This window comes from Leptosomus discolor, chromosome Z (genome assembly GCF_034619465.1).
Source record: "Leptosomus discolor isolate bLepDis1 chromosome Z, bLepDis1.hap2, whole genome shotgun sequence".
Taxonomy (NCBI): domain Eukaryota; kingdom Metazoa; phylum Chordata; class Aves; order Leptosomiformes; family Leptosomidae; genus Leptosomus; species Leptosomus discolor.
In genome coordinates, this window is record NC_141419.1 from 27191394 (window position 1) to 27335572 (window position 144179).

General features: G+C 40.2%; 2 protein-coding genes across 2 annotated transcripts; one reads left to right on the top strand and one right to left on the bottom strand.

The window, feature by feature from the left end:
- Positions 1-32058: 32058 nt before the first annotated feature.
- Positions 32059-112832, top strand: SRFBP1 (serum response factor binding protein 1). The gene is made up of 8 exons (XM_086479855.1): positions 32059-32089; positions 59809-59897; positions 60850-60922; positions 89012-89083; positions 109249-109330; positions 110244-110988; positions 111411-111448; positions 112185-112832. The coding sequence occupies exons 1-8, from the start codon at positions 32060-32062 to the stop codon at positions 112367-112369; spliced, it is 1314 nt and encodes a 437-aa protein (XP_086335981.1). The 5' UTR covers position 32059; the 3' UTR covers positions 112370-112832.
- Positions 112833-122481: 9649 nt separating this feature from the next.
- Positions 122482-130450, bottom strand: LOX (lysyl oxidase). The gene is made up of 6 exons (XM_086479990.1): positions 129700-130450; positions 129075-129183; positions 127704-127841; positions 125246-125402; positions 122740-122835; positions 122482-122601 (listed from the first exon to the last, which is right to left on the bottom strand). Exons 1-6 carry the CDS (start codon positions 130448-130450, stop codon positions 122482-122484), a joined length of 1371 nt encoding a protein of 456 aa, XP_086336116.1.
- Positions 130451-144179: the final 13729 nt, after the last annotated feature.

Sequence of the window (144179 nt, forward strand, 5' to 3'; positions counted from 1 at the left end):
CTACAACTCTATATCTAATCTATATCAAATATATTACAGTATGTAGCCAGTATGCACCAAGAGTTTGAAGTGTTATGCCTAATTCAAACAGAAAGTTTTAACATGTTTCAATCACCAATAGAGCACTTCTGTAAAGCTCCTTTGCAATCTTTTTACTCCCTCCTCTCCCATATCCAGTCTGCTGTTGTTTGCTTTTAACTTCCTCAAAATTCAGGGGTTTCTGTAATCTCTATGATTAAAACTTTCCTACTAGATGTTGCTCTTCTCCTACAGCAACTGTGTTGTTATGGTTTAACTCCAGATGGCAAATAAGCCCCACACATCCATTCGCGCACTCTCCCCAAGTGGGATGGGGAAGAGAACTGGAAGGGTAATGGTGAGAAAAGTCATGGGTTGAGATAAAGACAGTTTAACAGGTAAAGCAAAGCAAAATGGAATTCATTCACCCCTTCCCATTGGCAGGCAGGTGTTCAGCCATCTCCAGGAAATCAGGGCTCCATCACACATAATAGTTGCTTGGGAAGACAAATGCCATTGCTCTGAATGTCCCCCACTTCCTTCTTCTTCCTCCAGTTTCATATGCTGAGCATGACGTCATACGGCATGGAATATCCCTTTGGTCAGTTGGGACCAGCTGCCCCAGCTGTGTCCCCTCCCAACGGCTTGTGCACCCCCAGCCCACTCGCTAATGAGGTGGGGTGAGAAGCAGAATAGGCCTTGACTCTCTGTAAGCACTGCTCAGTAACAGCTAAAACATCCCTGTGTTACCAACACTGTTTTAGGCACAAATTCAAAACATAGCCCCATACTGGCTGCTATGAAGAAAATTTAACTCTACTGCAGCCAAAATCAGCACTTTTGTCTAGGTTATTATTACCTTCGTTTGTCCCTTTTCAGCTTATAAAGCCACTGTCAGAATCACCTTTCACACTTAAAAATCACAGAACAAGTTCCTTTTTATCTGTTTATTGGCTTCTTATGTCTGGTGATACAATTTCTGACTTCTCATAAGCCTGTGTCATCCTCCTTAATTTCTTTTCTTGTTTGTTTCTCTCCAGTAACCTCACTATCTTACCAATTCTTCAGTGTTACATCTTTGTCTGCTTAAGCCTTCATGCCTTCCAACATACGGCTCCACCACCAGTCTTAATCTACTGAAAAATGCCACCTCAGACAAATGGGTGTAATAGTACATATATGATCTATAATTGTCAGTGCACAACAACTGGCCATTAAAACCATGTTGCGTATTTGAAATATGCCAGATAGCAAATCTGTGCTTCAAACACCTAAACCAGCCAGCCTGTTGTCCTTTACCTTGGAAACTGACTGCATATCCTCATTTTTCTCATTGCCATTCTGAGTTATGTAGCTTCTTCTCATATCTGGTGTAAATTGCAAAATCTTTGGAACAAGAAAAATACACTTTACTCACATTGGTAAAAGTATAATTTATAGTGGCCCTACACAGGTCTGCTGATTGTGATTATTTATTAAGGTCTTAAGTGAGATCTTCAAGCTTATTTCATTTGCAGTCAGCTGTAATGCAAAATTTAACACTCACTGTTGAGTCCTCTGCTGGCTTTAATCAGTGTTTTGTGCTGGCCTTGGCTATAGATAGCCAAAAGTTAAGCTGTTTTCTAACCTACCTTTTCTATCTGAATCTCTGTAACTACTACTAAAAAATGAGTCTACATAATTCAGTATAGTTTCACAAAATGTGCATTTGGTCCCTAATGTTTTGCATGGTCTTTTACTCAGGATGGACATTAGGCAAGCGGAAAAGTTATTCCGTTTTATGCTTTCCTAGCTGATATTCTTGCCATGACTCATTCTTTCTTACCTTCTAAAAATAAATCACAGTAAGCAAGACTAAAATATTAATCTTTTATTCCAGAAGTGCATACACACATTAAAAAAAAAAACAAACCACCAATTTAAAAAAGTATATGCATTTACTCACAGTTATGTTACTCTATTTCACTGTACCTCCTTTATCACCTATGCTTTATTACCCATGAAGGCAGTATGGTTTAGTCATGTCTTCCTTCTGGGGAAAATTAGATTTAATACTGCAACCATTTAATTTTTTACTCTCCCCTTCAATTTAGATTTTGCCTTGAATTGTTAATAACTTCTTCCCGTTACTCATTTGCACTTAAACAAAGGCAGAAAGTTCATTGGCAATGCAATGTCATTTCTTGACTTCAACCTTTGTTCTCCCATTTTAATCTACTTCATTTGTTTTATTTTTTTTACTTTGAAACTGTTTAAACTTAATTTTTAAGGCTCTGTTTAGATAGCAATTAATTCCCTGATTCAGGTTCAACACAAACTCTGGTGTTCGAGTCTGTTTTCCCATTAGCTACTGAAAAGCCTTCTCCACATAATAGTCTTCTCTTTTATTATTTTCCAACAAAGTGAGAAAGTTCCATTTTAATGCAAAATAATGTTTGATGGTGTTTTGGTTAACATATTTGCTTTTCACAGTAGTCTTTTTAATTTAAAAAAAAAAAAAAAAGAGAATCCAAATGAATGAAAGCATACAGGCAACAACTTGTAGTAGATTCACCTTTTGTAGAAGGGTGTTCTTTGAAAGGAGTGATACACTCATTAGATCCTAAACATGACAATAAAAGTAAAACAAAGGATGAATTAAGCTGTCAGCAAAGAGCGCCAAGAAACCTCTAAGACTAGTCAGAATTGAGCAGTTCAAAATAAGAAGCAAAAGGCAATAGCGCCTCCTTTGCTTCAGTTTATTCCCTTTATAGCATATTCAGAGTCTACGAACTCAGAGAAGACTGAATGAATTTATATTCAAATTCATTAGCTAGAAGCGAAATGTGCAATCACTGAGATACTACAATTATGTTCAAAAAATTACAGGAATTTAAACCTTTCTTATAAATTACATGTAGATAGACAGAAAAACTAGACAGATATGGCAGCAGGGGAGTGTAATTTTCCAGTACCCATGAGATCATCAGCTATTTTTAAAGTAGTGTCTTACCGGGACTGCTGGCAATGGTAATTAGGTGAAATTGACAGGGTACTCATTGTAACAGGAAAGATTTTGTATCATATCTCCACTTAGCACTTCAGCATATTATATAATAAATTAGCCTCATGGCCTCAAAAGGATATTCAAGTTTCTTCTCTTTTAATGTTTTGTAATTCTACCATCTTTTCTCGTATATAAGTATTTCTATACCATCAAGCTGTTTAGAGGAGTCTCTCTATAAAAAAAAGTTTACATCACTTAATCACCGACTTGATGACTTTCATCTCAATGCACAGCTACATAGAAGAGTTCTTCTTCCTCAAGCAGAAAAATCTTGCAGTGTAATTTCCTGTTTACCTTGAAATACAAGAAATCTTTGACACTTCAGCAGAAGTATTCATTCTGAGTGTTAGGCTTTTGATTTATTATTTGTTTGGGAATTACGAAGTTTTGATCTTTTTGCTTTTCTTAGTACCGCATTTTGGTGCATCTCTGAGAGAGTGAAAGAGTTTAGAGAAATGTTAAAACTGATTCGATAATTTGCAATCTGTGCTTGCTAAGCTATTAATGACACATCATCAGAAATACTAGATGTCTGCCTAAACTTTACACTAATGCCTCCTAGATGAAAGGATTTTTTGACATGCAAAACAGCACAGCCAGGCAACCTAAGAGCAACTACAAGAGAATACGGCATTTTACTTAATTCATTTTTTTAAAATTGGTTTCTAAACAAAAATGTGGCTTTCTGACCTTGATAATTATGCACCAGTGGAGAGGGAAGTGAAAAGTGGCCTTTCTTTCAATGGTAGTCACAGCCCCTATTAATGCAAACACAGTGGACATCTTCAAAACCTCCTGTAAGTTATTGTTATCCAAGCAATAGATCAGTGCTCTTAGCTGAACTGGAAGCACTCCAACACAGGCAATGTGCAATCAAGTATTTAAGGAAGTCTTCTGCTTTTTAAAACTTAGAGCCCATGGAGCATGGATACATCTTTGCCCTGTCCCAGAATTTTTATAATTCAATAGCTTTCTATGCAAATTTCCACTTAAGAATCTTGATAGATATAAAAAAAAAAAAAAAACCAACCCTTAATAACTGTAAAGCTACAGTGTGTAACATCTGAGTTTCTGTTGGGTCTATGCAATAGTTCAGCCCAATTATAAAAGCATTGCTTCAGTGGTACTTTGGGTGCCCATTAAATGCACAGGAACATAAATGGGGCGCAACCTCCTTTTGCACATATTTTTCTTAATAATAAATCACAAACTCTAGGTTCTCTGAATAAAAAGACTGTATTTGGCTAGCATGAGCAATATCTTTTATGCAGACTCTGCATACTGACAGGGCTGTCAGTTCACTTCCTTTCAAAAACTAGTAAAGCAGCTCCTCAATGGGAGGAAGGCTAGGAGAAATTCTATCTAGGTGATACTGCTAAACCTCTTTCCATACCTCTAGCTCACAAAAGTCAGCTTGCAACACAGATCTTGTTTTAAAATCACATTCTTCTCTATGTCATACAAAATGCTAAAGTAGAAAAAGTCACCATTTGTGTTTCAGATCCTGTGTGAGAATTTTTTGTTTCCAGTGATATGACTGGAGCTATCTGGAAAGCTGTCATACAATGGCTTGAGCAGAACTGTTGATGGGGTCTCTGAAAACATTGCTAGTCTGCACTAGGCAGTAATAAAAATCAGAATTTCAAGATGCTAAATCTGATAACATTACACTTACAGCACTGAGCAAGGAACTTTCTGCACACCTAACAGTAGCCTCAGTCACACATGCCACTAATTTAGTATTTGTGGTGTAGTAAGTTCCAGATTTTGACCACACAGTATTTTCACGAGAGCTACTGAGACCTGAACTTTTGAAGCAAGTTCTCTTTAAAAGTCTTTTTCTCTTTCTTTACCGTATCCCCTCACAGCGTTTTTCTCCTGATGTCCATCCAATAACATAGGATATACAGGTCAGCCCACACATTAGCTTCAGGAGATTCAGACCAAACAGAGAAGAACAGTAGTAATGAACTAAATCAAAGAACCACTTTTCTTTCTTCAGCTGTGTACTATGAAAAACTCAGAAATAAGAGATAGTCTTAAAAAGATCATCTCTTGGTTAAGGCAAAGGACTGGAAGTCAATAAATTTCAGTATTTTTCCCTAGCTCTGTCTCAGACCATTAATAACCATGGATGTTTTCCATATCTGAAAACAATGACGATAATAACTGCCTAACAGCCTTACAAAGTACTCGTGAGGCTTTATTCTTCAGTGCTATGAGCTCTGAAGTGTTTGTCAGAAGGCAGTGAAGTACACAACACTATTCTTTCATGTGGAGTGGACTGTAAGAACCATGTCATCTGGCAGGATGACCACTTTTCCTTCTGGGTTCATGTTTACAAGTATTTAAGATTGACACCTGGGCCTCTTCCATTTTTAACAATTTTTGAAGTATTACTTCAGTTCTCTGCTTCTCTGAGCAGAAAATGAGAAGGCTCTACCTGCTCTCCACAGGATTTTCTGTATTTTATAGCAGTAACACAAGATTACTGACTACTGCTAAAATCATTTAACCTTGTCTGCTATTGTTTACAAACCATGCAGATGACTTTAACATACGACTGTTGGCATACCTCTACACAGGAGAGTATTTTCTTGCTTGCAAGACAGTATTGTGAACACAAAGTTGCAGAGTGTGAAGGTGTATAAATTGATCCACATTTGAGCACAAAACCAGACAGATTTCCATGTTCCGTGGAACTGACTGAGGAGCAACTCAGAATTAGATTATTGCCCAACATCATCAGCTTCTAGTTAAAAACAGTCAGACTAAGTAGTTGCCAAGAAAATTATGCCTATGAATGCTTCAAGATTAAAATTCAGAACTGAATTCTGCATGTAGAGGCTGAGAGCAGAAGGGAAACGAAAGGTGGTGATCCATAGTTTTTGCATGTTTATAGCTGACATGCAAAATGCTTCTCTTTTCCACTCAATCTAAGCACTCACAATGCTCATAGTATAAACATGCCTATGACAGGAATTGTGTGTAGCCTTTAGAAATAACTTCCTTATTAATTTTAAATAGAACAAACATGACTGATGTTAGATTACTAGTTTCTGCTGAAATGTTGGTTTTCCTGAAGGCTGTTAGATTCAGATTAAAATTTCCCTAGAGCTAACACAGCTCCACACGTTTAGTGAATAAACAGTTGTTTAATTCATAGTAAGACTAAAATTCATTGTGATTTTTCCACAGGAATGATTTTACCTAAAAATTGATTTTCTGATGTAAAGTGAAAAGCAAATATTTCATTGTAGGTCTCCCTGACTGAAAACATTTTACACTGTGCCAAAAAGGACATTCTTATTTTTGAAATAAAATACTAAATAGCGTTTCCCAGGCACTATACTGCATTACAAAAATTATATGTCAGGCTTACATTCCATTTTGGCCTAGGCTGTCCAAATAATGTTTCCCACAATGCAATATGGACTTCCCTCTGTTCGAGCTGGCTGGTGTTACATGAGAGAAAAAATTGAATTCATTGTAGAAGGAACTGGAAAGAAGAAAAGACCCTGGATGCAAAGGCATTGCACAACATGTTCAAATTAGTCTTTTCTTCTCTACTGGAACACTGAAATGCCATCATATACTAGTTTAAAAAGAAAAAAAAAAAAAAAAAAAAAAGAGAGCTGACTGGTATCCTTCAAAGCAGTGTCTAACTGAACTTGTCACTGGACAACACAGAACCTGGCCTCCATTAATCTTCCTCTACCACACTTTGTGCATAGTATACTCTTTTAACTCCTAGCACAGATTTAACTTTCTGTGTTGGATCATGCTGCAAATACATCAACTTTGCTATCACTTAAGCGTACTCTTAGTGTCAGACTCCCAGTGTCAAAGTCCTGGTTCTTGGCAGCCCATCAGTGACCTGCCAACGTGCACTAGAGAAAGTCCAGCTTCAAAGAATTCTAAGAAAAATTTTCACTCTTTCAGAAAAATATCTTATACAATTTTATTCTTCTACTGCATTTATAGATAAAAACCCTTTAGAATTTTCTGACAATACTGGTCTACTTGTTTTTTTCTTAAGAAAATCCAGAGACATAACTGTTTCACTAAATCTCCTTAAGAAACAACATGTTTCTAAAACATTTCCACTGGACACTTTATGAGGTGGGAGATGGGTAGTACTGCAAGTTCTTGTAAGTAAAACCTGGACTAGCTCTGGCAGTGTGCCACACCCTGACAGCTCTTTGGACCATCTTGGCTTTTCTGAGGTAAGTGCTCTCAAAAGAAGGATTGCTGCCCACTGAGTCCTGGTAAGTGATTTTCCTGCGAAGGCTGACAGTCCACATCAATATACTGGCAGATCTATTTGCAGATCACAATCTCTAAAATATCTTTTGGAACCTGAGAATTATCTATCAGCCTTTTTTTTTTGCCTTTCTTCTGTCATAAAGTTGTCTAGAGCTTTTCCTGTGAGAAAAAATGTAGAATAAAGGTGACCGCACATTGGCACGCCTGCTGGTGTAAAAAAGAAAACATTGCAGAACATTGTTGCCTGACCACAGTTTCAGAGGACCAGAAACTTCTTTTTATTTCTTGTTCCTTTTGGCAGCTCTGTTTCACAGTGAGGCCCAGATGGAGCAGGGAAATAAGGGAGTACAGAAAGTTCAAATAAGAAACAGATGTTGGGAAAAAGTGTTGAAACAACACTCAAAGTCCCAACAACTATTTGTTTCAGCACCCTGAATACCCCAAGAATGTCATGAAAATATAGTATAACAAAGCATATATCAGTATGGTGATGAAAATTAATAACGTATCAGCTTTTAAAAGTAATCTTATAAGATGAAAAATACTGAAAACAGTAAACCATATTTAAATAATTATGAACTAATTAATTTATGATTTACATAGTTACATTCCAATCTAACAGTACAGAGCTTGGTAATACGATTTTGTAAGTCATTAGACAGCAAATTATTCTGAAACTAAATTCATAGGAAAAGACACAACTGAAATGAAAGTTACCAATGAAATGCTAACTTTCCAGCTGCTGCAGCAGGAGCTTTTGTGATTACCACTGGTTTAGCACCTGCAGAGTAAACTAAATGCCATAATATTAAACCGCTAATGACCATGAAGACTTTTCAGAACTGAAAGTCCTACTTTGTTTCAAAGGTCACAATAGTCACAATGTAGAGCGGCCCAACTAAGGATATTCATGCACTATTTTTATCTCTACAGAAAAGCTGGCTGCCATTTTTAGTTAGATGAATACAGGGACATCTGCAGTGAAGATCTCAGATCATGCATAGAAAGACAGCTTTTCTATCACACTGTTATATATACTTACTCCTCCCCATGACATGAGTTTGGGAAGAGAACATGCCTTAAGGAATACTTGCTCCTTCATTTTCTTCCCTTGCAAGAGATCTACGTCATATTATGTTGCACCCAGGTGATTGCAGGTGATTGGTTAGGCTGTCTAAGGGGTTTTCAAGGGAACTTTGTCCAGTTATATTTTTCTGAAGGGAATGCCACCTCAGTTCCTTTACTGCTTGCTATCTTGTAAAGAAGTCAGAAGGAACAACTGAAGAAACGTATTTCATACCCTGGTTGAGCTGTATCTTTCTGCTACTGACAATCATATTCTTTGCCATAAACCATACTGGCAACAACCATTTGTAATGACAGCTCTCCTACAGAAGGCTGCTGCAATAATCACCCTAGTATCAAGAAATTTGGAGTGAATCAATAGTGATAGCATTGTTAGCACAGTTCTGTTCCTCACACTTCTTGTTCTGTCAAGAACTAGAGGTTACATGTGAGCTGGTGTTCACATCTAAACCTGTATATAACAGTGGCTTATAGATAGAAGGATCGATTTTACATATTTCAGAAAATCCCGAAGTTCTAACTATAACCTATTTTTACTTATAAGTAGGTGCATGTTAAAGTAACTTTTAGATAAACCTTGGTGGATTTACATTCCCAAGAAAGCACAGGATTTAAGGATGTATATACAAAACTGATTTCTACCACTACACAAAGCTACAAGTTCTTCATGAAAGAAAGCACTTTTATGATGACGGCCCTCCCTATTCATAAAAACTGTGAAATACATCCTTAAAGTCAAGATCATATCTAAGCACTACATTGTATGCACATATGTATTTTATGCATATGCGCTTACATATGTATCTTTTATGTAAATATTATATATTCTAAATAAACCAGAGCCTAAATTTTGGAAGAACAGATATTAAACTTTTAATACTAGAGAATGTTTACTTTCAAACAAAGTAAAAACACCTGAGTGGTTTTTCGGAACTTTAAATAATATCGAGAATCTCGTGATTGAATTCAACTTTCAAAAAATTATTCATAGATTTTTAATTTACTCAGATACTTTCTGTGTCTCAGATATTAAACACAGTTAAGAGAAAAAACTCCAGAGCAGTAAAATCAGCTAATGATACACAAGTGTTAGGAGTTTTGTTATCTTGAAAAAACGGATCTCTCATGACCTGAACATCTCTGCATCTCGCCTCCGCTGTCAAGATTTCCCCTGAGGACTGAAAAAGAAATAATTCTCTTAAGCAGTGTGAACTTTCAGAAAAATAGTGTGAAATTTTAGAAAGCTGTCCCTTCTAGCAGTGCCGGGTCCTTGAATAACTCCAGCAGTAATCTTAATTTTCTTTCTTATAAATAAAAGGATTTCAGTATCAACATAACAAAAGATAGGATGCACATGCTTATAAACAAATAAAAGTCTCCTTCAATCAGTGAATGCTTCCTTCCCAAAGGTGCTTCCAGGTTTTGGTGATACAAGACAGGCTATCTATTTGTTAGTGGGCAAAATTTGTAAGAACAGCTGTAATATATGATTAGATCTGACTGTTGAGTGATGTCTGAAGACATTGCTCGGTGATATTAAAAGCTGGAGAATTTCTCCTTCCATATCCACCTTAATTAGTAGTTGCATAACATAAAGTTAGAAATATCAGCTTTATATTTTCACTCTTTCTTGTAAGGGAAAGAAAACACATACTGTTCCAATACATGTGGTGTGCCTCATGGCCCATACCATGTGACTGTTTTCACATGTTACTATTCCTACCATGTAGAATTACCACACATCAGATACATGACGTAAAACCTGCTCACCATACTCTAACAAGCACTTTCATGGATTTGTATTCATAAACCTGACAGAATTTGGCCAGTATTACTTTAAAATTATTATAAAATATTTTTGCTGACTTAAGCAGACTGAAAAATGCATTTGATCACCGTATTACTAAAAATATATCACAAAATGAATCTGAACATCCATGTAAGTGAATGTTGGTGGGTTTTGGACCTCCTACTGATAATAGCCAATAACAAACTCTGCAGGATTTCATCATTTAGATGCATCATCCTAATTGTAAATCGGCCTTCTGAGACTCATATAAAATAAGTTTTTGAAAGATCTGTGCATTTTTTCAGCTTTCATACCATTAGGGGAAGTACTGACTTCTGCTGACAGCACAATCATTTCTCAATTTACTGAACATGTTCAAAATACATTTAACATGTCTTGACATTGAACTGACAAACATAACAATGAAAGAGATTTAGTTACAGAGGCTCTAAATGATATGCTGAAGGGATGAGCAAATTTTAATATATTACTTGCTGAAAAATCCAGCTGTAGCCAACTCAGATCTATCAAAAAAATGGGGTGAAACTTACTCATTTCAGAGGAAATAGAAACAGGAATTCAGAAACCAAGGAAGGATAGATTGTATTATTTACTCAAAAGTCCAATGGTTGGGTCTATTTCTACTTTAACCTTCACCACAGGCACCAGAACAGCTATTTTCTATGACAGTATTCTAAATATCATGTTAGAGTATATTCCAAGGTGGATTTTTTTTCTTTTGGAAGGTGCTCCATGGATGTTTTTATTGGGTTAGAGAGACAGAGAAAGTGAGGAAGACTTCATAACCCATTCCTTAAGGAATATAACACAGAGAATACAAAAACCTGGACTCTAGACCCTGCTGTGCTGAACAGTAAATACGTAAAACTTCAGAATGCAAATACGAGATCCATCCATAGAATAGCTTAGAAGTTCATACACAAGACCTATGAGGACAAACCAAAAGAAATTGCAATTCCTAATGCTTGATCAAATTTAAAATCAAGTTGCTATAACAGACTTGATGGAAATATTCAAATGACTGGAATATCAGTGTTATTAATTAAAGATGTGAGGATATATCTTCTTGTGTTTCAAGAACACACATGCTTTCTCTAATGTTCAGGATGCAGAAGGAAATCTGCTGAAAATATCTGAATTTTGATAAAATCAGAAAATGAGAATTTATCACTTGGTAGTGATAATGTTACAAGAGTACAATCAGGGACCTCAGCTGGAGCATATATCTTATGAGTCAATAATCAAATCATCCAAAGCATCATGCACGGCAGCAACTGGGGATTTTTAACCATTCAGACACCCATTGGAGAAACAATATGTCAAAACACAGAGTGTTCAGCAACTTCTTTGAATAAAGTGGTGGTAATTTGCTGATAACTTTTTGATAATTTGTCAGACAATAACACAAAGAAAGGTGTAGCCAAACATCTTTTTTCTTTTCTAGATGCTCTTCCAAATGCTATTCCACACAAAAGGCAAGTAGTTAAAATAGCAAGTGCAAAATTGGTGTAAGTGACCGCTACTTTAAATTTATAATCAGGTAATTTTGAACTTTTTTCCTTCAAGTTTCCAGGTTTGACACCAGGTCACAAAAATAAATTATTCACACAGCATTTTTCAGGCTATGCAAGCTGAATCTCCTTTTGCTGTGCTTGCATGGTCCATGAATTCTCACATATTACTCTAATGACTGTATAAACATTCAAAAGCAGTGTGGAAATTGGCTTCTGGTTATCTTCACTGACTTTTCATTTTAATGGTATCATAAACAAACTCATCATCTCTAAAAGAAATATCTCCCAGAGGTAGAAAAATCCCCATTGGTCAGATCATTATAATGAGACTAACCCTGTGTCCCTCACAAACCACTCAGGAGTCTAGAGTAATCTTAATTAGTGAGCTTTAACAAAAGACTTGAAATTAATTCATATAAAAAAGGCCTGGCTACGTGGGTGAATTATTTACATGAGTTGAAGCCAAACTCTTTATGTGTGAAGCCTACGCACAAGGGTGCTTATGAGCTGCAAATTTCAGATAGACTGATTTCAGCCTAGATTTTCTGGTTCCCAGTTGAGCTATGCTCAGCAATGAGTTTTTGCCAGTTTTGAGCTTCTGGCAGCCCTGCAATTGGCTCACTTGACCCTCATGTAAATTAAAGCATCCTGATAGCTTGCTGCCAGTAACTGAAGATAACAATTCAGTGGCTAAGGACTATCCTGACTTTGCTTCCTTTCCCCAGGAGCTTCCCTGTCAGGGGAAGGAGTACAATCAGAATCCATTCACATTCTTTACTCCTCTAGAAGTTATGCAGAGAAGTCACATGGAGGCTGAACTATTGATTTTCTACCTGCTTTCCAAAACTACTGCACTGCACAACAGTCATGAGGAGTCAGGCCTTTCATCTACAAATAAATGAACAAGGAACCAGAAGGACTGACATAACCTTCCTTTTAAAACCAGTGGTTAAAATGCTGCTAATGCAGTGGATAGGACATGAAGCTGAAAAACAAAACCCAAATTTATTTCCTTGGCTTGATCACAAATTTGAGCAAGGACTCTGAGTGAGCCGCTCAGGACCTTAACAAGTAAAATTTTTAAATCCTGAGCAGTCTGAAAAGGCCTTCTTAACATGCCTGTTATGGCTGTCCTCTCTAAAATCATCCCAGGGTGGGTATGCGTCATTGGACAGAAAGACATTTGAGGATGTGAAATCATTTCAGAGGATTTCTTATTCACATACTCATTTGAAAATTGCTCTTGAAATGCGCTTCTTTCTGATTGGAACAAATTGAATATACTTGTTCATTTTCCAGGCATGACTGCCATGAATGCAAGAATTACAATCAGGTATTAATTAAGATAGTATTACGGGCTATAGGGATTTTGTACGTTTACTGGCAGAAAACCAGACAAGAACACTATGTGCATGCTTTTCTTCATAAAATAAGTGCTAATCATTCAGAGCCTTATATCACCATAACTGCCATCCACTTGCGGATATTCACTTATGGTGACCATTTTCAGAAGAACTCATAACTCATATGCATATTTACTTACTATATCAAGCCAGTCATTGCTTTTCAAAACTAATAAAAACCAAGAGCCTACAACCAATCCCAGAGTATTGTGACTGAATGATTGCCTGCCACTTTTGTCAAGGCTTTCAGGAGTTTTCTGTTGCAACAGTAGCAGCAGAAGCCAAGTAATTCACTTAGCTCCTCTCCTATTCTATTTGCCTGAAAAGAAACAAAATCTGGGCAGAGCTGTGTCTGCACTAAGTCAGCTCTGCAGATGCTGCTGCACCAGCCTTATGAAGATCTTGTGAATTCCTGTAAATTTTTCTCCGTAGCACAAAAAGCTTTTCTATTTATTCTCTCGTGTAGTATCAAAACAAAGTTACAGGTCCATGGCACACATGCATGCACACACACACACGGAAGTCAAACAGTAATAATTAATTACTACATTAATTAGCAGGCTTAACAAATTTTTTAATGTTAAAAATCCAGAAAAAAGCAAATAAGAAATTAGAATATTCTTCCTGTGGTTATTATAGATTAAAATGCAGAGGTTAAAATTGCTGGAGTGACAGCTGAAAACTTCAATGTTTTGCAAGAGAAAATGAAAAAAAACCCAACAGACGTCACTACTTAAACATTCTGTTTCACAGCTTGTTGCATCAAAGGCAGGCTTTTATTACAAAAATGAAAGATACACCAAGTTAGAGCCAAGACCAGATGTATATGTTAGGCATTTTGAAATAAAGCCGGAAGAAAAATCAAGAAATCTCTAATGATCACCAGGCAGAGCCTGTACTCAGTCTACTCTTCCATGGACTGAAAAGCCAGGCCTAATTTAGAGAGTGTGAAGAAAACCATGGCAGGTGCACAAACTATTTATGCAGTAATACCACCCATGAGTCTTACATGTTCTAGTATATTCCTCCGCTCACTTGCTACAGAAATAAAAGTCCACCTTCTTAGAAAATCACATGTCAGAAAATGAAAAATCAGAAATAGGAATGCATCCTCTTTTGACCAAATCATGCAAATCTTTTGACTAACATCTTTTTACCATTCTAGCAGAAAGCCAGGTGATCAAAATGCTAGATTCCACCACTGATGTTTTCCTCCAAGATATAACATTAAAGTTCCTCAAAAAAACCCAAAGGATTGAGAATTGCACCATTATGGAGAAATGCTAGGCTTGTAGGGTCATTATGTCCTGGACAGAGCAAGGACAAGAGCTGAGCAACTTGTTCATCTGCAAAAAACAGCAAAAGGATAAGAGCGCTGGTATCTGCTTCTCCCGTCTAGAAACCTTGCAAGGGGAGATAACATCTGAAAGAGGGAGCCTTGTCGCAGCAAGATGGCTCTGTTTTGGCTAAAAAGTGAGGGACCAAACAGTTTCAGCACAAAACTGAACGCTATGCTGCCCTGGAGTCAAACTTTTGCTTAATTATCTAGAAAATTAATATTACAGTCAACACCCCTGCTTAATTCTATACATACATGACTATGTCACTCAACTCTGCCTAAATCATGCTATATATAACCCATGGGAGGGGAAACAAAGAATTAGAGAATAAAAAGAGGAGAATAAGGGGTAAAAATTGGGAGAAAGGGACTGAAGATCTAGAAGAGACGGTCGACGGGCTGTGCTCCTCTTCCTCCACCCAAGATAGGGACGTCTTCTTGGTAAGAATTGCACCTTCACCCCTGGTGAAAAATACCTGGGAAAACTTGGCCAGCATTATAATAGTACCTAGCATAGTACATTAGCACTATTGCAGTAAGTGCATTTATCAATGGCAATTCTGCACCTGTTGTATCTGTCGCCACGATAAATTACCTATCTTTGCAACTTTGCAATACTGTTTCAGTGAAAGTCCCCAAGAGGACTCTGACAGGGGAACATCACATCCTCACTCGTAACGTGACAATCATAAGCACTGATCAGTTAGAAATTGCATAGGCCCTTTTTTCCATCACTTACCTATGTTGTTTCAGAATAGAAAAATAAACATAGAAAACTTAGTTATACCCTGAGTTTTGTTATTATTATCAGTTTGTGCCCATTGCCTCTTGTCCTTTGTCTCTTGTCCTATCAGTGGGCACCACTACTTCCAACAGGTATTTATGCATTGATAAGATCCCCCCGAGCCCTCCCAAGGCTGAACAGGCTCAGCTCTCTCACCTGCTCCTTCATGCTCTAGTCCTATAGTCATCCTCACAACCCTTCACTCGATTTGATCCAGGATGTCCATATCTTTCTTGCACTGAGGAGCCCAGAACTGGATCCAGCACTTCAGGGGTGTCTCACCAGGTCTGAGTAGAGGGGAACGATCACCTGCCTCAACCTACTGGCTATGCCTTTCCTAATGCAACTCAGGCGACTGCTGGCCTCCTTTGCCATGAGGGTGCATTGCTTGCTCACAACCAGCTAGTGTCCACCAAGACACCAAGGTCCGTTCCTACAAAGTTGCTTTCCAGCCTGTCAGCCCTCAGCATAGAAGGGTGCAAGAGTTTATTGCTTCCCAGGGGCAGGACTTGACATACCTTTGCTAAACTTCATGAGATGTCTCCTCTGTCCATTTCTCCAGCCTGTCCCCATCCTTCTGAATGGCACTACAACCACCTGGTGTATTCTTCACAATTTTTTTCTCTTCTGCAAACTTGTTGAGCACACACTCTGTCCTACTGTTAGCAAAGACATTAAACACTCTTGACCCCAGTACTGAACTCTGCATTATACCGCCAGTTACTGGCCTCCAGTTAGTTGGTCTTCATGCTGCTATCAAAACCATTTTTACTGAATGGTCCAGACAGTTTCTGATCCATTTCACTGTCCCTTTACCTAGTCCCTGACACTACAGTTTGTCTGTGAGGATGTTATAGGACACAGTGTCAAAATCTTTGCTGAAGTACAGATAAAGAACCACTCTTCATCTCCCCCACCAAACTTGTCATCCCAACATAGGAGATTATGAGGTCAATCAAGTGTGATTTCCCTATCATAAATCATAAATGCCAAATCAGCTGCTTATCCTTTACACTTTTGTTAATGGCTTTCAGTATTATTTGCTCTCACTGCCTCAGCAATTGAGGAGAGGTTGCCCAGCCTGCAGTACCCCTGATTTTCCAGAAGATATTTGCTTCTTCCCAGATGCCAAGAAGCTTGCCCTTGTGCCTCCCCCCCATCCCCCTCAAGTTGATCCCCCCAAGGATCTTTCAAAAATGATGAAGACTGGTGACAATGTCCAGCTTCCTCATCAACTACGGGTGCAATCTAACAGGCCCGATGGACTTCTGGATGTCCACTTTGCTTAAATGTTCCCTAACCTGATCCTCCACCACCAAGAGTAAGTCTTCCTTGAGCTGGACTTTCCCACTGGTTTCAGGGACTCAGGATTCCTGAAGGCTGATCTTACCAGGAAATACTGACATGAACAATGACTGATTACCTGGGCCTTTTTAATGTCCTTTAGCAGAAATCTCCTGCCCACTCATCAGTGGGCTCACATTTCCCCTAGTCTTCCTTTGGCTGATGATATTCCTGCAGAAACCCTTTGCATTGCCCTTCATGTCCCTTGCCATATTCAACTAGAGATGCACGCTTAGACAGATTCTGTATTCCCCCCAGGGCCATCTGTCTCTGTTTCCATCTTGTATGCTTCCCTCTTCATTTGCCTTGTCCTATGAGGACAGGCTGAGAGAGTTGGGGTTGTTCAGCAAGGATAAGAGGAGGCTCCTGGGAGATCCTCTAGCAGCCTTCCAGTACCTAAAGGGGGTCTACAGGAAAGCTGGAGGGGGATGTTTACAAGGACATGTAGTGATAGGACAGAGGATAATGGCTTTAAACTGAAAAAGGGTAGATTTAGATTAGATGTAAGGAAGAAGTTCTTCACCGTGAAGGTGATGAGGCACTGGAACATGTTGCCCAGAGAACTTCTGGATGCCACACCCCTAGAAGCGTTCAAGGACAGGTTGGATGGGGCTTTGAGCAACCTGGTCTAGTGGAAGGTGTTGCTGGCCACGGCAGCAGGGATAGGAACTAGATGACTTTAAGGTCCCTTCCAACCTATTTAATGATTCTATTATGATCACTTTGATCATCCTGATGGCTTCCTGCTGTCTTTGCTTGACTTCCTTTATGTTGGAATGGTTGATTCTTGAGGTTGGAGGTGGTAACACCTGAAAAGTCAGCCTCTCCTGGACTCCCCTCCAGGACAGTGTCCCCACAGGATTCTTCCAAGCAGCTGCCTGAGAACTTCTGCTCTCCTCAAGTCCAGCATTGTGATCCTGCTTTTTTTTTTGTTCCCTTCTCTCATAATCCTCAATTACAGCACCTTGGGGTCACTACTAGCAATGCTGCCCCGACCTTCATCTTGCTGAGCAGTTCTCCCTTTCTATATATCAGCCCCAGCAGAGCATCTTCTGTCATTGGCTCCTGTGGTCGTTTGGTGTCTGATGGGATTTTGGTAGTGGGGGATAGGGCTAAGGAGGTGGCTCCTGTAAGAGGCTTTGAGAAGCTCCCCCAGCTCCAATTTCAGACCAGCCTCTGGCCAAGGCCAGACCAATGGCGCCTTTGTGAATAACTAAGAGTGAAAGAAGCCATTGATCGGGTCTCTTTGTTCTGTTTGTGTTGGTGAGCAAAGGGGGATGGGAGAGAGACAGCCCTGCGGACACCCCGGTCAGCGAGGAAGGAGAGGGGGAGCTGTGCCGGAGCAGAGGTTCCCCTGCAGCCCGCGGTGGGGTGGCGGCTGAGCCCCTGCAGCCCCTGGAGCCCAGCGGTGGCCCAGAGGTCGCCCTGCAGCCCGCGGAGGGCCCCGGGCCGGAGGAGCAGGGGCCGGGCCCGGACCAGCCGTGGCTCTGAGGCAGCCCGCGCTGGAGCCGCCCGTCGGTGGGAGGGCGGCAGCCCCGGGAGGGACCCGCCCCGGGGGGTTCTGGGGAGCTGCGGCCCCGCGGGAAGGACTTGCGTTGGGGCAGTGGGCGGAGGGCTGTCTGCCGGGAGAGGGACCCCGCGGTGGGGCAGGGGAGGGCTGCGAGGGCCCCTCTCCCTGAGGGGGAAGGAGCAGCGGGGACACCTCGTGCCGGACGGACTGTGACCCCCATTCCCTGCCCCTTGCGCTGCTGGGGGGGAAGAAGGAGCAGAGCTGAGACTGGGGAGACCGGAGGGGTAGGGGGGAAGGTGTGTTGTGTTTAAGACCTGGTTGTATCTCTCATTTTCCTTGATGGTGGTGGTTGTCTTGTATTAAATGTGTGTTGTTATCCCCAAGTTGAGTCTGTGTTTTGCCCATGACCATAACTGGTGAGTGAGCCCTCCCTGTCCTTTGTCTTGATACTCAAGCCCTTTTGGTTGCATTTTCTCCTCCCTCTCCCTCAGGGTACGGGGTAGGGGTGAATGAGCAGCTGAGTGGAGCTATTGGAGCTAGCTGGGTAGGTTCAAACCATGACAGCTCCTCAGTAGCTTGCATTAGAGAGTTATCACCCACGCTCTCTAAAAATACCCTGGATTGCTTGACAGCTGTGGTTTATGTCACTGCAGCAGATAGTGGGGCAATTCAAGTCTGAAAGAGGCTGTGGAGACGAAGTTTCTTTTAGTTGTCTGAAGAAGGCCTCACTGATGCCCCAGGGAGGGTGTGCACAGCCATGGGAGAAAGCTGGTGGTGGGGAAAGTGGGTCCGGGTGACGAGGTTTAGGCCAGTGCTGGCATCAGTGCTGGCGAGGGACTGCATTAGCAGCCACACCACCCTCAATGTGCCCAGTCTTCAAATATGAGCAAGGGCGGGCCCAGTGAGTACTGGGATTGGAGACCGCCCAGGGGACACCCTTGTGCCTCTGCCTCTTTCTGGTTTGGGTTTTTCCCCTTCCTCTCTTGCCCTGGATTTTGCTGTCCTCATTCTCAAGCCTCCTCGCACACAATGTGGAAATCAGCCGGTTGGGTGCTAATGGGGGTCGGGCCACCTTCCAACCTCCTTTTTGTCCCCCCCGCATTGCTGTCTGCAGCATCAGCACCTCTGCTGCTGACCTGGAGACTGGGAGATGCATCTTCCACCTCCTTGGGGTGAGGTGGGTGGAGGCGTGAGGAGGTCTTTTTGCCCAGCCATGGTGGTGCAGGGCTTCCTTCTTTCCCTCTGAGGGGCTGGGGTAAGTCCCCAGACTGGATGGAGCATGGGGTGTCCTGGGAGGTGGTGGGAGGCAAGGGCAGGAGGAGGCAGGATGGGCACTGATGGCAGAGTACCAATGCTGTGGGTGCTGGTGGGTAGCACAGGAGAAACTGAACACTAATCAAGGCTAGGCCTTGCTGTTGCACAGAACCAAGAGGGCAGGCTGCCTCCATGCTTTGGCCTGTGGCATGGGGCATGCGCGCACCACCGCAGCCAGCCTTTGTGTGGCTGGAGCTGTGAACATGAGGAAGCTGCGATTTGTTGGGTGTGTGAAGTCATCAGGAAGGGGGACTTCATCTTTGTACTAGAAACAGTGTGGCCTGCAGGACTAGGGAAATGATTGCCCCCCTTGTACGTCGCACTGGTGAGGCCACACCTCGAATGCTGTGTGCAGTTTTGGGCCCCTCGCTACAAGAAGGACATTGAGGTGCTGGAGCGTGTCCAGGGAAGGGCAACAAAGCTGGTGAAGGGTCTGGAGAACAGGTCTTAGGAGAGGCAGATGGGGGAACTGGGATTGTTCAGGCTGGAGAAAAGATTGAGGGAAGACCTTATTGGTCTCTACAACTACCTGAAAGGAGGCTGTAGTGAGGTGGGTGTCCGTCTCTTCTCCCAAGTAACAAGCGATAGGACAAGAGGAAATCGCCTCAAGTTCTGCCAGGGGAGGTTTAGACTGGACATGAGGAAAAATTTCTTCACCGAAAGGGTCATCAAGCACTGGAATAGGCTGCCCAGGGAAGTGGTTGAGTCACCATCCCTGAAGGGATTTAAAAGACCTGTAGGTGTGGTGCTTAGGGATGTGGTTTAGTGGTGGACTTGGCAATATTAGGTTTACTGTTGGGACTTGATGATCTTAAGGGTCTTTTCCAACCCAAATGATTCTATGATTCTATTAATTAGCTGTGAAAAAAGCCCCAAACTAAAAAACCAAATCTGTCGACCTCAGAGTTCACTTAGCTACATTCAGAATCCACGCTCCAATGATCATGAAACCTAGAACAGTTCTCTCTTTTTGTGACATTAACAAAAAAGGGTGGTAGTGGTGTTCATATTTGGAAATTCTGAAAGATTCTTTTTAAAACAACTCTGTAATTTTTGCATTTTGCTGTTAATACTGAAACTGAGTTAAGAGTTCAGGGAGTTTGTTAATGTGTGATTTTGCTAGATTTTCAAAACCAGCGAAATCCCAAAGAAAAGTATAACAAAAAGATTTATTTATCTCACAAATGAGAAATAATCAGCGGAACAGATTAAGAAATAAAAGTTGTCCTTGCTTGAAATTTTGTATATAAATTCCCACAAATAATTAATTTTTTCACTGAAAACACAACAAAACTGAAATATAAAGTCAGCACTATAAACTTCCTTGAAGCTCAAAAGTAAAGAATATGTGTGTCTGTAGCATATTACAGCAGGGATTCACTTTTCACTTTCATACAAAAGCCACTTCTCTTCAAACTGAATATAGAAACTGGTGTGTAGCCACCGGTGCTACTTTGAAACACTGCTGTAATAGAGAAGAGATGTATTTGAAGTTAAAAATAGTATACTTTACATCTTCAGAATTCAGGATATTATGTCCAGTTTTACCAGTTTCACAGCAAACATTCAACAATTGCTTTGACATTGAAAAGACACCATATTTTTTCCATCATTTTATGATGAAAGCTCAGTAAGTTTTAATATTTGCCAAAGGATCACATGTTACATAAACTCTCCATATATCACATAATGTACTCTTTTGCAATGATACAGAGTGCTTTTAAATGAAACTCTTTTTGCTGGTTGTGCTGGTTCAATAACCTTGTAAATTAAGAGGAATTATTAATTTTTCATCTGTATTTTTCAACTCCATTTATAAAAAACTTGAAACATAATTCTGCTAATGCTGCTGCAGCTGCAGATTAATCAGCCACGATTTCCACTACAGACTGTTACTCTCAAAGCTACATCATAAAATTGTGTTTAGGTAGTAACATTAGCTTCAGATTGCTTTCTAAGACTAACTGTAAACTACTTCTAAGCCAGGTCCGCATCAAAAAAAAACCTTTAAAATATAAAGCCTCCCAAGTTTTTTGTTCTTGTAAGTTGTACAAAACAAAAGCAGCCTGTTTTATAAACCACATTTTGAAGATAAGATTATCCAAAATCTAGTTTTAACCTTTTGCTCATTTTAATTTACAAGGTTTACATAGCACTGGGCCTGCTGGTGACAGATGGGAGTTCAGCTTTCTAGAAGGGGGAAAAGGATTCTTGCACATGAGTTGACCGGGGTCATCAAGAAGGCTTTAAATTAAGTTCGAAGTGGGAAAGGGATAAAACAAGGCCCACCAGGGGTGGCATGCCCATGTTGGGGGTGAAATTGATAGCCCAGCTCAATTGCATCTACATCAATGCATGCAGCATGGGCAACAAACAGGAGAAGCTGGAACCCATTGTGCAGCAGGATAGCTATGACTTGGTTGCCATTACAGAAACATGGTGGGATGACTCTCATGACTGGAGTGCTGAAATGGATGGCTATAAGCTCTTCAGAAGGACAGGCAAGGAAGGAGTGGCAGTGGGGTGGCTTTGTATGTCAGGGAATGTTTCGATTGTGTTGAGATTAACGATTGTGATGACAAGGTCAAGTGTTTATGGGTAAGGGTGAAGGGGAAGGCCAACAAGGCAGATATTCTGCTGGGAGTCTGTTATAGACCACCCAACCAGGAGGAAGAGGCAGATGAGGCATTCTACAAGTGGCTGGCAGAAGTCTCACAATCATTAGCCCTTGTCCTCATGGGGGACTTCAACTTACCAGATGTCTGCTGGAAATACAACACAGCAGAGAGGAAACAGTCTAGGAGGCTCCTGGAGTGTGTGGAAGATAACTTCTTGACCCACCTGGTGAGTGAGCCTACCAGGGGATGTTCTAGCTTTTGCTAGAACTCAGGGAAAAAAGGAGAGTTTACTACTTTTGGAAGAAGGGGCAGGCAACTCAAGAAGAGTACAGGGATCTCATTAGGTCATACAGAGAGAAAATTAAGAGAGGCAAAAGCCCAACTAGAACTCAGGCTGGCCACTGCTGTGAAAGACAACAAAAAATGTTTCTACAAATACATTAACAACAAAAAGAGAGACGAGGAGGACCTCAATGCTCTATTGGATGCAGGGTGGAACACTACCACCATAGATGAGAAAAAGGCTGAGATACTTAATGCCTTCTTTGCCTCAGTCTTTAATAGTCAGACAAGCTATCCTCAAAGTAATCAGCACCCTGATCTGGAAGACAGGGACGGATAGCAGAATAAACCCCCCATAATTCAGGAGGAAGCAGTTATTGACCTGCTTTGCCACCTGGACATCCACAAGTCTATGGGGCTGGATGGGAACCAACGAAGTGTACTGAGGGAGCTGGCGGAGGAGCTGACCAAACTACTCTCCATTTATCAGAAGTCCTGGTCAACAGGGGAGTTCCCAGACAACTGGAGGCTTGCCAATGTGACACCCACGTACAAGAAGGGCCAGAAGGAGGTTCCGGGGAACTACAGGTCTGTCAGCCTGAAGTCAGTGCCAGGGAAGATTATGGAATGGTTTACCTTGAGTGTGCTCACATGGCACATGCAAGACAACCAGGGGATCGGGCCAACTGTATGAGGTTTAACAAGGGCAAGTGCCAGGTCCTGCAGTTGGATCACAACAACCCCACGCAGCGCTATAGGCTTGGGGATGAGTGGCTGGAAAGCTGCCCAGCAGAGAAAGACCTGGGGGTGCTGGTCGACAGGCGGCTGAACATGAGCCAGCAGTGTGCCCAGGTGGCCAAGAAGGCCAACAGCATCCTGGCTTGTATCAGCAATAGTGTGGCCAGCAGGAGTAGGGAGGTGATCGTGCCCCTGTACTCAGCACTGGTGAGATCATACCTTGAGTACTGTGTCCAGTTTTGGGCACCACAGTATAAGAAAGACGTTGAGGTGCTGGAGTGGATCCAGAGAAGGGCAACGAAGCTGGTGAGGGCTCTGGGAAATGTCTTACAAGGAGCGGCTGAGGGAACTGGGATTGTTTATCCTAGAGAAGAGGAGGCTGAGGGGAGACCTTACTGCTCTCTACAACTACCTAAAAGGAAGTTGTAGTGAGGCTGGTGTTCGTCTCTTCTCCCAAGTAACTAATGACAGGACAAGAGGAAATGGCCTCAAGCAGCATGAGGGTAGATTTAGATTGGCTATTAGGAGAAATTTCTTTACTGAAAGAGTGGTCGGTCAAACATTGGAAAAGGCTGCCCAGGGAAGTGGTGGAGTCACCATCCCTGGTGGTGTTCCAAAAACATATACATGTGGTACCTTTGGGACATGGTTTAGTGGGCATGATGGTGTTGGGTTGATGGTTGGACTTGATGATCTTAGAGGTCTTTTCTAACCTAATGATTCTATGATTAATGAAAGAAATTATGCATTCACTTTTGAAAATGTGTCACTACAAATTTGTATCCATTGACTGGACTCACATGCTTAGAAGTGGAACTTACTGCTCTGAAGTTGCTACAATCTACCTGTTACATTATATGTATCTTTAAACTGATGAGAAATGTACTGTCCTAGTCAGAATTGTAACAGATGGACAGGTAAAGACATACAGGGGCAGTTTACGAAATATACTATTTTATTATGAATTGCAACAACCTCTCTCTGAGCAAGAGTCAGAGCCACTTCACTCTCATCTTTCCCAGCACGTTTGTGTGCTGTGACAAAGATGCACTGTTAATCTTGATACCGTATGCTCACACAGGTTCTGCTCATGGGATCTCTTTACCGTGCTTCTGCAGCTTAATTTTCAAGTGAACCTCCTCCAAGGGATCGGAGAGAGCTCAATCTTTTGTCCTTTTGTCCCCCTGAATTTTACCTTTGAGTAATCTTTTCTGCTACCAAATTCAGCAGTCATCTCTGGACTGAAACATACAGATGTAGCTTCTACTCCAAACTCGCCCCTCAGTCAAACTCGTGTTTCAGCCTGTCTTCATGCTATCTTGTCAGGTCTAATGATTAACTAGGCTACTACCCTAATTTTACCCTCTGGTCATTTCTCCCACATCCTTCCTAAATCAACAATGACAGCAGCACCATTCTTTCAATAGACATATACTGGACATCAGAGCCCTTATACTGGGACTTAAATATTCAGAGAACTTTGTCATTTGAGGCAGAATGATTTTGCCTCAAACCTACAGTCTCTCCTGTCCACTCACGGAGCCAATACTCTCCTCTAGGTTCCCGTTAACACTTTTGTATTACAGTTATTGCCACATTGTAGTCTGTGGCCTTGACTAACACAGTTCTGTGCCTTGGCACTCTATGCACAGATCGTCTTCCTAGAAAGTAATTTTCACCTTTCCACCCTTCTTTTTGCAGCTTTCCTTATGCATCAAATACAAGACACTTATCTTCACTTTCAGGATCACAATGTTCTTTCCCAGACACTTCCAGAGTCAAGTGAAAACTGTGCATAGACAGTTATTATGGTGAGGTGAGGGAGCAAGCAGTGTCAAACCTGAGGTCTGCCTCAGTGCTGCTCACTAGTGAAAGCAAATAACAGTGCCATAAAGATCACATTCACAGGGGTTCTGGACAACTCAGAGCAAAACAAGCTTGAGTCTGCCTTGAATATAAGCGAACTGTACTTGAAATGGGAGAAGAGCACTTTCATGTCTGTTCACAACGTATTGTATATTTACAAAGTAGTATGAAAAGTAGGACAAAGATATACCAAAATGGCATTAAACTAGTCAATGCAAAAAGGCAATAATCCTTTGCAGAAAACCAACTATTATATGCTCTTTCTTCTCTGTCAGATGTCAAACTACTTTTATACCTTGAAGAATCTCAATTTCTTAGTATTATTTTAAAAGGCATATTTAATATATTTTGAAATAGGCTTTTTACTTAGAAACATCATTAAAATGCTGGTGCCTTTCTCTCAAGTTTTGCTCAATGCCTTTGTGATTACTGCTGCTGTTCTGGAATACCTTTTAATAGCAATTTCAGTTGGATACAATGGCAGAATCCACCGCTCACAAAGCAGCTGCAAAGAGTGACTTACCAGACGTTACTCCTCTGGTGGAGTCTCTCCTGTACTTAATATTTTAAACTTTCACGAAGTCTTAGCCCATCATATATTAAAAAAAAAAAAAAAAAAAGAAGATTATGCTTAACATATGAAATGCTTTCCATTTCAGTTTCTTGTACTATATTCTCAACACACATTATCTACCATGCTGTACAAATATGTATGAGCCCAGTTACAACTGGATCTTATTCCAGTCAAGACAACATGCCACAAAATGCCAGTGTCATTACTTACGTAAGGGTGTGTTTTGTGAGTGTCATGTTGTTGCTACAATATGGGTGATTTAATGATATCAATTCACACCAAAAATCCAGTGAACATGCTCTTTAGAAAAAGATCAGTCAGAAAATGAAACTGACCTTCTTTTTAAAACATTAACAAGCCATATACAAATATATAATGAATTGGGCTAATAATTTAATTATCGTATTGAAATATGAATTCTTATTTACGTAAGAAAAAGATGGAAAAATATATGTTTTGTCCTGGTTTGGGCTAAACCAGAACTAATTCTGTTTTAATGCTTTAACTTTTCAGTTAAGTCTCCTCTAACTAACGGCACTTTCTGAAACAGCAGCACGTTTTTCCAGACAGTGACTGCTTCTGGCAGCGATAAGGCCTGGTGTTTATGGTTCATACCAAGGAATGGGATGCAGAGAGGCCCTTGCTTATACTTGTTCTTGTAGCGACCAAGGTCGCTGCTAAATCTTGTACTCCGTGTTGGGGTGCCGGGAGTGAAGAGGGTCGCAAGCACGAAAAAGGTCACACCTGCAGGGAGGAGCGAACTGGACAGGTGACCCAAACCTGACCAACAGAGTATTCCATCCCATAGACGTCATATTCAGTATAAAGCTGAGAGATCATGAGGGTCTCGCTCTCTTCTTCAATGGCCAACATCTGAGGAGGACTCTGTCTGTTCTTCTGTTGTCGATCCCGATCTGTGCATCCCTGAATCCAGTGCCTGAGTCCAGCTCCTGCATCCCATCCCTGTCTGCTGCCGAGTCCAGACTGGGACTGCCCTAGTGCCAGCCCTGCAGCATGGTGGTGACGTGTCATCATCAGGGCGGGGGGAGTTGGGTTCGGTATTGGTTTTGTATGTATTTGTACATATTTGTACATAAGGTATATATTTCATTATTTCCTTATTATCTTTTCATTTTATGAAATGAGTTATTTTGACTTTTAGGACAGAATAGAAAAATTGGTTCTTGTTGTTGCAGACTTATTTTTCTTACTACTTTCTTCACTTCTAAAAATTTTTGCATCTTTGTACATGCTTACTGGCTACTGCCCTCATGAAGTACAGAGTTGTCACAGTCCACTCAGTGGACTCGTGATGGTTCGTTTGCTGTGATCTCAAAGTGCAAAATTAAGGTGACCACACCAAAGGGGTCTGCTTCAATCAAACACTGAAACTTTATAAAGCGGCGTGCGATAGGTAAAGAGGATGAAAGGAAAGGGAAAAGTAAAGTGATAAGAGGAAAGAGATCGACAGCTACCACCACGGATCCAAGGCATCCCTATGGTCCCAGGTCCAGGCAGCGTCCTGCCAGTCCTAATGATCATCATGATCCTTGGTGGGGAAAGCTTCCAAAGTTCGGATGCTGAGAAGCCATCTTTCATGCCAAGTAACTCACCTTGCTCCTCCTCTGTATATCTGTCTCTTCTTGGCTCCATCGATGCTGATCAGTCTTTCGTGACGGCAGTTATGTGTTCCACCTTTTCAGCTCGGGCTTGTCTTGTACCAGAGAACGGCACAGCACTCTTTGTACCGTGCAGCTCTCCGTCCCGGGGTGTTCTTACTGCATTCCATTCTTGGGATCAGCAACTGCATCTCAGGCAAGCCGCTGCAGACTCATGTCAAGATGTTAGCCTAACTTTTGGGGTACCTTATTGTCCATATCCCTGATGACAAGGTTGAGACAATCCTGTTTTCCGGAACGACTCCTACACCACCCCATGACTCAACATTGTCGTCAGAACCACATGATGGTAGCATAATTCTTAAAGAGAGGCAGAGAGAGAGAGAAAGAAAGAGAGAGAGAGAGAGGAAAAGTAACAACAATAATAATCAAACCATTTACCAAAAAAAAAAATTCAAAAAAAAAATTGGTTTACCAGTAAATTATTATTTTATCAAACAGTTTATAGAAGAAATTAACAGGTTTAAGCATACAATGAATTTATGTCATTTTCCCACATGATCTGCCTTGTGTCGAGAGACTTAGGGATGTCCACACTGGATGGAACATTAAGCAGACCACGTGCGTTAAGAACGGATGTCAAACGTGTCAACCAATTTAATGTTTTCCAATTTATGACATAGCGTATCGCTGACAATACAAAACTGATTGAAACCAATACCAAGAGGACAATGATGGGGTGACACAATTTGTTCAGGATGCCTGTAGAAGCAGGCGACCATCCGAAAACTGTGTCCCACCATTTCTGCTCTGCATCCTTTTTCACCCTTTCCAAAACAGGGTGTATTTCTTCCACATTGTGATGGACAGCTATCAAGGTTTTCTGTCCGTTTTCCCTGACCTTTTCCAAAATCTCGATCAAATCCTGGTGTTGTAGCAATTGCCTTACCAAAGTGAGATTCCCAACGGATGTAGGCAGCAGTTTGAGAATCAATGTGTAATTGGATTGCAAGAGTTGGTGGGATGTGATGGGGCTAAATAAGAAAAGTCACAGCCAGTGATTTCAATAAAATTACAAATAATTATTTGACTCTTACAACAGTAGAACATGCCCTTCAGTGAAATTCACTGCATTTCAATCCTAAGCGATCACATTCCTCTGTTATTAAAGAAGATTGCTTCCTATTTAGAATCCATTCAACGGTCAGTCACATCGTGAGCACTTAAATTTCAAAAATATTTCTGAATATAATGAATATTTTAACGTATATGAAAAACAGAGCCTGGAAAGATGATTTTGTGGTGAACTCCAACCTGGGACATTAAGTGTAAAGCACATTGTTTTCTCCTGCAACCCATCATAAATCACTTAATAATTTCCATATCCTACATTTTCCTTTTATAAGAAGCATTTCAGTAGTTCACCTGGCAATTTCAGTTGCTTATTGTGTGATGCTGGAGTTTTCTCTTGCTACATGTATGTAGAGAGCTAAGTAAAAAACACGTTCCTAATGCCAGCTAGATCCTTTAAGTTTTACTATAATTTAAAAAACCCCCCATAATTTCGCATAAAAGAAAGGGAGTGAGCCCCAAACAGATGCCTTGGCACCAGTACAAAGAAACTCCTCTGGGAAAGCTGGAGCACAGGCTGCTATACAGGAAGCTACAAGTCACAGAACACCTTCTGGTTTTGTGGTCCTCAATGACTAGTTAACATTATTGGCACTTTCATTCTGTGAAACTTCTTAAATTTGGTTCACAAAACATAAACAACTAATTGAAATTGCTAAAATTTTCTTATTGTCATTTTCAATACAAAACACACAATACGTATTTCATTACGTCTGTACTGTGCATATAAGCGCAAGTGATTGCAATAAAACTACTCCACAAAAATACAAAGTACTCCAGAAATATGACTTATATGCACGGCCTCTGGGATCAAGGCCAGATGCAGCTGCAAGATGGTCTGCACAGCTGCTACCACACCACATAAGCCTGGAGAGTGCCAAGATAAAGGGAGGGAAATGGGACCCAGTCATAATTCTCTTTTTCCTTAAATAGCTTACCACTCCAACTCCCCTGTATTGTCCTGCAACATACTATGTCCTACAAATGCAGGCTGCCCTGCCACATGCACACACAGGCAGCTGTTTTCAAAGTAGAGAAGATGGTCCAGAAAAATGTGTTCCAACACTGAGAAAGCATGCCAGAATATCTGAGTGAAATACTGACATGAAAGGAAGAAAGGTCAGAACAAAGCATCAACATATGAAAGAGTTATATAGGGCAATGCCTCAAACAATCTTGACTCTGACAAGCTGACAGGAAAATCTTGACTTAGAATGAATACAAGTCAAAAAATAGTATGAGAAAGAGCCAATGAACCAGCTGTGAGGCACAGCAATTTTAAACTCGGGAAGGCCACCAAGGTTTAGAAAGATAGAAGCAACAAAAATACGTTTTCATCAGTGACTGGCTGAGTAATAAGAGAACAAAATTGTTGGATAAAGAAGGGCCAGAAGTATGTCATTACGTCTACGAGAAGCTTCCAATGCAAGTTATTTCAGTGTCCAGAGGAAATGGAAAGGAAAATTGAGGTCATGAGCCATTAGGCTACGCAGACAGGGAACAACTCTAGTTGACATGAGGCCACGCTGGCACTGGCTGGAGTCACAGAACCACAGCTGGCTCCCTGGTCCCACTTTTGTCTTTTTCTTTGTTAAGGTGCACAACAGAATTTAAGACTTGCATATCCAGGAATTAGTTTTGCACGAAAGATCAAGGCAAAAGGAAGCACCTTCTTCGCTTTCCTTGGAAGATCTTTCCTTACTGAGTTTCCGATTCCAATTTTACACTCAATGCACACAAATCCATTCTAGTCATGAGATAATATTCTTTAATTTTTAAAAATATATTGATGGTATTGAGTGCCTCACATCTGCAACTGCTTTACATGCAGACATTATCATGCAGCTACTTCCCACGTAGAACACCACAGCCACTTGCCATCAGTGGTATTAAAAAGCAAAAAATACTCCATAATGGTCGGCTGATTTTAGGTAGGCCAGATATAACTGCCCAAGTCATAAGTTTTCCAAAACAGCAGCTGTGGTAAACACCCCTCACCAGTTAGAGCCAAAGCATTCTCAGCAACTGTATATTTATCCTGAAATTCAGCTCCTCTTGGAACAAAATACCTTTACTGCATTATGAAGGGATGGGTTCAGAGTAGTTTCTGCTGGCTCTTTATCAATCCAAACGAAACCCAGACTGCTATTGAACAACCAGTACCACTTTCTGAAACATCCCAAAAGGAACTCAAAAGTTTTACTTTGAAGGCCTGGTCCCACTTGCATCTAAGACTTGAAAAAAATCACAGCCAAAGGTGATTTAGCTGCACTTATAGAAGGCACCTGAGCACCAGTTAGAAATCGAACATTAAAACATAACGAGATCTAAATGCTGGATCCTGCAGACAAAATTAATTATGGACACAGCTGACAAAAAGTTGTACTTGTTTAGTCAGACTTCAAAGCAGAAGCGTTCCAGGCACAACAGTGCCATCCAGGGGCCAGCTAAGTGCTGGTGAAAGTCCAAAAGAATTTCCTGAAGCTGATTTTATTCGTAGAAACAAAAAGGTTTTATATTTAAGACCATTTCCCCAAATATTTTCAAATATTATCTCAGTTCTTTCGAATACTGCAACAGATACAACAGCGATGTGAAACAATAACCGATTCACTCTCTAGACAGGTTGACTTGCTACATTTAGGCATGAGTTTTGTAAAAGTCCTGTTTCAGTAAAACAGAAAAATATTCCTAACAATTTAAATCAACACGATAAACTGGAAATAATGAGGAAAAGTTCTGATGAAACTTTGCTAAACTTTTCAGACTGACATCTCCCAAGTCCAAAACACGCGCTCAGCCTCGCTTCACTTCAGTTACTTAATTGTGTATGTATAATTCTACAGAGCTAAAGCTTCGGATGACTTAATTTCTGCACAATCCATAATCTGCCTTCTGCACAAATGCAAAAAACAATCTGAAAAATATAAAGCGGTTTGAAAATGGAGCCTGGTTTTGTAGCATAGGGAAGGGGGGGGACGGGGACGGGGGCACGGTGCAGATGGATAAAGCAAAACGTAGAAATACAGCGCTGTTTATCGTTTACTCTTGTAGTCTTATTTAGGCTGGCTCCGTAACGGCAGCAACAAGGGGTGACAAGCAAAAATCCCAAACGATTTCTAAGACTATAAACTACTCGCGGGAGCAGGTGTCGCTTTAGTAGAAGGATTTGGAGGTGTACATCTCTTCAGGCCTTTGATTCAGCCCGCTGCTGACGCAGTGCAGCAGCAGTACAAGGCGCAAGTCAACACGCGGAGCTCCGCGTTTAACACCGTGCGAGGCGAGATGTTCCTAAAGCGCTACCGCTGCCGCACGACAGGCAGCTCGGGCTCAGCACCCTTTTCCTGCCCACCTCGCTTAGCGCCCACCCGAACCGCAAGAAGACCCTCGTTACCCCCATTGCTAAAGGAAACGGGGCTCCGGGCTGGCGCGGCCGGAGCGTGCGGGGCGGCCGCAACCCCAGGCCCTGGCTCGGCCTCGGCCCTAGGGGCGCCGGCGCCTCCGCGGAGCAAGACGCGCATGCGTCACCCGGAAGTCGCGCATCTTGGACGGAATCGGAGGACCAAAGCCTCCGAGAGCTGGCCTAGAGAGGCTCTAGCCATAGAGCTTCAGCCTGGAGCGGGCCTCCCACGGCACGCGTAGCGCATGCGCGCAGTTTCGCTTCGCGCTGCCTGTGAGACGGCGTGGGGAGAGCTTGTAGAGGAGGCGGCGGCGAGGGCTGGGCTGGGCTGGGCCGGGCCGGACCGGACCGGATCCGGCTGGGGGACAGCGGAGCTCTGTGGGCAGGGGCCGGCGCCATGACTCCCGTGCTGAACCTCAACAACGAGGTGAGCAAGCGGCCCCCGCGTCCTCTGGGGAACAGGCCTGCGGGGGCGGATGGGGAGGCTTGGGCCGAGGAGGGCGCGGCGAGGCAGGTGGAGGCAGCTGCCGTTCGTGGGGGCCGGGGCACCGGGAGGGGAGGGAGGTGGCGTGTCACCCTGCGAGCGGGCCGGGCCGGGCCGGGCGCAGCCCTACCTAGGGCCGACGTGGCTGCCTGGAGCGGTTGGCAAGGCCCCAGGGCGCCCCCGGCCGCGGCTGTCGCCGCGTGGCTTGAGACGGCTGCCGCCACCCCCCTGGGAAGCGCTGCACACCGTGCTGGCTCTCGGCGAAAGGACTGCGTGATGAAAATAAGGATCTGTGTTGTTAATATAAACTGCCTTCAGGTGGGCGTTCCACAGTTGTCGACATTTGTGTTTCGGCTCAACATTCTGTCGTTGAGTGTCATGTCATCATGGTATCATGTCGTGTCTTACTGTATTTGTGTTCGCACTGAAGTTTTGAGGGCGACTCTAGCGGACGTAGCAAAGTCTAAGCTGCCTGTTTCCTGGGTAGCAAAGGTACGATGTTGCCCTATTTTCTGGGAGCTGGAAGGGCTGAGAATGAAAAATTAGAGTTAGAGCTAACTTTTTCCTGTATTGCCAGGAGTTTGGTGTTTCATATTCCCTTCAGAATTTTTTTCCCACTCTGTAGCGTGAATTAAATTAGTTAGAGGTGTTTCACTTGTGTTGGGTTTTGACTACACATTTGCAAATCATTGTGTACAGTAAGTATGACACAACTGAACTGGCCTCTTTAGACTGTTGCTGCAACACCTGAAGAGTAGCTGACAATTCTGCTGAGCATGTGTTGTATCAGCTTCGGCAGATGTCATTAGGTACTTTCAGCATTCCTGGATACTTATCAGCATGATTAAAGTTACTGTTTTCATCAGCAGAAACTAAATGACAGATTTTACAAGGATTCTTAGATTACACTTGTATTTAAAGTGAGTTTTATTTTCTAGGCCTATAGTAACTCAGAGAGGTTGATGTGCAAGTCGGGAATTTAAAGAGAGGTAGCCTGTTTGTTAGAAAAAAAAACGTAGTTTGATATTACATGAAATAAAGGTATTTACTCGGTAACTGATTACAAGGTTTTGGTCCTTGCTATTAATAAATTTGGGTTCAGACATGAGTGATTTCACATTGAAATATGCCAGTGAATCACCAAAGAAAAAACAGTATTTCATTCATTGTTGAAGCAGGGTTTTTTTTTTGACTGATCAAGTTAAGGTGGTGATTCATAGTCTTTCACCAAAGAGATCCTCCTATAACAAGGCATGGAGCATTATTTGATTGAGGAATGACCAAACAGCTCTTCAGGGAAACATAGAATACGATGAGTTTCTGTACAATAGATCACAAAATTTCAGTAAGGACACTGGGGATGCCATTCCTCCTTACAGTTCAAACATCAAAACATCACCGTGTCCCAAGAGGAAACTGAAAGTAAGTTATTAGATTTCCGGGAGGTGGGAGCTTTCATCAGAGCTCAGACAAAAAACAGGCGCTCTTCAATAACGGGTACAGCTGAGACATAAGGTGGTACAGAGACTGAAATCCTGGATGCCATCTCATCAAGAGCGATAGGTGGTCAGGCTGGTAAAGAGTAGGATAGTTCTAAATGGATAGATAATTCTAAAACTTAGAATAGGTTAAACAATTTTTCTATTTCTACAGCTATGCCCTTTCATAAGCATCAGAGCTGTATTAATTACTATGGTGACTAGTCATAAAATCTGAAATAAGTATTTTGTTTACCAATACCTGGACGTCCTCTATGTATTTATTACTGAGATGCCCTTGTAAGAACATGTTTTACTGGTAAGAAATATTTATCTTCCTCTTCACCTGGAAAGGTGAAATTTGAGCATGAATAAAGTAATGATTTTAGAAAGTCTAATGTTTTAAAGAAACTTTTCTTGTGTATTCTCCCAATTTGCTAAGAGAAGTATTTACTGTAATTACGAAGCAGCTCTATGCTATGCACCTTTGGCATTCAGCAATCAACCGATGTTTGGGATCGTACAAATTTCTTCCCCCATTAGGCTATATCAAATAGGCATGGTGGAAGTTGTTACAGAAAGAACTTTGTGACCCTTATATAGCTGATAAACTTGTTTGTCATAGCTGGATTTACAGCACTTCTGTATAGAGCTTTTTAAATTCAGCCGTATTATATTTACGTATTCCAAGTTTTAATTCTGGCAAAGGCAGACTTCTGCTGTTAATTAATATCATCAATTATAATGGCTTGCTGAGTGATGGAGGCTTAAGAAATTGTAGGGTGATAGGTTTCAAATTTTTTTTTTTTACCAATTCGGATTTTGCATACAGGAAGAGCAAATAGTCTGAGACCAGTGTTTCTCAGTAACATAAACTGGCACCTTTCTTAATGTTAATTGACTGTTGTTTTCATTACTTCCTGTTATATGTTTGATACTAGTAACTAACAAAACAAATATTTACAGATGTCCCAAAACTTCTTTGTTCTGGAGTGTCTACAGCATTCCTATAAACTGTATTGTCATAGGTAAAAGTTGCACAGCATCTGCTTTCTACAGATAAGATATACTTGTTTAGCTTATTTCTGAGTGGGAAGGATAATTACTTACCACTTGAGTAGATAGCTTCAGTTCAGTGTAATTCATGGCGGAAGTTGTTCTGGTGTTACTGTCCTGGTGAAATGCAGAAAAACTCTCACCTCCATTCTGTCCTGGTTTCAAAGACAGGTGTCTGCGGAGGAAGGCAGGAGCCTCCCTTGAAATGGAAAATGCAACCCCCTTCCCTCCAAATTATTATAAATTTGAAATTAACGGGCCTTCAGGCAAAGATAGGGGGAATAGGAATAACAGTTCTTTACTTATATATATATATATATAACACAAGGCAGGGGAGAAAAAAAAACAACCCACTGGTTTACACTGACAGAGTCAGAAATACAACCTGACACCCTGTTAGGGTGGCAGTAGCAGTCCTATAAGATGCTGGCTGCAGTCCTCCTGAAGCGATGGATGTAGTTCTGTGGAAGCAGCGATCTTGTAAAAGGGTCTGGTCTTCCTCCAAAGGTCCAGTGGTAGGTAGGTAGCTCTTGTCCTCTGGAACTCCAGTGGGGGAAAAAACTCCTCTGGGAATCCAGTGGAAGAAGGCTGCTAACGTGTTCAAAATCTCAGTTTTTATTTAGCATGGACTGCTTGGCTCCTTCCCCCCGGGCGGAGCATCTCACAATGGAATGGGGAGTCGTGAGGCAGTTCCTTGATGGGCCATTAACAGGAGATAGTCCAGGAGCGAGTTACCGATGGGTCAGGCGATCAGGCATTGTTGTGCCCATTAACAGAAGATAGTCCAGAGGGGGGAGGCAGGGAGCACCGCCCCACCTGGTCTCAACAGCTCCTGAAGATGGTAATAGAATAATTTTTTTTTTCTTTTGGCACATTTTACACTGTAACCCAGGACACATTCTTAATGGAAAGTTTTGTTAGTGCAATGTAAAAATCAAGCTTCTTGTTCCAGTATTATAATGAAGTAAAGTGTGTATGTGTTTTGAACTTAAAGGACATTTAATTGGGTGATGATTTAACTTATCACCAAAGAAACTTGAAAGTTGACTGTGATTATTACGAAAATCTAATCATCCAAGGGAATGACACAAAGGAAGGACTGTGATGTGCGTCTCCTTTCTGAATTTGAATTCATTGGCTAATTTCAAAGAATTTGAAAGGAGTAGAGACCTCTGAAGTTTTTTGGTGTTTTTTTTAAATTATCACCTGATTAAAGAATAGTGCCTCCGTGAAGCAACATGCTCCCAACTGTTCTGATCTAATAGGGAACAAAGAGTAAAAATATCGTACTGTTTAGGTGACTGTATGGTGACAGTGGTGTCAAAAGTCCTGATTTTAGGATCATGCTGACTATGCCAATTTGTTGTGGGTGAGTGTTTTAAGTCACTTAAAGTATTCGTAAAAGTGCAACTTTTAACAGAGTTCAGATGGCAAGGTTCCATCTATTACTTACCACATACAAGGGAAGATTGAGATAGAATTGATTTGGAATGTTAAACACTGAGACAAGAGGTGCAGAAAGGTAAGGGAGATGCTCCCATTGAGTCACAAGGTTCAGAATGGACCCCCTTGCTTTCAGTACTCCTCAGAGAGGAGTGTAGGTGTGGCTGGATCCACTCCTGGTCCCACACTGGGTCAGCGGTTTATGGTGAAAGGAAGTGGGGGACAGCAGTGGAGAGGAGGAAATAAAGACTGCAAAAAGTTAGAAGGAAGTGAGACAGTGAAGACTAGAGTTTTTGAGAAAGAAGGGAAAAGTGCAGTATTTCTTACCATTTTCAGCTCGTCATGTTCTTTTATATAAGGGAAAACATAACTTGTAGAATGAAAAAGTTCAGTTTGCCATTATTATGTGTCAACTGCATATGATTATGCTTCTGCAGGATTTGTCTGTATTAAGCCTAACTATTCTCATCTTGTGCCTAATTTTATAAGCATGCAGGCTGAAGGAATCTTTTTTTAAAAACTATTGCTGTCTTGTATATGTTTCCTATTTTAAAAATCTTTCTAAGAATTTTCAGGTGTCTTTTCACAGAATAGCTTCCACAGTTAAACTTACTGGAAATATTTGCTAGATGGCAGCACATAGTCATCAACTGCCATGGAGAAGGGCAGGTTTAGAGGGAGATAGCTCATTTAACGTGGAAAATGTTCACTGTTGATCAGCAATCAGAAGCTGAAGCTTTTGAATGGGAACCAGTTCAGATCTGTGTTTTTTCAGAACCTGTGCATCTAAAATTATGTTGTTCTGTCTTTACAGTCATACTCTGCTACCAATATCATATGATTACAACAAATACAGTTATCTGTCTTCCTCCCGCTTTTTTCTTTTTTTTTTTAAATTAAATTCTGCTTACAACTATCTCAAGGAATTGAGCTGCAGAAAGCCCATGAAGTTGATGCAAATGATGTTTGTATGAATTGTTTTAAAAATAAGTGTTCTAATGTGTGTCTACACAAGTGCTGTAATGGCTGAAGTTGGGTATTAGTAAGGCATCATATTATGTAAAGCAAATTTAATTCTTCTCAGGGTTGAGAGTTGCTTCTGTCTGTGGGACATATGAGTTGAATTTGCAAAACTTGTTTGCATATAGAAACTTGGGAATCAGGTAAATTTTTCTCTTAAATTTGTGTTTAATGCATCCAAAACAATGTATTTCTATAAAAATATTGTGAACCTCATACTGAATTAAGAAAGGTTGAACTTTATTTACAAAGCTGTGGTTTTTAGGTAGTGAAAGCTGATGTCTACATAATGCTTGTCATCTACGATCAGAGTGTTCTTTTTTTTCTCTCCTGGAAGGTAGAGTCAAGATAAAAGTATATATTGAGAGTAATATCTGTGCACACACATTTTTCAGTCTGCTAAACAAAGTGCAGACGTAAAAAATCTTATGTAGGGAGCTTAGTAATGAAGCTGAAGGTGGTGGATTCCATTCAGTAGTGTTTTGGGTCCCAACACTTTGTGTTGTGATACTCACTGTGGCAATACTCAGGCCCTTTTTCTCTTTAGTTTTAGGTCCTGACCTCTGAGTTATCTGGGCTGCAGTTTAGATGAACGACATGTTCAGAAAGCAGTCTGAACATGTGGCTTAGGATGTAGACTGGTGTACAGCAAAGTCAGATGGATAGCATGGCTGGTTATGAAAAAGAATTGTCAAAAACCATGGGAAACAACCTTAACTTGCGAAGAAAGACTAATATACAATTGCTGAAAGGCTGAGTTTCATCTTTTATCACATCTTGCATCTTTTATCACAGTGCAATGAAGTAAATGGTGATTTGGAGATGCTTATATAAAGGCTGGGTTAGTTAATCAGACACACAGGTAAGATAACAAATGTAAACAGAAAAACAATTACTGAAATTACATTTATACATGCCTTCACTCCAAATTGCTGAAAGGCCAAGTATGTGCTTTTAAAAATATGTCACTTCTGGTGAGCAAAGTTTCTGTGTAGCAATGAAAAAAGCACAGTGTGACTGGGATATCAGTATCAGGTGGAATTACTAAGGAAGCAGGGGGCAGGGGGTAGGGGGAGTTTGAGAGGGTTATGCATTCCTCCTGAAGCCGAATTGACTTGTATAGCCAGGAGCTGCATCATGGTTTTTGTAAGGTGCATACCTGATTACTTAACCATGCTGGTCCTTAGTGCATTATATGTTTCTATGTATTGATACAGTAAGTCCAGCATGCTTGAATAAATGTCAATTTTAAATTGATCCAAAATGATATTAACTTAAAAGGTTTTTTGTTGTTGAATGACAACTACTTTTACAGAGAAACATTCCATACAAAGTGAGTTTGACTTTTCCATGTATTTGTTTGCAATTACTTAACATCTTCCGTATTTTCAGCCTTCTTCAGTGTTACGACTGTCACATCGCTCAGATGTGATACGCCTCTCTGTGTTTCACTGACTCGAAGAAATGTGATGTGCCCCCAAAGGAGTGCGATTCTGTGACTGTGGTTTCACGGGCAGCTGGTCTCTGCTTCTGAAGCTGGGACTTCTCAGTCTGCTTGCTTCTCACCCATTCCAACTACATGGTCCTGCCTCTCTCTTCTGTGAACAGAATAAATTTTTTGCTAGGGTAGTTTTCTGCTACTGACTTAAGGTAGCAGGGTCTTACGTGGTGAAATGGGACAACTCTGTTCAGGGACAACTCTGTGCGGGCCAGCAGATTCTGCTGGTCCTTCCTGCTGCACAGCACCATGCTGGTCCTCCCTGCTGCGTGGTGCGCTCCGCCAAGCCCTTGAACATCGGCAGGGACTCTGCGCCATGCTGTAGTGAGCCCTGCTTGGCTGGCAGCCAGTGGTCTCTCACGGGAAGCGGAGCAGGGACTGTTCTGCTGTGCCTGCAGTGTGCATTGCATCAGGGGGAGGAAGAAGAGGTGAGCGGTGGGGCAGCAGCTCCGGGCACAGCTCCGGGTGCGGGGAGCAGGCCAGCTGTCTGGGCACTGGCAGGCTGAACCATCCTAGACCCGTTTCTGCTCGTGTATATGCAGTGCTGGTACTGCCATGTGTGTTGCGCAGATAGGGAAGAAGCGCTGCAGTGGCTGGAATGTCTGGCCGCTTATGTCTTCTTTCTTGGGTTTTCTTGAAAATTGCTTTGCACTATCATGAACAAGCTGTTGTGAGCATTCAGGTTTTTAGTGTATTATATCCAAACAGCTAGTGTTACCTAAGATATGTTGTGGTATTTTTTAATGCGTTTCTAGACCTTCTTTACCGGTCATAAAAAAGAATCCTAGGTGAAAACTTTGAAAATAAGCGAGTGCTGCAGGCATTACAATGTTTAAAGCAGCCTGAAATACTGGGTAGTCACCCTGGTCGGGATCCAGGCTTCTCTTTGAAATAAAGTAGCTACCCCCAAAGATCTGTTTTGTGCTATTCCCTGGGCTATGTGGGAATCTAGGAGTTCCTTTAGGGCAATTTAATATTCGTTTTGCTGACTTTATAGCTGCCTGAAGGGGAGGCAAGGCATGAGGTGAGGTATCTGACCAGTTATCCGATACTCAACTGAACTGTGAGATGTCTTACTGCTCATAATTCAAAATACCGTGCCTTCCTTCAAGGCATGCCTATGTCTGATGGGGAAAATGCTAAATTTTTTGTTTAATGGCTTAGTTAGGAAACTTTCCAGTAGTTGAGAAAGCTGGTGTATAGGTTCCCTGTCTGAGATGAATCCTATTATCTCAATGACCAGCAGAGTGCACTAATCACAAATGCTAACAAATCCTAAGGCTGCGCTGCTGTCCGGCAAAGAAGGGAGATTTTATGGGGTGAGGGGAGCCTTGTCATATTTCACCAGTGGGAGCATTTCCATAGGAAAAGTCCTTGGCAGTGCTCCAAATGCTGCTTATCCAACAATTAACATGAAATACATGAGCTCCCCCAAAGGAGGTACTGGAAGTCAGCACTCTTTACCACTGAGGAGATGCTTCTGGCTGGTCTACAGATGAGTTCCCTTTTGCTGTTTTGGCATATAAGCCCTGTTCGTTCCAGCATCTCTCCAGCATTCTAGCCAAGCCACTGTCTTGAAGTAGAATAGTTTGTCCTAGACTCCCTCATATTGAGGGTCTATAATTTTAGGCTGTTCAGTTCTGATAGCGCCTCAATATCTAGACCGTTCCTTAGATGGTGGATACATGTTCTAGCACTGTTCTAAGCTATGTGCCAGTGCCTTTAAGCTGTCAGAGAGACTGTCTCTTGGACAACTTAAGTCAGTTTTAGGTTCATTTGTGACCACTTCAAAGTTATTCTTAAGGTGAAGTGGTTAGCACGTAGATACTTTTAGAAAAAGTACAGGTGCCTAGGATTCTGTGTGGTCAAAACTGAAGCTGTGGCTGAATTCTGGCACTGCCAAGATCTGCGTGTCCATGGCTTGCCTGTGGTCTTAAATAGTGCATTGAAGCTGATCATACAGTCTCTTATGTGTCACTGAAATTGGTCTAAAGTCTTGGAAAGGCATATAAAGAAGTTATGAGAACTGAGAAAAAATAAACTTCTACACAATTCAAAACCAAATAGCTTATCGCTTCCATTAGTTTATTTCTCAGTATACCGGCAAATCACTACTTTTTCCTGTAAGTTACAAGTCTTTGCAAAGTTAGAAAGCAAACAGGACTTTCGCTTTAAACTCTGGAATACTTGGCATCAGTTGTTTCAGCTCTATGGAAATGCATGTAAAAATTCTTGCATTACTTGTGTTACTAATAAATGATTCTAAGCACAACAGTTTCTTGAAGGAGAAGAAAATGGGGCTAGGCTGGGCTTGAATTCTGCTTAAAACAGTTCAAGTGTTAAATTGCTGACATTCTTTTACAGACCATGTAAATGTCCTAAGGAAAAGGTCTTTTGAAAGCTTATGAAATTTCCAAACTTATACTCTGTGAGATAGAATTCTGAGGAATTGTGGCTTTTTTTTTTTTCCCTAGGAACTGTTCCAGCAGCTGTTTCTAAAGTTTCTAGAGTTGCCACATCATCAGTTATACTAATATTAACAGCAAATTCTGATCTGCATTTCACACAGCTTTTTGTTTCAGCAGATTACTGAAGCAATTAAACATGGCAAACTATGCAGTTTTTTGCTTCTGGCAGTATTGTATACAGCCGTTATCAAACTACTGTACATCAGGACAGAAATGAAAGCTTTTCCTTAGCTCAAGTGGTTTATATAAAGTGTGTGTGGTAGGCCACGTAGGCTAGTAAGATGCTCTCATAAAACAAAACATCTGTGGTTCCTTGGTGTGGTAGTGTACAATAATGAAAAAAATATGCAAACACTGTCATGGGAAACTTTGTAACTTTTATTTTAAAGGAACTATGAGATATTTGCAGTACACAGTATAGTCTTTTATCGTATGTAATTTATGGGTATATGCGTGCATGAAATACAATTTTTAAAAATGGGTCTATTGCAGTAAATGTGCTTAATTGCTTACTGCTGTCGTTGCAGACATCTTTCTGCTTTTGGCATTGCTGAGCCTGAAGCTTGCTGCTGAATGAAGAAGGAAGCAAGGCTAAAATGGATGTAGAAGGGAAAGGATGGTGTTGGACTTTCCCTCATAGTATCTGGGGGCTTGGGGGAGGGGGGGCTTGATTATAATTCTAGAAGGAGAATTGTAATCAATTGTGAATTCATTGCAAATTGCCAATTGGTATGGCAATGACAAAATTCCTTGCAGTTTCTCTTAACTGCCGTGGAGGTCAGTAGTGAAGATCAATTAAGGGAAAAGTTTTTTAGTTAGAGTTTGCAGCACAAAAGGCCAGCCACTAAATTCAGAGACTTTTTTTATTGTCCCTTAAATCATATTAAGAGAAAGAGATTTTAAATTCTTTACTGACTTTATATGAAAAAAAAATTACCGTTTCCATTGCAATGATGGGTCACAATGTTACATGTTTAGTCATATAGCATTTAATACCAAATGAAGTGTGTGTATGTATATACATATTCAAAACAAACTACTTACAATGTAAATCAATTATAATTTTTTTTTAGAATGCAAATTTTCTGTTCATTTTTATTCTGGTATATTTTCTGTTCTGTAGTCACCTCATTTAATTAAACATAATTTTGATGTTGAGTAAATAGGTAAAAATTGGTTCCAGCAGAGTATTTGTGTAATGGCTTTTAGAGAATTTCCATTTGAATCACCAGTAAGCTTGATACTGAGATCTCCATGACACCAAAAATAAGCTAGGGGCTCTAATTCACAAATTTAAGTTTGAGTGTACTATCTAGAGATATGGTTGGATTTATTCAGTTCTGTTGGAAGCTAGTTTATTGTATGTTTGTACTTTTGTTTGAATTCTTTTTGTCTGTGGTCAAGCAAACATTGGATATAAAGTGGCTCTCAACAGTTGAATTAGACAACTATCAGTTTAAGATATTATTGTGTAGCAGCTTGGTAGGGTGAGAAGTTAGATTGCAAAGTCTTTAAAATTAATTCAGTGTGAAATGGTTAAATCTCAAAAATTCATTACCCTGACTAGCAGCAGAAATGAGTGATATTCCAGTAGGAGCAGGAGCTCAGAGTAAAATGCAAGGCACTTTTTTTCTTGTTTTTAGTGAGTCAAATGTTGGAATTAGGATTTGTCTTTCTCCTAAAAGGCACTGTATGTTAAGTTAAGGTGCAAATGTAAGCAGTGAACCTGGAATAGCTCTTTGTTTGGAAGCTATTTTAGAAAGAGTGCCATCTTATGATTTGACTTACTCAGTTTCCAAAGAACTGTAATAATGAGAATAGGCCAGTTTCAGATAGAAATCTCCAAACATAGAGCTACCAGTAAATGCGGAGTGTGGATATCTTAATCTCCAAAGTGGTTAGGGGAACATTTTCCATTAAATTTGTAGCCATTTTGATGTGTCAGGTAGATGATATCTCAAAATTTTTACTGATAACAGGCTGTCTTTATAATTTTCAGAATCAGCTATACACTTGGGATCCACACAAGGGTACTGAGGGAGATGGTGGAAGTGCTCACCAAGCCACTTTCTATAATTTACGAGCAGTCTTGGCTATCTGGGGAGGTCCTGATTGACCGGAAGTTGCCAAAAATGATGCCCATCTACTGGAAGGGCTGGAAGGAGGATCTGGGGAACTACAGGCCTGTCAGTCTGACCTTGGTGTCAGGGAAGGTTATGGAGCAGATCATCTTGAGGGCACTCAGATGGCATCTACAGGACAACCAGGTGATCAGGCCCAGCTGCCATGGGTTTATGAAAAACAGGTCCTGCTTGATTAACCTGATCTCCTTCTATAAGAAGGTGACCCACTCAGTGGACAAGGGAAAGGCTGTGGATTTGCTTACCTGGACTTTAGTGAAGCCTTTGACACCGTTCCCCACAGCATTCTCCTGGAGAAACTGGCTGCTTATGGCTTGGATGGGCGTACACTTCGCTGGGTGAAAAACTGTCTGGACAGCTGGGCCCAAAGAGTTGTGGTGAATGAAGTTCAGTCCAGCTGGTGGCTAGTCATGAGTGGTGTTCCCCAGGGCTCACTATTGAGACCGGTTCTGTTTAATATCTTTATCAAGGATCTGGATGAGGGGATTGAGTGCTCCCTCAGTAAGTTTGCAGATGACACTAAACTGGGTGGGAGCATTGATCTGCTTGAGGGTAGGAAGGTTCTGCAGAGGGATCTGGACAGGCTGGATCAATGGGCGGAGGCCAATGCTATGAGGTTTAACAAGGCCAAGTGTCGAGTCCTGCACTTGAGTCACAACAACCCCACGCAGCGCTACAGGCTTGGGGATGAGTGGCTGGAAAGCTGCCCAGTGGAAAAGGACCTGGGAGTGCTGGTTGACAGCCAGCTGAATATGAGCCAGCAGTGTGCCCAGGTGGCCAAGAAGGCCAACAGCATCCTGGCCTGTATCAGCAATAGTGTGGCCAGCAGGAGTAGGGAGGTGATCGTGCCCCTGCACGTCGCACTGATGAGGCCGCACCTCAAATCCTGTGTGCAGTTTTGGGCCCCTCACTACAAGAAAGACATTGAGGTGCTGGAGCGTCTAGAGAAGGGTGATGAAGCTGGTGAAGGGCCTGGAGAACAGGTCTTATGAGGAGCGGCTGGGGGAACTGGGGTTGTTTAGTCTGGAGAAGAGGAGGCTGAGGGGAGACCTTGTTGCTCTCTACAACTGCCTGAGAGGAGGTTGTATTGAGGTGGGGGTCTTCTCCCAAGCAACAAGCAATAGGACAAGAGGAAATGGCTTCAAGTTGTGGCAGGGAAGGTTTAGATTGGGCATTAGGAAAAACTTCTTTATTGAAAGAGTGGTCAGACACTGGAACAGGCTTGACAGCCCAGGGAAGTGGTTGAGTCACTGTCCCTGGAGGTATTTAAAAGAGGTGTAGATGTGGCACTTCAGGAAATGGTTTAGTGGTGGACTTGGCGATGTTAGCTTAACAGTTAGACTTGATGATTTTAAGGGTCTTTTTCAAACTAATTCATTCTATGATTCCTGTTTGTTGTTTTATGAGAGCATATTAGGAAAAGTCTGAGGTCATGTACAGATATGCTAATGTCAGAAGAGATGAGTGAATAGAGACTGGTTGCATGCAAGGCTGGTAAGAGCTGTTTTGAATAGCAGCTGGTTCAAAGGAATGAATAAGGGATTTCATCCAGAGGCAAAAATCACTGGGGGACTACTGCAAAGGAAATGAGTAGCATAGGAGCAAGAGGACATAACTTACACTTAGTTGCATGATAAAATAGGAATTCCAGATGATATAAAGCAAAAGGGCAGTTAAGGTGATTGCTTGCTTGTTGAGTGGTTCAGAAATAAGGAGAATGATGGAAGGAAGAGGAGAGAGAGATAGCTGGTAATTCTTTAAATATAGCAACAGTCAAAAATTACAGGTGGGTAATGAGATGTGTTGGACAAAAGGAAATAGGATGAGGAATGAGAACAGCTCATAAGAAGGTGTAATGTGTGTTTGCTATGAAAAAGCTGAAGACTGAAGAAGAAAGTAGCAAGCTTGAAAAGGGAATCCCCCAACAGAACCAGCACTTTGTGTGGGAGAGAAGTTCTACGTGGCTGGACAATAAACGTACCATACCTGAAATAGGTGGGTAGTGTGAGAGCACTTGTTCTGTTGCAACAAAGATGATGTTGATGGAATCTTGGAGTGCTGCTCTAGGATGTTGGTAACTAATACTGGGATAGTTAGAAATTCTTGTAGATCCAATGTCTTGGCAACTGCCTGATGGAGAACTAACTGCTTGAAGGTGTAGTTTTTAAACAAAAGAATAGTGTGTGTCAGGTCTCTGTCAGGGATATTTTAAGCTCTTTATTCCTTCTACTTTTCATACTTGTCCTTTTCCTCAGTTTCTATTTTATGTCATGAAGAAACTTACAGGAAGAATGTGGATTATTAGATTTATTTTTTTTTTCTCCAAACACCAACTTTCTCACGTGTTCTGTGTTTATGAAAAATCCTCATCATGAAATTGTTGTTTTGTTTTGTTTGTTTTTATACTGTTCTCAGAGAATAAAGAACACTAACTGGTGTAGCAAGATAATTCTCCGTTCCCATTAGGAAGAATTCTTCCTGCCCTTCCAGAAGGACTGAAAAGAAAGTTATATAATAGTGCTGTTAAAATACCTCACTTTTTTAAGACTTTTTTTGCCTAATCTGTAACTGCTGTGTGAGAGAAAGCGTTCCCACAACAAAGATAAGTCCTAGAGTCATGGTAGCAGAAATCACCTTAATGGAAGAGCAGATTTTTCGTGGGAAGTAGTATACTATTTCAGAGTCTGGCAGGCCAATAATACTGAAGCATGTTTGAAGCCAACAGAAACTAACCTCCCATTCTGGTGATTTTCATAGTCTTTGACACAGGCTGAACATTCATGCTGTTTGAGTTAGTCAGAAAAATCTGTGATGCAAATCTGGATTTCCCTTGTATCAATGGTTATCAGAGTGCGGTCTGTGAGGCCGTGGCTTCTGACAGTCACTGGTGTACCCTAAATCTGAACAAGGGTTGTACTCATTGGATGTGTTATGATATGTGTAACTTATATGCATGCTAGGTAGCTGTGTGCTAGGGGCAGCATAGGGAACATGAAAAGGGAACATGAAAAGCCTTATGCTAAACTTTCTAGTCCATTAGTAGAAGTCTGAAATCTGCTCTTAGCATTTTTTAAAGAAGGAGAAGGCAGAACTTTTGTAGGAAGGTAGGCAAAGGTACCAGATATTTTGGAAGTATAAAACTATGCACACATCTTTACTGTTCTTTCCGTGTTTTCTCATTCTCTCTTTTTTTAAATGGAGGATTTCTTCTTTTGAAAACGTGAATGTTAAATGCTTATTACATGTTTATTGCCGCAGCTGGGTTTTTTCCAGGCATAGAAGAAGAATGCTAATGACTTTCTCTATTCCACTGCCCCCAAACTTCAGTCACTGTAACCTTTATTTGATCATTTTATTGGACTAAACATCTTTCCTTGCTTTCCTTATACTCCTTCGGTCCATGACATACCTCTCTACTTATCTTGTGTGTGATGTTTTTTGTTATGATATTGAGATGCTAGTTATAGAGATTATTTTTTTCTGTCTAAACTTTGGAAGTGTCATATTTGAACATCAGTCACTCTTGGGAGTTACGGATTAGAGACATGAGAAAATTTTATCATTAGTTTAAAGTATGCTTCCACAACAGAAATTCCCTCAACTTGTGAGGAAAGAGTAGTGCAGGGAGAGCTGCTTATTTCTCCCAAATGCATCAGTACTGGTGATACTTATTAATATGACGAAAATTTAACTTTAACTGTTGCAAGATTTAACTTGGTGTGGTTTGCTTCTATCCAAAATTAATTAAACTTAATAATACTGAATTTCATTTTCAGCAGGACTTGATAGTTGAGACCTTCCCCTTTTTTAATGGAAGCTTCCACATACCTAAAAAACCATCCTGTCTTTTGGTTTCCTAATTCCTCCTCTTACATGTATGACAGGGACGAACTTTACTGAAGAGGAGTTCAGAGAAAAGTAGTTTAGATTTTAAAGCAGAAAGTTTATTTGTCCTGTCATAGTAAGATCAGTTGCTTTTAGTTTTCACAAAGACAGGTTATACATATACTTTATAGACAAGCTAAAAATTGTGGTATTTAGTTCATTTTTTATCCTTCAGATTTATAGAGCAATAGAGAAATCATTTAATAGGTATTTATTCAACTTGATCACTCCTCAGCTGATGCTGAGCTTTATTTATTCAATGAACTTGAAACCTTTTTTCTTTTATGATTCCTTTATGCCTGCATAATAACAACTGTGTAGTGACACTGACATTTTGAAGTGGTTGAGTCTTAGTACAAAATGAGTGGTTGTGTTGAATGACAGATTCACAAAAATAATGCATTTTCTGGTAATATTAAGATACGAATATTTAGCAAATACTGTGCTACAATGTTGCACAGGCTTTCCATTCTCTCCGTGGCTTCTTAGCATGTGAGACTAGCGTAAGATGAAGGTAATTGAAATACTTCATGTAAAAAGAGGCATTTTTATAGTTATCTCACACAGAAGAACTCCTTCTGTCCAATTCAGCAAGCTGTCAGTGTTCTAATTTCCTTTGAAGCTTCAATCACCAGATGAAAAGCATCAGTCCAAAGAACATGGTAAGAATAAAACATATTGTATGTTCAAGTTGCAGAACTACTGATGCCTGGCATCTTACAGCTTTGAGTCCCAGTATTCCTTAAAACTTTATACCAGTATCCTCCTTCTCTACAGTTTCGGGTTTTTAGTGTATTGTCCTTGAAGTTGCTCTCTTTGAGCGCTAATCAGTAACTGTAGTGGCCCATGTTTCCCACCTGTTTGACTAATCAGGAGATGTGACTGGTATTCTGTGGCTGGTTCAGAGCCAGATATGCTGGTGAATGAGTATGTGTGTACAAATTGGCAGCCAAAACAGAAAAGATTTGAATTCTGCTTTTATATTTCTTCCATGCTAGGCATCCTAATTTTAGTCCGTATCTCCTACATGGCCGGCAGTTTTCATTAAATGTGTAGGAGCCCTGGCCTGTGCTGATTGGTCAAGCTTGGTTTCTGCTTACTAAGCCCAAAGGGGAAGGGGTACTGACAGGCGAACAATCTGGTGACAAACTTCATTTCCTCAGAAACCAGGCTAACGAATTTAATTCCAGAATATACAGTTTTCATTTCCACTCTTTGAGGATAGCTGAGAAAAGTTGTAATGCATTGGCTTCAGGACTCTTGACTTTTTTCTCTGGTGCCCTATAGGGCAAATACCATCATCTCTTTGCAAAAATGATCGTTTGTTAAACTCAATTGGAAATGCTAAGCAGCAAACAAATTTTGACAATCTAAATTTTGAAACAAGGTTGAGAAAGTGGGACTTTTAAGATGACATGGACACAATATGTTTTAGATGCAGGATGGGATATGTTTTCTTTCATTTTTTGAGTATGTAAATAAAGTAATTTATCATAACATTAGTGTTACATAAAAGTAGTTATACGAATTGACGTAATGTTTAAAGAACTTAAAGTCTAAATAAACATTAAAAAGCAAAATTATACATAGAAGCCAGCTTGGCTGGCAGTTTTCAGAATTTGCATCTTAAGCTTTGAGTCAGCTCAGGTGCTGATTCTCTGCTTGCTTTTAAAGCCCATCATGAGCTGTGCCACCATTCTGGTTGCAAATAATTACTTTCAGTGGATATGGCCTATGAAAAGCAAATAATTGCTTTTCAGTGGCCAAAGCACTTCCAAAACAAATGAATGCACGAATAGTATGAGATCCGTTCTATGAGTGGAAAAAGAAGGGGCAGCATGCATTCTTGTAGGGCTAGTTGGCATACAACTGCCACTGTCCCTATTCCCATATCACCCCCAAGTAGTACTGTAGTGCAGCAGACTTTCTTAACAGCTGGAGCTGAGCACCTTTGTTGTGGTTCAAAAATGAATCTTGATGTTTTACTTAATGAGAAAGCACACTTGCATGCTAATCTGAGTGAGACAGTAGGCCTGCTGGCTGTTTGGCCATAGGATATTAGGGGCCTGTTGATGAGGTGTGGATGAACCACGAATGCCAAAGTCATGTTGTTCCTTAAAAATGGACTGTAGCGTGCAAAGAACAGGTGGTTGGCCAGAAGAATGGTATGACAATGCTTGAAATGCACATTTAATCAAGTGCAATTTACTAGCCTGTTATTTTGAAACTCATGAGGTTCAGCAAGTGCAAGGTCCTGCACCTGGGTCAGGGCAACCCCCAGTATTGATCGATACTGGCTGGGGGATGAAGGGATTGAGAGCAGCCCTGCAGAGAAGGACTTGGGGGTACTGGTGGATGAAAAGCTGGACATGAGCCAGCAATGTGCACTCACAGCCCAGAAAGGCAACTGTATACTGGGCTGCATCAAAAGAAGTGTGGCCAGCAGGTCAAGGGAGGTCATTCTCCCCCTCTACTCCTCTCTGGTGAAACACTACCTGGAGTACTGCGTCCAGCTCTGGGGTCCTCAGAACAGGAAGGACATGGACCTGTTGGAGCAGGTACACAGAAGGGCTGCAAAAATTATCAGAGGGGTGGGTGGTCTCTCCTGTGAAGAAAGGCTGAGAGAGCTGGGGTCAGTCCAGGAGAAGGGAGACTTCACGGAGACCTTATTGCGGCCTTTCAGAGCTTAAAGGGAGTTTCTAAGAAAGATGGGGACAGACCTTTTAGTAGGGCCTGTAGCAATAGGGATAATGGTTTTAAACTGAAAGCAGGTAGATTTAGATTAGACATAAGAATTTTTTTATGATGAGAGCGGTGAAACACTGGCACAGGCTGCCTGGAGAGGTGGTAGGTGCCCCATCCCTGGAAACATTCAAGGTCAGGTTGAATGGGGCTCTGAGCAACCTGATCTGGTTGAAGATGTCAGTGCTCACTGCAGATGATGTCTAAATGTCTCTTCCAACCCAAACTATTCTATGAATATTCAACAGTCAAGTGCTATGTAGAAGTAAATGTAAATGGGCAAAGTTAGAGAAGAATGTAAGGGAAACAGCGCTGTGTTTACAGTTTGCCAAAGTTTGTTCACTCCCTTACCATTCCCCTCTTGTAAACATTTCTACAGTGTACTTTTTCAAGTGACTGATAACCCGTGACTGAGACAATCAAACTGTGGTAGAATAAGGGAATATGACCTGATGCACTGGTTTGTCCTTTCAGCTGAGCTGCCAGCTGGTTGTCCTGCTGCTGCTTTTCTTGCAAGGTGGAGTGATAGCTATTCAAATGCTTTGGGTTTACGTTCTGTTGCAAAGGAGCTGGTATGTAGTAGACCTCATTAATAGACCTCTTGCTGGCTTACGTAGCAAGGAGTCTTGCATCTCTTAGTTCTGTCAGACAAACCCATCCCTTGATGTTTTGGGGCTTTGACAGGTGGACTGAATTTAACTTGCATTTAAAGTGCTTGCTGATCTGGTACCAGGCAGTGAGAAGAGAGAGTTCTAGCTCCTTGCTAGTGGTTAGGGTGATACCGTGGCTCCTGAATTGTGGGTAGTGAAAAGGCAGCGAGTGCTCAACATCATTACTCAGGCTCGTTTTTAGATAAAAGGAGGTTAATCTTTAAAAACTATACATTACCCTGAGTCATGTTATACTTTTAAAATATCCTCGGAACAGGGGTGTACGTTTGTAAACCTCTTTTGACTTCATTCTTTTTTTTTTTTTTTTTTTTAACAACTGTGGTTTCTACAGAAAGGTGCCTATCTTACTTGAAGTGGAAGAAGCGGAAGTAGCAATGTGACAGTGCATCTTTAAAGGAAAAAAAAAAAGAATAACAATCCCAAGCCAAAGCAGTCATGCTGCCCTCCAGATTAATACTGAAACACTGTATTTGCGTTTCTGACTTTATGTGAAAGGTGTCATATCCAGTTTTGCCACTATTTTCTTTACATGATAGCATTCAGTTCTACAGGTTTAGATAATGTTTGCGATTTGTATAATTCATGCAAAAAATTACGTAGATTGTTGTGAGTCGGTATAGTCAAGGTATGGTTATACTTCAGATTATGCAAGTAATGCAGAGATTCATAATGTTGCCATGGGAGCAGCGCTGTCTTTTTCATCTGTTTTTAAAAAGTTCGCCATTTGAAGAGAAAAAGGGAAAAAGCCCTCAGCACTGTCATGATTTATTCATGCATGTTCATCATGATAATTCTTATGTCACTAATGTAGCTTCTGCTATTATGGTGGTCTTGTGCAATCAAAGCGTAAGGGAGCATGTGTCATCTAGCTAGCTCTGATCTAATTAAGAAATCTCAGACATAGAAGTTGATTGATTGGAGCTTGGCTGTGTTGACTGCCTTGATCACATCCCCCTGTAACATTCCATGGAAATATTTTTAGCAGAGTGCTAGCTGGGGGTTTTCAAACTCATGTCCAGCTGATCAATTAAATACGAGGTTAGAAATCACCTTCAGAGAGTCCTTAATTTTGAAAGACTTCTGTAACTTTTGTTTCCAGGTAGTGACCTGTGTGCTGATTTATGTAATACAGCATCTTTGGGCTAGTTTATCACAGTTATTTCTTATCTGAAGGTTTACAACTACTGCTGTTTGTTTGGGTTTTAGAAATGTGTCTAGCCAGCTCATGATCCTGGTTTGGACTTGAGAGCTTCAAATGCCTTCTGAAGTACTACATAGAGCCTGACTCCATACAGTGAGGCACCGACTTCGAAGCAGTAAATCCATTAAATTTTGGTCTTTGGCAACGAGCAAGTAATTCTAGACTAGCCTTACTCCCTCCCAACTATTTGAGATATTTGGAATTGCTTTTCAAAACCTTTAGATGAAAGTGATCTTCGCTAGCAGGCTGAGCACTCGTTGTGGTTTCCACTTGGACAAATTATTCTAGAAATGACAACTGTTCTCCGTGCAGGAGGAAAGACAGTGCTATATTGAAAAAAGAAACTCATATTCCAGGGCTTCAGTTGAGAAAGTACAAAGAAAGTAGCATGGACAGACTGGAGGAAGGGTTTGACAGTAACTCAACAAGAAGCGTTCACATCGCTCTTCCCATGAGAAAGGTGGAAACATGCCCAAGTGGGCAGTGTCCTTTTTCCCATTCATCTTTAGCAACCCCTGGGGGACCTGACAGGATGAGTGCCCAGAGGCCTGAGATGCTGTGAGTGTTTTGCTTTGTGGATGCCTACAGCTAGTGATGGCGCTTCGGCCTGCTTTGGGTAGCAGGGTGCTACATTTTAATCCAGAAAAAGTTGACTCATGTTTCATGAACTTGTCTGCATATTGTTAGATGTATTGTGATATAATTCAGTCCAGTTGGTTCGAACCTGTTTGCATGTAGCTGAAGATGGCAAAGGCAAGATTTAATTCTATATTGGTATGGCACAGATGCTAGCTGAAGAAACTGTGTTCCTTAGCACTCTCTACGCTGGGATTTGATCCATGTATTAAATACAGGGATAGCTCATTTGTCGTAATCTGGTTTGTTGTAGCCCATCTGTCTCCTGTAGATTCTCACTATGATATTTTGCCCTGGAACTAGCTAGCGTTCATGTGAATATAAGGGGAAGCAGTTCAGGAAACTGATCTGGCTGAAAACTCACCTTGTTTTGTTTTCTGTAAGGTTAGAATGTGTGGAGTTTTTCTTTTTTTGTGGGTAAATATTTGTGTCCTGGAAATGAGCAACTGAACCCTGATACTGCACATAGGTGCATTTATGTTGTTCTTGCTGCCTTTACCTCCCTACTTATATATGGTTTTATAATGCAAATATATGAAACTGCAAAAAGTCTAAGACTGGCTATTTCCAGATATTTTGACATGTATAAAATACATACTGTAATACAGTGATTCTTTTTCTAAAAACCAGAAAAAGTAAACTTGGCAATTCCTAACTTTTCCTAATAATCTAAAAATTGTTAGATCTTGCAGGCTGACATTCCAGATAATAGAGAGAAATATTTGTAATGAAGTTCCAGAAACATTTTTTCACTTAGATTATTCACTCAAAAGATTATGTACTATTGTTAGTTCTGGCTAATATGTGATCCAGCTGCAGGTGTTTTGAATTTTAAAACACTCTATTGCCAAATAGCACCAAAAATTAACATTTAGAATACTCTGTTGCCATGGTAATTTCTTGGTTAGAAGACTGCCAAGTAACTATAAAATGAAACCGATGCTTTTGGTGTGCCTAAAATGAGGCAAGCGAAGAACATCAGTGAGAACTGAAACATCACTTAATTCCATGTTTTTCTTGTAGGTATTGGAGAGACCTTAAATATTCAAATACATTTCACTTTCTTTCGGGGTTTTTTTTTTTTTTTAAAACTGTATTTCTTGCTTTGATATTTGTTGATGCATAATTTAAGCAACATACACAACTGATTTTGGGGTGTTTTTAATAACTTTTTGCCTTTCTACTTTAGCAGTGCTGCTTAAACTTGAGAGGGTTCAGAAGCAAATTTCTTAATGCAGTAAAATCAAAAACCTGCTGTATACCTTTGGGCACATGTAAATAATTTTTCCCTTTTGCTTTTAGCCATTTTGATCTTAACAAATCAGACTCATTTCAATGTGCTAGACTTCTCTTGGCATGAAAGGGGGCTCCACTAGGACTGAGGTATAGCTTGTACCTACGATTTCATTTATCGCTATTGCTCATTCACTAAACCCAGTTTGTGCAGGTATGCGGTAATTTTTTGATAGGGATATGATGAGGTGTATTTAACCCGAGACAAGATTTACAAGGTAGGTTCATGATGTTTTCTCATTGTCATCCCACTCTTGGGTGTGACCTTCGTGTCAGATAAAGCCTGTTAGCCTTGAGAGCACAGGAAGAAACTGAAGCAGAAAAGCAGACTCAGAACTACCCTCTTTTTTTTCAGGCATCAAGTGATAGAAAAGACGTAAGAGACCTTACGTTGCAAAGTGGCTTTGGACATGTCTATGTAAAAATGTTGCTTAGGAATGATCTCTTCAAACTGTAAATGAAACTTTTTTGCAATTGTGTCTGGACCTTGAAGACAATGCATACAGGAGAAGCGTCACCACATTGAGAGGAGAGGGGCCTCTGTTTAATAGATGTGTGTTTGTATAACATTGTGAATGTTTCAGGATGCTATAAACTCTTACAATGAGTTTTTTCACTGCGTGAGGTTAGGTGCAGTGTCCCTACTTGAGGAGAATTAAATAATTTGTCTTTTCTGGTTGCAAGAACTACGACCAGTTCTGTGCTGGCAGGAAGCAGAAGTGGATGAAGAAACTCTAGTCTGTCTAGTGCTGGTTTAAGGATTTAATAATTTAAGTGCATTATTGGGTCAGGACCAAAATGTTCAGCACCTCATGGACTGAAGCCCAAGGAGAACAGTTGTATGTGTTTCAGGCTGCTCAGAGGAAAAAGACATGGCCATCAGTTTATTTGCTTTCATGCATTTTGGATAGCTGGTGCTGACTGCGTAAGTAAACTTTTATTAACTTTGATTTAAAAAGAATTTAAGACATTCTGTGTCTTCTAGGTATTTTCATGCACAGTACTAGCTTTTGTACATGGTAACATGAAAAAAACACTTTTCATATTGTAAACCTACACAGTTCTAGCATTTCAGTATTTTTGAATAGAAGATACTAAACAAGCCATGGGCAGAAACATGTTATTGTGGTGGGTTTTTTTTGGTTTTCCTCCTAATCCATTGGATTAATATTTTTTTGAAGAATGTTTTGGGTTTTGTTTGTTTGTTGTGGTTTTTTTTTTTTTTTTGGTCAAGTATAGTTGATACTATAGTTCAGAGCAGACACATACCTTTCTTGATACATCTACAAATCTTTAGTCACACGTTCCTTTATTTTTTTCTAATTGGCTGAACACTAGCTTGGTTTGGAGGCATGTTGCCTGTACAGATCTCAAAACAAGTTTCAGAGGTGGCCAAGTATAACATTTTATTCTGATGTAGTGTTCCTTTGAAAACTTTGCTGCTGTTGTCTTAAAAATGTGAAGGCAAATACCTTTGACTAGTCATGTGAATTTGAATGTAATAGTGCACCTATACTGTTGTTCTGTCCACATTGCTTGGTGTGCTTTTGTTGCCATCACCAATATGAGGACCTTTCCACAGTGATTTAGGTTTTTGGAACCTAAATCAGGTATTTTTTGTGTTCTTTCGTCTAAAAATACCTCAGGTTTCTCTTCAAGAAACTTCAATATTTTCATAAAAGTTTTTTAGCAACAGCTTGTGTGGGAAGCTCTTAAAATCACTTTCTGTTCTATTACATGTATCTTGTATTATATACTATATTTTGTATACGTGTTTTGTCTTGCATTATATACAGTTCCATTAATTTAAAAGGGACCATGCATGTGATTAGTAGCTCTTTCCAGTAAGTCCAACACTGATTCAGCCCTTCCAAGCTTTTTGTTAGTTAAAATTAAGTAGTTTGTAACTATGACTGAAGTATCAGTATTCAAACCAAACTATTTTCTTGCAAAAAAAACATAGAAGGAAACTTAGAGATCAAAGGTATGATTAAACGATCCTGTGTCAGCTTCTCTCCCTTTATTCCCCCTGTGTGGGCATGAGAAGGGCTTGGACATGGTGAGGATTGGGGAAGGCTTGATTAGACTACCACACAAGAGGACAAATCCCTGGGAATGGTTAGTCAGCCTTCAGAGGCAAGAAGAACTTGGAATAAGAAGTCAAAGTGGCTGAAGATGTTGGTTTCTCCCTTCCTTAGCTGTAAATTCTGGGCTAAATATAGTGTGATGCCTTTAAACACACACTTGCTAGATGCATTGTTTGCTGGAAATCACCCTCTTGGTTTGACATAGACCCTCTTGTTCCTACGTATCGTGCCAAGTGTACGCATCCATCCAAATTTGGGCTTTTTTTATTGCCGGATACTGCTACTACTAGCAGTGAGTACAAGGTGTAGGTTGTGCTGAATTCAGGAATTCCTATTATAATCCCCCTCAGTAATGTGCACTTCTTGGGCAAAGGTGAATTGCAGGAGAGGGTTTCTAGTTCTTGTTTGGCTAGTAATCTGCTGATCCCATGCTGTGCTGTTCGTTTGCCCTTTCTCTCTTGAAACAGCAGCAGCTATTGTCTGCCTGTGGCTTGAAATGGCTTGTGTGTGTGCGTGTCTGGCACACATCATGTTTTATGGCAGTGGTTACTGTAGGTTGCAAACTGTTGGAGTGATGGAAGCCCCTCTTTGCGGAATACCTGCAGCCATGGGTTTTTTTTGCATTTCATCTTTGTTTAGGATCTTTAGTAGTATGAATACTTATAATATACTGTGGAAGTCACAGCACAGAGTGAATGTAATATTTATTCCTAACTACAGCTTTTGAAACACGCTTATGTGCTTTGAGGCTAGTGTGTGTTACTACCTAGGCTTGCTTTTAAGAGTGAGTTCACTTCCTGTATGATTTCTTTTCAATTTAATAACATATATATTATCTACGTCTATTCTTAGTTTTGTATTATCTATTCTTACTATTTAAGAGTTGTAATTACTAAATATGTGTTAATCATTAATCAGCACAGGTATTTGTTAGCACTAATAAATAGTAATGGCTTAAGAATAAAGAAATTACTTCAACAAAGGAACATCTCTTGTCCTTTGTTGCAAGGAATCCTTGAAGTGGTTATTTCTACTTACAGTCGCAGGCTTCCTAAATTTCCAGGAATCCTAGAATGTGTTCCTATTGATAGAAGAAATGGTTTGCTTTGAGATTTGGCGGTGTTTATAATTATTCTTTTGCATTTACTGCAACTACTAAGTAGGTTAAAAATCCTTATTGCCTGGTCTTAAAGAATTGGTAAGCCCTACCCTGACTTGTGCTGCGGCCTTTCTAAGTTTCAGTACAGAATTTTCCTTTTCTTCTTGTCTTTCCTAAACCTATTTATAAAAAATATCATGCTTATTATGAGTAAATATTTATTGTTAATCTTCAAAAACTACTACTGGTTTTGGTTAGGGGTGTTTTGGGTTTTTTGTGTTTTTGTTTTGTTTTTGTTTTTTACTCTAGAGGAAGTTGCCTATTTCTTTGTGTAACCAGAGAAGCGGATAGTTCAGTGAATCCTAGGAGCCACCCTGGTGGTCTAAGCCCTGTTTCAGGCACGCTGTAAATCTAAAGCAAACTTTTTTGATTTCTGTCCCAAAGAGCTGACTGCTTTCTTCAGAACTTTATGAGTACTTCCAAGAACACAGTTGATGTATACTATGCTGTGTGAAAAAAGTGGCTGTGGATTATATAAATTGATATTCCTAGTCTGCCAAAGAGCGAATACATTCCCTCATTCCTGCTGTCATATGTCTATACTGCCTTCATGGGCTGGCAGCAGGAGAGGCTGGGGTTTGGCTCTTGTAGGCCCCGGAAACATGCTGTGTCTGTATTAATATTTCTATTAAAAAATACATTACAAAATATTTTTTGAGAGAAAGTTAAATATTCTTTGTGTTTGGATACACAGTAATATGTAAAGTATGAGTTACTTAAATTCAGATTGTTTGTAGCTTGTGGATGTTTTTAATAGTCATTTAAAAAACAACGAACAAACAAAAAACCCAAAACAAACCAAACAACGCCTCCTCCCCAGACTTTCTAAGGCGGCATACCCAGTTTGCATCTGACGTGCCAAACTCTTTGAACATACGTAATATCTAAAAGGTATTCAAACTTTATTTTCTTTGTTCCATTTAGAAGAAGTAGTATTATAGGGAGCTGTGATAATTCCATTCAATATCTTATAAAAAGAAATGTTTACATGCTCAGATGGCAAATGATAATGTTAAGAATTTCTTCCTTTGCACAAGGAGACTGGAGCAATGCTGCTGTCTAGCAGAGACTTGGCACAGGTGCTTTTTGGCCCATGGTTTCTGCTCTTAACTGAAGTAGAAATGCATGTATGTAGACCTGTGTGCACAGTTATTTTCACTAGGGTAACCGAGGCAAGTACTGACCTTTGCTGCACCAATTTTAGAACAGGAGACTGATTTTAAGTCAGTCATTCTTCTCCCAAAAACCTTTGATTTTTCCTGTCTCTCTGTGCACGTGCCAGCAACAATTGCCCCAGTACCATTCCCCTCCCCTACTTTTTGGGGGAGCACTGCTCTACACACCCCTCTTCTGCCCTGGCAGAGGTGGCACTGGCAATCAGCATTTGACCCTCTCTAGAAATTGTTTTGCTCCAAGTGATTCAGCCTTCAGTAAACTGCCAAATGCGGTTTGAAGCTTAACCACTTGCTTGGGTCAGTAACCTAACTACAAACATAATCAGGTGTGCACAATATGGGGGGTGTTTTTTGGTGTTTTATTAAAATAAAATATATTGTATATATAAATGTAAAAATGTATAAATGTATATATATAATAAATTGTATACTCTCACCTTTATGGTCTCTGCACAGGGGATGTATACCAGCCAGGCTTCCCATCATAGATGTGAAATGTTCCTCTGTGAGCTTTGAAGATTTTTTTTTTTTTTTCCTCTTTTTTGGTCAAGCTTGATGCAGGTTTATAATACTAATATTCCTAGTAGAACCGATTTGATGGTGCAGTCACTATCAAGTAATCATTTTGATGTTATCTTTCAGAAATCAGAAGAGAAAAATAGAAATGAGGTGGAGAACTTCCTTGTGAAAGAGGTGCCAACTTACTTTGAAACTTATCCCACTGGATAAATTTAAGAGAAATTTGGCTTTTTGTCAGGAAGACTGATTTTTTTTGTTTGTTTTATATTTTGTATTTTCTAAGTTTAACTGTTAAACATGAAATCTTAATAGTGATAGTAAGATACGTCTGAATAAATAGGGGTTTTTTTGCGTTGTAAAAAAGCATGTTATAAGTCACTGTTGACACCCTGTGTCTCCAAAATGTGTGTCATTGACAAGACAATGCCTAGGCCTAAGGCATACCCTGATGGAATTCAATAGCAAAAGATGCCAAAGATTTGTATGTTTATAATAGTAATTAGAATTACATTTCTTTTATTTTGGGGTGAGAAATAAGACCAAAACGCTATTGTCAAGTTTTCTTTAATACTGTCTACTTTGAAATATGTTTTGGGAGTAGAGTACTGGGTAGGATAGGAAGTTGAGAGACTGTAGTGAGTTGGTCGCTTCAATTTTATTTTCAACAAAAATCCATTCAAATACATAAAAAGGTTTTCATACTTCAAATTCTGTTCTGTAATAAATAATGTTTAGCTTGGGATCCTTTCGTTAATCTTTCAAAATGTTTCATAACGAAAATGCTTTTATGTATTATGTACTAATGGAAAAGTACTACTGCTGTTTCACCAGGTCAAAAACAAACCAAAGTGAAGGCAAAAGGTGAGTCTTTTCAAATCTCTCAGTCTAGCTCTAGGAATAATATTAAAGTATGGCTAGTTAGGAATGTCATGTCTTCTGTTTAGACCTCAGACACATTTTTAGACTGTTGGTTGTTCTTCCTCTGATGTTTATGGAAGCAGTTTGATTTTAAATGAAATCTGAATTAATTTGAACTGGGATTTGGTTTGAACAGGGGAATGCACTCTGTTTTCAAAAATATTTTTTTTGTTGAACTAATTTCTAAAATTTAGGTCAATGTAATGAATGTATTATGTATACAAACTAGTCAAGGAAAATAATCTTTATAATGTCTTCTGTCTTTCTGACAGGTTGTGAAGCTGAGAAAAGATGTGAAGAAGGCCAGAGTCCTGACTATTCGCAGACTAACTAGACATATCGGGAAATTAAAGTTGAAAAAGTCAGTTTTAAATATCTTGTTTGTGTTTTTATAAATGAGACATTATCTTTATTGTTTTTCCAAAAACAGAGAAGTAGGAGAAACATGTATTACATTTTAAATGTAAACCCTACAATGCATAAATTCTTTTTCTCTTATTTTTACCTCACTTTATATAGGCTAAAAATACTAACTAAAAAGCAGTTTCATAAAACAGGATTGGGAAACATTTTTTTAAAGGGATATAGTGTATTGAAAGCTAATCCGATTCACTTACAGAACCTTTTACAGCACTTTTAAGTGTCAGGCTTGATCTTTTAAGTTATTCTGCTGTTGAACATACATTGTGCAACATTTTCTCACTGCAGTTGTCTGCAAGGTTCTATAGCAAAAGATATTGTTCAATTTGCACAGATACACAAGTCATACTCAATTTTAAGTAATGCCTATTAATTAATATTTAAGTGAATACTTGATGGTTTTTAGGTTATGTTTTTAAAATTTAACTGGCCCAAAGTAACTTCTGACATGTCTTATTGGAAATGGTCTAAGATATATCTGTTACAGTGTAAATTGTAAATTGAGTGTACTCTTCTCCCAAAATTTTAGCAAATTTTGCAAAATAAGGAGCAAGCCCAGTGATCTTTTATATTTAAATATTACAGATCTTAAAATACAATTTTATTTGAGATATGTGTCCCCTACGTATTGTTGATAGGAATTGCAGTTGCTATTTTCTAAAGTCGCATTTGTCTGTCTTACTAATCTGTTAAATCCTTAGTGTTTCTTTCTCTGCTCAGAACAGCAGAAGCATTAGATTATGTTCTGTTTGCTAAAATGTTCATTTAACAACAGGGGAATGTGTTTATGCTCACTTTTGTGATGTTTTTATTTTGCTACTTAGTATTAGCCCATGGGGAAATAAAGTGAACAAAATCTAGATTTTTTTAATAAAGACAGACTTCATTTGCAGGGGTTCAGAAGACTTGAAAATAAAGAACCAAAAAAGAGTTCAGAGATTAATAGAAGAAATCCATGCCATGAAGGTAATACCATGTTTAGATATTTAAATATTAGAGGCAATTTATTTTGGTAACAAAAAGCTTTGTTTTTTGGCACTGCATAACTGAAACTTAACTGAAATTTTTCTAGAAACAGTTTGGTCATTACTGTAAAACAGCTGGAAAATTATTAATATTTGTATATTGCCATGTTTGCTGCATCTGTCAAGGTGTTAGACATTTTGAGTCTCAAGTTTGCCAGGCTAAACATGAATTTGTTTAGAAACATGTGCTGCTTGAATGTTTTACTGTAACAGTTAAATTAAAGTTCTCATGCCACTCAGGAGTATGGAAGGCATTTTGTGTGCCTGACAAACTGTATCCTCATTGTCAGTTTTCTTAGCTTGAAGTACGATGCTACTTGTGTTCTACTTTCAACTTCAAAGTTCTGTAGTAGTTTGAAATATTAGCTGCAAGGGACTGGTAATGCTTGAGTCAGACTTTTTTTTTATTTTATCTTCAGCCTTGCGATCAGTTGATGCAGTTTTTATATCTTACACAGTGTGACATATCACCAAATGCTTCAGAAATTTTATAACTTCGTAATGTTTTATACTAGTCATATCTCAATTTTAATTGATACTGCGTAAAGTTGTGTGTGATGAAGTGAGATACAAATTCTGGTCATGTGGCTTGCACACGAAAGTCGTGTATAGGCCATGAAAACTGTTCGCCTAGAATGGCTGTTTTGTTTGTTTTTCCTTGATGACTGTAGTGATTAAATCACCCTTAAAGTTGTGTGTTTGGGTTTTGGGGTTTTTTTGTTGTTGGTATGGTTTGGTTTTGGTTTTTTTAACCTTTTTTTTTTCTTTGCTGATCCTTGCACAGATCTTAGTCTTCAAAAAAGCTGGTAACTACAAAGATTTCATTGACCCATTTAGATGTGCTTTGTGCCAGATTCATCAGGTGGAGTCATAGGGGGTTTTAACACAGTACCTACAAAACGGAAGTACTCACAAATCAGTAAAGGAGAGAAGACAATGGGCAGCACTGTGCTGTAAGTAAAGCACTGGTCAAGCAACATGACAGTCATATTGAGGCATTCTGCTTTTCTGGCTTGCCATCAGTCTTAAATTTGGTCTTGTGGTTGCCTTTTTTTTAAAAAAAGACACGTGTCTATTGGAGCATGGTGAGGATTCTGTAAACATATCTCAATTTGTAAGAATATATATGAAGTGATCAGATGTGGTGCAGCACTGAGCTCGCCAGTCCATGTTTTACAGGGCTTCTGTGAGCGCTCCTGAGAGGGTTTCACTGTAAGGTCCATTCTGCACACACCTCCCAGAAGCGTTGGCTTTGTCCACGTTGTGCTTTTCCTTCCAGGATTGGCTCATGCAGACATCTTAAAGGCTGCCTGCCCTCAGGAATGTATGGGCCAAGTACATTCAAGCTGTTCCTTCAGTTGGCATTAATGAGTGCAGGACTTGTAATCATTAACTTTAAGAGCAGTTGTCAAAGGAGGATAGATTTATAATTCGGAGAGTTGAAGGCAGACAAACTTTTGCTTTGAAATAGTTTACAGAAAGGGAGGAGTCTTCAAAGTGAGCAGCTGAGAAAGAGGAAGAGCTCTTCCACCTATCGGGCAAATAGCTAGTAAATGCACTTGGTTATCTGAAATTGTGCTGTAAGTGGTCTTTATTGTTAAAAAAATGCACCCTTATGTTAGTAATATTGTTACAGCAAAAAGGTTGGTTTTCTTGGGGTTTTTTTAGTCTTTAAAAATGAAAAAATAGACACTAACTAGTTCTACAGTGGGTTTGTTTCTTAGACCAAAGAAAAATTCCTGTTTCTAATGAATCACAGCTTAAAAGGCACTAGTTGTTTATATATTTTTTTCACCACTGGTGATTTCTAGACTAAGAGAGCTTTTTAGAGTTGGTGTAGAAGTATTCCTCATTCAGCATGGAAGAGTAACAAAACAGCTTTCACAGAAGTCATAGATATTATTTGAGATAGTGGGGGATTTTGTATTGGTATAAGGTCACTCTCAGCAATTTTTTCTTCAGTTATTTGCCATAGGATTCATAAAGAACTCTTTGCATAACCTGAATGGATATTTTAGAATTTTTAGGAAAGAATGAACATAATAGAAATGGTTAATAAGGTAAATTGGTAAGCAGTCTACATACTTGCAACTTAGAGCAGGCTTGTATTATCCAGACTGTTCTAGCCGTTTCAGTGCCTAGATCCCAAACACTTGTCAGAGGAGATGCAAATCCTTTTAAAACTGATTGACTGACTGTGTGCAGAATGTAGGAATTGGTCATTTTCCATGTACCGTGCAGAAATAGTCCATAGACTTCTACTTACATGTTTTATGTAAGAAAAAATGTCTGCCTTATTTCTGACTGAATGTTTAGTCTTGAGGAGTATAGGAAGCTGCAAAGAGAAGTTCTGTTGAAAAGACAAAAAATTACAAAAATAATTACACCAGCCAAAGTGGTTTGGAGTCAGAAAGTGGATGTTACACCAGAGTCTGACAGCATGTCTGTTTTCAAATGAAAAGATTTTTTGAGATTGCCGCTTACAACTTGTAGAACGTCTTTACTGGTTGGACAAAGACATGAACGGTTGCTATAGGCTGGAGAAAATAAATCTATGAAAGAAAAGGAAAATAGTACAATTGTCTTTCTGAGTTTTTCCCAGTTGCCAAAGACAGCACACCTCATTCTAAATACGTGGTTTTCTTCCGTGAGTCAACAGCAGACCCAGACCACCTTTCCCCTACCCATATCCAGAAAAAAACCCAGCCTTCTGGGAACTGCTGGCGTGAACAGGGTCTTTTGTGAAGGACTTTACGTATCCTGATGACCTCAGAGGGCACGAGAGGAGGATTCCATTTCAGAGGGAGTTTTTTTTAAGCTTAGGGAAGAATGACTGAAATTCCAGGACCTTGACAGAGTTGTCTGTCTTAGTGAAATTTTTAATGCAATGGCTTAAGTTTCTCTTGCTCAGGAAAAAAACCTGAGGGGTTGAAATCCCACTAAGGGAGAATTCCTTGCCTTGTTAAGAATTACATTTCTGCATTCAGCTGCCTGTAAACCCACAGACCTTTTGTACTAGTTCATTGACCTGGGGAAAGCTGTTTCTTGGTCAGCACAGTGTTTCAATATGGCTGCTGCCACTTTGTGGAATAACTGCTATCTTTCATCCAGACTGTTACCAAAAAAAAAAAAAAAAATCAATTGCTTGATGATGCATCTGCTGTTACAGGCTGGCTGCCTACAGATCAGCAGGACTGGTAAGAGCTGCTGTCCTTCTGAATGAGACAAGTGTGAACTTTCAGTTACAGGATCGTAACTTCTATTTCTAGTGTGGATCTTTACTAATTACAGTCTGATAATATAGGAAGGAGAAATGTTTGCTATTATTTGGTAACTCTTGTCTTATCACTGACTCTTGGGGATGCTTTTTTCCTGTCTTCAAGTCGACTAAACAGACACTGCTGACGTAATTTCACTGTAAATATACTGTTTCCTAGGAGTGGGACATAATTAGATGCTCACTTTTCAGGTTAAATACTGTGTCTGTGTCTACTTTTTTTTTTTATATCTTATACGTACTCTCACATGCACAGCTCTGCATGTGTTGAAAACCTAGGAGATGTTGGTGCTGAGCTGTATTAAGAAACCTTCTGTTATCTGAATTTGCAAATAGCATATATTGTTGTGTTATTGTTGGAATGACACTTAATTTTTAATTCTATATGTTTTCATTGCTACAACTGGAGATTAAAAATAACTTAATTGGCAAATAAAATTAACGGTGTCTCAGGCACAACATTCAGAAGTAAACAGTGTGGGAAATGAGAGCAGTTAAAAATTCCAGCTACGTGGATGCAGGAACTGGGTTAATTGTTTGCAGGAGTTCTCAGAGCTATTGGAATAGTACACTGTTTTTTGAGTTCTTCAGATTTCATTTTGCCAAAGCTGTATAAAATATTTATTTAACGATTCATGAAAGATCGGGGAAAAAAGAACAGTATGATCCTTTCTAGGCCTTCTACTATGATACTACTTTTTTAAAATAGAAGATTTTTTTGTCTGAACTTTATATTTTAACAAGATATAAACAGAACTAGAGTTAAGTATGGACTGGGGTTCATGTATATTACTGTCAAGCTTTTGAAAGTCAAATTGTTTTAGAAAGGTAGGGCTTCAGTCTGAAGGATTTTTTCACATTCTTTGAACTTGGAACAAAAATCATCCAATTTCATGAAAGTAATAGTGAAGTGTGGGAGAAAGGGCTTTTACTCAGGACTGGGTAACCATTTTAGAGTAGGTCAGCCTGATAGATCTTTCTTTTCGTATGGTCTTTTTGTATCCTGAAATACCAGGCTTTTCAAAAAGCCTTGTCATTTTCTTCTAACAGTAGGGGTTTCTTTTTTTGGTTAATGCTTTCATCTTCTGTAAGCTTGGTTTCAGTTACCATCTCACTGTAGAACTGTCTTAAGTAGGAGTGAGGACTAATGCACTTTCTTGCAGTTTCTAGCATGTTTCCAACGAAAGTCTTGCATATTTTCTTTCATATTAATGTTACAGAATCTTTAACTTTTAAAGGTTTTTGAAAGAGTAAGGGGAGCCTCTTAAACCCTAGGATAATCAGTGTAGGAAGGGTCCTTTATTCTTCTCAACAAAAGTCAGAGGCAGGGGTGGTCCAGCTTTCACAACGGTATGGGCCAGATGCCACTTAGAGACTATTTCAGGGAAGGAAGAAAGGGTAGAACTCCAAAGTCGTTCAGCCCTCCTTCAATGGAGCAGTGCACATCCTTGCTTTGGCAAGTGTCTGACTTGTTATCCATGCATGATGCACTTTTCTGCAGTAACACAGGAAACTTGGTGCTCTGAGTGGTGGATAGATTCATGTGTGCATTCCTCAGCTGTACATGCGCAAGAAGTCAGGCACTTTTAGGAAACACTGAATTTTACTGCATGTGTTCTCCACAGCACATTCTGCTTTGTCAGTGGCATTACATAGCTCTTCTAGGTAATATATGCCCTAGTCAGGCAGATTGTTTGTTACACAAACTCTGAATATTCATTTAATGGGTATCTCAAATTCTGTCAGGGCTGAAGTAGAAAGCTCTTCCAAATAGGAAACACAAGGTAAAGAGCACCTAACGTAATGCACAAGAAGACAGCATGGATAATCATTGTGTTCCTGAGCCCAAACACAAAAATAAAGTCCACCAAAGGTGAAAATGAGAACAGACTACCTGGGAGGAATACAGAGACATTGGCTGAAGACACACAGATAGTGTTAGAAAATACAAGACTTGGATTGGTTTCCAGCTAGTGAGGAATGTGACGATCTGCAGGAATGGCTTCTGTAAATACAACGGGAGCAAAAGTACAGCTAAAAGAAAATAATGGTCCACAGCTCAGTGAGAGGATATGGAAAAGGGTAAGGTGTTCAGTGCTTTTTTTTTTTTCCTCTTGGTTTTTAGTGGTCAGTTCCACCCTTTGGCTTCTCAGTTTCCAGAGCCTACAAGCAGAGCCTGTGGGAATAAAGTGTTACCCACAGCAGAAAATGATTCCATTAGAGTGAATGCATAAGTCAATGTGGATGTATACAATGTGGATGTATACAAGTCCATGGGACCAGATGCCTTGTACTTGGGATGCAGAAAGCGGACTGATGTCATGATGAAACTGCTTTCATCATTTTTGAAAGGTCACAATAATTGGAAAAGGTTACCGACATCTGGAAAAAGGCAAACATCATGCCTGACTTCAAGGAGGATCTGAGCAACTGCAGGCTGGTCAGTATAAACTTAATCTTTGGGAAGGTTATGGAGCAAATCTTTCTGAAAGCTAATTCCAGGAACAGGAAGGACAAGGATATGACTGGGAATAGCCAGAATGGATTTACAAGGGTGAATTGTGCCTGACGGATCTGATTGCCTTCTGTGATGACATGACTGTCTGTATGGACAAGAAGGAAGCAGCACATGTTGTATACTTTGACTTTAGCAAAGCCTATGACATGTTCTCCCATAGTCTGCTTCTAAACAAACTAGGGCCAGGAAGACAGGGAAGGGAAAATTCCCCTCTATGTGAGAGAACAGCAGGAATTAATGGAACTCCGCTTTTGAATGGATGATATAGAAGTTAAGAGCATAAGGGTCAGCATTACCAGACAGACCAACATGGCCAATATTATTGTGGGTTTCTGTTGCATACTGCCTGATCAGAAACAGATAACAGAATCATAGTCATTTAGGTTGGAAAAGACCTTAAGATCATTGAGTCCAACCGTAAACCTAATACTGCCAAGTCCACTGCTGAACCATGTCCCTAAGCACCACACCTACACATCTTTTAGATACCTCCAGGGGTGGTGACTCAACCGCTTCCCTGGGCAGCCTGTTCCAATGCTTAACAACCCTTTTCATGAAGAAATTTTTCCTAATATCTGACCTAAACCATGTCTAGTGCAACTTGTCTTCCCTCTTGTCTTATTGCTTATTACCTGGGAGAAGAGACCAACACCCACCTCGCTACAGCCTCCTTTCAGGTGGTTGTAGAGAGTGGTAAGGTCTCCTTTCAGCCTCCTCTTCGCCAGACTAAACAGCCCTAGCTCCCTCAGCCAGTCCTCTTAAGACCTGTTCTCCAGACCCTTCACCAGCTTCGTTGCCCTTCCCTGGACACGCTCCAGCACCTCAATGTCCTTCTTGTAGCGAGGGGCCCAAAACTGCACACAGCATTCGAGGTGTGGCCTCACCAGTGCGACGTACAAGGGGGGCAATCATTTCCCTAGTCCTGCAGGCCACACTGTTTCTAGTACAAAGATGAAGTCCCCCTTCCTGATGACTTCACACACCCAACAAATCGCAGCTTCCTCGTGTTCACAGCTCCAGCCACACAAAGGCTGGCTGCGGTGGTGCGCGCATGCCCCGTGCCACAGGCCAAAGCATGGAGGCAGCCTGCCCTCTTGGTTCTGTGCAACAGCAAGGCCTAGCCTTGATTAGTGTTCAGTTTCTCCTGTGCTACCCACCAGCACCCACAGCATTGGTACTCTGCCATCAGTGCCCATCCTGCCTCCTCCTGCCCTTGCCTCCCACCACCTCCCAGGACACCCCATGCTCCATCCAGTCTGGGGACTTACCCCAGCCCCTCAGAGGGAATGAAGGAAGCCCTGCACCACCTTGGCTGGGCAAAACGACCTCCTCACGCCTCCACCCACCTCACCCCAAGGAGGTGGAAGATGCATCTCCCAGTCTCCAGGTCAGCAGCAGAGGTGCTGATGCTGCAGACAGCAATGCGGGGGGGACAAAAAGGAGGTTGGAAGGTGGCCCGACCCCCATTAACACCCAATCGGCTGATTTCCACATTGTGTGCGAGGAGGCTTGAGAATGAGGACAGCAAAATCCAGGGCAAGAGAGGAAGGGGAAAAACCCAAACCAGAAAGAGGCAGAGGCACAAGGGTGTCCCCTGGGCGGTCTCCAATCCCAGTACTCACTGGGCCCGCCCTTGCTCATATTTGAAGACTGGGCACATTGAGGGTGGTGTGGCTGCTAATGCAGTCCCTCGCCAGCACTGATGCCAGCACTGGCCTAAACCTCGTCACCCGGACCCACTTTCCCCACCACCAGCTTTCTCCCATGGCTGTGCACACCCTCCCTGGGGCATCAGTGAGGCCTTCTTCAGACAACTAAAAGAAACTTCGTCTCCACAGCCTCTTTCAGACTTGAATTGCCCCACTATCTGCTGCAGTGACATAAACCACAGCTGTCAAGCAATCCAGGGTATTTTTAGAGAGCGTGGGTGATAACTCTCTAATGCAAGCTACTGAGGAGCTGTCATGGTTTGAACCTACCCAGCTAGCTCCAATAGCTCCACTCAGCTGCTCATTCACCCCTACCCCGTACCCTGAGGGAGAGGGAGGAGAAAATGCAACCAAAAGGGCTTGAGTATCAAGACAAAGGACAGGGAGGGCTCACTCACCAGTTATGGTCATGGGCAAAACACAGACTCAACTTGGGGATAACAACACACATTTAATACAAGACAACCACCACCATCAAGGAAAATGAGAGATACAACCAGGTCTTAAACACAACACACCTTCCCCCCTACCCCTCCGGTCTCCCCAGTCTCAGCTCTGCTCCCTCTTCCCCCCCAGCAGCGCAAGGGGCAGGGAATGGGGGTCACAGTCCGTCCGGCACGAGGTGTCCCCGCTGCTCCTTCCCCCTCAGGGAGAGGGGCCCTCGCAGCCCTCCCCTGCCCCACCGCGGGGTCCCTCTCCCGGCAGACAGCCCTCCGCCCACTGCCCCAACGCAAGTCCTTCCCGCAGGGCCGCAGCTCCCCAGAACCCCCCGGGGCGGGTCCCTCCCGGGGCTGCCGCCCTCCCACCGACGGGCGGCTCCAGCGCGGGCTGCCTCGGAGCCACGGCTGGTCCGGGCCCGGCCCCTGCTCCTCCGGCCCGGGGCCCTCCGTGGGCTGCAGGGCGACCTCTGGGCCACCGCTGGGCTCCAGGGGCTGCAGGGGCTCAGCCGCCACCCCACCGCGGGCTGCAGGGGAACCTCTGCTCCGGCACAGCTCCCCCTCTCCTTCCTCGCTGACCGGGGTGTCCGCAGGGCTGTCTCTCTCCCATCCCCCTTTGCTCACCAACACAAACAGAACAAAGAGACCCGATCAATGGCTTCTTTCACTCTTAGTTATTCACAAAGGCGCCATTGATCTGGCCTTGGCCAGAGGCTGGTCTGAAATTGGAGCTGGGGGAGCTTCTCAAAGCCTCTTACAGGAGCCACCTCCTTAGCCCTATCCCCCACTACCAAAATCCCATCAGACACCAAACGACCACAGGAGCCAATGACAGAAGATGCTCTGCTGGAGCTGATATATAGAAAGGGAGAACTGCTCAGCAAGATGAAGGTCGGGGCAGCATTGCTAGTAGTGACCCCAAGGTGCTGTAATTGAGGATTATGAGAGAAGGGAACAAAAAAATAAGCAGGATCACAACGTTGGACTTGAGGAGAGCAGAAGTTCTCAGGCAGCTGCTTGGAAGAATCCTGTGGGGATACTGTCCTGGAGGGGAGTCCAGGAGAGGCTGACTTTTCAGGTGTTACCACCTCCAACCTCAAGAATCAACCATTCCAACATAAAGGAAGTCAAGCAAAGACAGCAGGAAGCCATCAGGATGATCAAAGAGGTCATAATAGAAACATCGAACGGTTTGGATTGGAAGGGACCTTAAAGGTCATCTAGTTCCAACCCCCCTGCCGTGGCCAGCAACACCTTCCACTAGACCAGGTTGCTCAGAACCCTGTCCCACCTGTCCTTGAACACTGCCAGGTAGGGGGCAGCCACAGCTTCTCCTCGCAACCTGCTCCAGTGCCTCACCACCCTCGCAGTGAAGAGCTTCTTCCTTACATGTAATCTACCTCAAGAAAAGGACCTTGGTGTCTTGGTGGACACTAGCTCGTTGTGAGCAAGGAATGCACCCTCATGGCAAAGGAGGCCAGCAGTCGCCTGAGTTGCATTAGGAAAGGCATAGCCAGTAGGTTGAGGCAGGTGATCGTTCCCCTCTACTCAGACCTGGTGAGACACCCCTGAAGTGCTGGATCCAGTTCTGGGCTCCTCAGTGCAAGAAAGATATGGACATCCTGGATCAAATCAAGTGAAGGGTCGTGAGGATGACTATGGGACTAGAGCATGAAGGAGCAGGTGAGAGAGCTGAGCCTGTTCAGCCTTGGGAAGGTTCAGGGGGATGTTGGAAGTAGTGGTGCTGGCCACCAAGCAGTGGATAGGACAAGAGGCAATGGGCACAAACTGAAATACAGAAAATTCTGTTTAAACTTAAAAGGAAACTTTTTCACTGTAAGAGTGATTAATCTAGATTAAACTAAAATGGGTTACCCAGAGAGTTTGTGAAGTGTTCATCCTTGGAAATACTCAAAACCCATCTGGACGTAACCGCAAGGAATGTTTTCTAGTTGACTTGCTTGAGCAGGGGGATTGGACTAGAGATACAAACTCTAGCTGGGGTGGTGTGAAGGATAGTCTGAATTTTCTTGCCTTAAACAACCTCTTTTGCAGGTTTTATGTATGTATCTTGAACAAACATGTTTTACAGTGCAAGTTTTATGTATTAGCCCTAAAACCAGCCTGCTTTGCTGTACAGCCTGCTCGAGGGAGGGAATAAGCCCTGTGAAGGTGGAGCAGTGCTCCCTCCTTGGAAAGAAGAGGGTGAAGCGGTGCTCCCTACTCAGAGATAGGAGGGTGTAGGGGTGTTCTCCTTCAGAAACTTTAATTGGGGCGATCGATAGACAGAGGCTTCAGTTGGACTGGCTACACAACCTCCCCTATCCAAATGGATAAACCCTGCAGAAGAGGGGTGTTTCTGGACTTGGGGAGGCGCACTCCCTAACCTACAGGTGTACAATGGACTTAAGGAGGTCCACTGCTTTATCTACGGTGGACAGAACCCCCTTGGAACGCCCAAAATGTTACATACTGCACCTGTGCCCTAATTAGCATGGAAAGCAAGAAGAAGAGGGGATAACATGAACAGGACTCAGGAATATTAATGGAAAGCGACAGTAAAAATAACAATAATCAAGACACAGGTGTGCACCCACCGCCGAAGAACCAAAGATCAAACTGGACCTGCGAGATGTCACTGGACCCCAGGAGTGGTGCTGTCTCTCCTCTCCCACTCCCTCTCCCCACCCCCCACCCCCACCCCCCCCGTCTTTCGTTTTCTTCTCTCTCCATATTATTAGATAGAATTAGGGAAAGACATACCTTGTATATAATCTCTGAAATACTATTTTATCCAATCTGTGAAATATTATTATTATTGAAGTGCATTATTGCTGCCAATCTACTGACCAAACAGGTTTATTGACTTGCTGCTATTGCCGAGCAAAGGGTCTCTGTCTTGCAGAGGAAAATGACTTTTAAAAGGGAGGATACAAAACCCACTGAGTGGGACGGGACAGGTCGTACTTCAGAGCATGTTCCAAGCTCTACAATTCTCCGATGCTGTGGAGACAGATGAAGTGGATGACTTGGCAATAAGAGCGGGTGAAAAACTGTCAGGCTCAAAGGGTTATAATCAGTAGTAGAACATCTAACTTGTTGCTGGTTACAAGTGGTGCCCCTTAGGGGTCTGTACCAGTACCAGTACTGTTCAGTGTGTTTGGAATCCCATAAATGATGATATGGAGTGCATTCTCTGTAGGTTTATGGATAATACCAAATTGTGGGACATGAATGATATGCCAGACAGCAGGGCTGCTATTCAGAGGAATTTGTATAGGGTAGAAAAATGAGCTGAGAGGAACCACATGTAGTTCAAGAAAAGCAAATGCATAATGTTGTATCTGGGATAGAATAGCTCCATGTGACAGTCCAGGCTGGGGACCAGTTGGCTAGAAAGCAGCTTTGTGGAAAAGGGCCTGGGTGTCCTCATGGACAAGAAGTTGAACATGAGACAGAAAAAGTACCCCTGTGGAAAGGAACACCAGCTGCCTTGTGGGCTACATTAGTGTGCCTGTCAGGTTGAGGGCAGTGGTCTTCCCTCTCTATGTGGTTGTGGTGGGACTGCAGCTGGAGGGCTGTGTCCAGTCATGGGCTTCCCAGTACAGGAGAGACATGGACATACTGGAGCAAGTCCAGCAGAGGGCCACCAAGCTGGTTAGGGGCTGGACCATATTATGTACAAAGTAAGAGAACTGTGTTTGTTCACCCTTAATGAAAAAAGGCTAAGGGCAAACCTTGCTACTGTCTGTAGCTACCCAGGATGACCTAGGAAGATGGAGCCACTCTTTCTTCAGAGGTGTCCAGTGGAAGGATGGTGGGCATAAGTTGCATCCTGGAGAATTCTGACTTGCTGTGTGGGGAGAAGGTGGGGAATTCACCATTGGGGTGCTAAAATGCTGAAACGGGTAGTAAAGAGAGGGTGAGGGATCTCAGTCCTTGGAGATACTCCAAAACTCAAGGGCCCTGGACAGCCTTCTCTTATCTACAGCTGCTTTGGGCAGAAGGTTGCACTACATCCAGGGGTCTGTTCCAGCCTACATAAGTCTATGTTTACACAATCATAAGTAGGAGTGATTTTAAAGTTAAGAGCAGTGAAACTGTAGATGTACAATAAAATATTTTAGCTTTAGTTGGGAGTGAAAACCATCTCATTCAGTCAGTTGTTATTTTTGCTGTTTAAGAAATAGCTTTGGGTAAGTCAGTGGAGTTGCATGCCTAAGTTTGGATATACATGAATGACTGTGGTACACTGTAGATTTACCTTCCAAGGAGTGTGTGGAAGAGTGTCATAAACAGTATTGAATATAGGCAGCTGGGTCAAGTGCTTGAGAATATACTGTGTGGAGCAGTACCATACCTCTGTGTGTTGGGACAGTGGAATTTAATATTGCTTTAACTGACAAAATTACAGATATTCTGTTCTTATTATTGAACTGATACTACCAGTAAATAGACCTGTTTCAGAGAGGATGTGAACAAGTGGCCCTTAGTATATTTTCCATGCAAAAGTGGCAAAGATATTTGTATGACAACCAATGTCTCATGACTGGAGGTGGGGAAGAAAGCATCATCTATTTCTATATTTAATTGGTTGCTACATAATATTTTATCATCCTTTCCATATGAATATTAAAGCATCTTGGGTGTCCAGTTCTGGGCCCTTCAGTTCAAGAAGGACAGGGAACTGCTTGAAAGAGTCCAGTGCAGAGCCACAAAGGTGATTAAGGGGGTGGAACATCTCCCTTATGGTGAAAGGCGGAGGGAGCTGGGTCTGTTTATCTTGGAGAAGAGGAGACTGAGGGGTGACCTCATTCATGTTTATAAACACATAAAGGGTGAGTGTCAGGAGGATGGAGTCAGGCTCTTCTCAGTGATGGCCAGTGATAGGACAAGGGGCAACTGGTGCAAGCTGGAGCACAGGAGGTTCCACATTAACGTAAGGGAAAACTTTTTTCACTGTGAGGGTGACAGAGCACTGGAACAGGCTGCCCAGTGAGGTTGTGGAGTCTCCTTCTCTGGCGACATTCAAAACCCGCCTGGACACGTTCCTGTGTGATTTACTCTAGGTGGTCCTGCTCTGACAGAGGAGTTGGAGATTATCTTTCCAACCCATACCATTCTGTGATTCTGTGTGATTCATAGCATTCCATATTATTTCCACTGATACATTGTTTCCATTCATGTTTATGCTAAAGTGAGAAACCCCGTATTTAATATAACTTTTCCCAAATCAGTGTCCTGTTTGCTCCTCTTGAGGGGTTGAAGTATCATAAGTGAGTGACCTTAACAGTCTCAGCATGAGAAAGCTGTAGAATATGATACAGTTTTTTTCTAACTAGCAAGCATGAAAGAATACTTGGAATTATAAGGAAAACAGAGAGAAAAGAAAAATGGGGGGCAGAAATCTTGTACCATTTTAATTTAGAATGAGAGAACAACTGACATCCATTCCTACTGTTTTATTTCATTATGATAACAGAAGTAAAGATTTTTTATTTACATTACATACTGTGTTGTATTGGATAAAAAAAAGATGTGCTGTGTTTCTTAAATAGTAAGTCAGCTTCTATTTTCATAACTTAACCAGCTGCATTTTCAAGACTTCATCATTGACAAGATACTTAAATAGAAGCAGTTATCATGCTTTTCTCTTATGCACTAGATTCTGAGTTACAAAGTGAAAACAGATCACAAAGGCAGATTTTTGTTGGATTTAAGACAACTTAAGGAAAATATTAAAGTAGGTTCTAAGTAAAGGTTGTCAACTCTTAAAAATATGGCTTGCAGATGAAGCTTTTTCCTCTTGAGTCTTGCGTAACGATGTTACTATCTTATTTTTTTGCAAGGATGCAAAATAAGCTATTTTCACTTTTTAAAAAATATGGCTCACAGATGAGACTCCATCTTCTTTCTGAATTCCGCATAAGTATTTTTATTGTTTATTTTAATAAAGAGGCAACCTTTGCAGTATTACAAAAAAAATTAATACAACCCATATGCCTTAATTTATTTGAAAATTGAGCAGTGACAGCAAACCAAAACACTTACTGTTGTTGTTATTCAAAATAATAACAGAAGTGTGAGCATGTTTCTGCACTCATTTTGAAAATACTTATGCATAGATCCAAAGAGACACTTTTTTGTTCTTGTTGACTTCTTTCTTCGTCTCAACGTGTATTTCCCTTTAGTGCACCAACTTGGGCCTCTTCGTTAACCTTCTCCATGATTCATCTGAACCTGAGATAGAAAAGAATGTTTCTGTAAGCACTGCATACCTTTTCTTTACATTTTGGTCATCCCCTGCTGAGGTGTACTAATAGTTGCCAAGTAAGATGGTCCTTGTGAGATCTCTGAGGCAGTTCTAGTTAATTTCTTGCCACATACTAGCTGATCTTCGTACTTATTTTATTCTGGAGAAGCTAAGAGTAATATCTCCGGTAAACAGTGAATCTACTTAGTATGGTGGATCAATATTAAACTGTCTTAATATCCTTAATTAACTGTTCTTTTGGGTACTCTTTCTTCCGAAGAAATTTCCAACTGAAATTAGGTCTTTTGTTTGTCACAGTTATAAAAAATTATTCTTGAATATTGTAGTAAAGGTTATATTCTTACTTCTTCTAATTGGAGGGAAGGAAAAAAGAGATTAGAGACCTGCTGTAAATATAGTTACTTGGAAACTAATTAATTCAGAATGGTGACTGAAGCTGCTGTGACTCCTTATTCCAAGTGATGCTTTTGTGTGTAAAACCTCATTTCCCCCATGGTTGCCTCCTGCTTACAAAAAGAAAAGATACATAAATTCTGTTCTGGGAATATAATACTAATGTAAACATGATTTCAGTGCTGGACAGACTCATTGGCACTTTTATTAAAGAATGGATTTAGTGAACACATGGATGAATAGGATGAGGCGGAATAATTGTACCTTTAGGAGACGAAAGTCATGCCTTGCAAATCAGTGGGAGTTCTTTGAAGGAATAAATACGTACAGTGGATGTTGCTGATTGAGTGTATATTACTTTAAATTAAAAAAAAAAAAAAGTTTTCCTGCTTTCACCAAAGCCTCTGGTGGTTTTTTTGTAGTTTTGTTTTGGTTTTGGTTTAATAAAAAGCTGTTCATAGGTTTGAGTTTTCCACTTTTAGTCACACAGTTAAACAAGATGAAGAGAGGAATAGATGGTTAGCTTTGCTAGTGTTGGAAAGCTAACGGTGGAATTCTGTGGAGATCTGTGCTGGTAATGATCCAGAAAAAGAGAATGAATGACAATGCTTGATGATCCAAAATGTCAGAACAGTGAAGATAACACTAAGACTCTGCAGAATAATATTACAGAACTGACTAACTGGGCAATAAAATGGCTGAAGAAATTCAATAGTGATAAATGGAAAGTAATGCATTTGGTGGTGGTGAGAACTACATTTCCAATGGTTCATTTTCACTGGATCAAAATTGGCCATTACCAGTGAGGAGGTGGATATTGGAGTTACCATAGATACCTGTGTGCAAATGTTATATTGCTTTTTGGTGTCTTCAGACAGAAGACAGTCTGTTCCCATTTAAATCAATTGTTTTACCATATATTGTGTAAGTCTTCTTAGTGTATTAAAAAAAAAGGGGGGGGAGGGAAACAAAACTAGTAAAAATATAAAGAAAAGTATCAAGGATATTCAGAAATATGTCATAGCATCTACAGAAGACGTAACGAAATTGGAATGGGATTCCCCAGGATACAAGGTGACCTACTGATGTTCGAGGTTTACACAATTCATGTATTTATGCTGGATAGTTCTTTTGCACTTTGTGTACCAATATTTTGCTCAGGAGCTTTTACCAGACAATTTGAAAATATGCAGGTACTGAAAAATACCGTGGTTTTCATGTTTTATTGCCAGATCTCTTCTTTCTGCCTTTACCCCTCACCTTGGGCAAATGAGATGGCAGGTTTGTCTTGCTCAAGTTTCAAGATCTCTAGGAAAGGACAAAAAGTAATTTATTTTCTTCCTCATGGTGCTTTAAAAAAAAAAATGGAGGAGGAGTACTTTTCCTGGAGATATTGGATACTGGGAAAGGGAATGGAAGAAGGAAATTCTTTCTTTCTCCATTATGTCTAATCTTTGAACTGTTTTATGCCCTCTTGAAGCAGACAAAGGGGCTGTGTATATGGCTCTGTGTATTCATGCTCTTCTACCTCTTTCTACATCTGTCTGGGTTCTTCTGTCTTCATTATTCATTTCTGTTTCTGTATCTATTTCAAACCATAATCTAGCGAGTGGGGATTATTAGCTGGATTGCACCCATTTGTCAGTCACTGTCTTCATTGGGAACGTTGTAAGAATATAGCACATGCTTTTCCTGGCTGCTTTGGTGGCAGTCTTTCTGGCTTAAGCTCCTGCTAGGAGAAAAGAGGCTAAACTGAGAAAGAGGCGGCTTTCTGCTAGTTGTGCATAGCGTCCCCTTCTGGCAGGTAACACTGTTTTTCTTCAATTTTTACAAAAACAGTTCATCTGGCAACCAGCGATACTGGCAACGGTTGTGAATACCGGGGGTAGTAATTCAAAACCGAAGATAGTTCCAGCCAACACAGGACTGCTTGGAAATATGTTAACCCTGAAATTGCATGTGGTTGTTATTTTAATATTAGAAAAGCAGCATGGAACAAATTGCCAGTACAGAGTGAAATTACAGATTGTACCAGTCCAAGTGAACAGTGACATTCAGAACTGAAAGATGTTTGAAGAAAAAAGAATATTCAAATAATGATAATTTTGGTGTCATCATGCTTGCTATACTGAATAATCCAAGTGAGCTTATTTTTTCCTTTTTTGTGATTTTTCTTTTGAATGCTTGTAATTGTAGTTTACATTACTTTCATAATACCTTCTGCTTCTGAAATTGTCCTAAGATTACAGACTTGCTAACCTTTTCTTGGTATCCTACGGTGAAAACAGTGACTGTTGCTCCCTGAATGTGGCTACTGAATCAGATGGGAACCTCCAAAATTAAAACAATTCATTTAATCTGTTTGACTAAATAAAATGCCAAGTTTGCAGTGTTCATCTCAGTAGACTGATGTAATTGCTGGCATTTGACTAGCATACCTCTTGAAATATTAAATTAGTTTATAAACGTGGCAGAAAAGAGCAGCCTATACTTGCCAAATAAAGTTTGGGTATTTTACAACAGCTTAAATAAACTAGCCATGTTAACTCTTCTTTTAGGGAGTTGGGGTTTTTTTCGTTTTGTTATTAAACTGTATAAGAAGTCTTTGCCTCAGCTGTGTGCTCTGCTTTTAGGCGAGCTTGTACAGCATAGCCGAATAAGGACATTTAGCTAGAGGAAGGTAACCATTTGGACAAAGCTATGTTTATAAGAATATTGTGTGGTTTTGTTTGGTGAGTATTTTGATAACTTTAAATTTCCAGAGAACAATAAAAACAGAAAAACTATAAAATTTTGTAGCGTGGTACTTAGTAGATGAAAACGCACAGGTTGACATTGAATTTCACTTGGATCTAAACTGAGACAGCAATACTGTAGACATTTAGTAATGTTTAAAATTGGTGCCAGCAAAAACCTGACACCAGTGTAGTTTACAGAAAGAACAATTGCTAGTCAAGTTCTACATGAAATATATTCTTGTGTTCACAATGATTAACTGTAATTTTGGAGTGCTGTTTTTTTTTAACTGGTAATAGTTAATTCCCATCAAAATCAAATGCCATATATTCATCTAAAGTGAGATGTTTGTACAGCTTCTGATTTTTTGGGAAGTTCTATTCTGATAATTTCCTCTAGTGACTTCTTTGGTTTTGTTATTTTTAAATCTGAATTAAGTTTTACTATTTTTTCTTCATCTGTTCTGTAGTATTCCTGCCCAAGTTGTTATTAATCCAACAAGGCTGAAAATTAATGATTTCAAGGAAAATTATTTTTATTTTGAGCAGTGATATATTAAAACAACAGCCAGGTTAAAACAAAGGCAAGTTAAATTCTATAAAGCTTTTGAAAATGTAGGGCAATAGATGAAACATGCAAAGTCATTAAAAAATACATGGAATTTTCTTTAGTGTATACTTTAGGAAAATTAGCAACTGTAGAACCCTTTCTTTTATGCTTTCCTTTCTCTTTGTAATAGGGAATCTAGGTATTTGATAAGTGGAAAATACTATAATTACTGTAGGACATAATAATAATCTTAAACCCTGATGACACAGGGGAATGTATTTCAATTATAATTCACTTAATTTGTGTGCAATTTGAGAGAAAATGTCTTCATTTCTACTGGATAAAACGTCTGGTTTCAGTATGTGATGATATAGAATCAAGTCATCCAGTCAGGTTGCCGGGAAAAGCTTTGTTGGCTAGACTGGTGGAATAAAAAAAGATCTGTGGAGTCTGTTTTTGTTGTGGTTTTGCTTTCCTGTAGTTGTCTGTCCTTAATGACACAGGTATTTACAGTAAAACTTGACTTCTATGGAAAGCTAAATCTGTACATTGGCGTACTTTGAACTTTTATCAGACTTACTACATTGGCTGTAAGCTTAGCAAAAGTTTAACTTCTTGAAGTCATTTGTTAAAAGAAGATGTAATTCCTGAAAATGTGCAGACTTCTGAAATAGTATTTATTCAAACAATATTAACAATTATTTGCAAGACTAATAGCATGAAAACAGTTCAATAGCAGCAAGTTCCCACAACATGCAGAGCATTGCTAGTTGGAAAGACATTCCTGCCCCCATTGTAATAGGACATGTAATTTTCACTTAGAAAAAAGAATACATTAATAATATGCTGATTTATTTATATTTATTGTTTATATTAGTTTTGAGTGCACTTATGCCTCAACACGCAGTCTTTATAGTTTTTCAGAATATTACCTTATACTAGATGAAAAGGACTGGGAATCCGTCTTCCCAAACACATTCACCCTACAGTGTTCAGTTATTGTCTTTTACAGTCTCCGTGAGCACCCAGTAGAGCACTGTGCATTTTTATAAGCTTTACATGTTTGTGCCGCTTAGATTTTGTGTCCATCTGTAATTTCAAAAGCACGGCTTTATGCCAGTAAGGTGCCAGTGAATAACCGTGAAGTTAGAAGAAACCATGACAGTAGCTCCCAAATATACTCTCTCCCTTCCTCTGTCTGAAAGGTGGAGGCTGTGGTGTAAATATGCACGAACATTGAAAATCCTGGGTGTCTCCATGCCAGGAAGACCAGCAAGTCAACCTATGCAAGGCAGTGAGATCTTGAACCTTATTTAGTGTAATTAGATTAAGTGTTATCTTGTCTTTCATTTCTTTACCTAAGCATTTTATAAATGTTTCTATGACTGTTTTGAGTATTACAAATAAATGCTTTTAATTGCCTTTTATTTACACCTAGCATGAACTGAGTGTTGCTTGGGAGGCATAGCAAGGCCCTTCTCTGGATTCTGTAAGCTGGGGGAGCTGAAGTGCTGAAGTTTCCCAGCACATCCTCTCCCTGAGGCTCACCCAAGAACCCCAAGAATGAATGCCCATTTCAACTGCATGGGCCAGTGGGTGAGCTGACACTTCTAGGATTGGTGGTGGGTGCAGGTTTTTTCCAAATGACTGTTTAAAAAAAAAAAAAAAAAAAAAAAAAAGTCATGAAAGCTTTTAACCTGGAGGTAACCTAGATACTTACTTGACTCGTGAAGAGCAGTTATATTCTGAACAAGTGACTTAGCAGTCTGTATACCTTCTTACTTTTCTGGGCATCAGTCAAATTCAGACCTGTACCAGCAGTGACCCTAACAGCACTATCCTAGACTCAGTCTTGAATCAGTCTACCTATAATGAGGCTGTTACAGGCTCTCACTGAATTCTCACCTGTGGGTTGAAAACCTCAGTAATTTGAAACTCTTGGTAACTATGGCATAATGCTTTCACATCCGTGGATGTGAAGAATCCTTTAAAGTCTCTGCAGTCTGCTGCAACAGGAGGCAATGGCAGGTCTTTTTAGAATTGAAATGCAGAAAATGTATTCCTGATGAAAAAATTCTGGTTCTTACTTGCCATGTTTTCAGATTGTGCTTTATTTTTAGTAGAAACATACAAGTGTGAAGACTGGAGATTTCTAGAGGCTGCTAGCAACAGAATTTTTAGTATCAAAGTAGTGCTACTATATCAATTTAAATTAATGTATCAGCTTATTTTTTTGTTAATTAGGAATGAAACATTTTAATGATTATCCAGTCTGTTTCTTAACACCAAGTAAAATAAATGGTGTGGTTGCATCATTTGGGCGTTCTCAGGTTGTCATTCGGCCAGAGGAGATAAATTTTTTGGGGATTACTTGTCACAAGCAGGAAATCATTAAAACAAAAGTCTGAGTCTTTAGGTGTCAAAAGCTTTACTGCAGGAGGTGCAGTCACAAACAAGTAGGACTTACAGTGTTCTGAGTTTACCTAACATCAGGTTACAGTTAGGGAAATTTGAGACAAATCAGTAGACCTCTCTGGAAGGATTTTATGTCATTTAAAGGTGATGGATAAAAATGAGAGTGACCTGGATTGCCTGGATTCCATTGAGGAAAAAAGTAAAGCCAAATGGAAGATTAAATTTCCAGGAGTAAGAAAAGCTATAGGCTCTTTGTCTAGAATGAGAGTTCTCTTATTCTGTATATTACCAAGACAGATACTGCATCCCATTTTATTCCTATTTCTAAAATTGTAGTTAAAAAAATTAGAGCAAATGCAGAAGAGACAGAGGTTACATACGGACAATTTTTCATTCTGTGGTAGCTGAAGTTCAGGACATTTAATTACTCAAAAGAGGTCTTGAGAGGTGACTTGCTAACAGTTTGTAAGTACTGGCAGGAGGGCAGCCAGCTACTCGAAAGTCCTTAATTTTGTCAGTTGGCAAAATTGCGTAGTAATTTTATAATAAAGCAGATATCTCAGTGTAGTGCAGATGTGTTTAATAAATTTACTAATAAGCTTAAACCATACTTAACTAGCCAATATCAGATTTTTACTTACCAGTTTAAGTTTTCTGTCTTACTGTTCTGCTTATTGATTTTAGCCAAATTCCCCTCCTGGCAATACTATTCATCTGGGTTTTACATCTGGTAAAATGGGGTCTTGAGGGGGATATGGCTTGGGGAATGGATTTATTTTGGTTTTTTACATAGGCAGAGTGCCATTTAGTTGGTTATGGTGGTCCACTAATGAGACTTACATCTGTAGATATTCTTGTGGGGGGGGGTGTGTGTGTATATATATATATATATATATTTATATATATTTGGGTCACAGTTACTGACAAAGGATTTGGATTTATAAACTGTTGGGGGGGGGGTGCCACCTTTTCTTTAGAATCAATTTGGTATAACCAATTAGAGTACTGCATTGCTTGAAAACAGGCCTTCATAGCTGAAACATACGTGTATTCTTATCATGGATTTAGTTTCTTTTTGAAAAGCATGTAAACTTTCAGGTGAACCATGGCTGATTCATTTTCATTACTTTGAAGATATCCTTCTTGTAAGTGCATGATCCCATTTTGTGTACTTTCACAATGGGAGTATTTAACTAAGAGTCACTTATGCTTTGAATGACTAAAATACTGAACTTTTACAGACTTGGGGGAACAAATTTGTTATGACAGGAAGCCATGCAGTGATTAAATTACAGAAAAAAGAAGCTGAAGACCTGTTTCGAAATGAGGTTTGGGTTTTTTTTCCTATCGCTTTCTCCTCACTGAGGAACCTAGAAAAATGACAGTAAACCGCAAAATGAGACTGAACGCTGTGGAAAAATGTAAGAGACTGTGTGAGAAAGAAGTCTCAAACAGCTGTTCAAGGGCAAAAATTTTCATAATGTTTTAAAAGAAGTAGGTGTTGTAATGGGTAACAAACTACAGTTCAGATTTCACTGGAAGTATTTGATTTTTGATATGAGTGTTTTGTTATCTACTTGGATATGCCCTGATTCTATTACATGTTTTTTATAAAAATTCCTCCATTTTAAGACAAAAATAGTCTGATTAAGATAGTATATATGGAATGATTTCATAAGGAAAGGTTTAACACTTCTACAACTAAGAAAAAGTGCAAAAATAATGAGGAAAATTAATTAATTGCATGATAGAGGTAAAAAGAAAATATTGGTAAAAAGAAAATACTAGACAAAACAAAGTAGTGTGAGGACTCCTAAATTGTTTCCACAGGTCACTACTGGCAAACTTTTTTTTTCCCTGAGTCATCTAAAACTGCCCTAGACAGCAGAGGTGGGAATACATTTTATGTGAATAATCTTGCATTTCTGAGATGTGTCAAAGCCTCATTGGACAGGGGGTTTTTTGTGCTTCTCGCATCTCCTGAAGGCTATTTGGTAAATTACATTTCCATACTAGTTAAGGTAGAAACCATATCTTCCTAAGTATCACTTGGATAAAGTGTTATCTAAGCAACCACAATCAGTATGGGCATGAAATCGTATTTTCAGGTGCCATTTATGTCTGACATACTTCTGTTGAATATAGTCTTGCCTTTCTGTGTAAGACAGTTACGGTTAAGTTCATCATTTAAAAACCCAAACTTTGCTATTCTACATTTCTGTAGGTAATGGGGTGAGCTCGCTGCCTCTGGTACTGAGACTAGCTTCAGAGCTGCATGGCTGCCCCACAGCTACCCCCACTGTGCACCTCCGTATCCCCTCCTGTGCCCCAGCACCTCCTTTTCCCAGCCCAGGCCAGTCTTTGTGCACCCGTAGTTACTTTTTCCCAAAATTCGATATTTCAGTGTGACTTCGTAGATGGTCTTGGCTTCACGTGCTGTTACCAGTATGGTGATCTCAGTACCATCAGCCTTGCAAGATGTCATTCCCCCCACACCCCTGAAAATGCCCTATACTCCACCTTTCCATGGAGCTTGTCTGTTTTTCACATAACTCGCCCTGAATGATCTGTAAAATCCAGCCGCTCTGTTGGCTTCTTGCGTTGTCACATCCGCAGTTTTTTTATGTCATGTCCAGTAGTTTTTCACATCCTGTTTATTCAGCAGAATTTCAGGCCAAGGCCTAGTCATCTCCTGCAGCCATAATGAGGCCCAAGTGGCTGATGGGTCAGTTCGCCTGACATCCCCGCTCTGGAGCGTGGAGCAGCTGCTCCAGCAGCAAATGCCTGAAGGAGGTCTCCACATTGTGAAATGTTGAAAAATCCCAGCTCAGAGAGTCAGGCTGCTCCTGCTGGTGCTAGTCCATTGCCTTTGCCACCTCCTTCCAGTCTCACCTTGGTAGCTTCTGTGGTAGTTGTTGGCTCAGCTCAGGCACCAGGACAAAGAGAGCTACACCACTGTGCTTTATGTCGTGTCCATCAGCCTACAGTCTTCCCTTGCCCATGGCCCTGTCTTTGAAAGGGTTTCATGACAGAAGTTGAGACGGGTGGAGTCTGTAATGAAAAGAAAACAGCCTATTCCGTCTATTGCTCACTACCATCCCTCAGCGTGCCACTATTTACCAGCTAGGGCACTGGTGTTATCAGTGCTGGAGCACATCTGAAGGTCAGGAGCTCTTGCAGTCTCTTTACCACAAGAGAAAACATGGTCAGCATGCAGGGGAGAAGGGTTTGTTGATCTTGACAGATGTTTTTCATCATTCCTCGCGAGGTAGTCAGTACTTCAACACCTAATTTTTAAGGTGTTTTTTTAGGTGTTTGGGGGTTGCTTAAAATGTTTGTCAGACATTATTTTTCAAGGAGAGAAGGAGAGTGTGTGGTGGTTGGTAGGGGGTCTTCGTCTGTGTTTACCTAATCTGGGTTGATTGTGGACTGGATACTTCATAAAGTAGCGTACTTGTCTGGTTCCTTCGTAACTTTTGCATTCCCTCTTCACTTGGAACATAATACGTCATTAATCTTGGAAACTTACTGACACAAGATGTTATGATACCAAGTATTAACTTGATTTCAGAAAGCAACTATGATTTGTGAGGTCATATGGAAGGTGGTAAGAGCATTCTTCATTATGAACCTCCAGTAGTGGACGTTTTCAGTAAGTGAAGGGGTGAACAAAAAGACAGAGAGGAACAGAGCTGATGGACAAGGGATAACAGAGAGAATGCTAAAGTCTTCAGTCACCAAGTAATGGGCCATTAAGAAACTCCTGGTATTGATTTGGGGAAGGCCAGCCTGGACTTTCTAAGTGAGAAGAACAGAAAGCAAGATGAACATGAGGATTTTGGGATATGGGGAGACCTGTGGACTATGTGAAAGTTACTAAACAATGTTTAGGGAGCATAGGTGAGAGCAGGTATCAGAGGGGCTGGTCCGAACCAGTGCCGGTTAGTACACTTATCTGACCAAGCCCTCTGTATGATCACCACTGTCTGTCGTCTTTTTATAAATCTTTTCTTCATTTCTGTGTGATCTTACTCTTTATCCTCTGTGTGTGAGTGCTGTAAGGACTAGGTGCCAGCTACTGGGGGGACCAGCATGAGTGGATATGGGGCCAGCAACTGGAGTCACACCAGGGGTGTAGGTGCCCTGAGCTGCTGATGTCTCTGCTCCAGCCACAGCAGCAGGAGCAGCATGTGTCCCAGCTGGGAGGACAGGGACAGTGTGTGTCCTGGGTGCATCTGTGGGTGAGACTGGGGTGAGTGAAGCAAGTGAGGCTTGTGGCACAGCATCTGGACCAGGACTGCAAATCGCAGGTGCTGTACCTGTTGCGTGCTGCTGATTGGAGCAGGCAGAGTGCATTTTCACATGGTATGACCCCATATGTTTGTCTCTTTGGCATGTGTAATTCACCAAAAAACTTCAAGTTGGACTAGCAGTGAGTGAGAGACGCTGGGTCTAGGCAGGGTTATCAGGTGGGTAGAGGGCCCATGCTGGTGTTTGGGAGGGACCTGTGATCTTGGGGTCCCTGTAAGACAAAAGTGTCTATAAGATGACAACGTGAGTGCACGCATCTGCCTGCTAGTGACTTGCTGCCCACCAGCAAGTAGGAGGCCATGAGATGAGTAAAAGAGCTCTGGACCCAGGCAAAGGATTATTAGATGGACAGAGGGATATACTGTGCTGATATTTGAGGCACCCATGAATGTGCATGTGCTTGCAAATCTAGACAGGGTATGAGGGGGCATGTTTTCAACAGCGAGCTTCAGTCTTGATAAGACAAAAATGAGGAAGAAGTCTTCTCTGCCTCTGCTTAAATTCACGTGAGTCCTGGGAGTGTTACATGTGGGTGCTGTCAAAGGCAGTGCCTTGTCTATGGCAGCTGGCTGCATAGCTGAGCTTTACTAGTGATTGAACCTGCTGATGAGAAAGCGATTGCCCCATCTATGGACCTGGGATGGAGACCTCCAGGTTTCTGAATGCACCGATCTGGGTTCCAGCAGCAGGGCACAAGGAATCTCTACACCTGTCCCAGAGGTGCTGGATGTGGCAGCCACTTGTAACTTCCCTTAAAATAATTGGTGAAACATTTCTAAATAGGTATTCAAAACAAAGGTTCTCTTTATGAGTCAGGGGTTCTTGAGCTACGTGTATCTCAAATTTGAGAAAACAGCTGGGAAAAATACCACTATATACTTTTCTATTTTCTGGTCTGCTGCTGACCATTAGTAGGCACAGAAGAAAGGTCTGTTTATTCCAATAACTTGTCTTATATGGCTGCTCTTACAAAAGGTGCTGCTGGAGACTATATAAATTAAAAATGCTTGTTTTGCCTTAATCTAAGAGAAGTGAAGGAGATGCATTATAAATTTGGTGTTTGAAGCCTTAACAGGACGTTCTTGACCTCATTCGCGATACTAATCATTTCAGTGAAGCTCCATTCATGACTTCACATTCCAAACTGCAATTCTTTCTCCATTATTATGCATGATTCTGCAATGTTAAAGGAACATTTACATTTATATTGTCATATAAAAATTAGGCTTTTGACATTCTGCTGTAGGGATTACTGAAGTTTACCTGCCTGCTTCCCATCTGAACCAGGTTGCTGTATTTAAATCCTAAAGAGACAGGAAATAGGCAGTTTTATTTGGGATTAAAATCATAGAATTTTTTTTTTTTTTATAAAGCAACAGCTTGTTTTAATGAATAGTATTGATTCCAGAGCTTCATTCATAGCCCCCAACCAACTATGTGACAATAAGCATGACACTTAACCACTGTGTCCTACTTTCACCATCTGTGAAACACTGTGGAAACTCATGGGAAACTGAATCATAGGTCTTTTTCATCTCTAGATTCTATTAGGTCATCCAACTGTCCATATGCCAGTAGAAGATTGTTTCCTACATCCACCAGTGTTTTTCCAGTCTGGATTCTGTCTTCCAAGTGATTGGGCTTCCACCAGTACCTTTGGGAGATGATTTATCAGAATTCTAGACTTCATTGTCAGGGAACTTTTCAAACATTCACAAAAACAGATTACTGTTACTGTTGTTATTATTATTGTTGTTGTTATTATTTTAATTTAATTTCATTTTGTTACTCTGTTTGCATTATTATATGCTTGCTTATAGTTTAAGACACTTGAAATTTATGCAATAACTTAAAGATCTAGGTAAGTTGTGAGCTCTATGGCAGGTGTGTAAAGTAGAGAAGGAAGGACAACGTAAGGTTTTGAAATGCAAGGTATGACCCTTTATAAGAAAGTAAGCTACTTGGTTCTTCCCTCTAAGGAAGTGCACAGAGTGCTCCAGATTTAGGACAGAAACAGGATAGAATATGGAAACTTAACAATGGAGCAGGATATTAAATGAAAGTATTGGAATATTTATCAAGGATGATTAAGTAGGGAAAAAGAGAGAAAGGAACAAATATAATTTAGTTGTTGAACACCAAAGTCTTTCCCTATTGTATAGTTGGTTTTTTTTCCTAGACATTTGTAAATTATGATGTCTACCATAATTTGATTTGCATTTCAGTCTTTGCTAAGACATTATTTATTCTGAGCCAATATTTACAGTAGTTGCTTTTAAAGGTTTTCAGTTAGTGTCTTTCTTGTGCACATCTGGGCATAATGTTAGCTACAGGTGCATCCCAGCCACCCAGATATGCCTCATTTTCTCAAACTATAATGCTTTGCATGGGCACTTCCAATTCAAATTTTCTTCTTTATTGACCACAAGTGTTGCAAAATTACTATATTTTGTATTTAAGTCATCCTCTTTCCTGGAGTTTTAGAAATTCAGCAAACAGATAATTTTCTTCATGTGCAGAAGCCACCAGCATTGTCATACCGGCTGGATCTAGGTGAAAGCTACCAGAATAGCTAGGTTTCTTTGTACAAAGTTTTGCGTTTTTCAGAACTACGAGTGTGTGGAATTTTTTTGGACTTTGCTTAACAGTAGTTAAACTGCTTTGAAAATGGCCATCTGGCAAACAACTGGTATGTAACATGATCTGTTGGTACGCAGTGCCCTAGGAAGAAAAAGCCAATATATAGTGCATTCAATTGATAAGGTTAATAGGGCATTTTGTAATACAACATATATAAAGTACGTGTTTTAAAGTAACGAGAAATCTGTCATGGGGGCATGTTTCATAAAATATTCAACTTTTAACAAAATCCACTTGTCCAGGATTTTTAGTCTTCTATTTCAGCTGCCAATGGAAATGCTGAAATCCAGGAATGAAAACTGCATGTGTAGTCAGTCTCTTCAGAAAAGAGAATTATTTATTTTTCTTCTCGACTTCATTTTCGTTGTCTTAAACTTGTGTATTCACGTATGTTGATAAGTTCTCATATAACTTCAGAATCTAAGTGGGCCATTTCAGACCTTCCAAAGTTTATTTGTAGCATGACAATACAGGCAAACTTTTCTGTAAATAAAATCACCCTTCTGCATACTTTGCGGTTGAAAATCTCTCTTGCTCTCAGTAGTAGTAGGTACAGTCAGATTAGGTGTAAGTAATGTTTTGGATGTCAGTAAATGCAGTATTTACATACACACACACACACACAAAATCTCAATATAACAAACTGATTTTCTTCCTTTAAGACATCGGTGGGAGATACCATGAAGTTAGAATGTTTATCAGGAAGGTGGACCTTAGAAAGATTTCATAAAGTCTGATCATAAGAAGAATAAATATATCTTTCATCCACAGGAAATAAAGCCAGATGAAGTTACCAGACTTGCTCTTAGGACAGAAGTTAGTTTTGAAAGTGTCTGCAGAAAGGTAAGGCTTGTTCTATATTTTTCCCTCTGCTTCTGAGAGTGACAGAAGCTCCTTAGGAAAAGGTGCATATGTGAGTGGGAGTACGTGCGTGCAAATACATGTTATATTGCGTCTTCACTGTAGATCTTATTTATTTTTCTAAGGAAATTTATCAACTAGGACATATCTACAAAAAATTGTATAGCTGTTCAGTGCAAGTGGCTTATCTCAGCTGGTGGGCTAATCCCTAGTAACTGTAATAAAATACCAGGAAGCATAGTAGTGGTTTTTGAGTCTTTATAAATAGAATTGTTTTGTTTATATAGTACATACACGTGGTTCAGTTAGTGTAAATAATCTAAGCTTTCCACAACAGTTGGAAAAAGGCTCTAAATACTTGTAAATGCAGAGAGAAGTTTCTACATGTGGACAAAACATGGCAAGCTTTGGCCTGAAATAAGGGTGGAATTTTAACACCCCTGTGGCTCATTAATTTCAGTGCAATGTATCTCCTGAAGCCAACTGATGGCATGTTATTAAATATTAACTAACTAGTGATGTCTGTAAGAAGTGAAATGAAGACAGACAAGTGAGAAGATGCTTGTTGAAATAAGCAGTTGAGGTTGAGAGCAGACAAGGACACTCTAAAAGACTGAAGAAGAGCAGAAGTAAGTACTAAGGGATGTGCTGCAGAAGTGACACCAGAAAGCAATTCTGAATCAAAAAATAGTAGTACATGAAATTGTATATTTTCCTCCACATTATCCTAAATTCCTGTGGGTGGTCCACTGAGAAAGTCTGAAATCTGAAATGTTTATAGTCCACAGGCTAAGTTTTAATGTATTGGATCATTTCCTACTATAATGGTATCATTGGTTTGTAATGTAACTATGCTCTTGCAAAGCACAGTCATGTGTGATGTAGGTGAGCAATTAGCATAGTGTGCAGCAGGATTTCCATGCTTCATGTGAGCAAAATCAAGTTAATAGGAAAATATCATAGAAATACGGTATTTCTGGAGCAGTGTTTGAATGGAAGCATCTTGTTGGTTTTCCTTCTTGTGATGGTAGAAGAAAGTAAGGGCAAGATCACACATATACTGACATGGAGCTAAAAAGCCGCTTTCTTCTTTTAAATTTATTTGACCAAGATTTTCCAGTATGAAAGTGAACTAGTTACTGGTTACTGTAATGTTAGAAATGGTTCAGAACTGGATATTCTGGATATGTGAGGACACATGGAGAGAGATTTCATGCTTGAAGAGGGTTGCTAAATTCAAACAGAAAGACATTTTGTCACTTCCTGTAGGAAATTCTGCCAAGAATTCAAATACATCAGGCTTATGCTGGTTGCATAAAGTATATGAGCCTCAAAATGAAATAATTTATGCTACTGTTGTAAAGGACTTTACAGTTGGAATTTTATTTTCTAAGAGGACAATTTTATTGCCAAGAGTACAGAAGAACTATTGTTAATCTTACTAGTTTATTTTGTCACATTATTTTTGATGTATTCATAGGCATGGCTCACTATGTGCTTTCAATATTTACTTAAAATAGGCCTTCATTTAGCTGTAATCATTAAAAACAGGTAATACAGGTATCTTCATTGAATTGTTTTGATTTTTAGAACTGTTGTTATTTCTGTTACTTTCTGCTGCTGGTCCTGTTTTTCGGTGGTATGAAAGTCTGTTAATCTCATACCTTGTAGTGAGTGGGTCTTATGTTTCAAATCTAGTTTATGAATGGGTACTGACACTTTGTTAAACCCCTAGAGGGTTTTTAACCTCACTGGAGTAGAAGATCATATAAAGTTAATTATTACAGTACTGTTGACAAGTGGTGGCTAAGCCTTCATAACTTTATTAGTTGCTATTCGTTAGCTGTAGCATATCCTCAGCTAAAGAAGGCATGCTTCTGTACTTTAACAAAAGTGAATTTTCCAATATATTATTTCTTCTTTTCCCACAGTTAGTTGTTAAACATACAATTAAAAAAATTCATTGATTTTCTATCCCTAGACATATTTTGTAGGTCACATGAAATGCAGAACACACTGTTTACCTTTTCATTAACTTGAGTTTCAAAATATTTGAAGGAAAACATCCTGTGGCTGTTTTCATTTTCAGAATAGGTTTGTTTTCATTGATAAAAGGCAATCTGCTTTTAATTCACTGTGGAATGCTGAATATTAGTTTTGCATAGTGGACATGTAGTCGAGCTATTTCTTTAATTCTTTTTGCCCATTGAGATTTTATGTTTCATTACTATGTTTCCCCATATATTTTTCAGAATAAGATAAGCATATTTTTCTATTTAAACAGAGTTTGCATAGATTTCAGTCAAGTACAATAAAATTGTGCTAAGTGTTTAGCAAGTGGCACTGTAACTTGAGTTCTTATGATTTAGCTGTCAATATGCTGATGGTTGCTAGTAAGCAAATCGGATTTATGATAGTTGCAGTGAGCTGAGTCACCAACCACATGGTACAAGACTTCTTCCTTTCTAATTTATGAGAATGTTACAGGGCTTACCATATTACTGTAAGACAAGAAGCAGTAGGTGACAATTCCTGTTTGTGCACCTCTGCTGAAATATTTTTAATCCGTTTTAATATTGCTGCAGCTGGCACCATTGCTACCAACAGGCGATAAATTCTATTGTAAAAATTGTAATGAATGTTGCCATGCAACTTTAACTGGACTTTATATACTGTTGATGCTGTTGAAAAATAGAGCCTGTATTTTCTAGGCCTTGACTAAGTTTTTTGCACTTTTTGTACACAGTTGTGTACTGTCTGCAACAAATGTATTTGCCAGCCATTAATAAAACTAAAAAAAAAAACCCATGTGGCAGATCTGTTATTTAATGCTTTTTTTTAAACTGTCATTTCCAGCTGTGATTGCGTTTTGAAGTGTTCCTTACAGCATACCTACCTGAACTGCTTGGGGATGCTTTGTTCATTAGTGTTGTGCTCCAGCAAACATTTTGTTTGTTAGTGTTGTGCGCCAGCACCAAAGTTATAAATCGGAAGCTAGTCCTAAAAATGCTGTTCATTACAAGCAGGAAACTGACTTGGGAACTGGCAAAGGTCTTAACTGTTATCTTTAACTTACTGCTAACACAGATTTAAGGTAGCTTCGATACGTTAAGATAGGCAGGATAGATAGGTTAATATGTATTAATATTTTTTTCTGGTATTAGAGAAATTATATGTATCATCTGTGCTGTTTCTCCAGAAAAGGAGACATTGGTCTGCTTGTGAACACCTTTTTCATAACTGCCACTGGTTTTGTTGCCTTTGCATTAGTGCTAACAGATATTGACTTACTGTAGCATCTCATTTAATTTTTCTTCCAGTAAGTCTTTGGTATATAGATTGAGAAGATGAATGTCAGTTTTAAACCCTCTGTTTTAAACACTGAGAATGACAGAACTCTGCTTCAGCATAATGGAACTGTCTGCTACAAGCAATGATCTGGAGTGCCATCTTGCCTTAAGTCAAAATACTACTTATTTTTTCTAAATAATAAAGTCTATGCGCTTCAAAGTCCAGCAACTTTCTGATTTTTAGGGTGGGAGGAATTGAAACTGAAAATGCAAAGAACTGTTGTATTTTTCGTTGAGTGACAAATAGAGTACCAGTATACATTACTGTCAGAGCTTGAATTGAGCATATGCTTCTGACTTGCAGAAATAACAAATATTCGCAGATAATAAGTACGTCCTCTATTTTTTGCTTCCAGATACAATGTTCACATAACCTTAGCAGCGTAGTTTTCCTCTTTTTTGCATTGAGCACTAATCTGTGGTCGTTGAGAAGAGCACCACCTTTTCCTACTAAATCCTGTATTTTCACCTGTTACTCCAGTCCTGTTGTGTTTGAATCTTGCAGATGCTTGTCTGCCAAGAGGGTTCTGCACCACAAATACTGAGTATATTGTGGTCTTCAGAGCTTGCTGAGGCCATGCCACATCCCTCTGAGTCTCAAGATTACTGAAAAGCTTGCCATAGTTTCTAAGTGTGTTCAGAAATTTCTTCTAGACCAGAAATGTAAGCCATTACTAGCTCTTAGAAGCTTTTGTTGTTTTGTTGATTGGTTGGTTGGTTTTTTTGCTAATGTAAGGCCGTAAGGCCTGGTGAGCTTATTTTGGATTCCTTCATGTTCAGGAACCAACTTTGTCTGGTTTGGAATTTGAAAGTAATTTGAAGGCTTTAGGAACAGGATCTCAGGCAGCTCATGCATGGTCGTAGAGACACATGCCAGGATTTGACTGAGCAGCATGTTGCACAGTATGTTTTTGATCATAAAAAGGCTGAACTGCCTGATGAGGACAGCCCTACTTAACATGATTTTGGACAGATGACATTACTGCTGTCTAGCTTCTAGGTATTTTTAACAAATGCTCAGAGACTGTTATGCTGCAGTTGAAGTTCTGTGGGTTATTTCAGGGGTAAATGAATTTAACTTCTGTGCTCTTTACCTGTATGACTTAAATGAATTTGGGATTGGGCAACCAGCTAAAATAATAACAGTAGTAAGGAAAAGTTTTCTGCAGTTTATCCCGTGAAAGTTCTGCTGCTTCACATGTGAGAAGAACCTGTTTCACCTCTCAAACTCCTCCATGAATTCACTGGATCAGTGGTGCAGCCCTAAGGAGGTCTTTGAGCAAGAAGGACATGAGAAAGAGACAGAAAGGTATTTCTGCCCAGGACGGTCAGGAACAAAAGAGATGAAGTTACAGGATTGGTTATGTATTACCTTTATTTCTTTCAAAAGAGCGTTTAAATCACATTATCAAAATAGCATTTCTCAGATTCGTATCACCTTCCTTTTAAACTATGCAGGTGGTAGCCTGAGATTAGTCTCTTCATCAGTCCACAACCTCTCATCAGTAACCCAAAAAAAAAGAGCAAGCATAGATTAGTCAGAGTGCTTGTGCTGTTTTATGTTCTTCGTTATAGATTTACATTGAAAACGCATTTCACCCCAACAACCTGTGAAAGCCAATTTATGAAAGGCTACTAACTTTGAGGAATTAACAGTCAGTAATTATTTGCAGCACCACATTCCCCAGAGTATATCACTGGATGGTAGTCTTTAGTTAAAGACACTAACACATACAAGACATGGTTACACAATCAGTAAATCCACAACATTTTTTCTGATGAATACACTAATCATGGAGATTCTAAACTTGATGCTGCTAGTACTTTTGAACTGTGTGGCAGGGAAAGAAAGGAAGATGTAATTTCTGTAGAAGTTTCGATTAAACACATTGCATTTGAGGAGGAACAGTCATACCTGTATTTTCTAACTTTGAAAAATATAAAGGTTTGTATTTTAGCTGACAATCCTAAACGTACACTTGTGATCTTTGCCTTAATTTATTTTAAAAATTTACTTCCTAGTATAAAATACATAAACTAAAACCTCTGTATTCTCTGTGGATGTAATCTGAGGAAATGCATTAAATCATAAAAGGGACCTGTTGCAAAGTCCCTTGCAGTTTAATTGAAGACTTTCCATTTTAAAGGCTTTGGATCAAGCACAGAGTAGTTGCTGTCTTTTGTCTGGGATTTGGGGGATTCTTCCACAACCTCCTCCCTTCCCATTCCCCTCCCTCACCCTGAAGAATTCTGCTCACTACAAAAACATTCTGATCAGGATAGATGTTGTTATTGATATAAAACTTCTGGTTTTGTTGTTAGTGCCTTTAATAGCAACATAACTAGATAATTACTTAGGTGGATTTTTAACATTCTTTTATTATGAAAATATTTTGTTTGCAGTCCATAAACCATAGGGAGAGGACTACTGTATGAATCAGTCTTTTGTGTAATACTGATGTGATGGTACATCAGCCTTGTATGATACGCTTATCATTAATTCTTTGCACTTTGATTTTGGCTTGATTTTGGCAATGTGGGGGCGAATGGCTCGTGTTTTTGAGGGACCCATGTAAAACTTCATTCTTTTTTTTTATCTAAATTCTAATTGTTACACTCTTAAGTTAGAAATCAATGTATAGACAACAAGCATAATTATAAGAAGAATATGTGATAATAAGGATCACTTACCTGGACTCCGTCAAACAGTCTCCATCTCATTCCCTGCCCACTCCGCCCCCTCTTCTCTCTAAGTATTAATTATTGGAAACAAAGGTACCAAATTTGCTTACTTTTGCTTCAGAGTGAATATATTGCCTTGTACATACAAAGATGTTTTCATTCTCCAACACGTTTATGCTGCAAATAGTGAAATAGTAATACTCCGTTTGTTTTCCTGCATGTTAAAATATTATATTCTGTTCCTTTCTTATTTCAGTATGGAAGTAAAGGTATTCATTTGCAATCAGATACTAGATATACTTTTCTCTGTGTAATAGTTGCATCTGTCAGCATATTATGTTTTTGGAAATGTGTTGCATTGATTTAATAGCACAATTTCCTGTAACACAGTCTAAAATAATTGGCTTGATGCTGGGAATCAGTGTTGCAGAGTTGAATTCTTTTTCTCCTGAGTATTTTGACTCTGTTTGAATGGCAGTTACACTGAATGTATGAAGCCACTGTTTCCTGAGAATTTTCTGTGTCAAACACAGATTTTAACATTAAACAGGAATGTCTGTGGTCTTCCTGAGACTACTGATGAAGTGAAGAATTTTGCATTCAGTGATGAATATCACATTCAGGCGTAAATACTTTCTCTGTGTGACTGTTTTTTGTTTTCTTTTCCTGAAGGTTCCTCATCTTCCAAATTTGATCACTTGAACTGCGAGCTGTTTTGTAGGTCTTTTATATATACTCCTCTATATTTTACCGCCTAGAATCCGCTGCTATGGCTGCAGGTGAAGTTTTATGTCAGTATAAAACTTAAGTCTGTCAGGTCTTGGACAAACCTTTCTCCACTCTTGTCCCACTGACTTCTCCACCCCATTGGCCATCTGTCTGCTGGCCTAGCCAGTATCAATCCCTTCGCAGGCTTCCAGTGGGAGAGTTCAGGCTCCTCTCTGTGCTATGGTCCGTCCATTGCCCTCTCACCTTTCGTTAGCCATTCTTTTCCCCCCCCTACACTCTTCCCGTTACTTTCTCTGGGCTGATTTGTAGATCTGTTCTCCATTAGCCATTTTGTGTTCAAATTAGGCTACCGCACATACGCTTCCATAGAGTCACCGTTTGAGAGCAAGGAGATAGACTAGACCAGTCATCTTCAACAGCAGAGCAGCAATTGCAGTGTTCTTAGTTTAATTACAGCTTGGATTTTGCCTGTTCTGGAAAGAATCTTTTTAAAGTTCAGTGTTGAAATAAATGGCTGGTAACTTTGGCAGTTTTTCACAGAGATACTATGTTTATCTCTGACACAAAAAGACTGTCTCCTGGCAAATTTTAAATTACTAGTCCAGGGATCTTTCTACCAATCATTTGCATTCCTATGAAGCTATATTACTTAATTTTGTTGCCTAGCTGAACTGATTGTTCAAGATTATTAAAGTTTGTTCCTGTCTGTAGACAAGGCTCAATCTCAAAAGTTATGTGATTGCTTTTGATTTGAGTATTTGGTGTGTCAGACCAGAATATGGGCAGGCATATTGTCAATAAAGCTCAGAGGCAGTCAATTCACTTTTTTGTAAGCAATATTTGGCTTGGGTCATTTAGGTAATTGGGACACAATAAACACACTTCGAATAGCACAAATGGACAAAACTGGGTGGGGAAGAGCAGTGGTTTTAAGTTCAGATATACCTGTGGTAGTTATGTTGTGATGTGTAGTGCTTCACATGCACATGGCTGTATTTTTTCAGTCTCAGAAAGATTTATATCAGAGCACTCATGAAAAACAGGCAACTCTCAACTTTCGTTCCTGTTTTAAATAAGTGATATTGGTAAATATCTTACTGGATTTGAGCTGTCATGAGAACAATAGAGGAAATTGTTAGAAGTGGTCTTGTTTATGTGTTTTCCTTGAAGAAATACAGAAGAATAATGTAACATAACAAGAGGTTCTCAAGGTATGGCTATTGGTTTGGCTTGCCTTTTTTTTTTTTTTTTTTTTTTTTACAAGGAAGGCCAGCTTGCTGATATCCAGAATCTCCTTGGTATCCTTCTCCAAAATACTGTTCAGACTTACATACAATGCCCAAGAGGCAGACAGAGGTTCAGAATCTCAATGCATGGGTGATAATATGGTATAGAAAGGAAAGATTTAGTTGTTTGGGGAACCTTTGGGGCAAGAGGAAGCTGGACAGGAAACACGAGCTGCTGGCACTGAAAATTTTAAAGGTCATAAAGGAGTACTTAAAACTAAAAGCTGGAGGAAGACGATGTACATGGAGGAACGTCTGATTCACAATGATTTGACCCAGAGGGGGCATGTGGCTACTTTTCAGGATGTCTTTTAAAGACCAAGGAGGAAACAGCTTGATCCAATAAATCGGGAAGGTAAATCAAGTCTGCCCACAGTGCCATCTCCGATAGTAAGCTACAGAGAAAGGGTGTAAAATGTGAATGCTTCCATACCAATCCTTGAACTGAAAAAAATAATGGGGGGAAACTAGAATACCTGACATATAACATCATCACAGATATAATAGATATCCTTCTGCGACCAGGTCTTCAAGATAATTAACGGTTCCATCTTTATAGGGATAATGGGGTAGGATGTATGTGCATGAGAGTGGTGCTGTGTTGTGAAGCACTGTGTTTTGAGTCTAACAGCACAAATGTATTGCAGGAAAAGAGAACCACTAGGAAGCCTTTTGAATGGAAGTCCCAACTGTCATAAGAGTTTGGTACTAGTAATGTGCTACAGCCTACAGTCAGAATGATGATGGTGAACAGAAAATGTTAAATGAGATTAGAGAAGCTACAAATTTAGGACAGATACTAATAGTAAGAGTTTTCAGTTACCTTTAATTCGTTTGGGTACTAAAGAGAGAATCCTTGAATTGCATTCTTCAGGTGTCCATAGGGAAAGTAATCAGTTTGTAAAGCTGATCCACATGAAGGAGCAGGGAGGAGGATATGCTTAGCCAAATGAGAAAGCAAAGTGTTTTCCCTGTTTTACCATCTATCTGCCTGCTAATTCTCTAAGTATTGGTACCCATTGAGCAATTTCAACGAAGGTTACTGGAGGTGGTTTTTTTGTGTGAGAAACCAAGGTCAGTGTACCACTGATGGAAAGGTGGCCATAGTTCATTACCTCGTGATCTTGTTTAGAGAAGCATCATAGAGTTGGCATAGAAGATAAGTGCAAGGAGAAAGAACATAAGGTAGAATATACATGAGTTGGAATCTTTTGTTATTTTGGTTGCTTAGAGAACTTAAACTGTTAAGATGTCTGTAATGTCATGTAAACAATTGTAATCACTTACGTTAAAGACTGACAGCTACTCACACATTACTAACTGGAAAAGCTCTTGTAGTGTGACTCAGAATTGCATTACAAAATGAGAAAAAAATAAATCTGACATTCCTGATATTTCTAAAAATGAAAAACAGCTGCTGCTGGTTTTTTGCTCTTTTTATAAATGATACACTATCAGGTTTTCACTATATGTCATATAAAAATAAAGTATGAAACCATTCTGATTGCTTCCCACCTTTCCTATCCAGGTCACTTTTTAAAGTGCTGCAACTCAGAATTAAAAAATTGATATTTATAAAAATAAAAACTACCAAAAAAAAAGACGTTATGGAACTAGAAGGGCCCTTTCAGCTCAATATGAAGCCTACCAGTCTGTTAACACTGGAAAGTTAGATGAAAAGTGCTGGAGGCACTGTTGCTTGAACTTTCTAAAACTTAACTGTAGAAGAAAAATTAGATGGTTTTGAATATTTGGAATTCTGTTTAAAGAAAAATCTCATCTGTTGGGTTGTCAATGAATGTAGCTGCTAAGACCGACGTCATTAAACTGTAGAGCTTGGTAAGTTTACAGGATATTGCCCCTCTATGGCAAGATTATTAGGTAAGAGAAAGTATGGGACATGTGAGGTAACTAGTCACTTAGTCTAAGTATAACGGTATTAAATTTAAAGGGTGATGGTCTAGTTTTTCGTGGGTTTGGAATAGAAATAACTGCATGACAATTGAAATGATTGAGTGATTATGCATAAGGAAAATTCTGCATGCCAGAGTTCAGTAATAGTAATGTAATGTCCTAGAAGATGTCCGAGAGCCTCTAAGCATAAAGGTGACTCTTCTGTGTGCCATATGGTGAAATACCCACTATAAAATGTGAACAGCCAGGATTTCCGTTTAGTTTACATCCATCATCTACTGATGTGCTCAAGTAATATCAGGGCTTCCATATATATCTGACATGTGTTTATCATTAGAGTAAGTTTCGAATGCATATACTCACTCAATAGACTTAATGATGGAAAATCTACGTTTTCGTGCCAAAGAACTGGTATGTTTATCTCAGATGTTTTAATAGTTTTTCAGAATTTGTATTTCCATTGTCTTTTTCAGAAAGTGGCTGAAAAACATATAGATTAAAAGAAATCTGGTTTCAATTGTGCACGAAAATTGCAGTGTGGTTTGCCAAGAAATTCTGTCTTGTTTAGAATAGCGTATTATAACATGGCCGACCCCTGGTCAGTGTGTGCAGCGTTCGTGAAGTCTTTTAAGTTGTCTGTGCCTCCAAATCCCTGGCTATCATATTTGGTTCCTTCAGCAGTGATCTGAACATAAATACATCTCTTCTGAGAGTTTTATCTAAAGACATTGACCTGACAATACTTTGGTTATGTATAGGTGTGTTCACTGGTGGTAATGCTTGTAAATGTGAAGGTCTCAACAAGACATAGTTTGTTGGCAGGGATAAATCTTTTACCTTTGCACTATAAATAATCTGAAATACACCTGATTAATTTGGAGCTTGTTTTTCCAATGTTAGGTAGTTTTGAAGCTTTGCATCTGTTTTAAATTTGAAGATCTGAACTATGTCTGCTTTCTGTATTGTAAACTTACATATGTGCTTATACATCTGTTGCTGTATCAGCCTGCATCTAAGAAGTGATAATTTGAGGTTTGAGGGTCTGTTTTACAGTGAAAGGATGTTTCAAGAATACAACCCTGAAAGTTCAGTACAGAGTTTTGTCAAGAAATTGACTTCATAAGGATACTGGTGGATATCTCAGTTCTGAAACTTCTCAGGTTTGTCCAAGGCAGAATACGGTGAACTTCTTGGTTCATTAATTAGTTTTAATAATATGGAACTAATCGCTGTATCTCACCAATTTACTTGACACCATCTGCTTCCACTCAGTCTTTGGACATGCCAGTGATGCACAGCTGGATCTTGGGAGCTCGGATGCGTTCAAGTCGTAGTGAACTTGGACAATTCTGCTTCCTGCTCAGCTTGCAGCACTGCCTGAGTGTTGCTGGTCTACTTTGTGTTTCCGCTCTCTTTTCTATAACAAATAAGTAATCAATTTTTAAAATTTTCTTTTCCCAAATAATGGTTGTTTCAGATTTCATTTTGAGATCAGTCAGCTTAATTCCCTGTTCGAAGTTGTTTATCAACTGCCTATTTTGAGTCTCCAGACATTCTAGGTGGCCACTTACAAGCAAACTATCTGTCAACTTCACTTTTCTGCAAAAGTCAGTTGTAGTTTCAGATCTGATCTATGGTGGTTGTCAACCTACTTTATATATGACCTTTCCTCCAGATTTCATTATGTTCTCTGAAGAAGTCTATGTAATTTTTGTGGCAAAGACCTTTGTCTTTTTATTGTTCACAGCTACTGCCTGTTATCAGAGATGCATTTTGGTTTTATTTCCCCTGAAGTAAATTTTTTGCATCAGGTTTTCTATTTCATCATACTTTGCTTTCTAGTTTACTTTCTCAGTATGATTTTCTTTTGCCTGATTTGGGTTGGGGATGGGGGCTAGTTGATTGGGGTTTTTTGGTGGATTTGGGTTTGGGGTTTTTTTAGTGACATGTATTTTACTGTGCTGTGTGCCAAAGGTTTTTATTCAGTTTGGCAAGATACATATATTTTGTAGTGATACAGTACCTCAACTGTTCAAATGTCAGAAATACATATTTATACAAAGCTTTATATAAAAAGCAGAAACATATAGCCTTTATACTGTTATAATTTATGTATTTTATTTTACGTTGTTGTAAGTCAGAACTGTACGTATTTTATACTGCTTAATTGTACTGGATGTACAGTTCAAATTATTTAATATTTTTACTTCACAGGTATTTCTTAATACATTTTTTAGAATCTAATGTGGGGAGTACCGTCTTCACAATTGCTTTCCGCTGGGAGTTTGTCCATATCATAGAGACATTTGTCCATAGCATAAAGTAATGTTCAGCCTGCTTCTGGGTTTTCTTAAAGGCTGGTAGAGGTTTCAGTGTTGGTAGTCACAATGAGTTAGACCACCAGAACTGTGGGGGGGAGTTGGCATGGTGCTCACTTTATGTCCTCTTTCATAACCTTAAGAATCACAGAATGGCAGGGGTTGGAAGGGACCTCTGGAGAACATCTAGTCCAACCCCCCTGCTAAAGCAGTTTCACCTAGAGCAGGTTGCACAGGACTGCATCCAGGCGCATTTAAAGTTAACATATTTTTCATTAAAAATGTGTGCATTGTTTGTGTGAGGTGCCAGACTGTGAGGATTGTAGACACACACTCTTATTAGCCCTGGAAGAAGTGAAGAAGAGTTAGCAGCATTTGATTTTCCCACAGTCTTGCTGTGTCAGCTTGCCCCTAGAGTTGACCCTGTTCTCCATGAGGAGATAATTAAGAATTTATGGCTGCTTTATTCAGGTTTTATTTACTGTGATTTATCTATATTGAAACAATCATAGGAATTATTTTATGCATAAATGGAAGAAGGAAATAATTAATAGGACAGTAAGTATATAATTTGTAGTAGGGCAGGTCTGTGTTTTACACTAAGCTCTGCTGTAGATCACTGTGGTAGTTTGACATGAAACCTTGCATTTCCCTTGGACCATTTACCAATCTGAAAAATAAGTATTTATCTCACAGTTGTGTGGTTGGCTAAATTGTTGTGACAGGTTAATCCAGAGAAACTCCATTGACTCTTACACTCCAATTAAATATGGTCTTCTAACACTTAGCAGATGCTTGGCTTCTTAAAGGACCTTTAAACTTTTTCAAATGCTTTGTTACTAGCTATTTTTTATCATGCATGCAGCAAAGAACAGTAAGAAATCTATTTTTGTTTGCATTTATGGCCTATTTTTAAATTCTTATTTTAAAAGGAGACAATGACAGAAGTTTGTGCTTTATATACCTTTCTGATAAAAAACAAGCTAAATGATCTACGAGTGAAGGAAAATCTAAGTGGACAAATTATGGGGAAAAGAATAGCTTTGGTTCAGACATACAAATGGAGTTAGGGCAGTGTAAGCACCTTGATAGTATTTAGAAGAATCTCATACTTCTCCCTGATGGTGGATTCAAGATTCTGCAGAAGACAGTGTTGAGGTGACAGTGCTACTGCTATTAATGCAAAGTCAGCTAGATTCTCCAGACCTTTACCTTCTATTGTGTGCAGTTCTGCAGATGAGCGAAAAGATTGTCCAGAGTACCCCGTGTTGCTGTGGGTCTTCAATTTCCATAATGCTTGCAAGATAAATAAATATACAAATATTTTCATGGTTGAGTTACCATGATAACAGAAAACAATGTAAACCAGTGTAAACTGTGGCAAGCATTGAAAAGAATAATAAAAAAGAAGCCAAGGGGGACTTCCGGTTTACTTTTGTATCTTGATGTTTTGTAAGAAATTGTCCCATTTTTCTTCTGTTGCTCTGCTACAAGACATTATCCTGCTGAGTTGTTTTGCAAAGGCTTTAGATCTGTTAGGACATACATTTTAGCTTCAATTAGAAATTTTTCATCAGTCTATTTAAAAAATTGTATATAGGCCAATAAAAGAAATAAATCTGTTGACACTCACATGATTTTCTGAGGTCCATGCAGAAGTAATTCCCATAAGATCTTCTCACCTGTCTTGCGTTTAAACTTTTACAGCTGGTTCTTTGTAACACCTGTACCATCATTTTGATGTTGCATGGAAAATTGGGAAAGCTTGAATAAAAATTAAGTAAAAGTTGATTATAAATCTGACAGGTTTTGGCTATCCATTTCCAGTGCAGAGCCTGAAGTATTTAGTGCTGGTGCTTCTCTCCTTTGAATGCTGTTGGATTGCTCTCTGTTATTTGCAGAGAACCGCTGTCTTTGAACCCCTTGCCAGATCCAACAGAGACCTGTTTACTGCATTCCCTAGTTGATCCATCCTCTTGTTACCAAGATGACTGTATTGGGTGTGCATGGCAAGGTCTTAGTAGAGGTAGGGCTACAGGGCTGGCTTCTGTGAGAAGCTGCTAGAAGCTTCCCCCATGTCTGACAGAGCCAATGCCAGCAGGCTCTGAGACAGACCCACAACTGGCCAAGGCCGAGCCCATCAGCAATGGTGGTAGCACCTCTGGGATAACGTATCTAAGAAGGGGCAAACACTGCTGTGCAATTGCAGCTGGGAGAGAAGAGTGAGAAAATGTGAAAGAAACAAGTGTGCAGACACCAAGAGAGGTTTAGGTTGGACATTAGTGAGAATTTCTTCATCAAAAGGGTTGTTAAGCATTGGAACAGGCTGCCCAGCGAAGTGGTTGAGTCACTGTCCCTGGAGGTATTAAAAAGACATGTGGATGTGGTGCTTAGTGATACGGTTTAGTGGTGGACCTGGTGGTGCTAGGTTAATGGTAGGATTTGATGATCTTAAAGATCTTTTCCAACCGAAACAATTCTATGATTCTTTTATTCTAAGGTCAGTGAAGAAGGAGGATGGGAGGAGGTGCTCCAGGTGCCAGAGCAGAGATTCCCCTGCAGTCCATGGTGAAGGCCATGATGAGGCAGGCTGTTCCCTGCGGTCCATGGTGGAGCAGATATCCACCTGCATCCTGTGGAGGACCTCACACCAGAGCAGGTGGATGCAGCTGAAGGAGGCAGTGACCCTGTGGGAAGCCTGCGCTGGAGCAGGCTCCTGGCAGGACCTGTCGCCCAGCCTGGAGCATGTTTGCTGACAGGAGTTGTGACCCCATGGGGGACCCACTCTGGAGCAGTCTGTTCCTGAAGGACTGCAACCTGTGGGAAGGACTCAGGTTGGAGAAGTTTGTGGAGGACTCTCTCCCATGGGAGGGACCCCACACTGGAGCAGGGGAAGAGTGTGAGGAGTCATCCCACTGAGGAGGAAGGAGTGCCAGAGACAGTGTGCTGCAGTCCAGCTGAGGAGCAGGAGTGATAGAGTGGCTTTGGTGGGTACTTGGTGTCCAGCCAGGGTCAACACAGCACAGTCAACAAACAATCTCTTGCTATTAGGAGTTGAGAGACAACAATGCTGCCACGAGCGATACCAATAGCCACTTGCCTCTCATACCAAAATCTTCACCCCACCTGATGGCTACAAGTCACATACTGTATGTCTTACAGACATAAAGGAAGAGGGAGAACTAGCAGCATTTCACAGCCAGAAAATAACTTATCTCAAGGGTCTTATTCCAAAGCAGTATGAAGTCGTGGGAGGGACTTGGGTGGGAGGCATGATCTGGCACCTTCAGCCACCCTGTGACTCCACATTAACCACAACTGCTATTATGAAGGACAGCTGTAACTAGTTAGAGCTCTGGGAAAAACGTCTGGATTAGCAGGTTTTCTGGGGGTTTTCTTAGTAGAGACAGCTCTTCTCCTCAGCTGCTACAAGGGATATTGTGATGGTATCTTCTTTTGGGCCAGAACTGAGGAGTTTTATTTTTTTGTGTGCTTACACTCGTTAGCATTATCTCTCCCATTGTTTTGCTTAAAATCAGGCTATTGTTACATTTGACGTTAGCCTGCACTTCCAATTAGTGCACTTTCAGTTAGTTTGGAGACTTGAGTATGACATGCTTCAAGGTTACTTTCTGTGTCGTGGCTTTTGCCATGTACTGCATACTTGCCAGTGGGGTTTCTGACTGTCTCCATTTGGATGTCATTATTTTAAATAACTGAGAAGTGATCTAAAGTGACAGATGCAGAGCCACCAAGCATTACCATTTTGGTAGCACTGTGCTTTGACCCCATTGAAATTTTAGTAGTAGATTTTGTAGTAGTATACTCTTCTAGTAGCAGTCTTGTTTTTGGTCAGACCTGTAACAAGACAATCCCCTTGTGTGCAAAAGTCAATTGAAGAATGGAAGTATCACCTTTCATTCCTTTTATTGATGATAATTATAGCAGAGAGGGTACGAACAAAAGTAGACTTGAGCAGGAAGTCAGAGCAGAGTGATGGTTAGAAATCTCCATTTCACGTTTCCAAGTTAACCCCAAGTTTCTGCCCTTAAATTCTTCCTGGAGTTCTACTGTCTCAAGTATGCTAACAAGGTATCACTTTCAACTCCTGCAGTCCCCTCTGCCCCAAGCCCCTGAGACGCTCAGTTTCACATTCTCACTTTATCACCTGCGTTGTTTATCACCCACACAAAATCTGCCTGATGGGTTTTTTTTTACCCAATGCTGCCAGCTCTGAGAGCCATTCCATACTTCTTCTGACCTCTGTTGCAGTACATCTCGAAACTTATGTTGTGATTCTGTTTTGATCTTAGCAAGCTTTTAATGTCTGTTCTCTTGCCAGTCATTGTCACATTGTACAAAGTTTATCTTCTTTATGTGGGACATGCATGTGTGTGTGCACATGTGTCAGTTATACAACTGCTGCTTTATTATGCTATAGCTGACGAGTTATGTTTTGACATTTGTACATCTGTGTGCACATCTGCCATTCAGGATGAAGAATGCTTGTTTGTGCAGTTTGGGTTTCTTTTCGTTTTAAGAGATTTAAAAATAGAGATCAGTGCAGTTAATTCACTTAAATATCCACATGGGGTTTAATGAAACATGTCAGCGGTGATAGACAGACGTCTTTAATACTATATACAGAAATAATGCATCACTTACTAAGATAAAAAGTTTGAGGAGACTTCACTTTCAGGTGGTTCTGTATGTAGCTTACAACTTCTCACTGAAAAGTATGACTATGCACTGCTCAGTTGCTTTGTTCACTTTGCAGCGCCTCAGTTGCACGCTGACTGAGGGAGAGTGTTCCTATGGAGAGTACTAGGACATTGTTGCGTGGAAAAATGAATAGTGCAAAATAATGCAAGAAGTAGCAGGAACATGGGAGAATACACGTGTACAATTCCAGTATTTGCACAATTAAATGTACTGGGGGCAGCAGGAGGAGGGAAGGGTGTTCTTGCTGTAAATACAGTGACGTTTTTCTGTTAAGTTTTACTTTTCTGCCAAGGTTTTATATACTGGGAAATACTTGAGGAAAAATAAATTAAGAATTGGATTGCCAAAAAAAAAACAGAAACCAGAAAAATGGGAAATTTTAAAGAATGTGAATGTCATATTGTATGTTTGTTGGCTACTGTCTGTCAGTGTGAGTAGTGCTTGTGAAGTATTTTGCTATAAAGAAAAAAATATGATTATTCCATATGGATTGGCATGTATGTGCTTAAACCCTTTCTATAAATATTTGAATTAAAGGACACCAGATGTTGCACAGAAGCTGCTGCTGCTTTCTGAACTTCATGGTATATTCTTTCAAAACCCACAGGAAGTAGCTGAGGGAAAAAGTGTATTAATTAAGTTCAGAAATAGATTTTCCAGCTATAGAAAAATCTCCAAAGAAAATAGCGTTTGATCTTCAGAAATATGAGCTTGCTTGTCCCAGGAATCTGGTGGCAGCAAGCACAACTGTCACATGGGGATCAAAATTCAGATTTCAAGTTCTCAGAGCTAGGCTAGCCTGAAAGTAAGCCAGTCTGTGGCCTTTGGACCCATCTTTTGACTTGTCTCCTGTGGCCAGTGTTCATACTTCTGTAGACAGTCTACGGAGAAAACATTTTTCCAGTTTTTCTTGACCTGAAGAAATAACGTTGTAGTACCAGAGACTTGAGGAGAAAGGAAAGTACTAGAATTCCCAGATGCTCCACACTTCAAGGATGAAATATGAGCTAACATACCCAGAGTATATTTTGTAAGCTCTAGAACTACAGTAAAAGAAATACAAATGGGATTTGCTTTGCATTTGTTGAGGAACAAGTTTCATGTTTTGCAAACCTATTAAATATTTCTGCATTTGGAAGTACTGGCTCTGTTGTAACTGTACTGTAGTCTGCTGCTCTGTTTCCTTCAGACCAAAGCACTGAAGTGACTTCTGCACTAGTAGTTGGCATGAAGTGTCCGTCTGTCTTTATGCAATGAATACATAGCTGTTTACTAAGTGGCATAATTCTGCTGGAAGGAGATGTACATACAAACAAGTAAGATTCCACACGGAGCACTCTTACATCAAGAAAATCAGATACTTTAAACATGCATTGCTAATGTATTAGGTAGTGTTTGTGGTGGTTTGACCCCAGCCAGCAGTTAAGCACCCAGCAGCTGCTCACTCACCCCACCCCCACAGGATGGGGAAAGCATCAGAAGAGCAAAAGTGAGATAGTTCAATAAGTGAAGCAAAGCTCTGTGTGCAAGCAAAGGAGAATAAGGAATTTACTACTTCTCATTGGCAGGCAGATGTTTAGCCACATACTGGAAAGCAGGGCTTCATTTCACATAACGATTACTTGGGAAGACAAATGACATAACCACGAATATCCCCCCGCTTCCTTCTTCTTTTCTTGGGCTTTTATTGCTGAGCATGACTTGATATGGAATGGAATAGCCTTTTGGTCAATTTGGATCAGCTGTTCCAGGTGTGTTTTGTTCCCAGGCTTTTGCTCATGCCCTGCCTGCTTGTTGGGAGGGCAGAGTGAGAAACAGAGAAGGCCTTAATGCTGTACAAGCAGTGCTTAGCAATAACTAAAACATTGATGTGTTACCAACTCTAAAATATTTTAGTCACAAATCCAAAACACAGCACCATCTTGGCCGCTATGGTGAAATTTAACTCGATCCCAGGGCAGGGCCAGTACAGTCTCCACCCTTTATTCTCTACCATTTACTTACATGTGACTTGAACTCAATCTGTTGTGGTGGTGGCTCAGGACAGGAGAGGCAGTATGTTGTGTTGAGTTGTTGGACACCAAAACCAGCTCAGGCTGGGTCATGGGGCACTTGCCCAGTTCTTTACAAGGCTCATCATCTGTTGGTCCGGGTGGCTTCTGCTGTACTGCTTCCTGTAGTGAATAACTCAAATCACAGGTAGCAACAGGTATACATCTATCCATTACAGTATCACTAGGAGGAAGGTGGGAAGGTGTGTGTTTTCTCTCTCTCCCACAGAATTCTGCTGCAGACTTTTAAGAAATCTTCCTGCTAAATTTGTGTTTTACAAGCCTGTTAACACCTCCATTCCCTCACTTCAGAAAAACAGAAGTCAAAGCTGTCTTTGGAAAAGTCTTAGATACCTCTTTCTTTGTTCTTCAAGCGCATTGATGGCAAGAACCTGAAAATGAGATAGGTTTTACAGAATGTTGTACCTGTAACTTCTAATATATAAAAGAGGAAGTCAGAAGTGGAAGCAATTCCTGCTTTTCTCCTTTTTTCTTCAAATTAAAGCATGAAGATCATATTTGTTCTTTGACTCAGTCTACAGAGTTCCAGTATTTTACCACATCAGATTCAAGGTTGTTTGTCTTTTAAGACAAGGTTAGACCTTGCTTCTCAACCACATTTAATGTATATTCCTTCAGTACGTGCTGTGTCATTTTGCCTACTTTTATGGCATGCATACTGCACTTCTTGCAATCTGCTGTATTCCTTCATGCAGAACGCCTTCTACCAATGTGATGTTCTTTATTCAGGGGGTTCATGCATTTGCTTTGCATGTGTAAGAAATAATGAATGAAAAATCAGCATGTCTGATACGCTTTTAAAATAAAAATCACGTTATCCCTATTCAGTACCTGAGAAATAGCAGATTTACATGTCGGTTACATTTCTGTCAATGTTTGGGCAGTCAGATTTTTCCTCATTTAGAATGGCAGGAGAAATAAGAAATATTCAAATATTGTAGTGTCATAAGCTTTTCCTCTTGTTCAGTTAATAGTCCAGGATCACGTTTGTATGCATTATAGCATAACTGATACAGACATGTATAAGTATTCACTGTTCTGTTGACTTCATGCCTTCGCATTTATTTTGTATAGCCAAATTGTACTGCAACTGAGCGAGCCATTGCAAGACTTGCAACACACTCCATCTTGAAACCCAGATTTGTTGAACTTAAAGGTATGAAATATTGTATTAACTTGTTTATGACTTCAGTAGCTTACTGGTGTGTTACCTTGTTCTTGTATATTCCTGACATGAACAACCAGTATAAAAAGTAAAGTAAAAAAAAAAAAAAAGCTTCTGTAATTAACAACTAGCTGCATGAACCAAGTGTCACAACCTTATAGTCATTTATATTGGTTGAAACGGGCTTATAAATGACAGTATGCTATATGACGTTTAAGATACAGGATGTAGGACAAACAGGGCTTATAATGGGAACTTTAAACGTTGAACTGGTGTAATGGAGTATCTCTAAATTAAATAGGACTGAACCAGCAATGAACACAATAACATGCAGATACAGATGTAAAAGGAGCATTACAACTGGGTTTCCAAAGACAGCTAAGAGGTTTTGCAAATTACTCACTTAAACATCCCTGGAAGCTGTCCGCAGAATCGTTAGGGAATCTTTCCTAGTTCTTTAGGTTATCTCCTGTTCTCTTTAAACTCAAATTTTACACCTAAAATTGATGTTAAAAATGGTCAAGTCCTAGTAATAATGTCACAAAGTTACTTCTTTAATAACAGAGCATGTCAAATACCCATTTAATTATATCTGAGCAATTTACTGTTTCTTTGGAGTTTTTACACACAAAGCAATGCCCTAAATGAACGTGATTGTCAGCTGCAGATCACTTGCTGAAAGCAAATTCACAGTTAAACCCAAGTTTAGCAGTGTATTCAGTTGGTTATAATTTCAAGTCCTTTTCCTCACATTTCTTCCCCAGTGTGTTCAATAAATGATTGATAAGGACATTCAAAATATACTTACTCAATACAATATCTTTAACGTGCAAAAATGTTCTATTATATTAAAATAACCCATGTGTAGCTGCAACAAAGTATTTTTCTTCTGTCACTTGTATAGCTGCTGTAAAAGCTTTTAAGGATGCAAGAAAGAACCCAGCCAAAGCCACTCCTCTGAAGAAGACTAAGTCAGAAGAACACCCTAAATCAGCGCAACATTTCAGTAACAATTTGGATGACCAAGCTCTTAAACTAGCTCAAAAACAGCAAGGATGCAAACACAGAACAAAAATTAGTGTGAAAACGGAAACTGACAGGGTGGCTGAAGAGCTTTGTGAGAGTGGATCTGAGCAGAAAACTGTGGAAATGGAGACAGCAAATGCTTCAGAAGAATCTTCATTTCAGGCAATAGAAATGCAAGCAGTCACTCAGAATAAAACAGGAAAGAAACTTGGTTATCAAAAGAGGAAAGAAAATATAAGCATGAACAAACTAAATGCAATAGGAGAAATACTTAATGAAGATAGTGACGAGGAGTATCCTAATGAAGAGGAGTACTTTGACGATAGTACTGAAGAGAGGTTTTATAACCAGTCATCAGATTCTGACAGTGACAGCAGTGATGACTTCTTCATTGGCAAAGTAAAAAGAAAGAAAAAGATAGCAGCAGTTACTGATGTTTCTTCAGCAAAAGAAAAGGATAGACTTCAGAAAAACATAGTGAAGAAAGAAAAGAACTTTGTGCCTGGGACAGCACAGGATTTGATCCTGGAAGTAAGAAAGCCAGATGCAAAAGCAAGCAAGCTAGAATCAATGTTCTGCAGTTCTTTGTCTACCTCTAATCAGAAATCCCAAAACAGAAGAAGGTAAACCTTTTTCCCTTGTTATGTTCTCCATTCCCTTCCTCCTTCCCAGTAATGGAAATAATTTTGATTTTTAGTACCGCTTATCAAACAAGGAGAATTTTGGCCAATTGCAGCTTAGAACATTTTCACATAAACTATCCTACAGTCTTCTGGTGCTTTCTTGACAATTATATATTTTTCATATTCACGTTAACACTGACATATACATAGGATTCCTAAATAGACTTGCATCCAAATTAAATCACTGCTGAATGCTTCTCTTTTTACTTCTTTATTAACAAAGAGGAAACAATATGTAAGAGTTTTGAACATTATGCTTGAAAAGTCATTGCATGAGTGCTTTGGTGATTACAGGTCTTTACTCACAGGTGTTTGTCATCTTACATTTCTTGAAAAATCCTAAATTCTCTTTCTGTTTTTAGAAATACCCAAGACCAGCCTCTCAAAAGTGGAAGAGCAGGTATGTATTACTTAGTCTGGTAAAGTTACAAGAATAAAAACATCTTAAGATGATATTGCCTCTGCTGTCTAATCATGCTAGGATTTTTTTTGTTTCGTTTTGATTCTTTGGCACATGTTCAACATTTGTTGTTAAAATGGTCAAACTGTTGTCAAAATTTAACTTTCATCTGTGGATATTGTTTCTCATTTCCTATTGTTGAATATTAGAAATACTTAAGAGTTTACATAGGAAAGTGCTTTTCCATCTATCTTGTGTCTGTTGAGCAGTTTGTGTCACCTGTACACAGGTAAAGGTGTCAGATTTTGATATTTGACAAGTGATTTATCTCATGAGTAATTCCTTCAATAGCTCCTTCATTATTTTATTCCATTTATAGTATATGGCACCTTTTTAGAATTCATTGAATCGAGGATATAATTTCCGTCACGTTGAATTACATTGTGTCATATCTCATTGGTTTATTGTGAAGAAAAAAGCTTAGACTCTGCTGTGTATTTTCTATACAAATTTTGAATGTGACCAGTAATAATAAATCTTAAGTATCTGCAGTCTACCAAGGGACAGTTTACTGGGCTGCAAGATGAGGAAATCTTGCTGTGAACATACAAAATAATGTCTTCCCTATAGCTCATTAAGAAATTCTTGAAACTATCTGCAATCCCAAGGTAGTTTTAGCCTATTTTGATGGAGGTTCATTATGTAGTTAATGTGTTATTTTGTACTTCTTGCACAGCTTTTAGAAAGGAACAACAGCTCAAGAAGCAACCATTTGCAAAAGCTGCAGGTTTTAAATACAACAATAAGAAAGCATGTTTGGAGCAGCCTCTTCATCCATCATGGGAAGCCAGCAAGAGACGCCGGGAACAAATGTCTCAGATTACAGCATTCCAAGGGAAAAAGATTAAATTTGATGACTAGACTCTATGAAAAATTAGATTTCAAAAGAAGATTCTTGCGGATTTGCATCTCGTGGTATTTTCTTACAAAGTAACAGCTGCTGTTTGAACGTTTTTGTTACACTGTCCGTATGTTTTGCAGCCTATAAAATAGCAACTGCTAGAACTTACCATCTGTTAATAATGAAGATTGCTTCATTTATTCAGTGTAGTGTCTGTGGATTCATGTATGGTCATACAGTGTTGGTTCGTTAAGTCCCATTACATAGTGCCACCCTTTATGAAATACACCCTAACATGTATGAATGGTTTTTAGGAGCATCATTTGTGCCCTGCGGGAGTAGTACAGGTTCTTTGGAGGTTTTTTTTTTTTAAATGTACTTTAAACTATATGAGGACTTGGATGTCAAAAGAGAGGGGAAAATACAAAATAATGAGGTGATAATCCTAGGACTACATTATCAAATACACCTCAATGGAGAAAAAGTAAGAGAGGCTTAAACTTGAACAGACTTCACAAGGTCATGAATGTATCAGGTAGCTGGAAAAGCCCATCAGTAGTATGCATGAAATGAAAATTTCTGGAGAGCAATAAAAAAATATCCTGTTAAATTGTGGTCTCTGTCCTTTGATTATACTGCTGATTTGAAGAATTGGAAGAGTGCCTTTAATACTATTGTTCTGGAGGATGTGTCTGGGTGCTCCAACATGTCTGTCTTGCACTTTCTGAAAGAATGCTGAAGAACTGAAAGGTCTTTCTAAATTAAGAAACGTTTGACTTTTAAGTGCCGTTCTGAGTTTGAGAGTTCATTTGATTGGGATATGAGGTAAAATCGTGTTTTTCTACTTTTCCTACTGCTTAACTGAAACAAGTTCTGAACTTGAAATTAATTTTTAACAGTGATGTTTATTTAATCATCTTTACTTTCATAATCTTGTATTTTTCATAATCAAATTAATTCAGAAACTTGGTAAATGACTGCAGTGGGTGTAAGATAGCACACTGTACAATTCATGTAGCATTTTGTAATGCCTAAGAATAGCCCTGCATCAGACCAAAGGTCCATCTAGACTAATACTGTCAACAGTAGTCAAAAAGGGATGCTTTAAGCATTTGGATAGAGGAAGCACACAGTGATATGTCGTCTGACTTCCAGCTCGTCAAGCTTCCAATTTTATAGCTCAGGGACATCTTGTGAAATTGTAGCTTATTGTGTTTAATAATCCTCAATGGATTTCTTTTCTGCAGATTTGTCTGCTCTTAAATCCATGTAAATTTATGGAATCTGTAATCCCTTAAGGTGTAGAAGTTCTTCCTAATAGTACACTTATGAAAAACAACCTTTTTCTGTGTCTCGGTAAAGAAGGCCAGCAGCCTCCTGGGCTGCATTAGAAAGCGTGTTGCCAGCAGAATGAGGGAGGTGATCCTTGCCCTGAACTCAGCACTGCTGAGGCCACATCTGAAGTGCTTGGTCCAGTTCTGGGCTCCCCTGTACACCAAGGGACAAGGACAAACTGGAATGAGTCCAGCAAAGGGTGACCAAGATGATTAAGGGCTTGGAGTACATGACATGAGTAGTGACTGAGAGAGCTGGGATTGTTCAGGAGAAGAGAAGGCTCGGGGGGATCTTGTCAGTGTGTATAAATACAGGGGTAAGCAGCGGGGACTGTAAAGATTGAGCCCAACTCTCCTCAGTGCTATTGAGTGGCAGGACAAGAGACAATGAGCACAAATTGAAATAGAAGAAATTCTGCTTAAACAAGAAAAACCTTTTCCACTGTGAGAGTGGTGGAGCACTGGCACAGGTGCCCAGAAAGATTGTGGAATCTCCATCCTTGGGAGATAGTCAGAACCTGACTGGACATAGTCGTGGGTAGGCATGTGGAGGTGACCCTGCTTGGAGAGGGGGTTTGAACTAAACAACATCCAGAGGTCTATTCCTACCTTATCTACTCCTTGTGATTTTGTATACTTAGGACTGAGTCAAGCCGTGACTCCCTAACTATCAGTGGCTCCACAGGCGAGTTATTGGGTGTGTCTAAAACATGTAGTGACGGTGTATTCCATTTGGTGTGACAATAAAGTCAAATGGCAGGAACAAGTTGAGGTTTTTTAATGTATTGTTGCTGGTATGGCCACATCTGTCTGTCTCCTGCAGACTTTGTATCTTACTATATATAGCCCAGCATTTTCTGCTCATTCTCCCATCCCGTGTTAAGTTCTTGACCCTAAACATTCAGGTTAGTCCATTTTGTATTATTATCTAGGCGTGTCTTTGCCCCACTTCGTTAGCCTTTCTTTTCTGCACTCTAAACAAATGTCAGTATATGTGGTATTATCTTCCTGAATGGCATTGCTGCTCATAGCAGTTAGAAATTCAACTAACTTTCCATTTCCCAGTGGTTTTCACTGTATCATATGGAACAACATTTAAGGCCAGAAGCATCAAAACATAACATGGAAACGTGTTTACTGTGGTTTTGTAGGGAAGGACCATATTTTGTAGAAAAAGCCATGTGTTTACCTGCTTTATACAAATTCTTTAAGTTTTCCAGATACAAATGCTTATCCTTAATGCATTAAATAAATAAGTAAATAAATCCTAACTGAATGCGATGCCAGGCAGATGTTTGGTATGTGACTAATCTGGTTGCAATAAAAGGCAAGAAAAATTTCTTTTGGTAGATGTCATCAGCTATGATACAGTTTTTCATGGGCTGCCTATCTTTGTTTTAGCAGATGAGCACCCTATTTTAAGAGTTGGTTAAAGACCAAAAAGTTAAAGATGGCAAATAGTTGGGGGGGGGGGGGAACAAAACCTCTTTAAGGAGCTTATGTTCTGAAGTGCTTTTTTGCATGTGCTTACAAGATCTAGGAGCATTGGTTTATCTTGGCATTTGAGCTAGTTTCTTACTCCATTCTTACAGCTGTAATTTGTGGCTGTAGAATTCTTCCTGAAGGAAGCCTGACTTACCAAAACATCTCTTTTTTCATCTTCAAAAACACTTAAGCTCTTACTTTAAAGCAAAGAAAAAGATAAGACTCTGAACATGAATGAGAGAACAAAATGAGTTTACTGGCAATGCTTCATCTTTTAATGGGTTACTACTTTTAGCTGGTGCTTAGTGACGCACCTGGATCACAGCCTTAGTGCACTATACAAACGAGTAGAGGTGGTTGAGACTTGATAAGATTTTTTGTGTGCAACTGGGAAATTTTTTTGTGAACTGATAAACCCAACGAACTTGCCTGGAAATTGTTGATAAAGGTCAGAACATTTTCTCCTATTATGACAATGTAACATTTTCAGTATATATGTGATTTTAAACATAACTTTTATCTGTAATACTGTTTAGACAGAGATTTCTCACAAAGCACTCCCGATTTATTTTTATAATGATATGGAAAGTCACTTCATTCTGTGATGATTATATTTTAAAAACCTTGAGAACCATGCTTTCCAGTTCGGTACCATACCATAGAAGAAATGTTCTCAGTCAGGGTACATATTGTCAGATACTACTGGACTGCTTCAGGTGCACAATATTTTCACTTCAGACTTACTGACAAAACAATCTCAGATTTTTAAGTCTCTTCTAAAAGAATCAATTACTAGTTTAAATGTGATTTAGTTTTTTTTTAAAGAAAGACAGGTGTACTATTGATAGCACCAGTTTGAAGGTTTCCAAACAGGCATAAATATTTACCTCAGTTTTTATGGACTGATTGGATCAGGAGAATTAGGGCTTGAATGAAAATTCAGTTACAGCAATACTTTCTTAATCAAAAGTGTTGGGCTGCTCTCTAATTGTAAACTGGTGATAGATCATTTTGTGATACTAGGCAGGTGATCTAATGTGAACATGAGATGGTAGAATATCAGGTAGAAGATACTTGGAAGCTAGGAGGTGCTTCATTTTCAAAGAATTTGAATATATTTTGCAATTATTGTATTTTTGTTTTTGCGTGGATTCTGACCCACACGAAGTTCTGCACTCTAGAGACAGCACTTGCAGGAATTCTCAGCTTGAAGCTCCTAGCTCTAATACATAGTAATGTAGGAATAATTTTGTTAAATAAATTATAGAAACATCATCACAACATTGATAATATCTGAAATAATTCTACTTTTATTTTATGAATTTTAAAAGATATTACATCGGTTTTGTCTCCATTTACTCAAAGCCAGGAGCACCACTAGTTGATATTGACATGTTTGACAACCAGATACTAGAGTGGACATTCCAATGTCTTAACCGTGCTCTTCTGTATTAATCCCTCAGTGAAGGGACAAGAGATGCTTCACAATCCAGCCTATTTCATCAATTTAGCATACGATTGAAGAGGCAGCAAGGATGTTGGTTTGTACTCAAAGAATGTAAATAACAATGGACAAATTGTTTTTTAAGTAACTGAGCATTAAATGTTGTGTTTTCTAGAGCACATAGACATTCTACCACAGACTTGCTCAAATGTTCTTTCCATGAAAGTAAAGCTTTTAGAGCAGAAAGTTCTGAAAGTGGTTTCTAAGTTCCTGTTCCTACAGAGACAGCAGATACAGTAAGGAAATCTTGTACCCAGATGAACCATAGTTCATCCTGTTATGCCTTCAGGTGTTACACCTTTGCGTAAGGTGTTACACCTTTATCATGCCTTGCAACTTTTTCTTTCTTATTTCTAACTTGTGACATTTTTTCTGGGGCCGTGTCAGCATGACAGAATCTTCCTCATTTTCATATAGTTTAATTGAAGCTTTCTCATTGAGAGAGGGATCTGGCCTATACATTAAGTATAATATCTTGACAAGTAGAACGCTTGAAACATTTTATTCAAGTCATTTTCACATAAACTTGCAACCATAATACGGGCATGTAACACAAGAATATGAAAGTGCAATGAAGAATACAAAGCTAGTGCCTGAATATTATAAATTAGAGCTCTTCAGATAAAGATGCAAAGTTACTGAAATTAAGACTCTTGGAAGAAAAGTGAAGGAAATAATGAAAAACCTTCCAAAAAGTTGCAAAAACAAGTGGCATTTCACTGTATCTGTAGCATTCAGTTGCATAATAAAAACTTCCCAATAACATACTCTTTGATTTTAATTCAAGTTAAAATCTTTCAGCACCTATTAGGATTCAGAGAATGAAATGTGAGACACAGGATAAACCACCTTTCAATGTCTCATTTATGAAATTCACCCTGCTGGTTTTGAATGAGTACACTGCAAACAATGCCTGAATGACTACAGGAAGGAACATTCGGTGTTTGCACTCATTCAACACTGCATAGTAAACTTTGGAGCAGAGAGAAAATGAGTAGACTAACACAAAAACATCTACACAATATGTTGGTTCCATTGGTGACCAATCTGTCATTTTTGTTACTCTTTTGTCTAGAAATATGCAAATACCAAATGTATTTCAGGATTAAAAAAAATATATAACAAACCCCTCCTGTAATGAGCCTGACATACAGTATATTCCTTATGTGCAATTTTTATCTAAAGATCTGAAATGTGGGAGGTAATTCCTTCACACACATTTTTATGATTTGGCTTTTCAAAGGAAATTTGAGACTGCAAAACAGCAAATTTGTACTGGAATTCTCACGAAATTTAAATCTGATTTTGCTCCCACTGAGACCAATAGCAAGATGCCTTTCAAAGATGACGGGAATAAGCCCAATGTCTGGTAAAAAGGATTCCAAAATACAATCTCCTATATAAAATAAGCTTTTATCGAAACAATTTTTATAAATGTTTTTTAACAAAAATGCACGTAATCCCATAAATATATTCCAGTATGAAAAAAGTAAGTTAAGGTGTCAGGGTCGAAACTGCAGAGCCAAGATACTGAAAACACTGGTTGGCAATCCCCTATTTAGAACTACTTCTAAATATGGTATATAATAAACTCTTCTACTGTTGTGATTTCCTGTCATTAAATAGGGGAAGTTAAAGACACATTCCTTCATTTTTTTTAATCCTAAAATCCCTTGTTTTTCCACATAGACTGTTCATGTTATCTTAGGCAATTTTTGTGCTATTGTACATCACTGTCATGTTGCTTAACACACATTTCAAAACAAATACAATATTTTGCTACGGAAAAAAAAAGCTACATTTTTGTAGCTACAATATCCCCAATATGCAAAGTTAATGGCGTTCAACACCTTTCCGAACCAGGCTATTCCCACTGAAAGTACTAAGTCCAGTATTACAACTTGCTCCACCTACACAGATGTTCAAGGTCTTCTGGCTCCTTGCTGGCTTCAGTGGAGTTCTGCAAGTAGTTTGGGTATAGACATGTGAGCAGGTTACTGCCTCATAAGCCGAGGGATAGACTTGATTTCTGTGGCTGCTCTGTGTCCAGTTAATGCTCTCTTATCCCACATTCAACATCAGGCACAATGAGGTACGAGCACACAACCTCTTACCAGGAAGCAGCCCGTGCCCACAGCCTAGCTTCCATTACAGTAGCTTTTGTGTCCACTGCCCAAGCTGCTGTCAGGACTTTCACCCCAATTTTGAACTAAGTCTATAGAAGGGTAGATGCACTTGCATCCCTTAACACTTCTTAATCTTAAAAACTCTGGGCCGAGATTTCAGAAGCCTAAACATTAAACAGATTCTCGTTTTTACAGACATATGTAATAAATGGCTTTCTAATAAATCTAGTTTCCAAATTCTGCTTCTGTTCATTGCCCATACTGGTGACTGATTGCTAAAATGGATCTCAGGAAACAAAAAGGGACTTGCAGGTATAAACGGAATTCATTCTGCACCCACTCCCAATGTTGGGTAGTAATCACTGGCTTGTTGGTTTTCAGATTCTTTTTAAGTATACATACTTGTTCTGCAAATTTGTAATCGAGTTATGATTAAGGTGGAAATACTTTATAATTGTGAAATAACCTTAAATAGTAAAGAACAAGTTGATCCTTAAAGGATAGCACAATAACTCATAAAACTTCCAGATTAAATCCATAGGGTTCCACTGCATAAAATACTTCCAAATACTGTCTGAAGTATCCTCAATAGTGATAAAAAACCTCTCCATACTGCTAAGATTCTTCATTTTTTAACTGTACTGAATAGCACTTTTTTTTTTCATTTTTTAAAAGATATTGAGCTTTCCCTGTTTCATTAGGTGTAATGAACTGCTGATTAAACCTAACCAATACCAATCAGTATTTCTAAGTCCCTTTGTTTCAAATGTTGATCCTTCATTTTACATGATCAGAAATCTTCTGAAAAAAAAACGCCAGATCCCCTTGTGATATGTTATTTCACAGTTTAAAAACAAAATCACAGCTACTGTAGCTTACAGCAGGGTGCACTGCAAAAGCAAAATAATTTGGGGATGAGAGGAGGAGTGGTGTACCCAGCACCAGTTAAGCAGTTCAGCAAAAACTTTTAATTTTGAGCTGGAAGTTTTTCCCCTTAACAATGTTGTGTTTGGTTCCTGAACAGCCTAAAGTAGGATGTTAAATACATTGACTTTTGTTCTCCCTCTATATATAGTATATTTTCAACTTCATTGTCTGAATACTGAGACATACATTTTTAAAGTCAAATACAGTACTTAAGGGGGAAGCAGGTAGTAGGCTTTTTAACGATAAAACTACTTTGTTAGAGATTCTGACCTACTTCTGTTTGTGGTGCCACCTGAGTTAATTGCCTGTATTATTTTGATGGTTAACCTGTTCAAGATGAATGTTTTTCACAGATGAATACATCAGGGACTCTTCATCATCTCCAAGAGCCCTCTTCTTGACAGGTATTTATTTTTATCCACATTAAGTTTGCAGAAGTCTTTTAAAAGCCCCACCTTGAAAAATCTCTTGAACATAGAAAGGTGGATAGGTTCTTTAATTCATTTCCACAGATGAAGGGTTTCTTTCAAAACCCCCATCTGTTTTCACTTAAGAAAATGGAAAAACTTCTAATGTATTAAAAATGTAAACATAACTTTTCTTGCAGGGGTATAACTGATATATATATATATATATATATGTATTTCTCTGCTATATGTTAATATTCCTTGAAAACTGAACATACTTTTCTCATTCATATCAACGTGTCCTAGCAAGTTTTATTTTAACGGTACTGTAGCATTACTCTTAAGCTGTTTATCATTCTGGTATTTTCTGAGATAGCTGACATTAGTACTTTCTATTGCATTTTATTTAATTCATTTTACATAAATTTTTGCTACCTTTAAAAATATGTTCAACTCATTCACCAGTAATATTCCAGCTGAAGTCTATTAGCACCTAAACTCCAGATTATCAGGAGTTAAGAAATGCTCATGCTTTTATGAATGAGTTAGATTTTCAAAATTTAAGGTATCTGTGCATGAATCACCAGTTCCACACATTTCAATAGTAATAAAAGTAATGCCAATTTAAATGCTTAAAATCCAGTTACAGATTTGGTTGAGAAGCAGCTGAAGTGCTTCAAGATCACATAAGGTGTGTGGGTGTATGTGTGTATGTTCTGTAGTTTTGTTTCTATAGTGTTTACATCCTATTGAAGTTTATATAATGATACTTCAGTTCAAAACATTTGGCACCGTCTCATCCATTTTCTTGCATCTTTCTCAGTATCTGTGGAAAGAAAAGAAACAGTGTTATGCAGACGACCAAGCAGATACAAAAATAGTATCCGCTAAATACCCTTTTGTCAGCTTGAAGGTGCAGGTCAACAAACTAACAGAAATTTTGTTTCCTCACCCTGCTTGAATACATTTACTTGACAACGTGTACAGAGGTAAGATGGGGAGACTAGAAGTTAAAGGCGTGAAGCATAAATTTCCCTTCCATGTGAATGTGAGCGGAAACAGTGTTCCTAGAAGTAGCAATTACTCAGTCCTGTCAGAGAAATGCGTTAAAAGCTCCTGCCACAGGTCTGCCAAAAATAATTGCTCATGGCCTTTTTCCTCTGTTTCTTGCAAGTCTGACCACCACACAGCAAGAACAAATAGAGGATTTCGCTGAAGCCATTTATGTTGCATTTTATGACCAAAGTGTGATTATAAGTACTGATCTCCACACTGGCATGAAAAAATGTTTCAAATCAGCCTTATGTAACTACTGATTTCCTAATACAAAGTAAGCAATGAATATTTCAAAGGCTAATTAAGCAATAGTCATATTAATTCAGTATGTTTGTTTCACTGGTGCTGTTACAGAAGAATATACTGGTCGTTTATTTTGCTTTTCATTTACTACTCTGAAATTTATCTCACATGAACATCTATACAATGTTAATACTCACTCTATGCAATCCAAATTAAACCACTTGGTAAATATTTTTTGTAAGCAACTAATATCGTGAGAACTGCTTACCTCAGTGTTACAGAAGACTGATTGCTTTTTGTGTGTGTTTCATAGATAGTAAGCTACAGTAGATCTACTGTGAGAACATTAATTAAATGAATTTGCCTTTTTGGAGGAAAAAAAGGCATGATTGTGGCATTGTTTAAACTTTTAAAGAACTAGACTGTAAATGGAGTGTGTCTGGAAGAACTGTTTCAAGGAGGATGGCTGCTGTGTCAGCAGCAGCAGCAAAGTAACATACATGTGTGGGATTTTGCAGAATGTCTTAAGAGCTCTGTAACAGCTCAACAGTTCTGTGTGGATGCTATAAAAAGGTATTGAGTGAGCACAGAACGGTTTTAGTGCAAATACAAAGGTGGCATGAGCCAGAGGTAGTTATCTAGCAGCCCAGACAGTAGCACCAATTTTGAAAGTGCTATATATCTTGATGGCAAGAGCAAAATTCTCACTTAGGATTGTTTTCCAAGCCTAAATAATTTTTAAAAGTCAGTGCTAACCTTACGGAAACAGTTTAATTGCCAGAGGTGAGGATTTGAAAGCTGTGCAGTTAGCAAGAGTGAAGTAACTGTTGCCATCATTTCTGCCAAAAATGACCTTTGAAAAGTACCATCTGAATTTTGAATTAACACACTAGATCCTGAAACCCAAGAAACAACATGCTGAAGAAATTGATATCACTGGAATTAATGGTGGGAGTTATTTTTTCAATAAAAAGTACGTCTCTAAGGCTTATAAATCTGTCACCTTCAGTATTATGAATATAAAATAGTTGCAAAGACAAAGGAATGTACTTACGGTGAAATTGTACAGCCAGAGGCGTATGCATGGTGGCCTGTGTAGCGTATATCGCATCGTACTATATTATTGGAGTAATCGGATTCAGGCACCAGGTAGCTGGGGTTTACACTCACCTTAAGGAGAGAAAGCACAGTATTGTCTACTTCCAGGTCTGAGTTGATAACTTACATTCAAAAAGACGTATGCATATGATTTGCTTTTTCAGAAAACAAACAAAAACCCTGAAACCTCCCCACTCCCAATACCCTTACCTTCAGAATGTAATTTCCTGGTTTTACATCTGTAATATCAATCCACTGGCAATCTATATCAGCATTGTAAGTGTCGTAGCAGCCAGGGCTCAGTCCCTTAAAAATGAAGTTAAGATGGATGTCAAAAAATCATTAGGAATAGTAACATTCTAGACATTAGGTATACTCGGACTAAAGTTCACTTATCCGTCACATTTCACTATGAAAATTACCTCACGAAATGAGCCTTATTTTTTTCTTGGCATTTTATTTCAGTATCTACACTAGAACATGTAAGCCAGACATATCACTTCTGTAGACAGCACTATATTCCACTGCATAAGAAACACCTATACTATTGATAGATAATCATCTGTGAGATAGCTGTGGTTTTCTGTATTTTGTTATCACTTGTTACAGTACTCCCTTTATGTAAATATTGTTGATGCTATTACTCACTGTTCTTTACAAAGGGTGAGAATAAAATCAAAACCAACCAAAGACTGTACCTAAATATCTGTAAATCTCAAGTAAATAGCTTCTGGGGTCCTTGAGTACAAACTTGATCACTGTGTTGGAACCTGTCTTTTCCCTTAGGAATGATGCAACTTTTTGCTATAGATGTGCTCTGCCAAAGTGCCATCTTTGAACAGTAAAGTCTAGGGCCATTTTCACATTGAGTTTTGCATGGAAATGGCATCTCTTCAGGCAATTGTGACATAATAATCTGGGAGAACTAAAAACGTAGCCTTTCTTCCAGATGAATCTTTTCTGAAAACTTCTTTGCTATTATGAACATAAGTAAGAATCTCCATATATGAATGTGTCAGTGGTTCAAACCTGCTGTCTTTAACCATGGCAAATACAGATTGCAAAGCTGATGTGTTCTGGTGACACACAGAGTGCACAAAACCCAAGTCCTGCAGGAATTCCCTCTTGATCCAGCTGGTGATCAGCTCAGACTCTCGCATGTATGTGCCAAGTCTGAGGCTGGAGGAAAGTTTTACAGTCCAATTACAAACCCCTGAAATATGGGCTTCCAGTGGAAATGCTGACACAGCCATGATTCTTATGACACATAAATACTCCAGCTGTAAAATATGTGTGTTGCTTCGTTAGATGTCATAGTATACAGAAGAAGAAAAGATATTTATAAAACCTCTTCAAAGCCTTTTTATATTGCAGATCACTCATTATATTTAAAATTCAAATGTGGACACGTCAGCCAGTGAAGCATAGCTGTCATTTCTCTGTAATAAAATACCTCCTAGATTAAAAACTGCAGAATAAGGGATACAAGTTTATGTATAAGTATGGCCACATTGAGTTAAACCACAGATCCATCAGGCTCAGTGTCATGTCTCTGATAGTGGTCAGCAGCAGATGTATGAGGACAAGAACATAAGAAATGGGATGTGTAGTGTCCTTTACCCAGGCAAATTCCTTCCACCAGGCATTTAACTGTATTTAAGACAGTTTTTGTGTTTAATAGCATCCATTACTTTGTCTAATTTTCTTTTTTGAACCCATGTAGATATTTATGATCTCTGAAGCATCCTATGGCAAGGAATTTAATACTTTATTCATGTGTCAAAAGAGCACTCCTCTCTGTTTTAAAGCTTTGTCTGACAGTTCTTTTGGTTATCCTTAAATTTTTGTACTGTGAGAAACAGTGAATACCAACAATTTCTTCTTTGCATCCAGGACCACTCAAGATTAGGTATTATTTCTGGTTTTCCAGATGGAATAGTCTATGAAATCTCTTAGTGTGGTAGCTGTACTACCCTGATGATCATCCATGTTCTCCTGGGGTTGGTTGGTTTAGTTTTTTAAGCTTTTTTGAGAGGTGGTGACCAGAACTCCATGCAATATTCAAGGTAGGAGTCTGTCATGGATTTGTATAATATCATCATGGTACATTCCATTTTTTGTCTCTTCCCTTAATAAGCCCCAACACCTTGCTTTACATTTGTATATGACCAACCATAATGTCCACATGGCTGCCATTCTCTTTAACAGCCTTCTATACACGACTAAAACTATGTTTCCTGTGTTGGACTGCCAGCTGATAGCTATAGTTATTAAGGGAATTCAGCACCTTGCAGCCTCATGCCCTGCGAGGGAGAAAATACTATCTGTGAACTCTGGGACCAGCCAAGGACATCACTGAGCAGTTTGTGGGGGATGAACACTGGAAATGACTTCTTTACTGACTCTGTCTTCAGTTCCCTTTATCTTGCTTGACCCGTCCCATAAGCACAAGAACTTGTGGTGTGTTTTAATATAGTTCAGATAACAGTGGTGCTAGGCTAATGAGTGTCCCTGCATTTTAATGAAATACCCACATTTGGTAGCACCTGGGTAAATTTTAATTGTCCAAGTTGCTATCCTGGCCTCTGTGATGGAGAATTTCAGAGCTAGTTTAGGGCATCAGATAATGTAAGGCATCAGATGCTTGGAAGAGAGAATATCCAAAGATTAATTAGAGGGGGAAAATAAACTTGGTTGTCTCTGAACCAACTCTTACCTGCGTATGCGCTGTACAGGCATACCGTCTATAATACCCATAATCACAGGAGGTATCTTCAAGACAGAAACTTGCTTTGTGTCCTTCAGCAACTTTTCTGTGTGAGCTTGCATCCAACAAGTCATAGTGGCTGAATTCATCCATGCTGTGATAATGTCTATGAAACCACAGATAAAATGTTTAAGATGGATCAGATCTTGTCAGTAACATTACAACATATTCCTATTTGATCTACCTTCTGTTAGATCTGGCCAAATTTTTTTTATTACACAGAATTTGTGTATTAGTATGCTTTCCTGTTACTGGCTATTCAATTCAGTTTTATTTGCATTATTCTAATCTTCAATGACTATAAAAATGCCAACTTCTGTAAATAAATTATAGATTTTAATTTGTCAAGGGAAAGACTCCATAGCAGCACTGTTTTTCAAAAATTTCCTGTTTCAACTCTTTTCCAATAACAATAGCAAGTATTAAGTAGTTCATATTTGAATTGTACATCTTACAACTACCTTTAGCCAGAGTTTTGCTAGGAATGCTTACCTTACATGCTATAAATTCCAGGGGAGTTTGCTACTTGCTAGCAAAACCCCAGCAATTTACATTTCCATGGCTCTCAATCCATGTAATACATTCATAACATTAGTGAAAACAAAATCTGCACAAAAAAATCAGCTTCTGTGTACTGGCAATGCCGATCTCATCCAATGTCCACAATTTTTGTAGTCTATACTTAATGTAGTGTCTATTTCAAAAGTGTGTGTGCTTTTGATCTGGGCACAGTGATGCATTTTTCTTGCTCTCACACAAAGTGAGTTCTAGCTCTTACTGTGGACTTGAATACCCATTATTCTTGTCATTTCACTTTTACCAAACACGTGGAAAACTAAACTTGTACTATCTACCTGCACTTTGTCTGTGCAGCATTTGAGTGCTGTTACTTATGAATGCTTTCAGCTCAAGAGGTATATGAAAAAGAAATAATTAAACAGAATTCAAACATATTGTTAAAACAAAGAGGAGCACACAAGTCTCACAAGCATGCATATCAAAAGCACTAAAACCCGTCCACAGATGATGATGACTAACACTTAAGTCTGATGGCTAGCCAAACTAATTGGCAGTTATAGTTCATTTCCAAACGCGCTTGCTTCACTGTCATGGAAATGATCACAAGAAATGCATTTATTTTTTAGGCAATGTATTTTCTGTCCAAGAACTGAATCAACATCAGAGACACTTTGCATCTGGATAGCAATAGCTGGACTATCATGGCAGAGTCAGAAACTGCTTTTCTACAAATGGAAGATTTCAATAGCTCTCTGCCCATTTCATCCATTGTAAGTACTGGAGTTGGGTTTCTTGTGGTGGTGGTGGTGTTTTTTTTCAGGGGTGGTGGTTAACTAAAGCATTTATGGAGGCTTTTTTTATTCGGTTTGGTTTAGTTTTAGCTTTTTGATCCTTAGAAGACTTACAAACTAGTAATATCTTTTTTTTTTTTTTGAAAGAATTTGTTCTAATGATACTGACTTGTCATTCAAAGCTTAAAGCCTCTGAAGCTCAAGAGAAATATTCCACTGACTTCAGTGGCCTTTAGATCAAGCCCACATTACATACTATTTTTTTAACAGAATACTATTATCACTTATGTACCCATAACAGCAGAATTGTATCTTAAGTAAGGTGGAAGTAAGGTAAGTTTTCTAATATTTTACAATTGATCCAGCTATGAAATAGCAAAAATTGGAACAAACCGACAAACTGTTGCATGTGAATTTCCTGAAAAGGTAAAAATTTGCTGTGTTACCTGCTCCCAAAATGTTGAAAATATGCTACTACATTTGCTTTGCCATGTTTCCAGCAATTTTGATTTTTCTAGAGCGATATTGCTATGTGAAAGTATCATGATATGATAAGGGTATTGATAACTAGATCAGTCAACTCAGTATCTTCTCTTTTCCATATCGACCAGGCCATTCCTTGTCAAGAAGTAACCCATGAAACTCGAGTCAAGAAGTATGGGTCAATGTTTGCAATGATGTGTTACAGGGAACATGCTAGTAAGTGTACATTTTAGGGTTTCCACAGTTTTTTTAACATGATTGGGACTTTTATTTACTGGTTCCACTTCAAAGGTAACTAAACTATAAGCTATGTAAAATATCCTTAAAGTCCCACTGTCAAAACTGATTTGAGACTTGTGTTTATAATGAATTTATACTTGTAAGAGTTTTAAACTTATGAATAAGCTTCATATCCATTTTTGTTTGACATGATTTCATGTGGCTATATAAAGAGTAACTACCACTATCATAAAATTAATCAGACAGTAAAAGGCTAAAGTTTCCTCATGGCTTCCCGCACTTCACTGCGGTTTTAGAAAATGTCACCTTATATAAGTGACAATTTGTTAGTGAAAAAGATAATTAGAAGGTACCATACTGAGCACTTCACTCACTGGTGACAGCTGTGCCACTCCCATGAATAACGGGGTCTGCTGGGCAGAAAATCTGACGTGCCTTGATTTTTCACTCTTTGGGGGAATCTCAGGAGCACCCGATTGTCATAGTCTCTAACATCTGCTCGATAAGCTGAACTGTAATAATACAAAGAAGAGCTGTAAGTGTATGCAAGAAACACTTTAAAAAACCCTTTATATTGTCTCAGAAGTAACTGATAGCACAGATCTTTTCAGCCCCCTTAAAGCTCATGCATTGGAGATGCACAAGAATTCCATATTGTGTGCTCAGAAGTGCCTGGTGTCAGACCAAGACCTGAGCAAGATTCAGATCTGCTTCTAATAATACAAACAGGAGTTTCACCACTGACTCTCTGCCTCCGTCTCTGAAGCAGATTGCCACTTGGCTGTAAAATTATTCTGGTACCAAAAATACAATTTCATTAGTTGCTGTTAACCAAAATAACTCACTGTGTTTGCAAGATCAGACAACAGATGTTTGTTTCTATTGTAAAATACATATTTTTCTATTTCACATTCATCTACAGTCTTTTAAATACTGGAATATTTTTATCAATTGATAGCCAGCAAGCACATTTCAATTAGTCTTCACTGTAAAGTTAGCATAAAAAATACTGCTTCTTATGCCATGTTTTCTTTTTCCAGCAAGTGAAGAAAGAGCATGACCCTGGAAACGGTGTGACATCAGTTACTGATGCTGGTAAATAAATAAATCTGTTTTGCATGATAAAGTTTCAAACAAGTTAAAATGGTTAAAACCAGCCATGTTGATTTCTTTCCAAATAAAACAGGAAAAATCCCTCTTTGCCAACTGGATGGGACCTAACTTCATAGCAAAGATGTTATTTCAACCTGTTAAAAGACTTTGAAACACTTTTCAGGAAGATTTTAGTCTTAAGAGACATTACAAGGCATAGGCCCAGAAACAATTAGCATGTTGCAATTTTAATAGTAACTCGTGCTGGTTAAGAATAGGACTTTTTCTGGTTGGATGAGAGAAGGGAGATGAAAATCATCAGATTCAAGTGGGTTTTTTAGGCATCTCCATTTTGCAAAGTTCAGATGTGTTTGAATGAGCCTGATAACAGAAATGCACAATACAACTTTTCCCAAGATGTAGGTTCTTCAAAGCATCTGTAGTTTGCGTGTTTAATATGGCGGTATTGTTTTCTTAAGTCCACACCATACCATCTGCCACAGGCTTAGAAGAAGGTTACAGACTGGGCTATGCTTCCTCAGGCCCTCCAGCCTCTCTTTTCTCCACTCTTCACCGTGTCCTCAGGTACTCTGCAGTGGGCGCAGGAGCACAAGAACCCACAGTGAACAGGCAAAAGCCGAGGCAATGCCTACCTTGCCAGGCAGTTCTCCTCGGCAGCACATCTCAAGTTATACATGGACATCCTCTGGACATACGTGGACGCCTGGATGTAATAGGGATCCGGGACTAAGTCAGGGAGACCTGCAGTTCATCAGACCAACCACATAACAGCAAGATCAACCCAGGACACGTCTGCAAATACTTGGCTTCCATCCCAATCCTTAGAAGCCGTCCGTTTTGATACGGACCCCTGCCGCCCCCAACCCCCCCACACACCCCCCCCCGCCACACCCCCCCGTTAAGCTCGCTCTCCCTTTTGCTCAGGGCCTTCGACTTTCCTCAAAGATCGCATCACAAGCGCGACGCCCGGACCGCCGCGGTGGGCTTCCCGCCGTGCCGGCCCCCTCCGCTGCGGGGACTGCTGCTCACCGGGCTCCCCGCGGGCCGGGAGCCGTGCAATTGCCCGCCCGGTCAGGTTTTTGCCCCGAGCGAGGGGCAGGCGGAGCCGCCGACCCCCGCACCGCATTCCGTCGGGACGCGCCGCGCTGGCACCGGGGGGCGCGGGAGGGAGCGGGGCGGCGCGGCGGGGCCGGGGCCGGCGGGAGGGGAGGGGAGGGAAGGGACGGACAGGGTGGGCAAAGAAAGGAGGGCTCTTACCGTACTGGAAGTAGCCGGTGCCATAGCCGGGTCTGTACCTGCTGCCCTGGCGGGGCCTCTCGTAGGTGTCGTAGTAGTTGTAATAGGGGTTGTCGTCCGTGTACTTGTAGGGGTTATAGGGGTCGTCTCCTACCATGACATCTTCCCGTCCGGGTCTGAAGCTGCTGAGGGGCGGCAGGCCGCCGGCCCCTGTGCTGCTCCGGTTGCCGTCGGTCCCGGCGCCGCCGGCGGGGCTGGTGGGGGCGCTGGGTCGCGACGCCCCCGAGGAGGCGCCCCTGGCCGCCCCGGCGGCCGCGGGGGTGGCGGTCCCCTGACTCCGCTGCCCGCCGGCGGCGCGACCCCCGGAGGGGGCCTGGTAGCCGGCCTGGAACCAGCGCCGTGCGCCGGAGCCCCCCCGGCTGCCGGCAGCGGGCTGGGGCTGCGCGGCGGCGGGCTCTAGCTGCGCGGCGGCGGCAGCAGCGGCTCGGGCGGCGGCTCTCCGCGGCAGCGTGCCGTTGTTCCGCAGCAGCAGGATGGGGTTGCCCGCCGCCTCCGCCGCCTGCCTGCGCCGGGGGGGCTGGTACTGGGAGCCGAGGCTGAGCAGGCTGTACACCTGCCCGTTGTTCTCCCACTGGATCCGCTGCCTCCAGGCGGCGGGGGGCGGCGGGGGGTCGCGGCGCGGCGGCGGCTGGCAGCCGGCGGGCCACAGGCAGCTCCAGTAGATGCACGCGTGGAGCTGGGCGAGCAGGAGCCCCGGCGGCGCGAAATGCATCTTCTTCTTTTTTCCTGGGTGCCGGCGGAGAGAGAGAAACGGGCTAAACCGTGGGGGGAAGGGGGGGGGGGGGGGCGAGCGGAGAGCGAGGGGCGCCTTCCTGGCCGGGATGGGGTAGGGGGTGGGTGTGAGGAGGCCGGGGGGGTGCGCGCTGCCTCTCTGGAAGGGTTAGGCGGGCAGCGGGGTCTCAGGCGCGGCGGCACCCGGGCGGTGCCATCGGGCAGGTCGGGCCGTCGGGAAGGAAGCCCGGCCCTGGGGAGGCGGCGGGAGCGGCTTTTCTTCTCCGGGGTATTTATAGGCGAGGGGATGCGAATGGGAGCCGGAGCAAACAATCAGCCTCTCATCGTCCTCCGGCCCGCGCTGGTGTCTGGAGCGAGGGAAGGAGGAGGAGGAGGAGGAGAGAGCAGGGACTTTAAACTTGCTGGCACGCTCGCAAAGTTACACAAGCCCCGCTGGCTGGGCTGGTTGCGCCCCCGCCATTTGTTCACGTAATGCGGCTGGAAACGTGCGGCCCTGACAGTTCCCCCACGGCCGCCCCCCGCCCGGGGGGGCTGGGGGGGGGGGGGGGGGCACGGGGAGGCCAGGCCCGGCGCGGCGGCGGGGGCTCCCCATCCTCCAATCCTCCCTCCCTCTCCATCCTCCCTCCCTCCCTCCCCGCCTGTCTCCCCCCGCGCCCCGAGCCGCGCCGAGCCGAGCCGAGCCGAGCCTGCGGCGGGCGGGCGCGCTCAGACACACGTAGGCTGCCAGAGTATGCCGTGGGGCAGCGCCAAAGTATGCAAAGGAAAAATGCTATTAGCTCATCAGCACTGGAGAGACTAGAAACGGGGTGGCGGGGAGGGGGAATGGGCCGCTAGCGGGAGAGGAAACATGTTTCTGGAAAATGTGCTGGCCGGCACATCTCCCGGGCTGGAGCAGCTGCTGGGGACCTTCGTCTCAGCGCTGAGTAACAGTCGGATCCCCCTAATGACCTCTTAATTAGGAGAAAACCTCCATCAAATAAACTCTTGACTATTGACTTTTGGGTTTTCTGCGTATGAGTCACACGAGAAATATACTGGCAGTGCTCCTCCCGGAGTAGGTTTTCATTGAAAAGTGAAATTTCACATGGGAGAGGCTTAGCCCCATCACCAGAACAAATAAACCTGGCTCAGGCAGCGTCTCCCCAAAACTGTGCTGGAGAAGGGGGGCAGGTTGTGGCCCAAAAGCCTTTCCCTCCCTTCCCACTTTTATTAGAGTTCATCTGCACTGTGTTTTGATAAGTCCAATCACCCAGCGAGGCAAACGAATTAAGGTCCATGGATTTCAGCCAAAACTCCTTTTGGATGTATTTTTCCAAGGGCTGTTTGCTTATGAATCTTTGCAAAGGAATGGAGGAGAATACACAAAAGTTCTCCTTTACCAAAAGTTTGGTGGTGAGGACATTTCTTAAGTGATTCCTGCCAAAGACGAGCGGCCCAGGCTGGAAGTTTTTACCCTACTGAAGTAGATGCAAGGCACCTTCCCACCACTGCCAGCTTCCCCAGGTCAGGTTAACAATCCTCACACTACTTTCTGGGCAGAATTCACCACTGCGTTTTGATATTCTTGTTCTCCTGTCATTTTTTGTATTGCAGTTTATTTTAATTGCATATTACTTCAAATGATTCACACTTAATAATCATAATCCCGTGAAACGTGGTCCTGCGTTGTGGCTATGGTGGATTGTGAAAGCTGATTTGCACGGCTACCCAATTAGTAGTAGTACTTAACTTTAAAGTTGCTCTGTATAGCCCCTGAAATCAGTGGTGCCATCCTGGGCATCAAAGCTACCCCTGTGGACGGGTGGGTCAGAGGCTATGACCAGTGCCTGGTACCAGCTGCTTGCCAAGTCAGGCTTGCTTGCTCTGCTCTTGACTTTGGGAGACCCGTGCTGCAGACACAAGTGTGCAGCCTGCTGGACTGACTTAAGTACTGTTCGCTTCCCTACAGTCACCCAAACAACCTGGAGGGTTAAAATCATGGGGGAATCAGCAGTTAACTGTAAAAATTCCCAGGAGGAGCACAGGGCAAGTATGCATCAAAGACAGCAGTCTTCTTACTTGGGAATACGTTTGTTATCACTTCTAGCCAGCACCAGGCTGGTGGGGAGCATCTGCTGGACTGCACCCCCAGCCAGAACCGGTAACTGGTGTCTTTCCACAAGTGGGTTGTGCCTAGTGCTCCAGTTAGTATTAGTCTGGGCAGCCTGCTACAGAGGTGGGTGGGTTTGGGTTCTCTTATACATCGTATTTTCAGGCTGCTCATACCCTCTCATCTTTCTCATTGTGGCTTTGAAAATATTATTCTCCATTTAAGGGTTTGCCTAGAACAATCAGTGACTAAGACTGAGTAAAATGGAAAGGTTGAAGATAGGGAAAACACAACACTGATGGAATGAGGTTTCTGTCTTTCTACTCTTCCTCTAAACCTTACTAGTGTTACAAACAGAAGGTTGTTGCCCAATGTGTGATACTAGACAATGTTTCTACATCGTGGGATTCTAGCCATTTTTTAATTTATTTTTTTCGTGATTAAGTAACTATTTTTCCTGAAACTGGAGAAAGACAGTTGAGGCTAGTCCTGCCCATTATCAGCCATTCATGTTGTTTGCCATTTTTGCCATAGCATGAATTTTACTTGTTAATTAATATAGGTTTCATAAAGTATGAAAAGCACTACTAGCATACCTAGAGAGTCATGTCCTTCACTTATCATCAGGTGCCTATGTCCGTTCAACTGCTGGCATCTCCTCACAGGTTGCCTGATTATACCTAGCTTTTATACCTTGGGTCTGTCTAGGCCGTCAAAAAGCCCACCAGCATCTGTGACCACAGGAATGGAGGTGAAAATCTCTGCAAAACCTTAAAGGTCTTGTAAGCAAGCCATGTATTGTGATTGCTTTAAAAATGCCCTAAAAACTATTGAGTACCCTGTTGTCAAGCTTCTCGTGAGGTTAACACAGCTGCTTTGTAGAGCCCAGTTTTGATACTGGATCGCAGTTAGTTTAGTTACTTAAGCATTTACCTGACTCTTTCTTTTTTGGCTGGAATAGCTGGTATGACTGGGTAGTTGTTGCACTGGGGGTTTTGATTTCTGCCACCTACAGAAATAAATACCGTCTATATCAACTGAGAAATTAATTTTTTCCTCACCAGAAAATGACACTAATTGAAGCAGATATGAGTGAGTAATTACAGTAATTCCTCAAAACCTGAGATCAGGAGATATTTTATATTTAATTTTAACTGGTAAATTGTTGAAGTCTTCATTCAAAGGTTACAAATGGAAAAATGTCTTCAATGGCATGTGTAGCATTTGGAGTCTTCCTTATGTGTACAGCACTATTAAACAGCAGTTGTGAATCTCGAAAATGGAAAAAGATTAACCTGTTCTTCAAAAAACAACAACCAAAAAACCCCCAATAGAACCAAAGCTATCTGAATTTGGCGTGCCTTAGTACATATCCTTAGAAAGATATTTTAAGGTTCTCTAAGCTTACTGTTTAGTGGGTGATAGTATAGAAAAGGGGAAGTTATTTTAAATGATGAACAGTTTACACCAATCACATTATTTTTACTTTTAATGTTATTTTTAAAAAATCATCAATTCTGTTGTTACAGAATGGCTAGTCTGTATACTTGTTTAGTGTTAAATTGGAATGCTTAGCTAGAGTCACATATGAGAAGCAAGAAATATAAATAATTTTATCAAATCCTAACATGAAACTAGACAAACTTAATATGTGTTAAGTACATTTCTTTAAAGCTGGCATTTATTTGTTTGGGATCTAAGGGCTGGTTATTGAGGAGTTGCTATGAGAAAAAGGTTAAAGAGCAGTGGTTGGTTTCACCTTTCTGTATATGAGAAAAACTTAGTTTACTTGTCCAACTTGTAATTTTTTGCATTCAAATATTCAAAATTGGGTAATTTTGTTGCACACTATAACACTGTGGATTTTTCTGAAGCACATTTTACAGCAGGTCCAGGTATCTTTATTTAGAAACTTACTTTTCAGTGCATTGGATTAAAAGTTTCCTAATTGTAATGAATTCCCCTTAACAGTTGGAATTAAGATGTTTTACAATGTTCTTTACAGTATGTGAACTTCACTAGAAACTAAGAACACTGAGATTCAGGTCTGTAATGAGACTTTTTTTTTTTTTTTAACAAACCAACTTAATTAGAGACCAGGGTTATAGACTCTTCCTGACATCAGTAGTCTTTGGAGCAGACTGTAAGAATTTATTTTCACAAAAAATAATTTAGATACATTTAGCTACCATTTGTAGGTCTGATTTTGAAGTCTCTAATCAGGCAGCTTCCTATGACCATAAGTAAAGTGCAAAAGTAAACTTCCAGATTTTTTTCTGTTCTGAATTTATGAAGGAACACATAGATTTTTATTGCTTCAGTGAACTTGCCAAATTTTTGAAGAATTAAAATGGTTAGAAATTTATTAGTAGGTAAAACTCCTCAATTCAAAATTATCAGCCAAAATGCCACCTGGCCCTTCTCTGATATTTTGGGTTTATCTATCTGCATTACAAAACTAGTTTGTAGTTACTTTGGTTTATATGCTGTGGGTAGAGCTACTGGATTGCACATATCCATGCCCAGCGAAGGAAATTAAGCACACTTGTCTATCTTTGCAGGATCTGACAGCGTTATCAAGAAAAGCAGCTACAGGACCTGGGATAGCTGTTGGTCTTTTCTTGGGTGAGACCTGAAGACAAAAGTGTTCTGATGTCAGTGGATTTTTGACAAATCAGGGGTTTGCAATGAGGTTTTAATAGCGGTATTTTTTAAGTTTAGAGTGTTGATGTGTTGGTAAAATTGAATATGGTTTCACAGCATGCAGTTACATGGTTTCCTAATAGAACCTAGATTTTAAAAGAGCATAGTGGAAATTAAACAAAAAGCCTCTCCCTTCCTGAATTTATAGTGTTTCATCTCTGAATATTGTTTTCTAAATTTTCTATTGGTTTTCTGTTGATCTCCCAAATATTTCTATAACAAGTGAGATTTCTAAAAGAGTGAGATAAATAGATAAATAGGCAGCTACTGCAAATTCAACCAGGGATTTGAAAATCCACCAAAGTTATTTATTTTCTTACACATTAACATCTGTAATAAAAGCTTCCTTAACTATTGTCTTTGAAGTATTCATTGCAATGGTATGCAAAACTTACTACCAGTAATACAACTGTGTGTGTTTGTTTTGAATTCTGTAAGTTGTCTGTTGACAAGTACAAAGGAACAGAAATCCAAAACGCTGAAAGTAAGGAGCCCACTATCTGTGCATTAATGTCTGTAGGTACCAGATAGTTTCATTTTAGCAAGGTTAATAAAATTAAAATTAGATTTGTACAATGCATGTGTAAACAGTACATTTTTGTTTATGGAGTTCAGTCCTGAATTGTCTTCATAAGCAGAGCATGTGCTCCAGAACTGCCTACCATCTCAGACACAGCTACCTATTTTTATTGAAGTTTTTGAATACCGGGAAGACTTTATCATGATAAACTTGAAAAAACTAAGTAAATTCGGAAAAAGCAAATGTTTGCCTGAACAGTTCTATGCACAGGCATGTCTTTGTTGTGGCAGGGCTCCAAAATGTGTCTTCCCCTGTGCGTATTTTGCACAAAACCAAAAGAACCCAGCTAGTAAGTCCAATCTGAGGAAGACTGGAGAAAATAAATAGTTTTGAATTGAGGCATTCACTGGACTGTTTCTGAGATTAAGGACATTATGTACGAAGGAAGAGGAATGGACAACATTTCACATCCATCATCTTCCTTTCCTCTTCAGCAGGGGAGAAGCCCTCATAGATCTTTTACAAAGTGGAACACTGTCCAACATAATGTAAGAGCAGGACATGTTGGCAGAAATTTTGGAACATGGTTTTACTATGCATGTCATCAAAGACAGTGCAGCAGTGATATCTGTAAAACAAGGCTAACTTTGTAAAAATAGCATAAAGGAGTTACAGATTCATTTGTCTCATTCATCATATTTAGGCTGCTTACTTTACAAGTAGGTATAGTTCCTAACTCTCCTATATACCTGGATCTGATAGGTCTTTCCCATGTAGTGTATAGCATCTTTGTCTTCATAACCATCCCTGAATTTGCATGGCTGTCACAGAGACAGGTAATTTTCTTTGTGGAACTCCAGTGTTTGATGGGAAAATGCCCACTTTCAAATCCCCAGGTGAATTTTCATAATTGACATTGGAAAATGATTCTGTTAATGTTATACTGTTAAGGTTCACACAAGGGCTCAATTAAAATAACCATCAATAATCATAGAATCACAGAATGGTTTGGGTTGGAAGGGACCTCAAAGATCATCTGGTTCCAACCCCCTGCCATGGGCAGGGATACCTTCCATTAGACCAGGTTGCTCAAGGCTTCATCCAACCTGGCCTTGAACACTACCAGGGATGGAACATCCACAACTTCCAGAGGCAACCTATTCTTGTGTCTCACCACCCTCAGGGTGAAGAACTTCTTCCTTGTATCTAGTCTAAACCTGCCCTCTCCCAGCTTCCAACCATTACCCCTCGTCCTATCACTGCAGGCCCTTGTAAAAAGGTCCCTCCCAAGTCTTCTTGTAGGCCCTCTTCAGGTACTGGAAGGCCTTTATAAGTTCTCCCCGGAGCCTTCTCTTTTCCAGGCTGAACAACCCCAATTCTCTCAGCCTGTCCTCGTAGGAAAGCTGTTCCAACCCTCTGACCATCTTGGTAGCCCTCCTCCGGACTCACTGCAGCAGCTCTGTGTCCTCCTTGTGTTGGGGGCTCCAGAGCTGGACGCAGTACTCCAGGTGAGGTCTCCCCAGAGCAGAGTAGAGGGGCAGAATCACCTCCCTCGACCTGCTGGCCACACTTCTTTTGATGCAGCCCCAGATGCAATTGGCTTTCTGGGCTGCAAGCACACATCGCTGGCTCATGTCCAGCTTTTCATCCACCAGCACGGCCAAGTCTTTCTCCCCAGGACTGCTCTCAATCCACTCATTGTCTGTATCTGTGCTTGGGATTGCCCCAATGCAGGTGCAGGACCTTGCACTTGGCCTTGTTGAACTTCATGAGGTTGGCCTGGACCCACCTCTCCAGCCTGTCAAGGTCCTTCTGGATGGCCTCCCTTCCCTCCAGCATGTCGGCCTCACCACACAACTTGGTGTCATTGGCGAACTTGATGAGGGTGCACTCGATGCCACTGTCCGTGTCACTGACAAAGATGTTAAGTAGCACTGGTCCCAGTACTGATCCCTGAGGAATGCCACTTGTCACTGATCTCCACTCAGACATCTAGCCATTGATTGCAACTCTTTGAGTGTGACCTTCCAGCCAATTTCTTATCCACCAAGTGGTCCATCTATCAAATCCATAGTGCCATTCATAATTCAAATGTGAATGCATAGAAAGTGGGATGATGAAGGTAATGAAGAACTGGCAGAGGAACTCCTATATCCCTTTGACTAGGATTTTAATTGTCTGCTACTTTGTTTTCACTGAAGAATATGTACACAGTAAACAACAAACAAAAACTCCTACATCTTTGCATTAGAGAGAATGTTTAGAGGTGGGTATAAAGGACATTAGAAATACAGTTTGCAATTTGTATTCAAAAAGAAATGAGGGAAGAATAGAAACAGTTGGATGAGCCAACTTCTCCACAGTGAGATCTACTAGCAGGACACAGAAACCTACCTGACAAAAGGTATTCTGATAGAGATGCAGGTTCAGACTTATAAGGTACATTATGTTAGTCAAGTTCCCATAGAAAACCAGCATAATTTCAGCATCTGTCAGCCCTTAATCCCTCCTAGGTATCTGCAGCAGTGTTTTGCTGTGTCTGATGTTGTCAAAACGTAAATGTCTGATCAGGGGGCAGAATGTTTATAATACAAATACCCTCGAATTTGCAACTAAATCTTAGTTCCTAGCTTGATACTTGTAAGCAAATGTTTGGTATTATTAAGACACATTGTCTCTATTTTCCTTGTCCAATAGTTATGTGTAGAAAGTTTCATCTGTAAACCCTGGAAAAGGTTTTCTGTGTGTATTCTGTAAACAGATTGGGTGCATCCTCCTGGAAGCTATGTCAAGATATATGGGTGGCAGAGAGGTAATTAGAGACAGCCAAGACGGCTGCACCAAGGGCAAAATCCAAAGCAGGTAGATTTAGGTTAGATATAAGCAAGAAATTTTTTACAATTAGGGTGATGAGACACTGGAACGGGTTCCCCAGAGAAGCTGCAGATGCCCCATCCCTGGAAGTGTTCAAGGTGGGATGAGGCTTTGAGCAACCTCACCTAGTGGCAGGTGTCCCTGCCCATGTCAGGGAGGTTGGAACTAAATGATCTCTGAAAGTCACTTCCAACCCAAACCATTCTGTCATTGTATCATTCTATGAAAATAGGTGTATTTCCAGTCTTGAAACAAATCCGCTTACACACAACATTGGAGATACGCTGGTTAGCCTAAACTGATGGTCTAGTGAGCACTTCTTGGCTGCTCAGCATTTCTTTCTTTAGGCATAACTTAGTATAACTATTCTAGGAAGACTGAAAAAAGTAGTGTCTATTTGAATGAGTCTTGGGGAAGAATTGACTTTATTTATTTGCCTTCCTTATAAGATGAGGAGAACACTAAACCTATTGAGAAATTTTTTGTTGTTCATATTCTCATCCTACCCAAGTACAATGTGATCTTGGTCACATTATCTTTCCTCCTTACTACTCTCTTGGTTATTTTCAAATAGTTATGTCTTTTCTCAAGCCAGATTGTAAGTTTTCCAGGGCAGGGACCATAGCTTCCTGTGCATAGGCTCAGTGATGCTCACAGTAGGGCACTGAGCCTGGCTATTACTTTTGCCCACTGCTGCAATGTGAAGTGCAACACTGAATACAGAATGCTGTATTAAACAGATGTGACATTTAGACGTGAAAGCCCTCATGCAGATGTGTGTATTATTGAACAAAGTTGACACTTGGCAATTCTGACTCAGATAAAACACCCATGGTGGTTTTCCCTTTGGTCTAAATTTCATCATAATATTTTGCCTTACATACCAATATTATGAACTCTTTTACTATTCTGCTCTATAGTAGATCTTTTTTGAAATAAATTCCTAATCTAATTCCTATTTTCATCCACAGGTAATTATCAGATTTCACTTTAGGTTTTCTCATTGCTCAGATGACTGGAGAGATTATTTGAAGTAAAACATTAAGTCATGCAGTTAGATCGAAAGGAATGTTTATAAAAAGATGTTGAAGGTATATCAGGGCAATGACTAATATTTGCTTTACCAACTAAGAGCAGAAGAAAAGAGATATAGTCAGAAAGTGCTTGTTTGTTTGTCTTTAATGAGCTGAAATAAAAGTTGATAATAAATACTATTTTCTCCTCACAGTGAACAGACTTAAGCAGCTACTAATTGAAAACCAAACTTTGAGGGTAAGCTCAGAAACTGTCATGGTATGCCAGGTTGATTTCATTTGGTTTATTCTATCTGAGTTGAAGCCTAACAAACACAGTAATTAGTTTGAACTGTACTGCATGTGTGTCATTTCAAAGCATTCAAAATTATCTCAACATTTGATGTCATGTAGCCTAACAGAAACTTCCATGAAAATAGACACATTATTCAGAAATTTATACACTCAGTTGTGCTAGTTTCAGTTGAGTATCATAGTGACAGAGGTGGCTGCTCCCTGTAACTGAGAAAGTGGAGCTCCTTCCCCATCCTTCCATCTGACTTGTGTTGTCCCCTGTGATATACGTCTGGGCTGTGTGACTGCATCAGGTCAGGTGATGGCGTGATGCTGCCAATAGGGTCTACAAGAAGATAGGCAATGGGTTGAGGGCAAGAACAGATGACAAATAGTCTTGACTCTGGTGCAACCCTGACTTCTCTGTAGCTTTGGAGGCAGTAGGGAAAAGCTGTGGTTTCACACAGTGGCTGTGTTTGTATGAGTTATCTGTGTGGTGGCATGGGAGGAGGATGTGAGGACATGAGATGGGGAAAACCAGGAACAATTAAACCTCTTACTCACCTCTCCCAGTAAATCTGCAGCTAAACCTACAGTAGTTCTTCTTTTAATCTAGTTTTACCATGATAATTTCTTTCTGTACATGTTCTTTTTCAGCAAAAATTCCTATATTATCTATCCATATAATATTGTGTCTAGGTACAAGTACCATTTCCCTGCATAGCTTGATCAAACTCTAACTCTTGGATCTATACAAATATACAGACCATCATAAGCAAATATATACAGTCATAAGCTTTAGGAGATTTTGTATTTCTGGTCACCGTCCATGCTTTGTAATGGGGAACTGTTGCTTTAAAGGGCAAAGGAATTTGGAAGAAAATAACCCCCCTTGTGTTCCAGCTTTTCCTCAGATATCAGAGGGTCTGGGGGCGGCTGGGCTTAGATTCTGAGTGATACCCAGTTCAGCTCTAGGAGTCCGGTCACATCCAGTATCAGTCCAGCGGTGCTGAACAGCTCACACAGCTAGATAGATAACTGAACTCTCAGGATTACGGAGCCCCTGGACCTCCAATCTAGTGCTGCTCAATGAAACTATCACGGCCACATGTAGAAGTGTGGTTGCATTCAAAAGAGCTCACATGGTATCATGGCTTGAGGCTGGGCTGGCCACCAACGAACGACGGACGCTCTCTGTTAACCCCTCTCCCCTCCCAAAAGGGAAAAGGAGAGAGAACAAGGGAGAGAGACTTTATGGTTTGGAAAACTAAAACAGCTTTAATGAAACAATAACAATAAAAGAAAATATAATAAGAAGAATAAGGGAATAATGAATTACATACAATATGTACAAATAGACATAAATAGACACAAAACCAATACCGAACATAACTCTTCCCACCCTGATAACAATATGTCACCACCACACTGCAGGGCTGGCACTAGGGCAGTCCCAGGCTGGACTCGGCAGCAGATGGAACCGGATACAGGAGCTGGACTCAGGCACTGGATTCAGGGATGCACGGGTTGGGACCGACAACAGAAGAACAGACAGAGTCCTCCTCAGATGTCGGCCATCGAAGAAGAGAGAAAGACCCTCATGATCTCTCAGCTTTATACTGAATATGACGTCTATGGGATGGAATACTCTGTTGGTCAGGTTTGGGTCACCTGTCCGGTTCGCTCCTCCCTGCAGGTGCAACCTTTTACGTATTTGCGACCCTTTTCACTCCCAGCACCCCAACACAGAGTACAAGATTTAGCAGTGACCTTGGTCGCTACAAGAACAAGTAGAAGCAAGGGCCTCTCTGCATCCCATTCCTGGGTACGAACTATAAACACCAGGCCTTATCACTGCTAGAAGCAGTCACTGTCTGGAAAAACGTGCTGCTGTTTCAGAAAGTGCCGTTAGTTAGAGGAGACTTAACTGAAAAGTTAAAGCACTAAAACAGAATTAGTTCTGGTTTAGCCCAAACCAGGACACATGGCTAGATTAATGATAGTGCAGTTTATTGGAGCAGCAACAGATAAACAAGTTCTTTGGATTGCTGGTGATAAATTCACTGCCTGCAAAGCACATGCAAGTTTCAGATAAGAATAATACAACCTGGGTATAAAACACACTAAGTTATAACAGCAATTCTAGAAATTTCTGAGTTTCCCATGGAGCACTTGGTGTAACCAAGTGTTTGAGTCTTACTCAAAGGTGACTCTATGGGGTAAAAGAGAGGCTTAGCCTGTCAGCTGATTCCAGAAGTCTAAGATGGCCCATGACTTGTCATCAATGGTATCTTCCCTAACATCCTTCTTTCTTAAGCTATTTTTATACCATTTTTTATTTTTCTGGTGGAGCTTGAGTGAGTCTAGTCATGCATACCACGCATGCTTTGTTATGGGGAACTCAATAGGAGGGTAGGTGTTCTGCAGAATGGGTGTCTCACCAGTCATAGTACGATAGAATACACCTTCTAGTGCAATGATTTGAAAGGACTGTAGGGCAGTGTGCTTTCTTCTCATTTCTCTGCTTTTCCTAGTGGAAGGGTACTGTGACTGCCTTGCTGAAGTCAAGCTTCATAGAGGAATCCAGAAAGGATTTCTCCAAAGAGACATGAGAAATCAATAAGGAATATGAAAGTCTTGGCTTGGTGGCATTGTTTTACTGTCATGGACCTCTTGAGGAATAAAATGAAGAGTATATAGGAACTCCTATAGGACTTCTCTGGGAATATTGGCAAAGAGACCCCGTAGGAAGTGAGAACCTGAATAAGCCAAAATGCTGCTTGAGGAGGATGAAGACTACTGAATGTCTGGTTCCAGAAGAGGTATTTCCCTCATAGACACACAAGGAATACAGTGTGTCTGGATTCCCCCTCAAACTTTTGTGAACAATATGCAATTCTACTGAACAACTCTCATGGAAATCAGCTGAGTTACACGAGGATGGGACTTTGCAGCTGAGACTACAGCACTTAACATGTTTGTATGTGTCCTGTAATGTATTTTTTAAACAATGAAAATTCCTCCAGATACTGTATTTTTCATGTTTTTTATTGTAGCTCTGGCTTTGCATTTCACTTTGCTTTAAAATTAGAATGGTTTCCAGCACAATTCTCCTGTTGTAAAATTTTGGTTAATTAAAGTTTAAATTTGACTGTCATAGAAAGTAGGAGCAGACCACAATTTAAAATACCTGACTTAATTAAGAAGGGCAAGGTACTGTCTTTCTCAAACTGCCATTTCTGTCATTACTGTGCTGTCCTTACACGTTAGTATTTGCCAAAGACTAAACAATAACAAGTAGTAACTTTAGTTTGCATTACATCAGGGAAGATTCAAAAGCAGATTACAGAAATCTGTCCCATCACTGTTCTTTGCACACCACTGAGGAAAAGCATGTAACCTCTGTTATAGTAGTGTTAATGTGCAGTGTTGGCCAGGAAGAAAATGAAATATTCTTTTATAGAAACCTCCGGGGAAATCTGTAAGTAAGATTACATGTGTTAGAATCTGGATTTACAAAATTTTAAAGCCAAGAAAGACCTATACAGTCTGATCTTCTGCATTACACAGGCAATGGAATTTCACCCAGTAATTTCTGCGTAAAGGTCATAATTAGTTGCTGAGCTAAGATTCTTTTTTTTAGAAAGACAGTCTTGGATTAAAGAAGTCAAATGATAGAGAGCACACCACATCCTAAAGTCAGCTGATGCAATAGTTTTTTCCATTCACTTCAAAACAAAACAAAACAAAACTCTGCCTTATTTATAATTTAATTGAACACCTCCACTGAAGTTGTGCACCTGTAGTAAGAAAGCACCTGCTAACACAAGCATGAACATGTTTTAAGCATAAAAAGCAGTGACTGCAGAAGTAAGAAAAATAAAGCAAAATTTTGTTCACTTTTCTTGTTCACTCATCTTTGTAAAGTCCCTCACTTTTCCCTTCGGGCTGCTTGCTTCTTGAGGTAGGGACAGGGTTGTGCTGAAGAGCTGCAGCAGCTTTGAAGCACCTTTTGTAATTAACCCTACCATTATCTGGTCTTTGGAGTTACTATCTTTCAGTAGCTTTCTACCTATGAGAAAGGAGCATGTTGTTGTAAAGGAGCAGTTTTGGATGCAGCATCTGGTGTGCTGAAAATGTATTTATCTAACTTTCATTCTTTGTGACAAATGATGGAATGCTATAGGACTGAGAAAACCACCAGTGAGTGTCAGCT

Bases quoted from the DNA above. Each gene is read 5' to 3' on its own strand.
- LOX (XM_086479990.1), bottom strand. From the start codon at position 130,450: ATGCATTTCGCGCCGCCGGGGCTCCTGCTCGCCCAGCTCCACGCGTGC. The intron at 129,184-129,699 runs GTAAGAGCCCTC...GATGAACTGCAG, and splicing joins CACCGGCTACTTCCAGTACG to GTCTCCCTGACTTAGTCCCG. The intron at 122,836-125,245 runs GTAAGAGTTGGT...TTCATTTTTAAG, and splicing joins CCTGTACAGCGCATACGCAG to GGACTGAGCCCTGGCTGCTA.
- SRFBP1 (XM_086479855.1), top strand. From the start codon at position 32,060: ATGACTCCCGTGCTGAACCTCAACAACGAG. The intron at 59,898-60,849 runs GTCAGTTTTAAA...CTTCATTTGCAG, and splicing joins GGGAAATTAAAGTTGAAAAA to GGGTTCAGAAGACTTGAAAA. The intron at 60,923-89,011 runs GTAATACCATGT...TTTCATCCACAG, and splicing joins AAGAAATCCATGCCATGAAG to GAAATAAAGCCAGATGAAGT.